At 44.6% G+C, this 143,699-nt stretch overlaps 4 protein-coding genes across 5 annotated transcripts; 2 read left to right on the top strand and 2 right to left on the bottom strand.

Annotated features, from left to right (window-relative positions):
* Nucleotides 1-7,307: 7,307 nt before the first annotated feature.
* On the bottom strand, nucleotides 7,308-19,547 carry CHCHD4 (coiled-coil-helix-coiled-coil-helix domain containing 4). Its single transcript, XM_003409959.4, has 3 exons — nucleotides 19,414-19,547; nucleotides 9,865-9,963; nucleotides 7,308-8,451 (listed from the first exon to the last, which is right to left on the bottom strand). Exons 1-3 carry the CDS (start codon nucleotides 19,433-19,435, stop codon nucleotides 8,144-8,146), a joined length of 429 nt encoding a protein of 142 aa, XP_003410007.1. The 5' UTR covers nucleotides 19,436-19,547; the 3' UTR covers nucleotides 7,308-8,143.
* A 235-nt stretch (nucleotides 19,548-19,782) lies between these two features.
* On the top strand, nucleotides 19,783-50,073 carry TMEM43 (transmembrane protein 43). 2 transcript variants are annotated; one of them, XM_023547867.2, is made up of 12 exons: nucleotides 19,783-19,973; nucleotides 25,049-25,198; nucleotides 26,114-26,248; nucleotides 26,861-26,955; nucleotides 27,763-27,812; nucleotides 28,055-28,124; nucleotides 28,907-28,977; nucleotides 29,108-29,229; nucleotides 29,544-29,618; nucleotides 30,195-30,296; nucleotides 33,487-33,604; nucleotides 49,845-50,073. In XM_023547867.2, exons 1-12 carry the CDS (start codon nucleotides 19,962-19,964, stop codon nucleotides 49,886-49,888), a joined length of 1,044 nt encoding a protein of 347 aa, XP_023403635.1. In that variant the 5' UTR covers nucleotides 19,783-19,961; the 3' UTR covers nucleotides 49,889-50,073. The 2 variants fall into 2 exon arrangements, with proteins under 2 accessions (XP_023403635.1, XP_003409783.2); XM_003409735.4 differs by lacking the exon at nucleotides 49,845-50,073 and adding an exon at nucleotides 35,883-41,639 and having other exon boundaries at nucleotides 19,784-19,973.
* XPC (XPC complex subunit, DNA damage recognition and repair factor) lies at nucleotides 38,415-93,601 on the bottom strand. Its single transcript, XM_010589935.3, has 16 exons — nucleotides 93,442-93,601; nucleotides 82,443-82,641; nucleotides 78,721-78,839; nucleotides 75,807-75,930; nucleotides 74,674-74,758; nucleotides 72,781-72,938; nucleotides 72,229-72,349; nucleotides 65,295-65,384; nucleotides 63,572-64,450; nucleotides 61,593-61,753; nucleotides 51,028-51,109; nucleotides 46,487-46,621; nucleotides 46,237-46,406; nucleotides 45,627-45,720; nucleotides 44,292-44,381; nucleotides 38,415-40,335 (listed from the first exon to the last, which is right to left on the bottom strand). Exons 1-16 carry the CDS (start codon nucleotides 93,545-93,547, stop codon nucleotides 40,120-40,122), a joined length of 2,829 nt encoding a protein of 942 aa, XP_010588237.2. The 5' UTR covers nucleotides 93,548-93,601; the 3' UTR covers nucleotides 38,415-40,119.
* A 110-nt stretch (nucleotides 93,602-93,711) lies between these two features.
* Nucleotides 93,712-111,442, top strand: LSM3 (LSM3 homolog, U6 small nuclear RNA and mRNA degradation associated). Its single transcript, XM_003409736.4, has 4 exons — nucleotides 93,712-93,836; nucleotides 97,250-97,360; nucleotides 100,018-100,113; nucleotides 110,249-111,442. Exons 1-4 carry the CDS (start codon nucleotides 93,816-93,818, stop codon nucleotides 110,327-110,329), a joined length of 309 nt encoding a protein of 102 aa, XP_003409784.1. The 5' UTR covers nucleotides 93,712-93,815; the 3' UTR covers nucleotides 110,330-111,442.
* Nucleotides 111,443-143,699: the final 32,257 nt, after the last annotated feature.

Genomic DNA, 143,699 nt, shown 5'->3' on the forward strand with positions numbered 1-143,699 from the left:
CAATCTTTCCCTCCTTTCTGAATTCTAATCCCTTGGTTCCTGATAGCCCAATTCTCCTGGCTTTCTTTGTACATCTATGTGTCACTCTTTCCATGTGTACATTGTGGGATTTTCTTCTCCAACTAAACCCAAGGAATCTTCAAGGCCAGCCCTTATTCTATCAGCTCTCGACTTCTCCCTGACTTCCCTCTGTGACCCCACCACCCTTCATCCTCTCAGACTTATAAGGCAGCAGTGGCCTCCCTGCTCTTCCACCTCCAGTGGTGAAGATGAGGAAGGGAAGCCCCTATAAGCCTCCCATCCATGTGTTTTCTCATGGGGACCAGCACATGAGGCAGGGATGAGGCTGTGTAGCTCATCCTGGCACACCCACTGCAAAGCACAGCACCCAAGTAAAGACATGTCACTCACTGCACCGGCCACAGTGTCCTGGCCTAGGATGGGGCCTGAGCTGGGAGAGTCAGCTGTTGACCCTCTTCTCTCAGCCTGAGGGGGCCCTACCAGGGAGAGCCCCACGGGCAGGGAGGGACCACCGCCAGGCTCCTCCTGAGTGTGAGTGACTACTCAGCGTGGGTGGGTCCCTGTCATTAAAATGGGAGGAAAAAGGAAAACAAAATTTACTCTGAAAATTTCTGCGTCATCAAAGAGGAAGCAATGCCCAGGAACCACGGAATAAAGCACGTTTTGAAAAACTAGTTACTACTTGATGGTTTGTACAATTTCATGAAATGCATGATGTGTACTTTAAACACAAAAAAATCTTAAAAATTGCCTGTAAAAGAAAATAAGAAGGAGGAGGCAGAGGAAGGGAAGGGGGAAAAGAATGAAGTTTAGAAAGAAAAGACCATTTCAAATAATGGCATTCTTATAAATGCAAAATTAAAATATAGTATGGGTTTGCTTTCAGTTAAATATCTGGACTAATTTTATTTGAGTGGCTTTCTTTGATATTTACTATTCAATTAAAGTCTTTGGTGCATTTAATATCTCACAGTAATGCAACCATATGGCAACTCTATATCTGTGTCTACCTGTATCTATACCGAAACCAGAAAAACCAAACCCACTGTCCTTGAGTCGATTCCGACTCATTGAGTTGTTCTTCTTCAACCCTATACAACTCCCAAGAATAAACCTGCTCAGACTCTGGTGTATATAGTTCCAGAACATTTCTAATTTTATAAAAACTTTTTTTTTTTGTTTTGGAAAATGGAATCTTTTGCTGAAGATCAATTTTTTTTTTTTTTGCAAAATTATGTGTAATAGACATTCCTTCAGGTCAAAGTTTGTACATTTCTCTCATATTACTTGTAGTAAATTATTTCTTGCAGTGATATTGCTGAAAAGCAAACTCAGAGTCTTACCCTAAGTGACTGAATTGCATCATTTGAATTCCCAACCTCGAATGGTGTCTGAAGTTAAAGTGAGGGCATTGATTGGGAATAAATGGAATCCTGAAACTTGGGATGGGGACATATGGGCAGGTAATCTGGAAACTAGGAACATTAAGTCCCTAAATTCTGTTGAATTCCCCCTGCCAAAAGAACCAGCCTTTCCATCTGAAGGGATTATTCCAGTTTTGTCTGCTAAAGGACCTTCCCCAGTAAAACCATCCCTTCCACCCCCACCTGATGAGATTAACCCAGGTATGTCTTAAGTGTCCTTGCCTGGGGCAGTGCTTTGGACAGATTCCTTGCAAGGCATTGCTGAATGTTCCCAAACCCCACCCCTGCCATCTATTTTTTCTCCTAGACCTACTCACTAGACTTAAGTCCCAGCGAGCTCCAAGAGGTGAACTACAAAGTGTGACCCACGAAGAGGTAAGCTACACTTCTGCTTGATTTTTCTACTATAGACAAACAGAAACCTGGGGAATACGTGTGGGAAGGGTTATTAAGAGCGTGAGATAATGGTGCAAGGAACATAAAGTTGCATCAGTCTGAGTTTATTGATATGGGCCCACTAAGCACAGATTCTTCATTCAGTGTTTTAGCTAGAGAGGTTACAAATGGATCTAATAGTTTATTTGGTTGGTTGACTGAAACGTGGACCAGGAGATGGCCTGCACTAAATGAAGTTGAAATGCCAGAACTGCCTTGGTATACTGTAGAAGAAGGTATCCAAAGGCTTAGAGGAATTGGAATTTTAGAGAGGTTTATCAGGTTGGACCCACAGACCCACCCATGGAGTGCCCAGAAGACACACCCTTCACCACCACTTGTGAGGAATAAATTTGTGAAGAGAGCCCCAGCATCCTTGAAGACTGCCACGATTGTTCTTCTGTATCAAGCAGATTTTACAGTGGGAACTGCCCTAAATGAATTAAGACACCTAACTACGATTGTGGTGATTGGATCACATGATGGCAAGGGCCAAGCGGCTGCACTTAACTGTCAAAGTCAAGGCAAGTGTGGTTTCTGTAAGGGACAGCAGTCAAAGCAGTAATCAGAATAGTCTGACTCACATGGACTTACAGCATGGCTACTTAGTCATGGTGTCCCTAGGAGTGAAACAGATGGGAAACCTACTAAATATTTACTTGATCTGTACAAACAAAAGTATTACAGGTCAAGTAAAATGGCAATCTAACTTGAATCACCAAAATAGTCACAGCTCCTCAGTCGATTCCCTGACTTGAGCCAGTTTATAGACCCACAACTTCTTGAATGAAGCGGAGGCCAGGTCAGGTCCTCTTGAGAGGAACCCCACTACACTGCCAAAAATTTAGTTAATCTTTCTTCCAGCCTTCCCCAAAGGGATCTACAGCCTTTTATGAGAGTGACTGTTCCTTGGGGAAAAGGAAATAATCAGACTTTTTGGAGATTACCGTACACTGGCTCTAATCCCAGGAAACCAAAAACATCACTGTGGAGCACCAGAGTAGGAGCATATGGGGGTCAGGTTATTAATGGAGTCTTAGCTCAGGTCCATCTCACAGTGGGTCCAGTGGGTCCCCGAACCCATCCTGTAGTGACTTCACCAGCTCCAGAAGGCATAATTGGATTAGACATACTCAGAAATTGGCAGAGCCCCACACTGGATCCCTGACATGTAGAGTAAGGGCTACTATGGTAGGAAAGGTCAGTGGAAGCCATTAGAACTTCCCCTACCTAGGAAAACAGTAAACCAAAAGCAATATCGCATTCCTGGGGGATTGCAGAGATTACTGCCACCCTCAAGGATTTGAAGGATACAGGGGTGGTGATTCCCACCACATTCCCACTCAACTCTCCTATTTGGCCTGTGTGAAAAACAGATGGATTTTGGAGAATGACAATAGATTATTGTAAACTTAATCAGGTGGGGACTCCAAGTGCAGCTGCTATTCCAGATGTGGCTTCGTTGCTTGAACAAATTAATACATCTCCTAGCACTGGAAAAGCAGCTATTGATCTGGCCGATGATTTTTTTCCTCCGTACCTGTTTCTAAAGGCCATCAGCTGGCAAGGTCAGCAATACATCTTCATTGTCCTACATCAAGGGTATATTAACTCTCCAGCCCTTTGTCATAGTCTGCAAGGAACTTGATGGCCTTTCTCTTCCACAAACCATTACACTGGTCCATTACACTAATGACATTATGCTGATAGGATCTATTAAGGAAGAAGTATCAATGGCTCTAGACTTATTGGTAAGACATTTACATTTCAGAGAGTGGGAAATTAACTCTATAATTAAGGGCCTTCCACCTCAGTGACATTTCTAAGGGTTCAGTGACATGTCAAGAAATTCCTTACAAAGTGAAGGATAAATTGTTGCATCTGGCCCCTCCTACAGCTGAAAAGGAGGCACAATGCCTAGTAGGCCTCTTTGGATTTTGGGGGCAACATATCCCTCATTTGAGTGTGCTATTCCAGCCTATTTATCAACTGACTCAAAAGTTGCTAATTTTGAGTGGGGCCCAGAACAAGAGAAGGCTCTGCGGCAGGTTCGGGCTTCTGTGTAAGTTCTTCTGCCACTTGGGCCACTGATCAGGCTGATCCAATGGTGCTTGAAGCATCAAGTGTGAGCTGCCCCTCATGAACTGGGTGTTTTCTGACCCCGAGTTATAATGTCAAATGTGCAACGCAGCATTCTAACATTAAATGAAAGTGGTATATATACAAGATCAGGCCTGAGCAGGACCTGAAGGCACAAGTTACACAAGGAAGTGGCCCAAATGCTCATGGTCCCCACTCCTGTCCCACTACCTTCTCTCTCTCAGCCCAAGGTTGCAAGTACAGGAAATAAATTCTTCAAGCAGATTAGTAAATGTCATAATGAGAAGGACCCACCTTCCCCCTTTGGTTCCTAGCTATGCAGTCTAGTTTCGAAATAAACAGTCCCACATATTGAATATACTATACCCTGTAGGGCAGCAACCCAAGCCCACAGGCCTCCCTTCAAAAAAACTGGCACCACAACAGCCTCCAGGAAGTCATTCCACCTCTCTATCAAATCAGCTACTTCTGAGTGATGGGGAACATTGAAAAACCAGGGAATTCCATGGGTCTGACTCCCAATATACTGCCTTTGCTTTAAAATGTCTCCGAGGTTGTAGACGGTTTATTTACAAGATACCATAGAGACATTCTAAGATACATGTCAGACACTTGGTAAGTCAGGAGACGTTGTGCTGGGCGAAGAGCTTTGGGCAAGGAAGTCAAATCCATCCTTGGAATATGTGTCTGTCTCGGTGAATAAAGCACCATCCCTACCTCTCCATGATAGGTCTAATACTCAACCTGTCACCATTAAATGTTTCCATATCAAAGATTCAACATCAACCTCTAGTGTTGAAAGGTTGGGCCACCTTGGTGAGTGAAAGATCATGATGTACATTCCATGCACAGCCTCCATTTATGGATGGTTACGTGAACATGGAGGCTGGGGATGAAGTTGAGTACCATCCACAAGACAGGCTGTCATGTCTGCCTGGTTACAGAGAATTCCCTCTGTAATGTGGGCTCCTCTGGTAGGCATGTGTGTAGCAATGACTACCTTTACATTCTGCCTATTCTGTGAGGTTGACCCTCATACTTCCCCCAAGACCTCCTAGGCACCAACTGTGCAAATCTTTTTTCTAAGTCCTTGATCAGCAAGGCAAACCATAAGCCACTGCCCATAAAATCATGGTGGGACAGGGCAATAGCTTGGCTATGAACTTAAACCAACTTGAGGTAACAAGAGGTTTAACATTTCTGCTTAGTACCTGTTTTTTTCTGTTAACTTTTTATCATGGAAAACTTCAAACATACATGAAAAGAGAGGGAATCAATTACCAGTTGATGGGTGATCCTGGTTCATCTATATTGCTATCCTCTGTTTTCTTAACACTCTATTTCGGTGAACTGTATGCTCTTTTTCTTCACTCTTTGGTTGTGGACTTATATCACACTAAACTACTGATTTCCGAAAGTACCATTCTGGGGTCTTGAAAGTTATATGTAAAATGATAAAAACATACAAGTCTTTTCTTTAGTTCTTCCAAGTGAAGGAGGAGTCTTTTATTTTTACTTAAGGGCTACTTTCTAGAAGTTCGAGACACTGTGAGTTACTAAAATATGCTAAGTTAAATTCTGAACATTGCTAGAATTTATTGAGGACTAAAATTCAATGTACTAAGATGCCTGGCTGATATGCGGCACTTGCCCACATGGTAAAACAACAAAACACTGTACATGTAAGGTAGCTGGCATTTCCAAGTCAGTGTTACCTTAAGTAGACCTTGAATTGCTGTTTTTAAATTATCACCACTGTAATTTTGTCTTTACATTACCTATTTATTCTATTGAAAGCTTTTTGCTTATGAGGCTACACAGCAGTTTAAATATAAATTATTCAAACTCTTGGTGCTAAAGTTCAATCTCCACTCACTCCCAGTTGCGTATGCAGTGGTACTTTATCACCAAGTTGGTTTTCCTCTGCAGAGTGGGAAAGGGTAGAGTCCTTGGCTAACCCAAGTGGACTTGGGCAGACAGTTTGAGGGTTCTCTGCTCTCAGAGTTCCCATGGCTGGAAAAAAAGAATTTACCCTGAGAACCTGGTGTCATCATGTAACACACACCCATTCCTTTCTGCTTTCTAGCAAATGTTGACTTCCTGACTCAGCTGTGACTTCAAAAGGGCAGGCACCATATAGGAATCACTTTCCCATGCCCCTCTGGCTTCAACCTGTAAAAGTTTCTTGAATGCATCAGGCAAATGGGATCATGACGTGGTCACCTTTCGGTAACACCTTTATGGTGATCAAAATTTTCACTGAAAATTAGTATATTTAAAAAAAATGTGTGCAGCTAAAGTCACAAGGGCTTTCCGTGAGGGTGTCACAGCTTCCAATCTCAGCCGACTTCAGGTTCTTGGCTCCTAACCAAGCTTTTTTAAAGTTCTGATCCTATAGCTCTCTACCTGTCTAAAGCCTCTGAACCATGAGTTCTCACATTTTAACTGTGCTTGAGTCTTAATGCAGCATTACCTCATTCTCCCATGTGGTAGGCAGCCTCTTGGTATTCATGCCCTTGTGTTCCTCCCCTTGAGTGTAGGCCGGACCCAGTGGCTCGCTTCTCACAAACAGACTATGGTAAATGTAAAGGGATGTCACTTTCAAGATAAGGTTACAAAAAGACTCTGGCTCCCATCTTGCTCATCCTATCTTGCTCTCTCGCTTGTCCTGATGGAAGCCACCTGCCATGTTGTGAGCTGCCTTAAGTAGAGGCCCGGGGCAAGGAACTGAGGAAGGTCTCCAGCCAATAGCCAATGAGGAACTGAGGCCTCAGTCCAACAGCCACAAGGAACCACAAGGAATCAAATCCTGCCAAAAACATCTTGAGGAATTTTGAAATTGGATCCTCCTCAGTCAAGCTCTGAGATGACTGCAACTCTAACTGACACCTGGATCACAGCCTTCTGAGACTCTGAGCCAGAGGACCCAGGTAAGCCACGCCCAGATTCCTGACCTACAGAAATTGTGAGATAAACAACTTGTTTTTAAGTCACTACATTTTGTAGTAATTTGTTACATTGCTTAGCACTCACTTTGGGTAAGTTATTTAACCTGCAAGGGCTTGCAGTTTCCTATCTTCAAATAGGAAGCACTTTCCTGACCTCAGGGATTAACTGCAGTGTCTGTATGAAGGCATCTGACTCATAGCCAATAAAAGGTAGCTTGATCTGAACTCAACACAGAAAATTTTAACAAACTCAAATCGGGTTACCAGTATCTTTAAAGAGGAAATGCAATTAAGTTTTTTTTAATTTTTATTTTATAATTTATATTTCCTCACATCAAAAACATCTTTAGTAAAAACAAAGAACACATTCGAAATTAGGTAGAAATCTTTTTTCCTTTTAATTCAAACCAGTCTCCCTCTTGGCTGTTACTCTGGTAACAACTAGGTCGCCACCTCTCCAGAACACGGCATCTGCATCGGCTGAGACAGAACTGGTGCTAACACAGGCCCCAAACGAGGGCTTCTGGAAAAAAAAAGGAACAGTGCCAACCAGCCTTTCCCTTCACTTACAAAGGGACTGTAAATTAGAGAGTCCAGACCTCCTCCTTCCAAATGCGGAAAACCTGCAGCTCAACGCAAAAACGAAAACCAAGACAGATCAGGGATGGAGTAGATGACAACCTCACAGGATGTTATCACATGCTCAAGGTCAAGATGATTTCTGAGAAAGAAGTTATCTGATAATCTGGTCTCTACTCTTAGGAATGGCCCCATGCCAGCATCTTTAAAAAAGAAGATTTTTTTTGTTTCATTTCCCAAAAGGGTGTGAAATGTACTAAAAGGGACATAATGGATTAGGATAAATTAGCTCACTCACAAGAAACACTCCTGGATGATTTTTGGTTGCTGAGACTATTCAGCACGTTATTTCAAAGTGGCAAAATTCAGGGCAATCTGAGAAAAGAGAATTCAAAAGTGGCAGCTACGTTTACCGACAGGTTTACATGGGACACGCAGACATACAACTCCTACTTTTTTCAGTGTATCTGACTAGGGGCCAAGACCCCTGATCCTCAAAAATAAGTTATTGTGTACATTACAGTGCACAGAACAGAAGAAGGAAAGACACTTCCTCTGCGAGTGACTGAAAGGCGTTTGTAAAGGTCCACATCGACCTGAAATGGAAGGACTGGGGCCCAGGGTCTTGTGCCTTCATTAGCTTGAGCTTGCGCTCTCCTCTTTTTTGGTCGTCGTAGTTTCAGTGGGAGCTGTTTCCTCTAAACCTTCTGGCTTCTTCTTCTCGTCCTCGTCATCATCATCATCCTGGGGATAGAGGTCCGGGTATTTCTGCATGCATTCCTGCATGGCCCGGAACTGGTCTACACAGTCTGACCCCTTGACGTCCTCCGTGCTGTAGTGGAAGCAGGAAAAGGCGGACTTGAACTGCTCCCCACAGGGGCCACTGGCCATTCCTCCAAGGCACGGGCAATTCCAGTTAATGTCTCCACTTGGCAGTATCAATCCTGGAACAGGAAGACAGGGCAAGATATGTGAGAGAAACCTTTTCTAAGGTTTCAGAAAAATTAAAACCAAGTCTCATCCTCACAGGTCACTTGGAAGGTATGGAGCGGTATAAAATGTCACCTGGTGGGCACTCACCTGTAGACCTGCCTCTTGATGTAGATCAGGTTCAAATGCCTGGCATAAACCCAGCACTCCTGGTCCACTCAGAGAAGCCACCTTCAGCATCTTTCTCCCTGGGCAATACTGAACTATATTCTAAGCCACCTCCTAGGGCTGTGAGACTGCTCTAATAACTGAATACTGAAAACCATTTAATCCAAAGAAGAAGAAATCACTTGAATGGCTAGGGAGAAGCTTTTTGAAAGCCTGAACACTTTAAGGAGCTGAACTATTGACCTGCTTCCAATCCCTGGCCTGACTCCCAAACAAAAGACCAGAACCAGAGCACCCACCAGTGCTCCTGGCTCTCAAGCCTCTCCTGTGCTGAGGCTGCTCTCAGAAGCTCAGCAGTCTGGACTAGTAAAAAATGTGCTGATGTGGAAAGATGCCCAAGACCTGCTGTACAATGCAAAGGCTAATGGCAGGCCAGGGTAGTACGATTCCATTCTTTTAAAGATTAAAAACCTAGAGGACTATTAACCAAACTGTTAAACTGTTTATGTGTTTAGGGGGTGACGTGAGGTGGGGTTACAGATAGATTTTCATTTTCAATATTATATAGGCTCCCTTTTGAATTTCCCACCTTTTCTTCACACCTAAATAGTATTTAGTTATTTCCTGGTTTTCCAAAATGCTTTCAAGACAATAGGTTCATTTTCAGCTTCATCACAGACCTGAAAATACGATTCAGAAACAAGTTTCTCACATGAGTCTTCTATAGACACTAAATACATACATGATTTTTCACTCCAGGGAAGCACCAGGTCCTAGGCTGAGCTCTATCTCTTCATTCTACCTCAGAAGCTGATCAATGAATCTGACTGTTTATGGGTCTGCTTGCTAACAACAAAGTCTGTAGATGAGGCAGAATCCAGTCTGGAAGCTTGACTGAGCAGGAGGAGCCCTGTGACTATTAGAAGTCACTGATATCCTCCCCCAAACTTAATCATTGAGAAGCACCAGACCTACTTAAGTCAAGAGTGAAAACTTCCAAGAGAAAGGGGCAGAAGCACTTCAGTGAGGAGAAACTCTGGTGCTCTGGCCTAACCGCCAGGGCAGTGAATCAGAATTGGGCTGGAAAGCACTCAGCACCCCTCACACCTCTGAGGGAGATGGTCGCACTGTCCTGAGAGGCCGTCTGAGACTGAGATGGATCCCTCAAAGCCCAGCCTTGGCTAGGACGAAATGTGGAAGGAATCATGAGTTTTCCCCAGTCCGTGTCTGTGGGCCCCTGGGAGCCACACGTCACTCACCGTGCTCCTCGTACGGATCGTTGGGGTCATCAGCTACCAGCTCTGCATTGCTTGGAGTTTCATGGTCTTCTTTGGTCACAAATATGATTCGATCCTTCCCTACCATTTAGAGAACAGAGGAAGAAATGTTTCACTAAAGAGCAGTGAAGCAGCTCTAAGCCCAAAGCAGTCACACAAACCAAGTTTGAAGAACGCCCCCGTGAAACCTCAAAGTGAGAGGTTCCATCAAACTGTTCTCCCGTGGGCTGTGTATCTGACTATGGGTGGAGGGTCTGTGAGCCACTCCTTCCAAGCGCCTGCTGCTGGAACAAAACCTCCACTGAGGGCTGCACAAGGAGGAAGATGGCAAGATGGCATAGCCTGCCCTCCTCATGCATTCTCCCATTGGGAGACAAAATGTCCCCTTCCAAAAACACTTTTCTCCCTTGGCTTCTGGGATGGTGGACTCTTTCTGTACAACTCCTACTGCTTGAGTGGCTTTTTACACACACTGGCTTCACCCTCTCTACTCTCAACTACCACTCTCAGAAGATAAGGCCCAAATCTGCAGACCAGCATGGGCCATCTCCCCATTCTAGCGTCAATATCCTGCTCCCAGCTGAACTCTCCCACTGCCCCCAAACAAGTCACTACGTCTCTCCCCAAGTTTCCTTCTCTTCCAAGATCCCAATAACTGACCACCACCAGCCACTTAGTCACGCAACCTAACAGGTGCTACAGCATTGTCTTGGACCTGTCTGCCCTCCCACATTTGGTTAGTTGAATACCAAGCTCACAGTCTTCTCTGTTCTCTCCACTCCTCTCCCCGTCTTCCTCACAAGGCCCTTCCACAGCCTCCTGACCAACTGGCCTTTCACATGCTCCCCCTCCCAGCCACCTCAGCAGTGCTGCCACACTCATTTTCCTCAACTGCAGCTTCAATCATCCCAGGCTTCCTAGCGTGGCACTCAGGGCCCTGTCCCACCCTATCTGGCTTCCCTACCACACCCCAGACACCACCAATCCAGTCAAATGAGTGCTCGAGTATGCCAACAGTCCACCAGTGCAGCACGTCCTTTCTTCTTCCCTTCAGGAAAGGAACGGTCACTTCCCAGAACTCCCACGGCTCTCTGACCACCCACAGTCTCCTCACCAACCTGTGAGCAGCCTCATCTGTATCCCGTCATCCCTCCTCCCCCAGGCCTGGCAGGGATCTGCAAACAGATGGAGATGGTTTACTAGGGCAGGGATGCTCCCTGTTACACAAGCTGCTCTCTCAGGCTGGCGGGGGTGGGGCAGAGGTAGAGAGAGAGACAGAAAAAAAAAAAAGCACTAAAGAAAAAGGACACTGGATTCCAGCCCCTCTAGGGGTTTACTCACAGGGTTTAGAACCCATAGAAAGTCTGAGAAAGATGAGCACCTTGATGAAGCAAGAAGTGCACTACTGATGTCAAGACTTGGCTGGCTGACTGGCCACACAGCACTTAGTCTGTCCAAGAAGATGCCTGCCTCTGAAGGGTTGAGGACCCTGGTGGTGTGAGAGTGCCCAGAGTCAAGACTCCTCCTGGCCCCCAACTGTGGCCAGGAGAGGACAGGATCACTGACGGTGGGGGAATGCTGTGGCCTCTCCCCAGTGTCCATGAGGCCTGGGGGGCTACTTCCCTCAGTGGAATGACTGGTGGAGGGGGTGGCAGGCCCATTTCACAGAACTGCTAATGATAACTTCTGTGACAATCTGCAGTTTGATATTTTTTAAAAATAGTCACCCAAACATAACAAGCTGGCGGGGGGTGGGGGCAGGGCGAGGAGAGTCAGGACAGAGGCTCTGAAGGACCAGTATCAGAAAGCCAGCGCTTGGAGTGAACACAGCCTTGTAACGACAGCTAGCCCTTGGCACTCACAGGTAGCAGACCGCCACCCCACCTGAGGTTCTGGCTCCAGAGCTGGTCTCTGCCCAGACACCTCACATGTCATTCCAGGAAGACTGCTTCTCCACATGGCCTGGGAAAGGACTGGGCCCCACAGCCGGCCTTGCTAACACGCCTAATGACCTTGGTAATTCTGGCCAGTTTTCACAAGCAATCTGCAAAAATGCTGAACGCTAAGCAGAAGAAGCTGACGCAAATTTCTGGGTTCAGCTTCTGACATTTGTTTACCAAGATCTTAGCTCAGCCCACCCAATGATGAAGCCCAGTCACAGGCCCAGAAGGCAAGGGGTGCAAACCTGGCCAGGTATCAGAGGCACCCATAGAGTTTGTGATATAAACAGAGGCTTGGCCTAACCCAACAAAAGCTGAATCCAGCTCTCCAGGAAGCCCATGTTGCTCACAGGCTCCAGAGCAAAGCTTGGGAAACACTAGCCTAGCACTATACTGTTTCAGGTCCCTCCCACACAGCAAAGTCCTCACACAGCCTTTCCAGACATTTCCCTGAGAGCACAGCTCAAGCCGGATAGGCAGCAGAACAGTAACAATTACATCTTTGAAGCACTTAAGCCCTGTGCATTGCGCATCAACCCTATGCTGCGGTTGTGGGTATTTTACCTCCTTTTTACACAAGGGAACCAGAGGCTCGGAGGAGGCAAGAAACAAGCTCAAAGGCACAGAGATGTGTCAAGGGCAAATAGGAACACACCCCTGGTCTGAAAGACCCCGAGTGTGCTCTGGACCCACACTGATATGTGTCCACTGCACATCTGTCCCACCCCAGCTGATTGTACTCCCAGGCCCTTGCCTCTGGAATGGCTAAAAGCAATGTCAATACAAGCACAATACTTACTTAACCTACCAGACCTGACTGTGAAAGGAAGAACTCGTCATAAGATGGCTGACTGGGGCAGCTAGCAGGCCTCAAATAACCAGCTAGACTAATATTTCCCATGAATTCTCAAGAGTTTCTCAGGAATTCTCTAAAGAAATAAAAATGCTTATGCTTTCATTTCCAAGGTAATCTAAAAAAAATAATAATAATAATAGAAGAATACTTAGAAGGATGTGAATAACTACCTCATGCCCTTGCAGGGTTCTAAACAGAAAGACTAATGACCATGGGCTGATGAGGAGGGAAAAGAACCAAGGCGGACTGATACAAACACGACGCCTTCACAGCCAGTGAGGGCCAAATGACTTCTCAATCGCCGTACCAAGTGGTGAGTGAAGGTTCCTCAGTCATTCAGAGACTGCCCTCTGACCTCGGCCGTCCAGTGATGGTAGCACAAGCATGGTCAACCTAAAAGGACCTGCACTGGCAGAGAAGCCTGTGTTCAGTGGGACGGGCAATTGAAATGTCTCAAACATCATCCACCAGATTAAATTAACGTTGTTAAACTGAACACTGTTAGCATTCAATCCATTAGTCTGCTTGATTTTAGAGCTGGTTAAGACCACAACCATATATTTATATGTAAGTGGAAGTTTCTCAGACATTTATATAACATAATAATAAAAAAAAGTAAAATATCAATACTAAGGGGTCCACAAAGGAGCCCTGGTGGTTAAGTGGTTCAAACCCGCCAGCCTCTCCATGGGACAAAGATGTGGCAGTCTGCTTCTGTAAAGATTACAGCCTTGGAAACCCTATGGGGCAGCCTACTGTGGCTTATAGGGTGGCTCACTATGAGTTGGAATTGACTTGACAGCACACAACAAGGGGTCCAAAAGAATTCTGTCCTTTGGAGCCAATATACACTAAAATTCAAGAAGTAGCGATTCCCTAATGCTGGACTGATGGTGACAGAATCCCCCACGGAGCTTTATAAAAGGCCTGGGACTTGGCTCGGGCATGTGCACTCATAAGCTCTGACACCTTTATCTGCTGTCCCGCTCCATCCCTCTCGGGTGGCCACACACAACCATCTCAGTGGCTCCTTATGTGGTCACCTCTGCCCTCCAGTGCCCAGTTTCCATATGCTCTTCAACCTGCAGCTCTCCCTGTGTGGGCTGAACAGTAAGGTCCTATGTCTCAGGACAGCAAGCTCCCTGGGTTGGGTTTCTCGGTCCCTCTACCAAAAAAAAAAACCAGGCCCACTCTAAAATCAGGCTCATCACTCTGCCAGACAGAGTTCAGCAGACTACCCCCTCCGACACTTTATTTCTGTCCATGAAGTCTCAGAGGCTTAGGTTAAAAAAGCTACTCTATATTCAACTAATGGTGTTGATAAACTTCAACTTAATTAAAAAATATGCAAACACCCACTAAGTAAAAAACCCAGCGGAAGATGCAAGAAGCAGCATGATCTGGTACTTTGCTCTCCAGGCACTTGGAACCTGCAAGATGGTCCAGCTCAAACTATTTTTGCTCGCATAATTACTTACAGAACTAAAATGCCAGTAAGGGAACGAAACCTCAACTAAGGATCCCAGTAGGATTCCACTGCGCACTTACGAGACCACTGCAGTGATGCATCTCATTCCTATTAATAGCACGGGCAGACAGACCCTGGTTCCAGTCCTGACATACTCACTAGCTGTGTGACCTTGGGCAGGACACTCTTAACCTTCGAGTCTGCATTTCCTGCGAATGAGATTAAAACACCAGTCACCTCACGTGGCTGTTGTGAGGATTAAATGAACTGGAAAACCTAAACCCAACTCTGGCACGTGGCAGACAGTGAACAGTAGCTACTGGGTTTTTTTTCTCCTAAAGATGAGGCACAAATACGCAACAAGGGGGATCTGCACCCTAGCAAGAAAGAGAAGGACTCAGGGATTGGGGAAGACAGACAGGGGCAGCCTTGCATGGGAAGGCAGACAAGGATAAACTGGGAGGGCTTGGTACCTGACTTTGTCCATGGAGAACTGAATTCCATTTAACACAATCCTGACTGAGTGACCTAAATCAGGTGGCACTTTTCCCAGAGGAAAGAAGGTCCCCTGGGTAATTAGACTGTGGTTTCTGGGGAGTGATGTATCTTTGCACCCTCAATTCTAGTACCCAGACAGTCTGGATGTTTGTTGAATGGACAAATAACGAGGGCTCAAAAAATGTCTGTCAAATGAATAAAACCATGGTCCTAAGATTGAGATTTAAGTCCAGACCTTCTGGAAGGCTGGCTTATTGTGGCATCGAGATCACAGAGAGATTAGGAGTCTGAGGACTTGAGCTCTGAACTGGGTTTAAACACAACCTCTCTGGGCCCCGGAAAACGAGCCCTACCACCTCACCTGATTTCCCTATCTCACACGGTTAGGGCAGGAATAGAGAGGCTTTGGCCAAACAACGGTACCGAAACACACAAGTTTCTCTTGAAATTCCACTTAAAAAACAAAGTTTTAAATGACACCAACTGACAAAGATAAAGTAGCCAGGAAAAGTGACAATGGCAGGCTTGAGATGCCAATAAAGCTTTGGAAGTGGGAAAGCTGATGGAGGAGTGGTCTCCAACTTAACAAGTGGAGAAAGCTGAACCCAAAGTACACGGAGTGGAAGTCGGCCAGAAGCAAATCGCTCCCCCCCCCCAGGACCCTGGTAAGGCTCCGGAATTAGAGGCCTCGGAGGTGAAAGCAGGAGTGCAGACTGAGAACAGAGCGACTAACTGAGCAGTTCGACACCAAGACACCCCATTCTCAATTCCACAGTTTTACTCTCTGCAGAGCCATTCTTGACCCTGTCTTCCTCTCACACCTCCATCAGCAAATCCTGTTGGCTCTACCTTCAATCATATCCAGAAAGATCGGCATCCCTCACCGCTACAATGCCATCTCCCATCACTTGCTCCCTCCACTCCAGCCACACTGGCCCCTTGCTTTTACTTGAACCTGCTGAGCACACTCTTACTTCTGGGCCTCTGCACAGCCTGTTCTCTCTTCCAGGAGCAGTCTTCCCTCAGATCTCCTCATAGCCACTCTGTCCCTGCCTTCACATCTCCTGCTCAGATGCCCCCTTCCCAGGCCACTTCCCCATCTCCTTACCCTGTTTTATTTTTCTCCAAAGCACTTTTCCCCACCTAACACATTTAGGTGTTTACTGCCTGTCTCCCCCACTGGAACATCAGCTCCACAAGGGCAGGGATTTTTGTCTATTCCAAACAATATCATTCATATCACATGCAAGTAAAATTTTGCTGAGTATCATTCAAAAGTGGCTGCAACAGTACATGGACAGGGAACTGCCAGAAATTCAAGCCCGATTCAGAAGAGGACGTAAAACCAGGGATATCACTGCTGATGACAGATGGATCCTGGCTGAAAGCAGAGAATACCAGAAAGATGTTTACCTGTATTTTATTTACTATGCAAAGGCATTGGACTGTGTGGATCACAACAAATTATGGCTAACATTGCAAAGAATGGGAATATCAGAACACTTAATTGTGCTCATGAGGAACCTCTACATAGATCGAGAGGCAGTCATTCGAACAGAATAAGGGCAGACTGCGTGGTTTAAAGTCAGGAAAGGTGTGTGTCAGGGCTGTATTCTTTCACCATACTTATTCAATCTGTATGCTAAGCAAATAATCTGAGAAGCTAGAATATATGAAGAATGCAACATCAGGATTGGAGGAAGACTCATTAACAATCTGTGTTATGCAGATGACACAGGCTTGCTTGCTGAAAGTGAAGAGGACTTGAAGCACTTACTGAGGAAGATCAATGACCACAGCCTTCAGTATGGATTACACCTCAACCTCAAGAAAATAACAACCCTCACAATGGGATCAATAAGCAACATCATGATAAATGGAGACAAGATTGAAATTATAAAGGATTTCATTTTACTTGAATCCACAATCAATGCCCATGGAAGCAGCAGTCAAGAAATCCAAAGATGCACTGCACTGGGCAAATCAGCTGCAAAAGATGTTTTTAAAGTGTTGAAAAGCAAAGATGTCACATTGAAGGCTCAGGTGCGCCTGACCCAAGCTGTGGTGTTTTCAACTGCCTCGTATGCATACAAAAGCTGGACAATGAATAAGACCGAAGAACTGACACCCTTGAATGGTGGTGTTCCCGAAGAGTATTGAATATACCTTGGACTGCCAAAAGAATGAACAAATCTGTCTTGGAATAAGAAAAACCAGGATGCTCCTTAGAGGCACGGATGGTGAGACTACATCTCATATACTTTGGACAATGTTATCAGGAGGGATCAGTCCCTGGAGAAGGACATCATGCTTGGTAAAGTAGAGGGTCAGCAAAAAAGAGAAGACCCTGAACAAGATGGACTGACACAGTGGCTGCAACAATGGGCTCGAGCATAACAAGGATCGTGAGGATGGCGCAGGACTGGGGCAGTGTTTCGTTCTGTTGTACAGAGGGTCGCTATGAGTCAGAATCAACTCAAGGGCACCTAACAACAATGACAACTGTTGGTGCTTTAATGCCCCTCTCTTCCACCAGATGCCAGGAAGGCACAGATTGTGTCACCTTTGTCACTAATATATGTCCAATGGCTGGCACATACAGATGCTCAATATTTGATGACTCAACAGGAGAGGGCAGGCTCAGTATTAGGAAGAGAAGAAACCAAAGAAAGGAGCAGTGTGGAGCTGACGGAGAAGTATGGGTGGCCCAAGGCCACGGAGCAAGGCTGAGTTCACACTGCAAAACACCTAGAATACCAAGCTAAGGCCTTTAACCTGAAGTAAAAACTAAAACAGGCCTGCAAGTGAGTACTTTCAATTCTTATCTCCAAACTAAGGAAGAGAGAGACCTCTGAACCAGGAAAAGACAGGGCTTCATGCTTTGGTGGCAGAGGGACACTGCCCCTCCTTCCCAGAGAACCTGTGACTGCTGTAAACTCCTCAAGAACAGAAGAGGTGTTATTTATCTGCACAGCCTCACTGTACCCAAGAGGGTCAAAAATGATTTGTTAAATGAAGTAAACTTGAGACTAAGAGAAAGGGAGTTAAAAATAGGACAAAGGACTTACTGTCTAACATAAACTGGTTAGGGCAGAGGACTTTCGTTTATGGCAGACTTAATTATTAATCAGCGGGAAACAGTGCTCATTAGAGACATTAGAAGGAGCCCTGGTGGCGCAGTGGTTAAATGCTCAGCTACTAACTGAAAGGTCAGTGATTTGAACATAGCAGATACTCTGCAGGACAAAAATGTGGCAATCTTCTCCCACAAAGATTACAGCCTTGGAAACTCTAGAGAGCAGTTCTGTTCTGTCTTATAAGGTCGTTGTGAGTCAGAGTCGATGGCAATGGGTTTTTAGAGACATCAGTGAGTATTATGGCTTTATGATCCAGGGAAGGAGAAAAAGTTCCAGAAGCAGGCTGGGGTACTGGGGAAAAGGCCTATCATTCTACGAGGAGCTCTGCCCCTAACTGGCTGCATGCCCTTGGACAGGTGAGCCCCTTTTCTGGGCTTCAGGTTTCCTGAGTTAAACTGAGGGGACAGGACTATTGACCAAAAAATCTCTGGGTGAGTTCCGACTCTCTGGAATTTTATATTCTTAAGTGTCCACCGGCCCTGCACAGAGGTGTTTCATGATTATTTGCAGAATGAATGAAGCTCAACTTCTCATTTTACACCACTGGAAAGTGGGGCCGGGAGGAATTAGATGGCAGATCAGTTAGTGGTAGCATATGAGGAGGCCCTTGGAGGAACCACTGGTACCATCCAACCTTCCAAGCTCTGGCCTAGTGGTAACAACAGGGAAGCAGAAAGGCGTGAGTGGTGACCCACCTTGTCGGGGGAAGGGAAGCCTTCCTGGCCTAAGGCTCCTGGGAACCCAGGCTCCAGATTGGATAGTGCAGTTCAGATGCCAGGGCTCATACCCACCTCCACCACATACTGGCCATGTGATTTAGGCCAAGTCACTTAAACCCCTCTGTGCCTTAATTTACTCTTCGGTAAAATGGGGATAAAAACAGGAGCTGACTTAGATCGCTGAAAGGCCAGTGAAATAAACTATGTAACAGCTCCTTGAACAGTGCCTGACGTAGTAACCAAAACCAAACCCGCTGTTGTCGAGTCGATTCTGACTCATAGGGAACCTACAAGACAGAATAGAAGAGAACTGCCCCATAGGGTTTCCAAGGAGCGCCTGGTGGACTCGGCCTGCCGACCTTCTGGTTAGCAGCCTAGCTCTTAACCACTACACCACCATGGTTAGTAGGGGCTAACAAGTGTTCCCGCCAGGGGTACTTCTACCACTCCTGCACAGCATCTGACCCGAGGGGCAACTTTTCGGGACATGAACAAGGCGCATGCAGTATGGAAACACGTGGTTTGTGGTGAGAGTGACTGTAATAATTAATACTAATAAATTCCCAATTACGGGCCAGGAAACGTGCTCAGCATTTCTCGTGCACCCTCCGGGCCTAGTTTATGAATCTCGCACGTGCTGGTTCCTCTGAGGCCAGGGTTCAAGACTCTCCATGACCTTGGACCAGCCCCGTTCCTCCCAGAGCCTGGGTTTTCTCATCTGCAGAATGGGGTGAAGACTCTGCCGCCCAGACCGCCCCCTCGGGTCCCGAGGACGGCGCCCAGGACTGCGCCTCGGGTTGCCGGGCCGGCCGTGGGGTCGCTGGGTGCCCGGGCCTGGGGGGCTGTCCGGGTGCCGCGTCCCCTGCAGGCCCTCGTAGGCCGGTCTCCACGGCAGCCTGCTCGTCCTCCCTACCTTCTTGCCGGCAGTAGGACATGGCGGCAGCCGGGCACTCAGACTTCGCAGCCCGAACGGCGGTGGCGGATCCACGCCGTGACCTCCTCTCAGGTAGGGCGGGCGGCTCCGAGGCCCGCGCGGGCCCGCCCCCTCCAGGCCTGCCCGCCGCGCGCCTGCTTCCGCGCCCTCCTAGCTTCAGCCCGGCCCCTCAATTGAGAACTACATTTCCCAGGAGGCTGCGTGTCCCATGGCCCCTTTCCAGGCGGCAGAAACTACATTTCCCAGAAAGTCTTGCGATGCGCACGAGTGCGGTTCCGCGCATGTTGCAACTTTGTGGCGGAAGCCTGTGACTCCGGGCTTTCCACGGACTGCATTTTCCAGGAGGCTTTGCGGCGCGCGTGCTCAGAAGAATGGGGGCGCCTGGGGCGGTAACTCTGTAGCAAGTCCCGCCTTGTCCTGGACCCCACGCCGGCATTTGCAGCTCCCGGCCGGCAAGAGGCCACTGGATTCCGGTTGTCAGCTCTAGCTGAGCAGAGCGAGGAGGCGGCGACGAGCCAGGTGCCACGATGGCCGCGAACGTGAGTGTCTCCTGCTCACCCGGGCCACACCCAGACTTGCCGTCACCCAGGGGCCTCCGGTTCCTTTTGTTCGTCTGACCGCTGTCTGTCTACCTCTGCACGGTTGTGTTCATGCCGCTGGCAGCTCGTCAGCCTGTTGATCTATCTTGAATCTCTCCATCCTCCGCTTGTCCATATTCTTTAGCCTAGCTCATCCTCGGGTCGCGCGTTTGTGGGGAGGGAAACCCGGGAGGTGTCGCTTCTAGCAGTGGCATCTTGTTGAGCGCGGCGCCTACCTGAGGCCCTACATTTCATTCCCAGTTCCCTCCTGGGCACTTGTTGTTAGTTAGCATCGAGGTGATCACGACTCGTGGAGACTCCATGTGAGCAAATTGGGGTTCTCAAACTTGCAGAATATGAGGGCTGGAGGGGACCTCAGAGAGAGGCCTGTCTGTGGGGAGGGCGGGGTGGCCGTTCCGGCCCCAAGTGGAGCTCTCCATCAACGGACAGGGCTGGCCCGACGGTAAGTGAGGTCCCCGTTCTAGGGATGTATGCACATCGAGGCCGTGATGCAGCAAAGGGGCTCGGGTTGAGCTGGGGCGCAAGAGTTAGGATTATGGTGAGAAGGCGCATTTCCCAACTGCCGGATCCGCCTCCTTCTAGAGGGGATTTGATTAAAGAGGCCTTGGCTGAAGGTGGTTCCCTTCCAAAGGCTGCCCTCTTCTCTTTGCAGCCAGCCTTTCTCAGGAGCTTTTCTATTTACGCCCAACGTTCATTCGACAAAGGGAGGAGCAGCACCTCCTGCAGGGTGCTGGATTGGGAGAAGCTGGTGACTCACCACTCCTCTGTGTGAAAGTGCTTCTGTAGCCAGCCTGGGCATCCTGCCATCCCCACACACACCCTCCCTCGTGTTTTGATGGAGTGTTCCAGCCACCGTCCCCTGGCTTGTTACACCCGCTTTCCATACCCTTTCTCTGTCCCTGAGCATTCTCTGCTTCCCACGCCTCCTGAGAGACCAGGGTTTGTCACCCACAACTCTAGCACGCTCTGCTTCAGGTTAGTGTTGCCCTGGGAGTGTGGGGGATAGAAGCCTTGAGCTGAGGTGGTCTGTGGGCTTTCAGACCCAGAGGCCCAGGGTCTGCTGTGAGGAGGGTGCAGCCAGGAGGCCATCCCACTCCCAGTAGGTGGATTCTTGGCTGCCCCTCCCCTCACCATATTTTACAATGTGGAACTTCCCAGCAGGCAGAGGCACTTGCTCCAGGGAATGGTTTTGTCATGGGAAGGTGCTGAAGAGGTGCCTTTGGAGTCAGGCAGCCCTGAGGGCAGATCCAGATTCTTCTGCTCAGTAGCTGTGTGGCCTTAATCTCTCTGGTTTATGTTTCCTCATCTGTAAAATGGAATCAGTAATGGTTTCTCTCCTATAGCTTGCTGTGAAGTTTAAGCCAGACTGCTCAGCACAGTGCCTGACTCATAAACCAAAAAAACCAAACCTGTTGCCGTCGAGTCAATTCCGACCCATAGCGACCCTACAGGACAGAGTATAACTGCCCCATAGGGTTTCCAAGGAGCGGCTGGTGGATTTGAACTGCTGACCTTTTTGGTTAGCAGCCGAGCTCTTAACTACTGTGCTACCATGCCTCCGCCTGGCACATAAACCTTTTGCCATTAAATTGATTCTGATTCATAGCGACCCTTATAGGACAGAGTAGAACTGCCCTGCACGGTTTCCAAGTAATGGCTGGTGGATTTTGGCTAGCAAGCCAGTTCTTAATCACTGTACCACCTAGCACATAAAAAAAAAAAAAAAAGCACATAGTAGGTACTTAATATATGGAAAAAAGAAATTCTGTCCTCATAGTTGCTGGACTGTGTCTATCTCCCTGTCCTGGTTTGGGCAGAGACCGTCTCACATATGTTGGGACCAGACACTTTGTCAGGTAACAGACTTGCTTGGGTATCCTTTGCAGCCAAGCCTTGGTTTATTCATCCAGTAGCTGGGTGCACATTTACAGGAGCTACCAGGCTGGAATCGGAATCAACTCGACAGCAGTGGGTTTGGTTTTTGGTTTACTAGGCTGGTGAAGAAGAAAGATCTGAAGAGGGAAGGGTGGATCAGAGAAGAAAAATGACAGAATTCATACCCATATAACAACTGTCCTGTGAGGGAGGTACTATACCATCTTATTTTATAAGGGAATGTCATGGATTGAATTATGTTTCCCCTAAAATATGTATATTAACTTGGCTAGGCCATGATTCCCAGTATTCTGTGGTTGTCCTCCATTTTATGATTGTAATTTTATGTTAAAGAGGATTAGGGTGGGATTGTAACACCCTTACCAGGTCACATTCCTGATCCAATGTAAAGGGAGTTTTCCTGGGGTGTGGCTGGGAGCAGAGCAGGTCCTTTAGGCTGGGGGTTCCTGTGCAGAGTAGCTCCTAGTCAAGGGAAAGATTGAGGAGAAAGACCTTCCTCCAGAGCCGATAGAGAGAGAAACCTTCCACCGGAGCTGATGCCCTGAATTTAGACTTCTAGCCTCTTAGATTGTGAGAAAATAAATTTATGTTTGTTAAAGCCATCCACTTGTGGTATTTCTGTTATAGCAGCACTAGATGACTAAGACAGGGAATAAACAGAATTAGAAGAGTGGAGCAACAGCCAAGGGTCACAGAGCCCATGATTTGCAGAACTGAGATTTAAATCCAGTTCTGTCCTATTCCAAGGCCTGGATGTGGATCTCGGTTCCTACCACGTTGTCTCTGAGCCCTGAGAGCTGGGTATGTGTCGTTGGGGATAAATATGCCTCCACGTTTACTGGGAATATCAGTTCAGAATGTGGACTGTGTGTGTTGTGTCACCTCCTACCCATAACCCTAGCCTCGGGGGGACCCCCTGTGCTTCTTTTCCCTCCCTTCAAGGCCGTCTTTGAGCCCCTTCTCTTGATACTGGCTTCTCAAGGTAGCTGAGGGGAGGCCAAGGCTAGGGCTGCCCTCTCTTCTTTTCCGTCACTGCCCACGGCTGGCTCCCAGGGTTCAACTCACATTACAGCCCAAGAAATGCAGAATGCAGTCTGGAGCAGAGCAGTAGGAGAGTGGCCTCCAGTCTGCCTGAATTTGAATCCTAAATCAGTCCATCTTTTATTGACTATGTGATCTAGGCAGGTGACTTAACCCCCAGCCCTTGGTTTTCTCATCTGTGAAATAGGAGTAGTGATGGCACCCACCGCCTTGGGATTGTCCATGACGGGCATGTGGTAGACTGGGATGTTTACCATCTTTGTTATGGTGAGTAACTCCACTAATGTTTCCAAATGGCATGGAAAGTCAAGGCCATTTCTGGACACAATGGACACCTAGTCCCTGACAAGCCTGTGGTGGTGGCATTCAGGGACAAGCAGAAGAACTTGGTATCTGCTTTGTTGAAGCAGAAATTCTGTCTTGAATCTCTCCATTGACACCTTCCCCGCCCCCAACTCAGTGCAGGATGGGTCCTCGCTCACCCTCGTGCTCATCTGCGAACCACTTGACATCTTGGTGACCTTTGTCAGCTCACCCCAGCCTTGACACCACAGAGAAACCTGATAACACTCCCACCAGCCAGCACCTGTACAGGGCTCACCATACACTGGTCACTGAGCCATCTAATTACATCCTCACAAGAACCCAGTGCATTGGATTATTGTTCCCATTTTACAGATGAAAAAAACGGAAGGAACATAGGGATTAAATTGCTGCCCAAGGTCACATAGCTGGCGTGACAGAGCCAGGACTCAAACTCAGTCCTGCAGATTCCATGCTCATGAACACACTCCAAACCTTGTTTTTGTTATCACCTGAACAAAGCCTGGCTTTAGAGGCCTGGATGTGCCTCGCTTCCTGCATCTCCCCCACTGCCCTAAAGCCCTAGGCACAGCAGGTTGGCAGCTCTTCCTATAGAATCACTTCTGCACAGCTTCCCTGCTAGGGATGCCCTTCCAAAATCCTCCTCAAATGTACCCTCTTCCTGGCAGCCTGCCTTGATCCCCCAGCTGGAAGGGGTCACTTGTTTAGCATGGATCCACCCTCTCACTGGACACTCAATCAGCATGATCTTCTAGTATTGTTTGTGGCTGTCACGTGACTGCCCCATAAGCCTGTCTCCCCCTCTTTCCTCTCTACCAGGCCCAGCATGCATGGCCCTCAGCTCAGTCACTATTTGTTGAATTTAATTAAAAATACATCTCTAACAACCTTTTCTTAAAACAGGCAGTTTCTTAAAAAGTTAAACATACGTCTGTCTTATGACCCAGCAGTTCTACTCCCATATATATATATGCATATAAAAAACCCGTTGCCGTCAAGTCGATTCCAACTCATAGTGTCCCTACAGGACAGAGTAGAACTGCCCCATAGGGTTTCTGAGGAACGCCTGGTGGATTCGAACTGCCGACCTTTTGGTTAGCAGCCATAGCTCTTAACCACTAGGCCACCAGGGTTTCCATATATGCATGTATATATGTTTCATTACTCTTATGCATACAAACATATAAGAGAAATGAAGGCACACGTCCACACATGACTCATAATAGCCCCAAACTGGAAACAACCCAGGTGTTCATCAACTGGTGAATGAATACATGAATTGTAGCATGTCCACACATTAGAATATTACACAGCCAAAGAAAGGAACAAATCACTGATATGCAACACAGATGAGTCTCAGAAAGCACTATGCTGAGTGAAAGAAGCCAGACAGACAGGATTTCATGCTGTATGATTCCATTTATGTGAAGTTCTACAAGAGGCAAAACTCATCTATAGTGATAGAAATCTGATGAGTTGTTTCATCTGGGGGTAGGGAGAGTACTGATAGGAAAGGGCACAAAGGAATTTTCTGGGTGATAGGAATGTTCTCTATCTTGATCTGGGTGTTGGTCACATAGGGCATACATTGGTCAAAGCCCATTAAACTATACCCTTAATATCTGTGCATTTTTACCGTGTGAAAATTGTATCTCAATAAGAACTGAGTTTAAATAAATAAATAGCAAAACTCAATTATATTTTTTAAAAACCTAACCCTCATTCTGACTTTTAAAAATCTGTTTTTTCCTCAGTACTCCAGTACGGCTAACAGAAGAGAACACACGAAAACAACAGCAAGCCCCCAGCCAGGCTTCCTGGAGCGGCTTAGCAAGACCTCGGGTGGCATGTTTGTGGGGCTCATGACCTTCCTGCTCTCCTTCTACATAATTTTCACCAATGAGGTAAAATGTTCAGGGTCCCACTGTATAAAGTGAGGGTCCGCCCCGCCGGTGTCAGAGAGCTAAGGCTGTGAATCCAGAGGCTAGATTTGGTAATAAAGGGCCCAGATTTTCCAAAAGAGAGAGAGGTGCTGAATTCATCAGAAGCTTTTCTGTTGTGACCCACCTCACAACTGATGTAAGCAGGAAAAGGAACAGATCAGTTCACATGCCTGAAAATCCTGGGAGTAGCCCCAGCTTCAGGCCTGGTTGGATCCAGGTGTTCATGCTGGGTCATCAGGAATCTTCATTTCTCCATCCCTTAGCAGTTTTTCTCTGTGATGGCATTGTTCTTGGGAAGGCTTATTCTTCATGATGACAGAGGTGGCCCTAGCAACTCCAGGGGGACATCCAACCAGCTTAGCAACCCCAGAGAAAAGAGGAACCATGTCTTTCTAAATCAGTTTAGCCACAGTTGCAGGGAGAGCTCTCAGTGTCCTGGCTTGGGTCTCTGTCCTCTCTCTGAACCAAATCCTGTAGCCAGCGGGTTGTTGGTGGCTAGGCCTTAGTCAAATGATTTAAATGACGGTTCAAATCAGCCTATGTAAATCACATGCGCTGAGAGTAGGGGAGGGGTGGAGAAGACAAAGGAAATTGGGGAAAGGGGCCAGCTCTTCCTAACACGGGGTCAGTGCTGAGATTGGCAGGAGAGGAGGGGTAGGGACCAGTGGAGTGATGGGAAGAGGTCTGCCTGGAAGAGCAGGGATCCTGGGCTCCAATCCTGATCTGCATGCTTGCTGGGCCTCAGCTTTCTAGCTGTAAAAAGGAGGAAAGAGTCGCAGTGCCTCTCTGAGGCCCATCATGCTCTGACAGTCTGCAGCAAGCACAACTGCTTCGAACCACCCCGACTTGGTGCTAGCTGCTTTCCTCCGCTCTCAGGGCCGCGCGTTGAAGACGGCGACCTCCCTGGCTGAGGGGCTCTCGCTTGTGGTGTCCCCGGACAGCATCCACAGTGTGGCTCCGGAGAACGAGGGGAGGCTGGTGCACATCATAGGGGCCCTGCGGACTTCCAAGGTAGGTTTGGCAATGGTCGTGGCCCGCTAGTGGCCCTGCCACATCACCAGATACTGCCTGGTTGAGCAGTTTGAAAGCAATGACTCCCAGCTCCGCCACTCATAGCTGTGTGGCCCAGTCACTCCAAGTCTCAACTCTTCATCTGGAAAATGGAGACAATAATTATAACAAATAAGAACTGTAACAGAAATTGTAACATGCCAGTTTTGAAGTGAGGTTAAGCAAATAGGCTTTAGTCAATGCCTAGCACATGTCTGAGCTTCACACATAGGTGCCGTGATGATTATCACTAGCCGTGAGTGTCTAACGCAGGCCTGCACAAGTACTCCGGCAGTTGGAGCTCTCCGGTTGCTTGGGCGCCGAATACGTTGTAGTTGGCACCCTCCCACTGTGCCTGGGCTGTGAGGCTCGTGGCAATGGGTGTTGCGTGTTAAGAACTTTGCGCAAGCAGTTTCACTGGGTTCTCCCACATAAAGTGACTGGAAAATTCTCTATTATCTGTCCCTGCTCTTGATACCTGTTTCTCTCCGAGTCTGACTTCCCCAAAGCCTTGAATTCTGGGCTGAAGTGAGTTTCATCCTTTATTTTTTGGTTTTTTGATTCTCGTGGAAGCTCTTGACTGATCCAAACTACGGGGTGCATATTCCAGCGGTGAAGCTGCGGCGCCACGTGGAGATGTACCAGTGGGTAGAGACGGAAGAGTCCAGGTGAGCTGCTGGGAAGTGAAAGGTCAGCTTGGGGGTAAAGGTGGTGCAGATGTTAGAATCAAATGCAGGTGGCTTCCATTTTGACTCTCCTGAAGTATAAAGTCTAAAATCTCCCTTTCGGAAAAATTTCAGGTTATCCCCAAATTATTAGTCAGTTATCATTTGTTTGGAGGTAGCAGGAGTTTAGGGTCAAGTGGCTTTTGGAAGAAAGGAGATTGATTGGCTCCCTTATCTTGGATGTCAGGGGAAGTGTGGGCATGACTGGATCCAGGCCTCAAACGATGTCACTAGGTCAGTCCCCCACCCCCTGACCCCATCCCAGTGTCAGTGTTCAGTTCTCTGCAGCGTTGGTTCCATCCTCTCTCCACAAGGGAGCAGAGGCGACCTCCAGGCTTATGACCTGTCAGTCCCAGTCGAAGTCCCAGAGCCAGCTGTCGTGGCCAGGCTGGGGTCACCTGGAGCTGGGTGGGGTCAATGCCACCTGAGCCATATTGACACAGAGCTTCAGAGGCCTTCAGTAGGGCTGTCCTGGGGAAAGAGGGCCCAGAGGGTGAGGCTGGGACCTTTGGGTGAGCCTGGTGGGGGTGGATTTCAGCTTCAGATGAGAAGGCACTTTTCTCCAGTCAGAGCCTTCAAGGGATGGAGCTGGCTCTGCCAGGGAGTGAGTGCCCTGGGCAGCTACAGACAAGGCTCTGCCCCAGTGTGGGATTTGACTTCATGGTGGAGGTTGCTTCCAGCGGGATATGCATGGATTAGAATGCTGAGGAGTGACTGGGCCGCTCATGGCTCCCTGTGCTCTCCCTGCAGGGAGTACACTGAGAATGGGCAGGTGAAGACGGAGACGAGGTACTCCTACAGTGAGTACCGGGACCCCCACCCCCAGATGTGCTGGCTGTGTCGCCTGCACACAGGTGGCCTCTGCCCCAAGGGAGGCTGACTGTAGTGGGTGGAGCTGTGGGAAACCCATCCATCGAATCAGGCTCCCCACCCCTTCTACCCTGTGAGTGGTGGTGGCTAGGGCATGAGGACCTGGGGTCAGTGAGCCTCAGACACGTGTCTGCTCTTACCATGGCTTGAGTCATTGCCTCTCCCTGTGCAGATACCGAATGGAAGTCGGAAATTGTCAGCAGCAAAAACTTCGACCGGGAGATTGGGCACAAAAACCCCAGGTGAGAGCTGGGCCCCTAGGCCTAAGAGCAGCCTCGCCTGTCCCCAGGCAGGCCTACAGCCTCAGTTGCCTCATCTGAGTAACGAGGTTGAGTTAATTCTGCCTGGTGAGTTGATGAAAATGCGGAACATAGTTTTTAGGCCAGGACCTGTTCACGGGAAGGGGACTCCCCTGGCCCACGAGCTCCCCTCAAAGGAGGCATGAGTACAAGGCCTGTACATACTGAGCCAGGGAGGCATTTTGTCACAGCCAGAGGCCAGGAGGGTGGGAGGACCATCAGGAAGGGCTTTCAGGAGGCAGTGGCCTTGGATCTGGGCTTCTGAGGATTTCCACAGAGGGAGGTTACCTGGGAGGGGGCACTCGAAGGAAGGAATGGGCATGGAGGTGGTGAAGTGGGAACAGCGCTGGGCATGGCTGGAGTTCGGGCTGTGGGCAGCAATGGGCAGGGCTGTGTGACAGGGTCCTGGATACCACACAGCAGGGTGCAGATGCTCCCGGGGCTGGGAGGAGGCTCTGAGGGGTGGGAAGTGGGTACAGCAGGACAGGCTGGCAAGCTGAGGCAAGAGGGTATGAAACTCTGGGGGACAGGAGACAGAGGGCACTGCTCAACCCGGGGAGGGGGGACAGAAGCCCCTGGGGGTGGGACAAAGTGCCTGCCATGTCTGGTCTGGTGGGGACACTCTGGAGCTCCCTGGTAGGGCCCCTGCCCAGCACACCCCACGGGGACCCACACAGCTCTCACCCTGACACCTCACTTCACTGACAGATCCCTCTGTCCCACAGTGCGATGGCGGTGGAGTCATTCACGGCCACAGCCCCCTTTGTCCAAATTGGCAGGTTTTTCCTCTCGGCAGGTAAGTCACAGGCCTGGCTGGGGTGTGAGGTATGTGTGTGGGGGTGGTGGAGGGGATAGGAGATGAGGCCAGCTGTGAGGCTGAGGGGTTCAGAGATTCACCTTATTTCTCACCACCCTGCTGCTCTTAGGCCTCATTGACAAAGTCGACAACTTTAAGCCACTGAGCCTGTCCAAGCTGGAGGACCCCCACGTGGACATCATCCGCCGGGGAGACTTTTTCTACCACAGTGAGAACCCTAAGTATCCAGAGGTATATGGCAGGCCTGGACAGTCTGGCTAACACTGGGGCCGTAAAACATTGTCCCTATGGACAACACATAAAAGTCAGAAGCCTGTTTGAGGCTCTGATTTGACTCAGTTGATTCCACAGCTACACTTTCCCAGGTGGGAGGCTGAAGGAGGGGAGAGGAAGAGTTCTAGGGATGGAATAGCCTGGGCAAAGGTGTGGAGGTGTGAAAGGGGCATGAGGTGCCTGGTGGGCTCGATGTCATCATCGGCCCAGGACCCATGGACCCAGGACAGCAGCTTCTGATCCACTTGTCTCACTTCTTTTCCACCCCCCAGGTGGGAGACCTGCGTGTCTCATTTTCCTACGCAGGACTGAGTGGCGATGACCCCGATCTGGGTCCTGCTCACGTGGTAAGCTGGCTTCTGCGGGGCAGACTCCGAGTCAGGGCTTATCACATTCTGGCGGGCACAGGCTCCTTGAAGAATCTTGAGAATGCTTTGTTGGAGCCTTCTCTAGAAAAATCCATATGTGCATTCTTTGGAGCCATTTCAGAGGTTCATGTCCCATGCAGCCCGTCCGTGGACCCCTGCAGTTCTAGAAGGATTTCATAACTATACCTAAGAGAGCCCTTCTTCCAATCAGCCTAGCCCCTGCTCTCCCAGCCCCCAATTTTTGACCTATAAATACCTGGTCTCGCATTCCTGACGCTGTCATGTGTAGTCCCACCCCAGTTCCTGCTTTGCTTGTGGTTCTCCCTGGGGCTTTGGATGAAACAGCTCAGCTGGCCGTCCTGGGCTTGGTGTACCCCTAGGTAGGCATGTGGAGAGAGAAGCCCCAGGCAGGGGTGACGCTCGGTTCTCTTTATTCACTTCCCTAGCGGCACACAGTCCCCAAAGGGATTTCTGGGAAATGTGGAAAGGAGGGTCTCAATACGTGCCTAGCCTCTGATCACCCCCCTCAGCTCTGACATTAATTTCTCTGACCAGGTCACTGTGGTTGCCCGGCAGCGGGGTGACCAGCTAGTCCCATACTCCACCAAGTCTGGGGACACCTTGCTTCTCCTGCACCACGGGGACTTCTCAGCAGAGGTGAGTTGCTGCTGCCCTGCCTGTGTGATGGGGAGACAGGTGGGCCCTCCCTCCTTCCTTTCCTGCAACCGTTATGTAACAAGCTTCCCTGCTAGAGGAAATAGCCAGTGCAGCGAGGCAAGAAAAACAAATGGAAGGAACGATCAGCTCCTGCTGCGTGCCAGCCTGCTGGGCACTGAGGAAAGAATGGCGAGCAAAGCAGACCTCCCCGCAGGCTTCAGTCGTGTGGGACAGATGAATGGAAAAGCTAGTAAGAAGGGCAGGTTGTGTCGAGTGTGGTGAAGGGAAGAGCAGGTGCTCTGAGATAAACGGACAATAAAGGAAATAGGCTGTGATGCTGGGTGAGAAATGCATCTCTGAGGAGTGACATTTTTGCTGAGACCCAGATGATGAGAAAAAGGGGATCCTGGAAGAGTCAGGTCAGTTCAGGCAAGGAGAAGGGCCCAGTCAGGCAGGGAGGAGTGCGTCTTTTGGGGAGTGGGTGCGGGAGGTGAGGCGGGCATGGCAGGCAGAGGTGTGCACTTCCTCAAGAGCCTCAGGAAGGCAGTGAGGGTTTAGAGCTGGGGCACCCCAGGACCAGTACCCTCAGACAGTGGCCCCCAGAGCTTTTTGGCCTTCTTTCTCCCACCTGTAAAATGGGAAAGGTCATGCCTCACCCAAGTCCTCAGAGAAGGGGTGGAAAGATAAGGTGATCAGTTCAATTTTGTGCTTTCATAGTTGGTCTCTGTTCTTTAGGCAGGAAATCCTTCTCTTTAACAGAATAGAGTTTTCACATTGTTGAGGAACACAGTGTACCATTGGTGGAACGTTCTGTGCTGGCCCTGAAATGGATTGTGGGGCTTTTCGTCAGGAGGGCTAGAAATGGTAAAGGCGGTGGGCAGGTGTCAGGGATTAGCTGTGACCCTTTGTCCCTATATTAGGCCCTCCGCTGTCACCTTTCCCCCTCTAGCCTCACAGCCCCATGGTGGAGCTGGGCCACAACCACTCCTTGTACCTGGCCAGGGCAGAGTGTGGTCAGGATGTTGCCCAGGAGCCTAGTCACCAACCTCGGGGTAGAGCTGCCACTTCCCAACCTGGTAGGCCATACCATGAGTCACCCTTTCCACCCAGCTCCGTGGGCCCCCTGGGGGCTTTCTACAATTAGTAGACCCTGTCAAGACCTTGTTCTCTCCCAAGGCTCTTGCTCAGCCCCAGGCTTCTACCCGCTGCAGGCAGAGGGGGACCTAGGTCTCAGAGGTGCCCCATGAGAGAGGAATGGGTGGGGCTCCTGGCTTAGATACCTCCCCAGGGGGCAGGGCTGGCAGTGCAGATAGGCTGGCTCCTGATTACCCTGCACCTCTGGCTGCTTAGTAGCCCCAACTCATCCCCTTATAGCCCCCCCACTGCTCCCATCCCCCACAGGGTCTAGGGTCTCTGCCAAGCACAGACAGAAGCCCCGGAGCCAAGGAGGCAGCCTGGGGGCACCGAGAAGAAACCCCAGACTCTGCAAGTCAGGATGCCTGGGTTGTAGTCCCAGGAAGGAGGAGCGGATAGTGGCTATAGAACAGGTGTTGGACACAGGCCCTCGTGCAGGCCCTGGCTCTGCCTCCCTGCGCCTGGCTTTCATCCTCTCTAAGACTGTTTCCTCATCTGTCAAATGGAAACATTTATTTATTTGCTTATTATTATTGTTATCATCCTTACTTTACTTGGTTGTTGTGAGGATTATTCATGCATTCATTCAACAAGTGTTTATTGAGCTCCAGGGACAGTGCAGAGAGCAGACATGGTCCGCCCTCGGGAATGTAGAGTTTAGTTAACTGCTTGAAGTGAGACCCCGGGCAAGTTACTTATCCTGTCAGAACTTCAGTTTCTTCATTTGTAAAATGGGGTTAAGTGCGCCTACCTTGTGAAGTTATTTTGAGGATTACATAAAGTAATATTTATAAACCACTGAAGACAGCAACTGATAATAAATGATAAATGTTAGCTCTTATCGTTATCGTTATAGATTATGACACGGGTGCCTGACTTAGATCAGAGCATCAGGAAGTCTCTCTGAAGAACTGGCATTTAAGCAGAGATGGGAAGAATATGTTGGAGCCAGCTGGGCACAACTGGGGGCATATGAGTTCTAGGCAGAGGGAGCTGTGGAAAGGCCCAAAGGCAAGAAGACACCTGACCTGGCCTCAGGACAAGCAGCCAGTGGGGCTGGGGGGCAGGCTGTAAGGGCAGGGCAATAGGGCCCTGGCAGGTGACCTCGCTGGGGTGACGGGTAGAAGGAGAGAGGCCAGTGAGAGACGGTGATGGCTTAGATTAGGGGGTTGATAGTGGAGAGAGAAGATTTGGGAAAATGTGGCTGTGGAGTTGACAGGACCTGCTGATGGATTGGATAGGAGGTGGCAGGAGGGGAGCAAGTCAAATGAGACAGCCAGGTTTTGGCTTGAGCAGGTGGCTGCTTGTACCATTTGCTGAGATGGGGAAGACAGAGAGAAATCAGTTGGGGTGGAGGCTCACATGTTAGTGCCGGATGTGCCAGGACATCAAGGGGACATGTCCAGTAGGCAATGTGTGAAGCCAGAAGAGGTGCCTGAGCTACAGCTGCACATTTGAGAGACACTGGATGGTATTACATGGGTAGAGTGTAGGCTGAGAAAGGAAAAGAAAGCACCTGAAGAATTTTAGCGTTGAGGGGACAGCAAGAAGAGAAGGAATGGCAGTGGAGACTGAGAAGATGCAGCCTGAGAAGTAGGAGGGAAACAAGGAGAATGAGGTGTCCCAGAAGCCATGTTCTGAGAGTAAATCTGATAGCATACACGAAGTATTCCGCATAGTGCCTGGCATGCAAACACTCAGACACCACCAGCTCTTCAGGGACGGCCCTAAATGGCCCCATAGAGGTACCGATGCAGTGTGAAGGAGGGTCAAGTTCATTACAGGTGAGACAGTGGGCTGAGGTATTTGAAGGGGGTGGGATCTGCCTGAGGAGGGCTTATACCTTCCACAAACCTCTCTTGTGCTTTGCCCTGTGCTGTGCCAGGTGGGCTGAGAGCTAGTTCTGGGGTGGGAGGTTTGCCCTATCTCTGATCTGTTCAGAGATGGCCAACAGCTTCTGGGTTGGCACAGCTCCCTCATCACCTACCCCTACCAACTGGGTAGGCTGGTGACCTCCTCAGAGTCGTGACCACCCTGTCTCCCCCTCGTCCTGCAGGAGGTGTTTCATAGAGAACAAAAGAGCAACTCCTTGAAGACCTGGGGCCTGCGGGCTACTGGCTGGATGGCCATGTTTATGGGCCTCAACCTCATGACCCGGATCCTCTATACCCTGGGTAGGTGCAGAGACAGGGCTGGGGGCTGCGGGGCCCCACCTTACCTGTTGCAGCCCTGAGTGCTTTCCACTGTGCTTATCACATCGTCATCTGTCAGCCTCTCCAGCTGATAGAGTGCTCCCTGCTCTGTAGCTTTGGGATGAATGAGCAGAGGAAGGCAGGCACAAGGGCCAAGATGGAGTGCCTACCGTGTGCTTGCAGGAGGTGAGGGCAGGGTGGATGTCAGACTCAGAGGAGGCGGGTCTAGTGCTCATGATATGAGGGTCTGGCCCACTCATCCACCTGTTCACTGGCTGTCACTTGCTCATGTCTTCATTCCACAAGTAATCAAATAGCCACGGGAGGAGGCTGGGCAGCCTGGGAGTGAGCCAGATCTGCACTTGCAGTCTGTGCCCGTGGAGCTGTGGGTACTCCGGTCAGTCCTTTTCCCGTCTCCACTTCAGTTACTTCACACCTAACTTGCAGAGTTTTGTCATATGTTTGGCAAATAGGGAACACTCAAAAACTGTTATGCTTCCTTCCTCACCCCCAAATCTGGGCCAGATTTGGGGCAGCCAGGAAGTCTGGAGCTCAGGGGAGTTTGGTGGGCTGCTCACTTGGCCTGAAGCTGGAGCCAGGGAGCCTAATCGGAGCCCAGGTGACCCAGTGTGGTTCAGGCTCTGAGCCCCGGGGTAAGTGCTGGGCTCAGTGTTGAGCCAGGATGATGGGGTGTCTCGGGGGACTTGCCACCCGAGCCTCTACCCCAGTGCGTTTCCCCATCTAGTCAGATGATTCTGCCCAGCCTCCTGGGCCCCGACAGAAACCTCTCCCCGATTTTCTACTTGCAAGCTGGGGAAAGAGGTGGCTGCAGTAAAGCCCAGATGGTCAGAGCTGGGAGGGCCACCTCCCTCATCTTACAGGAGGGAAAATGAGGCCCAGGGAGAGGAAGGATGCTTCCTCTGAGGCTTATTCTGGATGGCTGAACTGTGCTCAGGAAAACCGGCCACATGTTTGGCACCACTAGAGAGAGATCAGAATTTTAAACAAAACCCTTGAACTAAGCCCCTCTTGGCTGTGTGACCTTGAGCAGGCCACTCCGCCTCTTGGAGCCTCCCTCAGTTCCCATGTATCCAAGATGAAGCAGTTGAAGCCCCTCTCAGAGGACTCTCCTTTCATTCTCTGTGGCCCTCTGGTCCCCTCCACACCTAGAATGCCAACACTTGACTCAGGGCAGACAGTAGAGCATGGGGGGTACATAGTGCAGGTAGAAAGATCCAGGAAGCTGCAACACAGAAGCATTCATTCATCTACTCATTCATTCATTCATTCAACTAATAGTGCCTGCTGTGTGTGAGACAGTGATCTAGATCCTGGGGACAAAGCAGTGAACAGGTCAGACAGGGTCCTTGTCCTCTCAAGGCTTACATTTTAGAGCAATGGCTAAGAGCTCAGGCTCTGCACCCAGGCAGTTTTGAGTGTAAATCCTGGTTCTGGCACTTTCTAGCTGTAGGACTTTGGGCAAGTCTCTTAATTCCCTGAGCCTCAGTGACCTTGTGGGTAAAACAGGGTTAAAAATAACACCTACGTTGTAGGATAGGCATTAGGGCTTGATGACATGATGCCCATAGTGCCAGACACATAGGCAATGCTAATGAACATGAACTCACTTGTGATAAGGGCTAAGTAGGGCTGCTACTCACTTTTGAATACTAGGATGAGGCCCAGAGGCAGCCTGCAGGGTCCTCCTGTAGTCATGATGGAGTACCAGGGCTGCTCTGCAAACCCAGTGGAACCAAAGCCCTGGGGCCTCCTAGGACCTGGCTAGAGATTGCCCCGGTGGGCATCTGCTGCTGCCAGGCCAACCTGGAGAGGCCAGGCAGGCCAAGAACAGAGTAATTCCAGGTGAATTTAGCTGGGCCAATAGCCTGTGAGATCATGAGGCAGGACCAAGACTTTGGCTAATGTGTTTTCCTCAGTCCTGCCCAGAGCTGGACACATAGATACTTAGTCACAACTTGGTGCTCGAATGAACCAACACCTCCAGGGATGGCTGAGCAGCCCAAATAGACATCCTTGGAGGGCTCCATACACAAGCTTCTTCGTGAAAATGCAGTAAACAGAGGGCCCTCCTCTGGACTTTGGCTCTCAGTATAGGGTTACTGGCGTTCCACCACTCTGACCCTTCCCTCTCCTTATTCACATGGCATCAAGGACCGACCCTTTTCTAGGAAGGGAACCACCTGCTCTGAGATGCAAAGTATGGTGGCCTCCTCATCTCAATGCCTTTCCTTTCCCACAGTGGACTGGTTTCCTGTCTTCCGAGACCTGGTCAACATTGGCCTGAAAGCCTTTGCCTTCTGCGTGGCCACCTCACTGACCTTGTTGACTGTGGCTGCTGGGTGGCTCTTCTACCGGCCCCTGTGGGCCCTCTTCATCGGCTGCTTGGCATTGGTGCCCATCATCATTGCTCGGACACGGGTGCCGGCCAAAAAGCTGGAGTGAAACAGGCCTGGCACCTGCCTGACCCAAGCCACCACCTCCCCCTCCCACTGACCCAGCATGAGTCCAGGTCAGTTTTTGACCCCACTTTCCCTCCACTCTTCAAGGTGCCTGACTTGGCAACACGCACGTGCTAGGATTTGGTGTTCATCAGCTAACGTCTTCTCCACCCCTTCTCTTGCCAATAAGCAGCTTTGGTGGGCAGAAGGCAGCTTACATCTAGCAGTGTAACAAGCATTCTCCTTTTGTTCCCTTCCCTTCTGTTGTAACCTGGTGTGTGTGGCCGGCTGAACTTGTTTCACTCGGCTCATCTGTGTGAGGTGACGAAGCAGTGACACTCCACAGAGACCTGCTGATAAAGGGCTCAGCCTCATCACTTGCTTCTTCCCGTCATTGAAGACTATAGTGTCAGGATGCTGCCACAACCATCAAACCTATCTATGGCCTTAAAGGGTGACCTTTAGTTATTGCTAAGCACTACTGGATTACCAAGACAAAGCACTTGCCCAGCAATGCCAGTGCACCAAAAACCGAGTGTTTGGGTAGAACTTGGTTTGATACTTTAAAACAAACAAAAAACACTCGAAGATGTCATGATGAGAAAAAATTAAAAATTTATTGGGCTTTATACGTATTTTAGGAAACCTTGGTGATGTAGAGGTTAAGTGCTACAGCTGCTAACCAAAAGGTCGGCAGTTCGAATCCCCCAGGCGCTCCTTGGAAACCCTATGGGGCAGTTCTACTCTGTCCTACAGGGTTGCTAGGGGTCAGGATCAACTCGATGGCAACGGGTTTGGTTTTTCTTATGGTTTGGCGGAATCTTTTTAGTGTATTAAAAAAAAAAAAAACCGTTGCTGTCGAGTTGATTCCAACTCCTAGCGACCCTAGGAGAACTGCCCCAGTTTCCAAGGAGCGTCTGATGGATTCAAACTGCCGACCTTTTGGTTAGCAGCTGTAGCTCTCAACCACTATGCCACCAGGGTTTCCTTTTAGTGTATAGGATCTCCAAAAAGTCCTTTTTATAAGCTTTTCTTTGCTATGATGAGTAATCTCTTGTGTACTTTCCTACCCTGAGGGAATTTTTTGAAATAAGATTTAAAAAACAAAATGAACAAACTCCTGAATGATTAACATTTCAGACTGTTACAGAAAAACACCCTTTAACCTATCAGCTGAAGTTAATTCAGAGCACAGGACCGTGTTAAATTGGGTTATGGCTTAGCTGGTAAAAATAAAAAGTCACCTCTGTCACTACTCTGGGTTATTTGGGAAGCTTTAAGAAGCTTTTGAAACAAGCGTTAGGCAAGGATTTCTTTTTACCCTGGGATGAGATGGGGAATCTCTACCGGATGGAGAAAAGCATTTCCTTTCATCCTCTGGTGTCATGAACGGCCCACTTAAAAATAGTTTTGAGTTTTTAGTCAGTCATTAAAAGGTTGGACGCTTTATATCAGGTGGGCTCCTACATGGTGGCCCCCAGTCAACCAAAGTCAAGACTCAGGCTGCAGGCTGGCTGTACAATGCCCACGTCTGGCCTGTTCCTTCATCGCAGAGTGCCGACATTGGCACCTGGGCCTCAGGAGGCTGCTCTGGGAGGTTCTTGTCTCCTTAATCTCCTCCCAAGTAAGATCCACCCATGCTTAATTTATATAATCTCTAAATTTCCCAACTACTCTTATACCCTTTTAAAGTGTGTTGTAACCTTGATGTCTTAAGAGATTCTTTGTGCATCTTTTTTCCCAATATTCAGGAACTGTTTTGCCTTTGCTGGGAGTGTTCGCTTTTTTAAATAAGTATTTGATAGCTGAAAAAGGGGTCAGAATTTCTGAAACTGGTGACCGAATATTCTGTTGTCCTGGGGTATCTGTGCTCTAGATTCTTCATGTTAAAAAGAAACAGCCAGCCCCACAGATGACTTTTCTGGGTTTAAGTACTGAACTAGTATCCGCTACTGCTTATTGAACGAGCAGTGCCATCTAAGCTCTTAACAGAGCCTTTAAGAAAAGACAGTATAACAAGATGAAAGCTCTTGGGATTTGAGGTTTGTATAGTTTTCCCTAATACAGATTTTAAATTACAATTTAAAAACTGTTCTCAAAGAGCAAAATAATGTAAAGAAAAACCTGGAGCTTTTGAAAAATCACCATGAAATTTGTATTACCTTTGTATTTTTGATAAAAATTCAAAATAAAATTTTAAGTATCTTTTGGTATAGAAACTTGCCATTATCCTTTTATTTTCATTCTTTCTGAAATTTCTATCTCAGAGACTTTAGTCACAGAACTTAACTATGAATTTTAAGAACCCACTGGGTTCTAAATTGTTTTTAGTGGCTAGTGGCCATTGTTCTTCAACTTTTTTTTTTTTAAAAAAGGGCAACTCAATATTTCTAGCACTTAGAAGCCTTACATGCCAACGCCTACTTAGCTTTGGCTTGATTTAGTCAGTGACTCATACTTCACTCATCTTCAGAATGTGCCAGAAGACACGGAATGGGGCAGCAGTATGAAACAGTACAAAGGGCATCATGGGCTTTGGGTCAACACAAAGACCTGAGTCCAGGTCCCAAGTCTGCCACTGATTGGATGTGTGACATTGGGCAAATGACCACCAAGCCCGTTTCCTCATCTAAAATTGGGACAATGTCCTTCTGTCTCAGATAAAGCCCATGAAATGCCTCATTGTCCACCCTGAAGCTAGCAATTTGAGAACTTATTTTTGTTAAAATTGAAACAGGTGAGATAACTTTCCCAAACCCACTTTTATATTTCTCAAAACCTAATGTTTTATTGCATTTCCAGAATACCTCCTAGTAGCTGGCATCTGCTTGAATGAACTACTTCTCCAGACACAGGACTATACCCTTGACTCAAAGCACCAGAAAACAAGTCGGCTCACCTCTAGGAGAGCATGGGTATTGGTACAGGAAGTGTGAGACTCCAGTTTCCATAGCAACACCAGTGTGTTTCTCAACAAGAGTGTTCCAGCCAGGCTCTTGCTGCATGAGTCACACCCCAAAGGTTTTGTTTCCCTGGGATAAAACTTCCTCAGATTTTTAGTGGCTCCCGTCAAAGATTAAGTAGTATCTTCTGTTTTCAACAGAAAAAAAAAAATTCCATCTATGTAATGATGAGCCTATAGGAAATCACTATCTGATTTCTAATGTAGTCTCAACATGTGTACAAATTGTTACGTTATTTGGGTGTTCTTAACTGACAAAATCTCAAAGAAAATGTAGAGTTGAGTCTTTTTAGATAAATGCTTTATTTTTTTCTCAAAATATTATAAAACTTGTTTCTCTGAGTATCTACACTGGCATATAGCTTTGTAAATTTATCCAGGAATGAATTACATCTAGTTTAACATTGGTCTACTTTTATTAACATTTCTTTGATTCTCAATTAGTTATTCTTTCCTGATTTTAGCTCTTAGTTCTAGTCTTCTGCAGCCACAAAGTGTAACTTCGAAAAGTAGGTCCCACCACCATCACAACCCGAGATGGTCTGCACTCCTCTGCGCTCTCTCATGTGACAAGAGGCAGCATTAGGCAGTATTAGTGAACCTGATTCAGGGGAGAAATAAGTGGTCTTCAGAGAAAGTCTGAAAGAGAGGCATGAGCACACTGACAGTTGAAGGATTTAACTGGAAGAAAGGACCACTGTGTTCCTCAGTGACCATCATCTCAAGTCCCCAGTGGTGTCTATAAAAGAGCTGACCCATATTTCCAAAGATGGGAAGAATAAGGCTGAGGTGGCAGGAGAGTATCTCCTGGAGAAGTTTCTCATAGCTCAAAGGCTAGGGCTTGGTAGCAAAAAGCTTTCAAAGTCCTATCCTGGGTGAATCCAAGAAGACCGGGGCCAGACCAAACTGCAGCGTGACTTCAGTGTGACCCTTCTGTCCTCCGGCCAGTGTCTGTAGTGCATGCTGCTTCTGCTTCCTTCTCAGCAGAAAAGCCACTGCTCTGAGGTGCCTGGGCACCCCCCAAGGGCAGGCTGAGGCCTGCAGTGGTGGAACACATGAGAAGGTAAACTCTAGCATCACAGCTTCTCAAATGGAAACAGATGAGAAGCTGCCTCTTTCTTTCCCCTTCTGGTCTTCTTAGAGCACTTCTGCTTCTGGTCTTCAGTTTCTCGGTTCTGGGGCCAAGAGGCAGCCAAGATCCTGGCTGCTTCTGCTTGGGAGCTGGTCCCCTCCTCTTCATCAGAAGAAAGCCCGCCTCCTCCTGCATCTGTGTGGAGAGCTACTGCCTCACTCTGCAGAAGTGGGAGGACAGGGGAGGGGAAACATAGGGCACGTGTCAGTGAAGAGACAGTGGGGAGTGCTGTCAAGAGGCACAACAGCTCACAGTACTTGACTCAGCTACCAGTCAAGCCTGAGTGGTGTGGCTCTGGTGAAACACAGGCATTGGTGGGAAGAGGCAAGACTTCCTAGTTCTCCACATCGGCACTTGCAAGTATTGCTTCCTACTCACGTGGCTCCTTCTATGTCTTCCTCGGATCAGGGCTCATTTAAACAGGTCCTGGAGAGCCTGCTGTAAGCTGAGCGTGGGGGAGTGCAAAGATGTTGGGGCAGCTTGTACTCAAATCTAGGAGATAAGTGTGACTGGTGCTTTGCATTTGTTACCCCAGTTTTGAGCAAAAATATGTTATAGAGTGAAAGCGTATCTATAGAAGACCAATTAATTCAAAGAATGGAAGAATATAGTACAACAACATTAAACATAATTGAGGAGTTAAGGGAAAACACAAAGTTCTAAAAGAAATAAGGAAAGCAATGCAAGAACAAAACCAGGCTCTGAAAAAAAAGATAAAAAGAAACCAAACAAAAATATTGCACCTGCAAGGGACAATAACTGGAAAGAAACACACAATGGAAGGATTTAACAACAGATTTAATCAGGCAGAAGGAAGAATACTGAAGAAGAGAATAAGGCAGTTAAACTTGCAGACACTGAAAAGCAACAAGAACAGAGGCTGAAGAAGGCTGGGCACAATTTACTGGAATTATGGGACAACAAGAGATCTAATATATACAACATGGGAATTTTGGAGGGTGATGAGAGAGAAAAGGATAGATAGAATATTTGAAGAAATAATGACAGGAAATTTCCCAATCTGACAAAGGATATGAATCTACAAATCCAAGAAGCTCAAAGAACCCCGAGCAGGATAAACCAAAAGAGATCCACATCAAGAAACATCATAGTCAGGCACCCAAAAAGTAAGGATAAAGAGAGACTCCTGAAAGCAGTGAGAGAGAAGCAAACAGTCACATAAAAGGATTCCAAATAAGATTAAATACCAATTTATCCTCAAACACTGGAAGCCAGAAGGCAACAGAATGATACACTGTCAACCAAGAATACTATACCCAGTGAAACCGTCCTTCAACAATGAGGGTGAAACTGAAACGTTCCCAGATAACACAGAAGCTGAGACAGTTCATATCCACCAGGCTGGCCCCACAAAAAATACTAAGGGGAGTTCTGTAGATGCAAGGGAAAAGATACTAGAAAGCAATTCGAAGCCATATATTTAAAAAAAAAAAACCTAATAAAGGGAATTGTATGGACAAGAAGAATAAACCAAAACCAAACCCACTGCCATCGAGTTGATTTCGACTCATAGCAACCCTACAGGACAGAACAGAACTGCCCCCTAGGGTTTCCAAGGTATGGCTGGTGGATTCAAACTGCTGACCTCTTGGTTAGCAGCCCAGCTCTTAACGACCGTGCCACCAAGGTTCCTGGACAAGATTAAACCCCCACCCCCCAAAAAAGAATAGGAGCTATTAATAAGCTATTCATGTTTGATAATTCTAATTATTTTGTCCTTCATGATTTTTAATAATAAATGTATAAAAAGCAAGGATAAAATTATATTACAGGGCACAGGAAATATAAACACATAATTAGTGATAACAAAATGGGGAGGATGGTGTATGTATGGAATTTCTTGTATGTTACTAAAGTTGTTAAAAACTTACCCTAGGATGTTATAAGCTGTTAAATTTAATATTCATGATAACCACTAAGAAAATATCTTAAAAAAAAAACACAAAAGGAGAAGGGAACCAAAATGGCTCACTCCAATATACCAACAAAACAAAAGAAAGCAGTCATAGAAAACAGACAAAAAAGGCTTCAGACAAACAAAAAACAACAAACTGCAGAAGTGAGCCACTTCTTACTGGTAATTACAGCGAATGAATAGACTAAATACGCTAATCAAAAGGCAGAGAGTGGAAGAACGGATTAAAAAAAAAAAAAATGATCCAACTATATGCTTTTACAAGAGACACGTCTTAAACCCAATGACACAAGTTGAAAGGGAAAGGATGGGAAAAAATATTCCATGCAAATAATAACCAAAAGAGAGCTTGAGTGGCAATCTTAGTATCAGACAACGTACACTTTAAGACAAAATCTGTTAGAAGAGATAAAGACGGATATTAAAGAACGATGAAAGGGTCAATTCATTTAGAAGATTTAACAATCATAAATATATGTGCAGTCAACACCGGAGCACCTAAATATATAAAGCAAACACTGACGGAATTACAGGGAAAATAGACAGCACTTCAATAATAGTTGTAGACTTCAGCACACCACTTTCAATATTGGACATAACATCTAGAAAGAAAATCACCAAGGAAACAGGACCCGAATGACACTGTAAACCAACTAGACTTAACAGGCATGTATAGAACACCTGACCCAACAACAGCACAATATACATTCTACTCCCCCAGTGCACATGGATCATTCTCTGGGCTAGACCATGTGTTAGGTCATAAAGCTCGTCTCCTCAATAAACTTAAAAAGATTGAAATCATACAAAATATTTTCTCTGACCACAACAGAGTGAGGCTAGAAATCAGAAACAACAACAACAACAACAAACCGGAAAATACACAAATTAAACAACATATCAACTACCAGTGGGTCAAGGCAGAAATCAAAAGAGAAATAAATTTCTTAGAGAGTCAAAAGAAAATGAAAGCACAACATATTAAAGCTTATGGGATGCAGTGAAAGCAGTACGTGGAGGGAAACATTAGCCATAAATGCCTACATGAAAAAAGAAGATCTCAAATCCAGAGCTTAACTTGACAACTTCAGGAACTAGAAAGAGAGGAGCAAACTAAGCCTAAACCTACCAGAAGAAAGGAAATAAAAAAGATCAGAGAGGAAATAAAATCAAAACCAGAAAAAAAACAGAATTAACAAAACCAGAAATTGGTTCTTTGAAATTGGCAAACCTTTAGCTAGACTGACAAGGAAAAAAGAGAAAAGATGCAAATAGCCAAAAAAAGAAATGAAAGTGGAGACATTACAACCGACCTAACAGAAATAAGACAATTATGACAGAGTATTTGACCAACTATACAGCAACAAAATGGATAAGGTAGATGAAATGAACAAACTCTTAGATGCACACAACCTACTCAAACTGGCTCAAGAGGAAATAGAAAGTGTCAACAGGTGCGTAACAACTGAAGAGACTGAATCAGTGATTAAAAAAAAACCTCCCAACAAAAAAGTCCTGGACCAGATGGCTTCACTGGGGAATTCCCCCAAGCATTTAGAGAACTGACAGCAATCCTATTATAAACTCTTCCAAAACATGGAGAAGGAAGGAATACTCCCTAATTTATCCTATGAAGCAAACATAACCCTGATACCAAAACAAGACACCACAAGAAAACCACAGGCCAATATCCCTTATAGATGCAAAAACCAACAAAACACTACTGAACAGAATCCAACAGCATATTAAAAGAGTTATACACCATGACCAAGTAGGATTTATTGCAGGAAAAGCAGAGAGTGGTCAACATTAGAAAATCAACGTAATACACATCAATAGAAGAAAGGAGAACAACCACATGACCATCTCTATGGATGCAAAAAACGCATTTGCATCTATCTGGACCTTGAGACAGACAAGGCAGGACATTGTGCCTCCTGGGTGGGCGGTTAGCACAGATCAGACCACAGCAGGTACTTGTGCAGACAGGTTGGAAAGTGGATGTCTGGGCAGGGCTGGGTGCTAGAAGAGCCAGCAGAGGCCTGACTCCAGGAGTGCCTTCCCTTGGAGACACAGGGACTATGGTGTTGTGCCATAGTTATCCAGGACCTGACCATTTCTGAGCTGGAACCCCAGGAAAGTGACTCTGGCTTGCTTTCTTTACAAAGGCCTGCACTGACCTTGGCCCCATAGCGAAGCTTCAGCCTCTCTCTGATAAGCAGTCCTTTGGCCAGCAGCTTCCAGTTCCCTAGAGCCCGTTTCTCCTTTTTCTGCAGGTCAGAAAAGGGTGGAGAACATAAAATGTTAAGGAAGCACTGATATTTTCAGGAAAAATAAATATCTAGATGGAACCCGTGAATACGAATGTAAAAATATATATAAAATTTTAGGTTAAAAAATAAGTTTCTCGATCACTCCAAGTCTCCTTTTCTAAGAACCTACCCCAGTGCCGTCAAGTCGATTCCGACTCACAGCGGCCCTATAGGACAGAGTAGAACTGCCCCATAGAGTTTCTAAGGAGCACCTGGCGGATTCCAACTGCCGACCTTTTCTAAGAAGTGGTCTCATTATAGTGATACTTTATAAAACCACCAAAACCAGAAACATCTCCTTAACTGTTGCTGTTGTTTGCTGCCATTGAATTGACCCCCAACTCATGGTGACTCTTTACACAATGGGGAAAAAAAAAACGCTACCCAGTCTGTCCCCATGATTGGTTATGGATCAAGTCATAGTGATCCATAGAGTTTGTTGGCTGATTTTCAGAGGTGGATTGCCAGGCCTTTCTTCCTAGTGTCTTAGTCTCGAAGCTCCCCTAAAACCTGTTCTGTATCATAGCAATGCACAAGCCTCCACTGACAGGTGGTGGCTATGTATGAGCTGCACGGGCTGGAAACAGAACCCCAGGCTCCCACATGGAAGAGGAAAATTCTACCACTGAACCACAACCGTTGATGTGTTGTTGGGTGCTGTCAAGGTTGATTTCCAACTCACAGCGACTCCATGTGACAGAGCAGAACTGCCTATAGGGTTTGCTAGGCTGTCATCTTATGGGAGCAGACTGCCAGGTCTTTCTCCTGAGAAGCCGCTGGAGGATCTGAATTGCCAACCTTTTGGTTAGCAACCAAGTGCTTAACCGTTACGTGCAGCTGGGGCTCCTTTCTTTTGATTGTTACTGACTGAAGTTTTAGGAGATGAGGTCATCCAGAACCTGGACTATGGGCAATTCCCTTCCAGACAGATGATGGTTTTGGTGGCAGGGGCAGCGGTCCCCAGAGCTACGCAGATCAAGAGCCTGATAGTGGATTCTGAGGAGCAGGCAGGACCCTGTTATATACAGTGCTGGCCCCCTAGGGTGCCTTCACGAAGAGAGCTGGAACGAGCTTTAAAGCTCAACTACCCTCTCCCCTTCTTACACATGGTGCAGGTGAGGCCCAGGGAGGGGAGAAGACCTGAGAGCTATGTGCTGTCTCTACCTCAGTGCCCCCAAGTTGGCCCCTTGCCAGGCTGCTCACCTCTTTCTCCTTCTTTTCTATGAGTGCCTGTTCCTTTTCCCAGGCGTCCAGGAGCACTTCTTTGTATTCCTCGCAGACGATGTACCCGTCAGTTCTGAGGGGACAAAACATGGGCCATCTTCCCCGAGTCTGCCTCACTGCCTCCCTTTGCAGAGGACAGTGGGCACTCCTCAACACTGAGGCTCTTAAGGACTTCCTGGGTCAGCCAGTCCACAATGCCGGCTGGCACCTAGTAAGATACCACCCCTGCAGAAGGAAGGGCAAGGGCAACTAGACCAGCAGCTTCTTCCCCAGCTGTGCCTGAGCGTTGGGATGAGGCTCCCACCCCCCAACTGCACAGCAGAACAGAGCATAAACCAGGCAGCCCCCAAGAAGGATGCTGTGACCACTGCCAGAGAACTGTTTTAATCCAGCATTAATAGGATGCTGGCTTCACTGGCTTTGCCGCCGGGATTGGTAAGGTGTTAAGGTTGATTCTGCAAATCCAGTGTAAAAACTTGAAAATGAAAGCCCTGGGCCTCAACCTCACCAGCCCACATCGACTTTCCACCTCCCACCTCCATAACCTCCTCCTCCCTCCTTTCGCCTCCACTGGAGGCCCCTCACGCACACGGGGTGGGAATAGCCTCCGTGGAAGTCGAAGCCCGTGATGGCCTGCACACAGTCAATGTCCAGCTTGCGGGCCACGCGGTGCAGGTTGGGCAGGTTCAGCTGGACACAGCCGACAGGCATCATGCTGGGCAGGAAGAGGTAAACATTCCCAAACTCATTCCGAGGCACCTGTAGAGGGGGACATACCACGATTTGGCCAGCTGGAGGATGAAGGAGCCTGTCCTGGTCCTGCTGAGTGCTGCCCTTACCTTTCCGTCCACAGCCACTGGGGGCTGGTACTCCTCTGTCTGCCAGCGGCCAAACAGGGCCAGGTCATTGTAATCCTGCAGCTGGGGCTCAGCCAGACGGGCTTTCCGGGCCCGGTTGGAATAGCCTTTCACCATCTACACCAGAGGGAACAGCCACAGTTTATACCACACAGCTACCATTTCTTGAGTGCTCGGTATATACAAGGCGCTCTGCTCAGGGCTTTATACCTGTTCCCTCATTTAATTCTCAAAACATGCCTCTGAGATTGGTGCGCTTTTTAATCCCCTTTTACAACAATGGCAACAACTCCTAACTACTACTACTGGTGTTAACTCACATGTACAGTGTTCACCCTGCCCCAGGCACTGTTCTCAGTGCTTTAAATGTATTAACTTATTTAATCTCTGTAACAAACCTAGGAGGTAGGCCCTATTACCATTCCATTTGCCAGATGAGGAACCTAGGAGGTTTAAACGATTAAAGCTGCACAGCTCATAAGGGGCAAAACCAGTATCTAAACACAGGAAGTTCAGCTCCACAGTATGTACTTTTAACCACTGTACTATTTTCTCTACTTTCATTCTTGATAGTGAAATAGAGACTCAGGGATGAAGTCACTTACTTTATCTCCCGTGGCTAGTAAATTAGAAAAGCCAGGATTTAAAGGTAGCTGGCTGGCTGTCCAGCCTGTGTCTTAACTATTGCCTTGCTCTATGCTGCCTCCTGCATCCTGGAACGCACTGACGCTTTAGGGCCCCCAAAAGGCTCCCTGGCAGATGTCTAGTGGCCAATACCAAGATTTCCTCTGAGGAGTTAAGGGATGAAAGTGTGGAGGATTGGCAAGGAGGAGAAGGTTGCATAACTTTTGCAGGGAGGTGTGGTGCTGGGTAGGGCTAAGGATTGGCTCCTGGGCTGGGCACACTAGCTTCCTCTGGTGCAGAGGTCAGCAAACTTTTTCTGTGAAGAGTCATATATGGCCTTTGTCTCAGAGTATTTTCTTTTTTTTACAACCCTTTATAAAAAGCATTCTGAGACGAAGGGCCCTCGGAAACAAGACCCAGGTTGGATGTGGCCTGCCATCTGTTGTTTGCCGACCCCTGCTCTTGTGCCCACTCCTGCCACGGTCTCTGGGCACATCATCCCCATCATTCCAGGGGGCCCTGGGGTCCAGCAGTCCCTTTCTGAGGAAGCCATTCACCCAGCACTGTTCAACATGCATTACAGATCACGACACCTTTGTTCTACTGGTGCCATGCTACCAGTCACTGGTGACAGGGAAGCAGTCATGTTTACTCCTAAGGAGCTCAGGCTCCTACAGGGAAAAAGATAACTGTAACCTCCGTGTGGAGAGCGTTTCGACAGGGGGAAGAAAGGCTGTAGTGGGAGCTCAGAGGCAGGGCCCCTCACTCAGCCCTGTGGAGGAAAGAGGTCAAGAAAGGCTGCTCAGAATGGGTAAACGTCTTGAGCTGAGTCTTAAAGGGCACCGAGGGGGTGGTCAGGTGAACAGGGTTGAGGGAAAAGGGCATGTGGGGCTGAAGGGACTCATGAGCAAACACAGAAGTACCCGGGGACTTCAGAAGTAGTCTGCTATGGAGAATGGGGCTTATGCGGAGGGACACTGCTGGAGAGGAGGCAGACATCAGAGCATCACGGGTCTTGTACGCCATGTTGAAAAAGTGGCATTTTAGCCTGAAGGCAATGGGAAGTTGGAGTGGAGGTAAGGGCAGGCTAAACAGGCGAGTGTCACGTAGTTTTTTGTGTCAGAAAAATCCCTGTGACTGTGATGTAGGGAATGGATTAAAGTGGGTGAGACCAGAGGTAAGGACTGAACAGGAGGCTGTGGCTGTAATCTAAGCAAGAGATAACGAGGCAGGAGCTGGGACAGTGAGCATCAGGAGTAAGGGGTGGGTTTGAGGATTCTGGGATTATTCTGCTGTTGTGGCCCCTGACTCATGGAGACCCCATGCACAATGAAAGGAAACACTGCCTCAAGTCCTGCACTATCCCCGTGTTCAGTTATGGATCTGACCATCGTGATCCATAGTTGTTGTTGTTTAGAATATACATAGCAAAACACACACCAATTCAACAATTCCTACATGTACAATTCAGTGACACTGATGACATTCTTCAAATTATGCAACCATTCTCACCCTCCTTTTCTAAATTGTCTGTCCCCCATTAACATGAACTCACTGCCCCCTAAATCCCCAACCTAACCTTTGGAGTTGCCGTTGTCATCCTGATCCCGTATAGTTTTTAAAAAAGAGCACGATGCTGAAGGCAGACGTTTACTAATTAAGCTAAACTATTTAGTTTTAAGAAGACTTCAGAGGATATTAGCTTAAGGTTTAAAGATTATTTCAGGGCAATACGCCTGTTTCTCATTTGTCGACTATCTTGTTATTCTACATTTCACATTTACAACAATAGTAAAAAATCTACTACCCAACTATCTTGGATAGTACGTCTGGCAGTAAAAACTAACGCTGAGGTGCAAGGCAAGAGTAACACTGGCTGTGATGGTTAAGGTTATGTGTCAACTTGGCTGGGCCAGGATTCTCAGTGGTTTGGCGGTTATGTAATGATGTAGTCATCCTCCATTTTTACACAACACTGATTTCATATAATGACTTTATCTTTGGAACCTAACCATGTTGATAAGTGAGGAGTGGGTGCAGTTCTGGGGGTTCATCCATCCTCAATGGTGCAGGAAAGTCTGGATTCCATGAGAATTGGAAATTTTGTTCTGATCCATAGGGTTTCCATAGGCTGATTTTTGGAAGTATATTGCCAGGCCTTTCTTCCTAGTCCATCGTACTCTGGAAGCTCTGCTGAAACCTGTTCAGCATCATAGCAACATGGAAGCCTCCACTGACAGGTGGGTGGGTTGTGGCTGCACATGAGGTCCAGGAGCTGGGACTTGACCCCAGGTCTCCTACATGGAAGGTGAAAATGCTACCAATGAAGCACCATTGCCCCCAGGGTTATTCTAGAATTGTCCTAATATAACAGCCACCAGTCCAATGTGGCTTACTGAACACTTGAAATATGGCTAATCTGAACTGGGATGGATTGAAAGTATCAAATACACACCGGATTTTAAAGACTTAATATGAAAAAAAATGAATGTAAAACACCTCATTAACATTTAGAAACACTTATTACATGTTGAAATAATTTTTAGATATATTTGAATATATTTAAGTGTTAAAATTTCAGCTGTTCTTTTTACTTCTTTTTAACATGGCTAGTTAAAAATTTAAACTCACATACGGAGCTCGTGTTTGTAGTTCACATTTCTATTTCTATTGGGCAGTGGTATTCTAGGATGAAGAGACTAGTTAGATGATAAAGATGATACAGAACGTAAAACAGAGGTGAGGGGTCCCAGAAGGTAGCATAATGTACTTCAGCTGCTCTGGAAGAGAACCGCTACACATTCCTGCAGCCCCTTCCCACTAATGGGGGCTTCCCCCCTCTCCACCCAGGTCCTCAGGGCCTTGCAACTTCAAAAGGGTCCCCCTGGGGATCGGACAAATAAAAGTAAATGCGCCCCCTGTGGCAGCCACTGTATTCCTCTGGTTTAGCTGAGCTGTGACAGCCTGTTACGACACTGTACAAGTAATCCCCGACTTAGGACAGGGTTCTGTTCAGACGACTTCATCTTAAGTTGGTCCTGATGTAAGTCAAACACCTCTTTTTTTTTTTTCAGTTTTCATTATTATTGCCTTTTATTATCAGTATCTTTATAAATCCGATCTTTGACCATCTACAGGCAAACATCTGAAAACAATAACGTCAGCAGATTACACGCTGCAAAACTGTATGTAGTACATATTACTAACGATAAGATGTACAAGGGAAAACAAAACAAAAAAACACCAGATAGTCGTGAAGTGCCGTTCACTGTAACTCGAATATGCTGTAAATCTGGGATTACCTGTCCTGAGGTCCTGTCTCTCATGCACAGGTGACATAACAGAGTGCAACAGCAGATTGTGAGGGAGAGAACCCTGGAATGAGGCAGGGCCTGTGATTCTTGCCTGCCTCTGCCATCTTACTGACTGTAAGGCCTTGGACAAGTCACTTCCCCTTTCTGAGCTCCTGCTTCTCCATCTGTAAGATAGGCATCATATGCCAAAGCCTATGGTTGCTGGAACCCCATTAAGATCATACCTATGCAAAATGATTGATGAATTATCAAAGAAAAGGGGTAATTATGATTGGTGAGTGAGTCTATACAATGCAGTTCCAATCTACAGGGTCTTTGTGCACCCAACAGGAGTCTGAGGGCTGATTTTTGGCCTAGATTTCTTGCATACTCTGGGAACTCCATCCCTTACAAATCCCTTGTTAATAAGTCAATTTAAATGCTTGTCTCCTCCTCAAATATTCCTCAAGCCAGCAAAGTCGGGCATTTCTGGATTCCTGTCCTGTGTATCCACTTGGCAGCTCCTTAGTCATCCTCCCCCCACCCCACTCGGCTCTTCCACTCAGCTTTAGTCCAGAGCTCCCAGGTACCCCCAACTCTGTTTACCTTGTAGGGTACTTCTCCCAGCCTCACCACTCTCGCCTGTTTCAGCCATGTGTCCTTGGAGTGCAGGGTGTGCACACAGTCCCTACAGGAGACAACATGGGGAGACAAAGGACAAACTCAGTTCATGCCCTACCTGATGGGACGTTCTGCACAGGCATCTGCAGAACCAAGGTACCTCATGACCCTGTAAGCAAAGGAAGCTCAGTCCTGCTGACTTCCCAGGCTCTGCCTCATGGCCTGGAGCAGGCCCTACTCCTAAGGCAGCCAGAGGATCTGGGTCGGGCACGCCACCTCTAACTGTGACTTCCTGTCTTTTTTTGCAGGGGGGTGTCTCTGTCCACTTACAATTCCTAGGCTAACTGAAGTTATTTTATCTGCAGCCTTATGGCTTGCCCTTGCCCCTCCTCCCCTTCCTAAGCTGTCCTCTCCTCTGCTGTCCTAGGCGCACACTGAGTGAGGGCCTGCTGTGAGGGCTGTCCTCTCCTCTGCTGTCCTAGGCGCACACTGAGTGAGGGCCTGCTGTGAGGGCCGTCCTCTCCTCTGCTGTCCTAGGCGCACACTGAGTGAGGGCCTGCTGTGAGGGCCGTCCTCTCCTCTGCTGTCCTAGGCGCACACTGAGTGAGGGCCTGCTGTGAGGGCCGTCCTCTCCTCTGCTGTCCTAGGCGCACACTGAGTGAGGGCCTGCTGTGAGGGCCGTCCTCTCCTCTGCTGTCCTAGGCGCACACTGAGTGAGGGCCTGCTGTGAGGGCCGTCCTCTCCTCTGCTGTCCTAGGCCCACACTGAGTGAGGGCCTGCTGTGAGGGCCGTCCTCTCCTCTGCTGTCCTAGGCGCACACTGAGTGAGGGCCTGCTGTGAGGGCCGTCCTCTCCTCTGCTGTCCTAGGCCCACACTGAGTGAGGGCCTGCTGTGAGGGCCGTCCTCTCCTCTGCTGTCCTAGGCGCACACTGAGTGAGGGCCTGCTGTGAGGGCCGTCCTCTCCTCTGCTGTCCTAGGCCCACACTGAGTGAGGGCCTGCTGTGAGGGCCGTCCTCTCCTCTGCTGTCCTAGGCCCACACTGAGTGAGGGCCTGCTGTGAGGGCCGTCCTCTCCTCTGCTGTCCTAGGCGCACACTGAGTGAGGGCCTGCTGTGAGGGCCGTCCTCTCCTCTGCTGTCCTAGGCCCACACTGAGTGAGGGCCTGCTGTGAGGGCCGTCCTCTCCTCTGCTGTCCTAGGCGCACACTGAGTGAGGGCCTGCTGTGAGGGCCGTCCTCTCCTCTGCTGTCCTAGGCGCACACTGAGTGAGGGCCTGCTGTGAGGGCCGTCCTCTCCTCTGCTGTCCTAGGCGCACACTGAGTGAGGGCCTGCTGTGAGGGCCGTCCTCTCCTCTGCTGTCCTAGGCGCACACTGAGTGAGGGCCTGCTGTGAGGGCCGTCCTCTCCTCTGCTGTCCTAGGCGCACACTGAGTGAGGGCCTGCTGTGAGGGCCGTCCTCTCCTCTGCTGTCCTAGGCGCACACTGAGTGAGGGCCTGCTGTGAGGGCCGTCCTCTCCTCTGCTGTCCTAGGCGCACACTGAGTGAGGGCCTGCTGTGAGGGCCGTCCTCTCCTCTGCTGTCCTAGGCCCACACTGAGTGAGGGCCTGCTGTGAGGGCCGTCCTCTCCTCTGCTGTCCTAGGCGCACACTGAGTGAGGGCCTGCTGTGAGGGCCGTCCTCTCCTCTGCTGTCCTAGGCGCACACTGAGTGAGGGCCTGCTGTGAGGGCCGTCCTCTCCTCTGCTGTCCTAGGCGCACACTGAGTGAGGGCCTGCTGTGAGGGCCGTCCTCTCCTCTGCTGTCCTAGGCGCACACTGAGTGAGGGCCTGCTGTGAGGGCCGTCCTCTCCTCTGCTGTCCTAGGCCCACACTGAGTGAGGGCCTGCTGTGAGGGCCGTCCTCTCCTCTGCTGTCCTAGGCGCACACTGAGTGAGGGCCTGCTGTGAGGGCCGTCCTCTCCTCTGCTGTCCTAGGCGCACACTGAGTGAGGGCCTGCTGTGAGGGCCGTCCTCTCCTCTGCTGTCCTAGGCGCACACTGAGTGAGGGCCTGCTGTGAGGGCCGTCCTCTCCTCTGCTGTCCTAGGCGCACACTGAGTGAGGGCCTGCTGTGAGGGCCGTCCTCTCCTCTGCTGTCCTAGGCGCACACTGAGTGAGGGCCTGCTGTGAGGGCCGTCCTCTCCTCTGCTGTCCTAGGCGCACACTGAGTGAGGGCCTGCTGTGAGGGCCGTCCTCTCCTCTGCTGTCCTAGGCGCACACTGAGTGAGGGCCTGCTGTGAGGGCCGTCCTCTCCTCTGCTGTCCTAGGCCCACACTGAGTGAGGGCCTGCTGTGAGGGCCAGAGAGAGGGGGCGTGAACTCCAAAGAAGATTACACAGAAACTAGCTACAGTGAGCGAATAAACTATCATGGAATCAAGACTCATGCAAATGGAACAGCCAAATAATTCGTGGCAGCCTGTGACTACGGGGAGGATCCTCTGGCTTCACTGTCCTTCCAAGGCTAAGAGCCACCCCACTGTAAAAATGGCACAGTGGTGCAAGAGGTCCTCTAACTTAATGGGGGTGAGGAGAAGAGTCATTATTAGCATCAAACAGCTTAAGGCTGATTCCTATGAAGTGGAGGTCAGACATACCTCCATCCTCCAATGTTTTTTACCAATTCTGACCCCAGCCGTCCCTCCCATGGCACTCTCTACTTCTCTGCTGGGTTCAAAAATTCGTTGCAGTGGCCACACAGAATTCACAGACCATACTCAGAGTTATGGGGTTTTTTAGGGAAGTAACTTTTTTTTTAACAGGTTACAGTTCAGGATCAGGAATGACTCGGGATACAGTTCTTCCATCAGGACAGGCTCTTCTCAGCTGTACCTGCAGGGGGGCTTCTCTGTGACCCTTGGTCTTGCCTCTGCCCTGCTCACGCATTACAAAGCTCTTTAGCTCTGCCAATAAGTGCCTGGGGCACCCCCCTCTGCCAGAAAGCCTTGGCCTGAAGGCGCTCAGTTCTCTCGCCCCATGGGTCAGCACACCTACTGTAACCACCTTACTCCATGCGCTGAGAAGCCCACTGCGCTGTCTCACATCCATCTCCTGATTCTGCTGCCGCCGCTTTTCACCATCTTGCACTGTCTCCAGCGTTGCAGCTCTCTGTCTCCTGGGTCTAGGAAGTTCTCAGTGCAGGAACCTCCGGTCAAGAGGACACACTCTGCTCCCATCTCTTCTTCTTGGTGGTATTGAGGTCTCCCCTTTCTGCCTCTGGGATGGCTCATTTTAAGCCTAGTGAGATGGCAAAACTGACCAATCCCCCTTACGGTTCTACACACCTTATTTGCATGGTCCCATCCCCACAAGCGTGCCATGCTCCTTATTTGTATTATTAGCAAGCTGTCCAACCCCCTTAGTGGGCCACAAGCACCTTATTTGCATAACCCCACCCAAATCTTTTGGGAGTTACAAGACCATGGCTAGAAAGGCCATATAAAAGCAATCCATCACACCACACACACAGTTGTTCAATTCTGTTTTCCAGCGAGTTTCAACTACCTTCCTTACTGAGCCTTCTTTAACAGGTCATGTCCACATCTTTTTAGTTTGAACCCCTAAGCTGTCCAAAGAGGAGCTCCAACAAGCAAGGTCACCAAGGTTCCATCAAGGGCAGAAATCAGGCTCTTTGCAAATTATCCCACAGTCTGTATCCCAGCACAGTACAATGGACATGGGTCCAATCCCGTCTGTGTCACTTTTTAGCTGGGTGACCCTGAACAAGTCACTTTATGTTCCTAAGCCTCAGTATCCTCCTCTACCAGTTAGGGATAATAAGCTTTTTCGTTTCTATCTCACAAGGCTGAGGGGAGAACCAGACATTCTCAGTGCGGGGGCAGGGCTTCTTTACCAACAGCATCACTCACTCTGTCAAAGCTCAGAGCTCCACTTCCACAATCCCACGGACAGTAAACATCTGTGACTGCCCAAAGGAATAGGTACGACATGGTGATGGTCTTCAGACAGCAGCAGAGAAGGTAGGGGTCGGGGTGGACAGGTGTGGGGCCTGACCAGGGCTGACAAGTAGTCCCCAGTCAGAGGTTTGATGCAGGTTTCCCTGTGTTTCCTTTTTCCCCTTTCTTTTCCTTACTTTCCTATTTATTAAGAATATCCCGTATTTTTTTAATCTTCTATTTCAGTGTTTTTTTTTAATCTCTTATTTGCTTTCTATTACAAATCCTTAAAATTCCTGCTTCTATTTTTATTTTTTCTCACCTTAAAATTATATTTTTATTAAAATCTTCTCAGTTTTAATTTTGCACAAATTTTAATTTCATTTTTTACTCTTATTCCATTCATTTTTAACTTTCATTATTAAGTTCTGCATTCTTTCCTTTGTAGGTCTTTATCTTTTGAGAGGTGTGTTTCTATAAAAACGCCATGAGGGTGGTATCTGACCTACTCTAACTTCACAAGGGGAAGGACAATCAAGATCAACAGCACAAGGCTGATTTCTATGGGGTAGAGTCAGACATGCCTCCTCTCCGCCATCTTTACCAATTCTGACACCAACCGTCCCTCCCACGGCACTCTCTACTTCTCTGCTGGGTTCGATAATTCATTGCAATGGCCACACAGATTCACAGACCATACTCACAATTATGGGATTTATTAGGGAAGTAACAGTTACAATTCAGGCTCAGGAACACTCAGTATACAGCTCTTCGATCAGGATAGCCTCTTCCCAGCTACGCTCGCAGGCATGCCTCTGCCTGGCCCTTGGCCTCTGCCCAAAGGCACTCAGCTTTCTCTCCCCATGGCCAGAAATCCCACCATACCATCTCCTGCTGCTGGGTCTCTGCCTTCAGTGTTACGGCTCGCTCTCTTGGTTCTAGGAGCTTCTCAGCACAGGGATCCAGGGTCCAAAGGACTCGCTGGCTCTTTTTCCTTGATGGTGGTGGGATCCTCTCCTTTCTTGCCTCTGGGGTGGCTTATTTCAAGCCCAGCAGGATGGCAAACTGATCAATTCCTTTGGCGGGCCACAATTACCCTATCACACAGTTCTGCCCAATGTCTCGGGTGGAAGTTACAAGACCACGGCTAGAAAGGCCACGCAAAAGTCATACATCGTATCATTGCACCACAGTTCTCACTGTCCTACTTTAAATCTAATTTGTCCTACTTTTTATTTATCCCTCGTAACTTATTTTTTCCTGCTGGATTTTGAGTCCTTCATTGTTTTAATTTCAAGATTTAATCTCTTGATTAAGAAAACAACTCCATTTACAATGACATGTAAGAGAATAAAATATCTAGGAATAAGCTTACCCAGGGATGTGAAAGACTTATATACGGAAAACCATAAAACACTGCTGAAATGGACCAAAGAAAACCTAAATGGATGAAAAGATGTTCCATACTCATGGATTGGAACACTTAGTAAGTCGAAATATCAATACTACCTAAAGCAATCTACAGATACAACACAATCCTGATCAAAGTTCCAATAGCATTCTTTACAGAAACAGAAAAAGATAATCCTCAATTTTAAATGGAAAGACAAGAGACTCCAAATGGCCAAAGTAATTTTGAAGAAGAACAAAGTAGGAGGCCTCACACTTCCTGACTTTAAAACATATTACACAGCTACAGGAATCAAAACAGCCTGGTCCGTGATAGATACAAAGACCAATGGAATGGAATTGAAAATCCATAAATAAATCCAAACATCTGTGGTCAAGTGATTTTCAATAAGGGTACTAAATCCATTCAACGGGGAAGAAACAGTCTCTTCAACAAATGGTGCTGCCAAAACTGGATTTTCACATGCAAAAAATGAAACAAGGTCTAGACCTCACACCACACACAAAAACTATTCATTCAAAATGAATCAAAGACCTAAATTATAAATCTAAAACCATACATTTCTTGGAAGAAAATTTAAGAGCAAAGCTTTGGGACCTATTTTTTTTTCAGTGATAGAATATCAAACACAACAGTGAATACATGAGCAACAGAAAACGAAACAGATAATTGGGACCTCATAAAAGTTAAATACTTATGTTCATCAAAAGACTTTATCAAACAGATATATGCACACCCATGTTTATTGCAGCTCTGTTTACAATAGCAAAAAGCTGGAAGCAACCAAGATGTCTGTCAACGGATGAATGGGTAAATAAATTGTGGTATATTCACACAATGGAATACTACGCATCGATAAAGAACAGTGACGAATCTGTGAACATTTCATAACATGGAGGAATCTGGAAGGCATTATGCTGAGCGAAATAAGTCAGAGGCAAAAGGACAAATATTGTATAAGACCACTATTATAAGATCTTGAGAAATAGAAAAAACGGAGAAGAACACATACTTTTGTGGTTACAAAGAGGGGAGGGAGGGAGAGGGTTTTTTATTGATCAATCAGTAGATAAGAACTGCTTTGGGTGAAGGGAAAGACAACACTCAATACAAGGAAGGTCAGCCTAATTGGACTGGACTAAAAGCAAAGAGGTTTCTGGGATAAAATGAAAGCTTCAAAGGTCAGCGGAGCAGGGGCTGGGGTCTGGGGAACATGGTTTGAGGGGACTTCTAAGTCAATGGGCAAAATAATTCTATTATGAAAACATTCTGCATCCCACTTTGAATTGTGGTGCCTGGGGTCCTAAATGCTAACAAGCGGCCATCTAAGATACATCAATTGGTCTCAACCTACCTTGAGCAAAGGCAAAGGAAGAACACCAAGGTCACACGACAACTAAGAGCCCAAGAGACAGAAAGGGCCACATGAACCAGAGACCTACATTATCCTGAGACCAGAAGAACTAGTTGGTGCCCGGCCACAATCGATGTCTGCCCTGTTAGGGAGCATAACAGACAACTCCTGAGGGAGCAGGAGACCAATGGGATACAGACCCCAAATTTTCATAAAAAGACCATACCTAATGGTATGACTGCGACTAGAGGAATCCCAGAGACAATGCTCCCCAGAACTTCTGATGGCACAGGACAGGAACCATCCCCGAAGACAACTCATCAGGCATGAAAAGGACTGGTCAGCGAGGGGGAGAGAGATGCTGATGAAGAGTGAGCTAATTAAATCAGGTGGACACTTGAAAGTGTGTTGGCAACTCCTGACTGGAGGGGGGATAGGAAGATAGAGAGAGAGGGAAGATGGCAAAATTGGCACGGAACGAGAGACTGAAAGAGCTGACTCAATAGGGGGAGAGCAAGTGGGAAAAGGGAGTAAGATGTATGTAAACCTACATGTGACAGACTGATTGGAATGGTAAATGTTCACTTGAAGCTTAATAAAAATTAATTAAAAATTAATTAATTAATTAATTAACTAAAAAAAAAAAGACTTTATCAAAAGAATAAAGAGACAATCTACAGACTGGGAAAAAACCTTCAGGAACGATATAACTGATAAGGGTCTAATATTGAAAATATATAGAAAACTTCTACAACTTAACAAAAAGATAAACAAAATCTAATCAAAAACCGGGCAAAGGACATGAACAGACACTTCAGCAAGGAGCATATTCGGATATTCAAATGGCCAACAGACAGATGAACAGATGTTCAACATCAGTGACCATCAGAGAATGTATATCAAAACCACAATGAGATGCCAATTCACTCCCACAAGGATGGCCAAGATTAAAAAAAAAAAAAGGGAAATACCAAGTGTTGGAGGGGACGTGGAGGAATTGGAACCCTCATCCACTGCCGGTGAAAACGCAAAATGGTACAGCTGTTGTGGAAAACAGTCTGGCGGTTCCTCTAAAAGCCAGAGGTAGAGCTGCCATACCAAAACTCGTTGCCACTGAGTTGATTCCAACTCATAGCAACCCTACAGGACAAAGCTGAACTGCCTCGTAGGGTTTCCAAGGAGTGGCTGGTGGATTCCAACTGCCAATCTTTTGGTTAGCAAGTGAGCTCTTAACCACCACGCCACCAGAGTTGCCATATGACTCAGCAATTCTTCCAGGGATCTAAGAGCAGTGACACATACAGACATATGTACACCTATGTTCTTTGCGGTATTACCACAATAGCTAAAAGATGAAAAGAAGCCAAGTGCTCACCAAGAGATGAATGGATAAGTAAAACGCGGTACATACATACAATGGAATAGTACTCGGCAATAAAGAAAAATGAATTTCCAAAACATCTTGGAACATGAATGAACCTGGAGAACATTAAGTTGAGTGAAATAAGTTAATCACACATGCAAAAAAAATGTTGTGTGTTCTCACTTTTACACATGACATGAACGCGTAAGTAAACAGAAGCCCACGCTCATTAGTGGTTACCAGGGATTGGGGCGGGAGGAGGGGATTCACTCTCTAGATAGTGGACACTTGTTATTTTTGGTGACGGAAAAGGTAACAACAAATGAGGGTGAAGTGTACACAGCTTGACAGAGATAAACAACGTCACTAAAAACTACATGAGAAAAAAAGGCCTGCTGGTAATTGCTATGGCATATATAGTTTTGAAACAACATCAGAAGCAACTGATACACATACGGTTATACATGTATGTTTGCACGCAGGCGTATATGTGTATACCCATTGCTGTTGATTCTGATTCACAGTGACTCTGTAGGACAGAGGAGAATCGCCCCATAGGGTTTCCAAGGCTGTAATCTTCACAAAAGCAGACTGCCACATCTTTCTTCCGTGGAGCAGCTGGTGGATTCGAACCACTGGCCTTTTGGTTAGCAGCCGAGCATTTAACCACTGTGCCACCAGGGCTTCTTATACATGTGGAAAGGTATGTACACGTGTGTAATGTAGGTGTATGCATATGTAAATATATCTATGTGACTGTATGCACATACTATCATATATATAATAAAGCACAGGGGGCACAGTTACGATACTACTTAAGCATAACCAAATGCCTTGCAGGATTAGGTTTCTGGGTTTGAAGGATTAGGACCATAGTCTCATGGGACATCTCCATCAAATGGCATAATATAATTCATAAGGTTATGTCATACATCCTAGTTTGGTGAGTAGTGTCTGGAGCCTTAAAAGCTTGTAAGCGGTCGTCTAAGATACAACTATTGGTCTGTACTCATCCAGAGCAGAAGATTAAGAAGGAAACCAAAGGCTCGAAGAAGAAACTAGTCTACAGGACAAATAGTCTACATAAACCACAGCCCCACCCACTGTGAGATCAGAGATCTTCACGCATTGTGATGAATGCAACCAATGTCACTTAACAACTTGTGTAGAAATTGTTGAATGGGAACATAAACTACTGTGTAAACCTTCACTGAAAACACAATAAAATATCATTAAAAAAAAAAAAAAAAAGATTGAATCTCTTCTCTACACCCCCCTGTGGTGCAATGGGTTTCTCTTATATATGGCCTTTCTGGCCTTGAGTTTATAATCCTGCCAAAATGACTGGCTAGGCCACAATCTTGCAAAGGAACTGGTTAGTTTACTGTGCAAATCAGGTGTGTAAAACCACCTAACAGGATTAAGTGACCTAGCGTTAACTGGTCAATTGCCATGCAAAATGGGTGATTATGGTCTCCTGAGGGGACTGGTCAGTTAATGGACTAGCTGAGAGGGCCATGCCTTGAATGTGAATATAAGGGCCAATTTCACAGAAGTTGGGGGGAACCTCACTAGCATGACGTAGAGCCTAGAGCAGAGCGTGTTTTCTGAACCTGGAGTCCCTGTGCTGAGAACATGCTAGATCCAAAAGAGAATACTGGAACACTGAAGACAGCATAAGATGGCAAGAAAGGGCAACAAGCACAGCAGAGCTCAAAGGCAGAGAAATCACAGTACCAGTACAAGTGAGCAGCAGACGACCAGTGCAAAGTGGCTGCAGTGGGCTTGCTGGCCCATGGAGCAAGACAGAGCTGAGCACCTTCTGGCAGGACATTTGCTGGCGGTGTAGGGTGACTCCAGGCACTTGTCAGTGGAGCTAAAGAGCTGTAACTGTAACCCATGCCCAAGTAGGGCAGAGGCCCAGGAAGGACCTGTCAGCTGGCATGGCCAAGAGAAGGGACTCCTGTCTGCAGGCATGGCCAAGAATAAGCTGAGAGCTGTCTTAGTTGGCAGCTGTCCTGACTGAAAAGTTGTATCCTGTCTCCTGAGCTGTATCCTGTTACTTCTAGGTTGATCCTGATCCCAAGTTGTAGCCTGTTACCTCTCTAATAAACCACATAATTGTGAGTATGGTCTGTGAGTTCTGTGTGGCCACTGCAATGAATTATCAAACCCAGCAGAGAAGTAGAGGGTGCAACTCGGGCGATGGCTGGTGTCAGAAATCGTGAAAATGTTGGAGAGTGAAGATATGTCTGACCTCCATCTCACAGGAATCAGCTTTGTGCCAGTCTTGATTCTTATCCCTCTTGAATACAGACAGGTCCTGACGCTAGATTACACCACCCCTCCCCTGCAACAGCGCATGCACACGTTAGAGCTCATCCCTGATGGTGCTGTGGACAAACGAGACGTGCTCACCCATCCCTTTGTCCAGGACGGAGGCTGCTAATCGCAGGCAACCATGAAGCCCACGAGGCTGCCTGGGCTGCCTCTCTCACCTGGAGTAGACAGCTTCTCCACGACAGTATCCGAGGACTGCAGCTGTCTCAGGGTAGATGGCCTGGTATTTCAGGAGATGCCTCTTCAGGGCATAAAGAGGGTGGTTCTTATATGTGCCGATGGCAGTGGGCAAAGGCTGGTCCAGGTGTTTGGTCTGAAACTGCAAAGGCCAGACAGACAATGCTGAATATGCTTTAGGAGAGGAAGTGAGGGTTGAGGTGGACAATGCTCGGATTGACTTGCTCTGATAACGGATGGTGGGGTAGAGGTCTCACGAATACCAAGGACTTTGTAACGCTGCGTTTGTAGTTCTGGGCATTAAGCAGGCTTTAGATAAACTGCGAGGTACCCTCGCGGCACAACGGTGAAAGCACTCAGTTGCTAACTGAAAGGTCGACAGTTCCAACCTACTAGCTGCTCCCCAGGAGAAAGATGTGGAATCCGCTTCCGTGAAGATTTCAGCCTTGGAAACTCTATGGGGCAGTTTTACTCCATCCTATAGGGTCGCTATGAATTGGAATCTGCTCAAGAGCAGCAGGTTTGTTTTGGGTTTAGACAAAACAAAAGCAGTGAAGAACCCAGTCATTCTGTGGCTCTCTGCAGCTTCAGCTAAGCCTCCTCCCACCCCCTTCGACACCTTAACCGGCTCTAGCAGTTACTGCCTGTTCTAGTAAAGTCATTCTGTGGCTCCCTGCAGCTTCAGCTAAGCCTCTTCCCACCCCCTTAGACACCCTAACCGGCTCTAGCAGTTACTGCCTGTTCTAGTAAAGTCATTCTGTGGCTCCCTGCAGCTTCAGCTAAGCCTCCTCCCACCCCCTTCGACACCTTAACCGGCTCTAGCAGTTACTGCCTGTTCTAGTAAAGTCATTCTGTGGCTCCCTGCAGCTTCAGCTAAGCCTCTTCCCACCCCCTTAGACACCCTAACCGGCTCTAGCAGTTACTGCCTGTTCTAGTAAAGTCATTCTGTGGCTCCCTGCAACCTCAGCTAAGCCTCCTCCCACCCCCTTAGACACCCTAACCGGCTCTAGCAGTTACTGCCTGTTCTAGTAAAGTCATCCTGTGGCTCCCTGCAACCTCAGCTATGCCTCTTCCCACCCCCTTAGACACCCTAACCGGCTCTAGCAGTTACTGCCTGTTCTAGTAAAGTCATTCTGTGGCTCCCTGCAACCTCAGCTATGCCTCTTCCCACCCCCTTAGACACCCTAACCGGCTCTAGCAGTTACTGCCTGTTCCATTAAAGATCTTCAAGGAAGAAAAATACATCACTTTCCTCAGTAGCATCATTTCTAAATAAAATGAACCAAAAGCACTTGCAGGGCAAACTCTCAGTGTGGGAGGAACTGCACTGCTACAGGGAATGCTAAATCTAGGTTTGGGGTAAAACAAGGGATTAGGAATAAATCTGCCAATCTGCCAAGCTCCCTGCAACAACACAATGATAGTACATGGAAAGCTCAGCCCCGCTCCTGGTGTCAGTTGTTGAATCCAGGACCCAGTTACCATATGTGTTACACTGTGGAAGTCTCTGCTTCCCAGTGTGGCTTCTCAACAGACTGAACATATTGCCTAAGACCCTTCCTTCCCAGAGATGCGTGTTCTGTACGTGTGGAGAAGAAGGGGGTGATAATTACATTGATGAGTTATTCCTTCTTTCACTTAGTATGAGTTACATCACTTGCATAAATTATTTCAAAGCTACAAGTTTTTAATTGAGCAATAATTCTAAGTACACAGTCTTCAAAACCAGAAATACCTGGGTTCAAATACCACACCAGTTAATCTTTCAGAACCTCAATTTTTTTGATGGTAAAATTAAGGTAATAATACCCCCTGCTTTACAGTGGTGTTTGAATAAATAACAAGGCAACACATTAAAAATACCCAACACCATGCCAGGCATATATGAGGTGCTCAAAAATGGGAATAATTTCAATAACCTGACTGAGTCTTCAAAAGCCTCTGGCAGCCAAGGCCTTACCTCCAAATCTTCTTTCTTTTCTCTATCCACAAATGGGCTCTGGTATGGCCTCAAGGTTTCAGCCCACCACTTGGCATCAACCCGGCACTTGCGGGTCACCGTCATCCAGGCCGGGTCGTACCTCTGTGTGACGTCCCGCACCCAACCATCATTGTCAATGCCCACAACATAGGTCATGGGCTTGGTGGCGTATCTGTAACAGGTCAAAGGCTGGCCCACCACACCGTGCACACAGTCTACACACACCCACTCTTCCTTCTGCTCACAGAACACCTCTAGCCACTGGTCAACACCAGCTGCTTTCTCTCTTTCTACCTCCTCACCACCATGGGGAACTTTCTTGGCTCTCTTTTTGCTCGAAGAGCTTGAGGATGCTGCTGGAAAGCCTGAGGGATTAGGGCAGCTTCCACGCGAGGTCCGGGAGTCGCTCTTGGACGCCGCCTTTGTCCTCTTAGGAGCTGGAGCCCGCCTCTGCCTCAGAAGGTCGGGGTCAGAATCCTCATCAGATGAATGGGCTTCCCCACCAGAGAGCTCAAAGTCAGAGTCACTGCTGGCCTTATCACTCCCACTCTCCTCTTTATAAGACACTCGGGAGGCCATGCGCCGCCCCCGCCCATGCCGCTTTCTCTGGGTCTCCTCCTGCTCTCCTCCCTTGCCCTCTTCCTCACTGGAGGACGGCGCTCTCTGTTTCTTCCTGCCTGTGGCTGCCTTGCCTCTCTTCCCTTTGGCACTTGGATTGCCAGTGTCCTTAGAAAAGGTTTCTTCTTGTTTAGTTCCTTTTCTGGCCTTTGGCTTGGTCTGGTTTTCTGGAATGTGGCTGGGAGTTTCTGAGGCGCCTCCAGGACCCTCTATGGATCTCTCCTTCGAAGGTTTCTTTCCCTTAAAAAGAGTAAGAGATTTTTCTTTTTACTAATGATATGACAGAGATCCTATAACCTAACAGGGTTAGCTCACTGGCAAAAGAACCAGTATATGCAAGATGTTCCCACTCAGACGGTGATCAACTGGCTATCCTTTACATGAGTAAGAAAGTTATAGCTAAAATCTGTAGCACCTTAGGTAAAGCCAGGACGTAATTCTTCAAACTGTCAACGTAGCACAGGTGAAAAAACCTGGGATTTGGAAACAGACAAACCTGGGCTCGAATTCTAATTCTGCCTCTTCCTTGTTTTGTGATTTAGGGAAATGATTTCACCACTGAGTCTCGGTTTCCCCTGCAATAATAACAGCCACCTGGCACATAATGCATCTTGCAAACAAATATTTATGGACTTAATAAAGTTGTAGTTTTAAGACTACAGAAATTATTAAAACCAACTTTTGGGTCATCAGGTTTCAGACAACACCAGCACTCCTTTTTCCTGGAGCATCTCAACATTCACAGAGTCCTTCACCCCTCACTGCCCCACACTGCCAATGAGGACAACAGGTACCACCTTACCCGCTTTAGAGAACAGAAACTAAAGTGCCAAGGAGCTGAGACTGCATGCAGGCCACTCTGCATCCAGGAGGCAAAGCCCCACACGGAGCTCAGGTTGCTAGACACCCATTCAAGTCCTCCCCAACCTGGGGTACGTGCAGGCAGGCTTGAAAGGACCTATGCTCTGTGAATTACTTCCCTTCAAAATTTCTAGTAACCTTTTTCTTGTTGTTGTTGTTGATTTTAAGTTTGATGATTTCTCTCTCCTCCCTGACCTTTTCTCTGGAAGCCCTGGAGCCTCACCTTGGCTGCTGCTAACTTCAGAGGAATTGGCTGTAGAGATACCACGAGTCGGGTGAGGAGATGCAGGGCCCGGAGAATCAGTAAAAATATCTGTGATGAAAAAGAATGACATATTTATCCTAAGAAAATAATCAAAGATTTAATTAGTTCAGTGATGTTTGTTGCGATTCCTGTCTATAACAGAAAAATTGAAAACAGCCAAGCTATCTAAACACAGAAGGCTGTAACCATCAACATTATTAAAAATAATGCTGCAGAGGTTTATCTTTGCTGAAAAATAGGGAAATATTCACCATGCATTAAAAGAAGTTTTGTTTTTTTAAAGGAAGGTATGATGTGATTACATTTTTGTAAGAAAAACCATATATAAACATGAATACAGACATATACAAATATTTGGAAAAGAATCTAGAGGTGGGTTACAGGTATTTAAGGGACTTTTTTCTTTTGGTTACCTATCTTTCCTGATTCAACATGTGTTGCATTTGTGATGAAAACAAAATGACAAAACAGAAAATATTTTGGGGAGAAAAAGTAAAAAACACCATTATCATCAGGTCACACAAATCTGTTCCCTGTTCTTCGTTTTCTTCACGCTGAATCTCTCACCTGGAGCCTGCCGTTCCAAAACTTCTATTAACTTTTAAGGACAAGAACCTCATCAGGGGAGCTGGCCCCCATAACAGTAACAGTGATTATGTACTTGAGCAAAATCTTCTTTACAGATCTCGAGACCCTCACATTCCTCATCAATTTTTATAATACCCTTATGAGAAAGAGGTAAAAACCAGAAACTGAAAGGCAGGTCCTGTAAAAAGCCACGCGGTGATGAGAAAAATAATTATTTTTGCCTTGTTTTTCCTGGGGTTAAAAACGGGGGTGAGAAAACATCAAAGAAACCAAAATTGAGTGACACTCAATAAAATTTCTAACCTCTCTCTTCAAAAGTGCCAAAGTTATGAAAGAGAAGCAAAGACTGAGAAACTGTCACTGATTAGAAGATACTAAGGAGATATGACGACTAAATGTAATACAGTATTCGGGTTGGATCCTGGAACTGAGAAAGAACATGAGTGAAAAAAACTAGAAAATCCAAATAACATCTGTAGATTAGTTGATCGTGTTGTGCCAATATTAATTTCTAGTTTCAGCATGCTCAGCATGGCATAGGAGCACAGTTCTAGAAGTTCAAATAACTGAGTAACTAGTCATCACTAGCTGAGTGACTTCTCTAAGCCTGAGTTTTTTCATCTATCATAATCTCTGCCGTGTCTTTCTCATAGGGCTATACCAAAAGCCCGAAGCAGTTGAGTTGATTCTGACTCATAGCGACCCTATAGAACAGAGTAGAACCACCCTATAGGGTTTCCAAGGTGGATTCAAGCTGCTAACCTTTTGGTTAGCAGCCAAATGCTCAATGACTGAACCACCAGGGCTCCCACTGGGCTATAGGGAGAATTAAATAATGTGACAATTCACTGGAAACAGTCTACTGCCACCAGACATAATGGTCCTCACCTTTAACAAATAATCTGTCCATGTACGTTGTTGAGGGAAAAAAAATCAGGTTACAAACTGTATGATTCCTATGCCAACAACTTAGACAACCTAGATGAAATAGAGAAATTCCTAGAAACACGCATATTACCAAAACTGACTCTAGAAGAAATAGAAAATCTGAACAGAACTATAACAAATAAAGAGACTGAATCAGTAATTGAAAAATCCCAGTAAAGTCCAGGATGAAACATTTAAAGAAAAATTAACATCAATCCTTCTCAAACTTTTCCAAAAAATAAAATAAAAGAGAATGTTTTCTAACTCATTCTGTAAGACCAGTATTATCCTGATACCAAAAACCAGACAGAGAAATCACAAGAAAACTACATACAGCCCTTAAAAATATAGATGCAAAAACCCTCAAGGAAACAGTAGCAAACCAAACCCAACAGCATGTACTAAAGGGATCATACACCCTGACTAAAAGGCATTTACCCTAAGAATGCAAGGATGGTTCAACATAAAAAAATCAGTCAATACAAGACATCACATTAATAGAATGAAGGGGTGAAAAAAAAAAAAAAAACATGATCATCTCAGTTGATGCAGATTAGGCACTTGAGAAAATCCAGCACCCTTTCATGATAAAAGTACCCAGAAAACTCAGAACAGAAAGAAAAGTCCTCAACATGATAAAGGCCCTTATGGAAAACTACAGCTAAAAAAAAAAAAAAATTTTTTTTTTTTTTGATCCTGCTAAATGGTGAAAGGCTGAAAGCTTTCTCCCTGAGTTCAGGAATGAGACAAGGATGTCTGCTCTCACTACTGTTACTCAGCATCATACTGAAAATTCAAGCAACAGCAATTAGGTGAGAAAAAGAAAGAAAAGGCATCCAAATTGGATGAAGTAAAACTAAATCTCTATTTGCAGATGATATGATCCTACACGCAGAAAATCCTAAAGACTCCACAAAAAAACTACTAGAGCTAATAAAATTCAGCAAAGTTGTAGAGTACGAGACCAACACAAAAAATCAGTTGTATTTCTATATACCAGCAATGAACAATATAAAAAAGAAATGAAGAAAAAATTCATTTATGATAGCATCCAAAAGAATACCCAAGAATAAATTCAACCAAAGAGGTAAAAGACATGTACACTGAAAGCTATAAAACATTGCTGAAAGAAATTAAAGACTTAAATAAATGGAAAAACATCCCATGTTCACAGATTGGAAGACTCAGTACTGTCCAGATGGAAATACTATTTCAAGCAATCTATGGATTCAATGCAACCCCTACCAAAATTCTAACAGCATTTTTTGAAGAAATGGAAAAGCTAATCCTCAAATTCATATGTAACTACAAAGGGCCCCAAACAGCCGAAGGAATGTTGACAAAGAAGAACAAAGTTGGAAGCCTCAGACTTCCTGGTTTCAAAACTTATGTACTGCAAAGCTACAGTAATCAAAACCAGTGTGGTACTGGCCTAAGGATAAATGTAGAGATCAGTGAGTACTAACAGTCCAGAAATAAACCCATACATCTATGTCTAACTGATCTTTGACAAGGATGCCCAGGCAATACAATGAGAAAAGAATAGTCTCTTCAACAAATGGTGCTGGGACAATTGGATACACACATGAAAAAAAATGAAGTTGAACCCCTCACTCACATCGTACACAAAAATTACCTCAAAACGGATCAATGATCTAAATATAAGAGCTGAAACCATAAAACTTCTAGAAGAAAACTCATGAGTAAATCTTAATGACCTTTGATTTGGCACTGGGTTCTTAGCTATAATACCACAAGCACAAGGAAGAAAATAAGATATTTTGGACTTTGTCAAAATGAAAAAACTTCTGTGCATCAAAGGGCATTATCAGGAAAGTAAAAAGACAACCTACAGAACCGGAGAAAATACTTGCAAATCATCTATCTGATAAGGGTCTAGTATCCAAAGTATACTAAGAACTCTTACAACTAAACAACAAAAAGACAACCTAATTAAAGAATGCGCAAAGGATTTGAATAGACATTTCTCCGAAGATACGCAAATAGCTAAGAAAGACATGAAAAGGTGCTCAACATCATTAGTTTTAGGAAAAAGCAAATGAAAATGATAATGTGATATCACTTCACACCCAACAGGATGGATAGAACAAAAAAATTGGAAAATAAGCATTGTCAAGGATGTGGAGAAATCTGAACCCTTGCGCATTGGCGGTAGGGATGTAAAATGGTACACCCACTGTGGAGAACAGTTTGGCAGTTACCATATGACCCAACAATTCCACTCCTAGGTATATACCCAAGAGAACTGAAAACAGGCACTGAAACAAAGACATGTTTATGCAAGTTTACAGAAGCACTATTCACAACAGTCAAATGGTAAACAATCTAAATGTCCATCGACAGACGAATGGATAAACAAATCGTGTTTATACATATACACACATGTAAAACGGAATATTATTCGGTCATGAAAAGGAATGAAGTACTGATACATATTACGATGTAGATGAATCTTGAAAAAATTACACTAAGTGAAAGAAGCCAGACACAAAAGGTCACTTGCTGTCTCTGGATTTACCTGTTTTAGATAGAAAATATCTAAAACAGGTAAATCCAGAGACAGCAAGTAGAGTGGTGGTTGCCATGGGCTGGGGAAAAGGGAGAATGGGAAGTAACTGCTTGTGATGGTTAAGGTTGTGTGTCAGCTTAGCTGGGCCGTGATTTTCAGTGGTTTGGTAGTTATTTAACGATGCAGTTTGGCAGTTACGTAATGATGTAGCTTGCAGTTATGTAATGAATGACGTAGTCATCCTCTATAATATGATCTGATGTGATCAGCCAGAAAGTTAGTTGTAAGGGGAGTTTCCTTGGGGATGTGGCCTGCATCTAATATATATATCCAGATGTTTGGGCAAAGCTCGCTTACTTGCTCTGGATCCTGCATCTGGCTCCTCATCATCTGATCGTCTGTTCTTGGAACTTGAGGCAGTGGCCTGCCATATTGTCTGTCGATCCTGGGATTTGTCAACCTCTGTAGCCTAAAAGCCAGCAGCCTCCCGTCTTACCTGCCAATCTTGGGTTTGTCAGCCCCTGCAGCTACTTAAGTCAGAAGCCTCCAGCCTGAAGCCTGGTAAACAGACTTGGGACTTGCCAGACTCTACAACCATATGAGCCATTTCCTTGAGATAAATCTCTTTCTCTCTCTATATGTGTATATACATGCTTCACTGATTTTGGTTCTCTAGAGGATCCAGCCTAAGACACTGCTTAATGGGTAGTTTCCTTTTGGGGTGATGAAGATGTTGAAGATGTTTCAGAGCTAGAGGTGGTGGCTGCACAACATTGTGCATGAACTAAATGTCACTGAATCGTTCACTTTAAGAACTGTATGATCCCGATTTTGCTTAAACAAACAAATACATATGTATACAGATACACAGTGCGATGCAATGAATTTCTTAATAGGACCCTTCCAGCTATAGTCTTAGTGACTCACATGCAGTGGCTCAGTGGGACTATGCAAGTAAGGTGTATGGAACCTGTGACGGTTGGGGTTATGTGTCAACTTGGCTAGGCCATGATTCCTGGTATCACATGCCGCCTTGCGTTTTGTGATCTGATGTCTTCCATTTCGTGATCTGATGTAATTATCCTCCATTTTATGATGTGTTATAAATCCTAGCCTCTATGCTCATGAGGTAGGATTAAAGTGGGATGTATCTTGAGTCACCACCTTACTAGAGGGTGTGGCTCGTCACCACCCTTACCCCAGCACTAACCTCACTAAAGGGCTTGACTCAAGTCACCACTTTCTCAAGTAGGGGGATTTTTCTTGAGGGTATGGTCTGCATCAAGTGGATATAAATGCTCTGGGGAAGTTCTCTTACACTCTGGATCCTGCATCTGGTTTGCAACCATCTGACCTCCAGTTCTTGGAGCCTGAGCCAGCAGCCTGCCATCTGACCTGCTGATTCTGGGATGTGTCAGCTTCCACAGCTCGTTCAGCCAGCAGCAGCCTATCGTCTGACCTGATTTTCCAGCTTCCACAGCCTCATGAGCTAGCAGCCTGTCATGTGACCTTCTGGTTTGGGCTCATCAGCCCCTGCAGCCATGTGGGTTGGGAGAAGCCTCCAGTCTGACACCTGACCCATGGATTTGGGACTTGCCAGTCTCCACAACTGCATGAGCCATTTCCTTGAGATATGGTTCATGAGCTCTGTAAGACGCTTCAGCGGATTATAAAACTCAAAGACAGCAGGAAGAATACTCAGGGGAGGAGGAGTAGCTGATGTTAGAGATGATGGAGCAGGTCAGCAGTTTGGTAAAGTTGGACATTTGGGACATCTTTAACCTCTGTCTCATAAGAACCAGCTTTGTGCTGATCCTTATAAAAGAAATTATTCATTCACACAGGAAGAAAATGTAGCAGGATAATACTAAAATATTAACAAGGGTTTTCTCTGGGTGTCAGTATTATAATTAGTGGCCATGCCAGATATCTGAGACGTTTTAAAGCCAAATTAGAAGAAGGCAACTAAAGATGGTCTGTGAAGATATGGAAAGTCTACTCTCCTTCTCTAAGTACACAGGGAATCATACGGATATATGGATTAATACTTGAGAAAAGGAGCCCTGGTGGCACAGTGGTTAAGAGCTCGGCTGCTAACCAAAAGGTTGTCAGTTTGAATCCACCAGCCGCTCCTTGGAAACCCTGTCGGGCAGTTCTACTCTGTCCTACAGGATCACTATGAGTCAGAATCGACTCAACGGCAATGGGTTTGGTTTGGTTTCTAGAGATAAAACCACATTTCCATTGCTATTTTTGCTTTATTCAGACAGAGCCTTATGTAAGGGTATATTTAAGCATGTGGTAAAGCTTAAAGCTTGTCTATACATAAGAGCACTCCACCACAATTCTTTTTTATCCTTTCTGAATATAGGGATAAAACACTGTCTTAAACTCTCCTCACTGCAAAGCTGCCTACCAGCGTCGTCACTCCAGTTTATAGGTATGGAAAGACATTCTGAACAGCTATCAAGGGAACAGCTATCGAGATTACCATTCAGCATCCTATTTGAAAAAAACATTTCCTTGGGACTTTCAAACACAATTTATAAATTATTAATGGAGACAAATTCTCGGGTATATGACTAAAAATTAAATGCTTCAATATACCTGGCCAAAAGTGCTGGCTTTTGACTCACAGACTCTGGTCCCAATCCTGATTCTGCTGCTTACCAATTGAATGATCTTAGGAAAGCCATTTAGCCTCTTTGAGCCTCAGCACCTATCAAAATTGTTATGAGGACTGAACAGGAAATACATGTAAACCACCTGGAGTGGGGTCTGGCACATGTCTGGCATTATTAGTTAACAGTAATAAGAAAAGTAGTGCTGCCAGCAGGCATCACTTACGTGGACCAATTCTTCATCATCTCGTGCAGAGTAAATAGCAAATCTCCTTTCCAATGTAGTCTGCAGACCATCTTGCTCACTGTATGAAAGGTCTGTGTTAACTGTAAATGTTCCAATAAACCTGGATAGAAACAAGGTGTTGCCTTGTGTCAGAGGTCAGGGCAAAGGGGGAGGGAACTACGAGACACCTGCCTATGTTCTACTGGCCCCACCCTGTCTGGCCAAGTCCTACTCATCACTGATGATAACTCAGACCTTAGCTCCTTGGGGAGCTTTCCCAGGCCCCCCGAGCTAAGTGCCCTGCCCCATGGGTTGTAGTCCCCAGAACACCTTTTGGAGCACACGTCACACTACCCTGCAATTACCTGGTGTGTATCAGGGAGCTCGGCCAGGGCAGGGATTGTGCCTGATGTTCCTCTCTCTTCAATGCCGTGCACACTGCCCACCACCTAGTCTCACCTCAAGGAATGTGTGTGGAACTGACTCGAATCCACCCTCTGAGAGAAACATGAATCCTGTATCAGGGCTCTGCGGCCCGGGTGAGGGCCTTACCATTTCACCAGGTTGGAGAGGTAATGGACATCCACATCTCTCTGCGGCACTTTGGTAAAGCGGGTTGGGATGATGGAGAGGCCGATAGCACGCAGATCTGGCTGGTTACAGATGCGATTTCGATAGAAGCCGTTTGCAAGCAGGCACAGAAGGTGAACCTAGGAAGGAGGAGGAAAGCAAAAAAAGGAGAAGGTACAGAAGAAACACTCAAACTAGCAGAGATTTCTGCTGCCAAATTAAAAGACATTTTGTGGGCACGAAATAGTTGTAGTCTAAATATGAGAAAGTAAAAATCACTGTTAGCCATTTCCCAAGACTTTGTCTTTTATTCTTTCTCCTCTCATTCTCTTTAAAAAAAAAAAAAAAAAAATCAAGTCTCATCTCTAAGCTTCAAAGAAGTTTTTTTTTTTTTTTTTTTTTAAAAGAAGTTTGCCTTTAAAAGATACACATGGAAGAACTTATGGATGAAAAGCTACAGTGTCTGGGATTTATCTGCTCAGAAAAGATCAGGAGCAAAGGCGAGCGGTGGTATAGGTGAGCGAGCCTGAGCGAGAGCTGACCATGGTCACGGCTGGGAGTGGGGAGTATGGAGCTCACCATGCTGCTCTACTTGTGTGTGTTTGTCCCCAACCTCCTCTGCTGCTGCCCCCATGCCTCGGCCCCTCCACTGATCTTCAGCCCCACCCTTCACCAACCTGCTGAAACGATTACCTGGCTGTCTTTCCCTTCTCTCAAACATAGCATCATCATTTCCCCTTCAAAATCCATCTCCCTTCTCCCCGACTCATAGCTTCACTATTTTAATCAATGACACTACCTTTCTCTCCTCATTTCAGCTTCGAGTCTTGCAGTCTTCTCAGTTCTCCCCCTTCTTTCATCTCCAACACCCATCAAGAAGTGAAAGGTGCATAGCTATCTCATGTAACCCCACCCAAGAACCCTGAGGCTCCACCCTCCCCAGCCTCATCACTGCCCTGGCTGTGTGCTTTTCACTTCACCTCTACATAATTACTCCCTTAAAAAAAACGTAAAATCTCAAGCTTCAAAGAAGCTTCTTCCTTTCTTTTAGATGTCATGGCAGCTGCAGACCCCATGTCTCTTCCACCCATCCCATACATTCCCATCTCGTCCCTGCCCTCTTTAGTTCCCACTGCCAACAAAAGGAATATCGAAGTCCTCCCTTCCCACTGGTCTCCAACACATATGCCCTCCACACTGCCAGGCAGGCTGGTCATCCCACCATTCCCTCCACAACTCAGCCACAGCAGTCTTCCCAGCTTTCCGTCCTCTCCCTATCTCTCGAAGCTGTCCTTTCTCCCAGACCCAGCCCTGGTCCTTTCTCCTAAATAGAGCCTTCCTCAGCTACTCAGACCCACAACTCCTCTCTTTCATTGTTCTAAGCTTACAGTCTTGAGTTTGTCTGTTTTGAGGTCTTTCTTGTTCCACCTGTGAAATCATAAACTCCTTACTGGCAGGAAATAAGCTTTATACATGTCTCTATCCCCCAGTGCCTAGCACCTTGCTAGGTCAGTAATACATGTTCAATACTACCATCCTGAAGTCAAAACCCACTGTGACTTTAGCTGAGATCAGTACTGATGTTATTAAACAGTTACAAGAGGAGATGGCAGAAGAGTATGTACTGTTTAAGTCCTACCACATATAATATTTTGCTTAATGCTCACAGCTATCCTACGAGGTAGGCACTATTATTACCTCCACTTTACGGATAAGGAAACTAGGGCTCAGAATAAGAGACACGCCCAAGGTCACTTAGTAGGCAGCAGAGCCAGAAGTAAAACCTAGCTTCGACTGACTGCAGGCCTGACTCCATACTACCCTGCCTCATCAAAAAGGAGAAATATGTCCTCGCCCTTGATCCCTTGCTCTTACCTTGTGTGTGTCCTCATGAACTTCTTTAGTGAAGCGTTTCATCACCCTCCGAAGATATGTCTCAAACTCCATTTTCGCCTTTTCACTGGAATGCATATTGAAAAATCAGAGAATGGAGTGGGGACTTGAAACCAGATCCCATTCCACCAGTCTATTCCTTTTACTCGTGACAACCTGTGAATCACTCTTCTTGCTTTCCTACGGAAGGCTGTGCTACTCACGCAAATCTGCAAGTCAGCCATTTTCTGCGTTCAATTCACCCCTTCTCGCTTTCAAACCGTAGGTCAGAACATTCTCTACCCAGACTGCCCTCCTCTCAACGAGCAGGAAATCATGTCTCAAAAACATGTCTCGGACCTCCCTTCTTCTAAGACATCTTTTCTGTCTAACCTTCTGACTACTAATTCCCTCCTTGACACCTACTACCTTTATGTTAAATTAATGCACACTCATCTGTATGATATTCTTCTGGTATAAAATTTCTTCCATGTTGGTGTCCCAAGCATCTTCAAGAAAACCTGAAGTTTATTCAATGAATTCTATTATCTCCCTCCTCTGTGCTTAATAATGAGCTTACCACACAGAACTCACTAACCAATTAATACCACGTGTTGAAGTCCATATTTTCAAACCCCCAGAGGCTGCTGAGGTACTGGGGCTCCTGTGATAGAATGGGGGCTCCCTACCATGACGGGGTACTGCCGTAAGTCCTGTAGTGTGATGGGTTGGAAAAGCATGACTGTTGCGTCAGACTGACATGGAATTAGATCTTGGCTCCTCCACTTACTGGCTGAGTGACTCCTGGAAAGTTACTTAACCTCTCTGAGCCCCTGGCTCCTCATTGTAATACTGATCTAAAGATTAAGCAAGATGTAGACAACTTGCAGAGCCTTTGGCACATAGCAGGTATTCAACGCAGAGGAGTTCCCTCTCCCTATCTTCTGTCTCAGGCAGGACACAAGGTTTCTCTCACTCAAGTCCTAAAGGTGAACCCAGGGTTCTCTTGACCTAGGTTCCTGACCACTCTAATGCTCACCCCTGGTCTCCTAGGAGCTTCTCAAAAAGCCTTCATTGAGTAGCAGCTGCTGTCCATTACATGTGTCAAGAACATGGAAGCAAGTGTCTGATCTTACCTTCTTTCTCTTGTTTTAGCCTGCTCCGGTGTTTCAATCTCTATCTCCACGGGATTCACAGGCAGAACAGATTTAGAGAAGGCTGCATTTTCTCCTGCATCACCTGGCACAGGTTCACTAAGTTCTATCGATAATAATTTTAAAGAATCAGTAATTAGAATAATAGCTACTATACTGAAAAAAAATGGAGATTCTGCTGGGAAAAAGGAAGTGAGGAATGGATTCCAGGTGCAGAGACCACTACTCCTGCCACGTTTTGAGTACCTACAACGCATCAGATGCAGGGCTAAGTGTTTTATGTGTGTTTGCCTCATTTAAGGAGCCCTGATGGCACAGTGGTTAAGTGCTAGGCTGCTAACTGAAAGGTTAGCGGTTCGAATCCACAGTCGGTTTCTGTAAAGATTTAAAGTCTTGGAAACCCTATGGGGCAGTCTTGCTTTGTCCTCTAGGGTTGCTATGCGTCGGACTGAGTCGGAATTGACTCAACGGCAATGGGTTTAGATTTGGTTTTGAATGTCAGGTTGCCCCTCTATTAGTGATGCTAAGTTTGATTACTTGATTAAGGTGATGCCTCCAGACTGCACCATTGTCAGGGTACATTTTTCCCTGGAGTGATATGTTGGAAACTTCCTGGCACAGTGGTTAAGAGCTCAGCTGGTAACCAAAAGGGCAGCAGTTCAAATTCACCAGCCTGGAAACCCTAGGAGGCAGTTCCACTCCGTCTATAGGATCGCTGTGAACTGGCATCAACTTGACGGCAACCAGTCTGGGTTTTGGAGTGATATGTTAAACCTAAATATCTTGTCCCCAATAACTTTTTTACTTAACAGTTTTAGCATACACTGATGATCTTGACTGAAACAAAGATTATTATATTGAGGATTGCAAAGTGGTAATTTTCCCATTCTGTCATTTTATACACATTTATCATCTGACTTTCATCTATAAAGAAGAGCTTTCAAAAACTGTATTTATCCATTTATTTTAATATAACTATGAACTTGGAGGTTTTAAAAAAAACTTAAGTATGTTATAATCAGTTACCACTATGCTGTTTAATCTTTAGCATCTACCCCATTTGGCTAGTGGGAGCCCCTTTAAGCTAGCTACCATGTCCTTTGACACAGCCACATTAGTTTTTGAGAATATTTTTGTTTCCTGACATAGTGAGATATTCCAGGCTCACCTTGTACTTTCCTTCTCCAGACTTGGAATGATCAGCCTCTTTTCTCCAAGAAGCCCTGGTTCATTTTAGTAGGGAATGACAGAGAGAAACAAGATCTTGGCATTAAGTGAGCTTGTTGCCACTGTGGCATCATTACTTCTAGGCCCAGAACTTCTTTAAAAGTGCTTTTACTAGTGAAGTTCACAATTCGACCCAGCTCAGGAAACTTACCTCATTGCAACTAGTGTTTGTGGGCAGTGTGGTTGATAAAGAAATGAAAAAGATTCATTCCTTGTCATTGATAAATTTACAAGTCAGGGTGAAAAACAGACACGTAAATCATGACTCTGGAGCCCTGGTGGTACAGTGGTTAAGAGTTCGGCTGTTAACCCAAAGATCAACAGTTTAAATCCACCAGCCGCTCCTTGGAAACACTATGGAGCAGTTCTACTCTGTCCTCTAGGGTTACTATGAGTCGGAATTGACTCGACGGCAATGGGTTTGGTTTTTAGTATTCAATCGTGACTATACAAAGCAAACTATGGTGTTATTTTAGTATACAGAGACTGGGAGAGTGTTCTCATTTGGCTTTTTTATTGTTTTAGGGAAAAGAATAAGTGTCTACTAAAATACACACATGAATGTCAGCTCCTTGACAACAGAGTCTGTTTCTAATTCAACTCAGTATCTCTATGCCTTAGATTCCTCATCTAAAGACTACTTCTACTGGTTGTTTTATGGGTTAAATGAGATAAAACCTGTAGCTGTCGAGTCGATTCCAACTCATAGCGGCCCTACAGGACACAGTAAAACTGCCCCACAGAGTTTCTGAGGCTGTAAATCTTTATGGAAGCAGACTGCCACATCTTCCTCCTGCGGAGCAGCTGGTAGGTTCGAACCACTGACCCTTCAGTCAACAGTCAAACACTTTAACCACTGCGCCTTCAGGGCTACTCTCAATCTGACATTAAAAAAAAATGCCCCTTAATGGATGCAATATTAAATACAAAGCATCACTGGAAGTACTTTTGCCAAAAAAATGTTTAATCTAAATCCAATCAAGTCTTTGGATTTAACTTACAGTTTATAAGAGATACGGGGGATAATGAAATAAGTTTAACAATAACATGAGAAAATAATCAGATAAAACCAGAACATGAGACATTCTACAAAACCAGAGATCAGGACTCTTCAAAAAAGGCAGGATCATGAAAAGCAAAAAAATCTGAATGGGTGGGTAGGAACACTGCTCTCAATTAAAAGAGACTAAAGAGACAAAACAACCGAATACAAGGTTTATACCTTGATTGGATTGTAAAAAAAAAAAAGAGAAAAAGTTATAAAGGATATTTTTTATAATAATGCATAGCATACAGCAGGCATTCAATGTTCACTGAACGTTACTTGTAAAAAAACACTTAAGCTCAGAGAGGGTAAGTTACTTGCTTGAGGTCACACAGTTGAGTTCTGAATCCAGGTCTGACTACCTTCAAAACCTTGCTCCTTCTACTGCATCACACTGCCTCTCTATGTCTACTCTGTTGATTATTACCAGAGGAAGAGAATATACAACCTTCTTTGCTAACCTCGTCATGAATTTTTCTAAAACTAAGTCCCTACTGCAACCTTATCTTTGGTCTTATTAGTTTCAAAAGAAAATGACGGGATTGCAGTAACTGATAAGACTCCAAACAGAATCAAACAGAAAACAAACAAAATCAGTTCTGAAAGCAAAGGAAGATGTTTTACCTTCTACCTCTTCCCAATCCTCTTCACTTTCGTCCTCAACTTCTCCTTCACTGCTATCTTCGTCAATGGGAGCCTCTTTCTTTTGATGTTTTGCCTTCTTGTGGGCACCTGGGAAGTTCCTGTGGAAAGGTCACAGGAAGAAAGATGAAAAAGGCTCTGAGAACCTAGGGTTTCATTTAAGCTACAGGGAATTTAAAGACTCTTCCTTCCATGTTACTCTTAAATCTGCTGCAATGTTTTAAAGATGGTTTGTGAGCTCTGAGCCTCATTTCCTCCGTGAGCACAGGTCTCGGATTCTCAGTAAGATGCGCTCTGAGCATCAGTGCAATACTAGGTGTGCTGTCAGAACAGAAAGAACTCCATAAACCTACACCTAGAGCTGAGCGAACTGGAAACCCTGGTGGCCTACAGGTTTAAGAGTTACGGCTGCTAACCAAAAGGTCGGCGGTTTGAATCTACCAGGCGCTCCTTGGAAACCCGATGAGGCAGTTCTACTCTGTCCTATAGGGCCGCTATGAGTCAGAATTGACTCGACGGCAACAGGTCTGGTCTGGTCAGAGCTGAGTGAAGGAAAACATAGCTGTGCTTGGAAGTGGTAAGGGAAACGTTAGAAAAAACAGTAATGTGAAGTCCAGAAGTGAAAGCTGTGTGCATATATACGTGCAGATGGAGGCCAGCAAGAAGAGAATTCACATTTGCTGATCCTACTATGAGCCAATTCAAAAAGTTTCCCCTCCCACCTTTGAGAAATATGATGTAAGGATAGAGAAGTTGGCAGTTCTCAGTTCAAGTTAAGTGAGGATGTGACTATATGTAGGTATGTCATAAATACCAGCAACCTGGATAGCTAGCTAGGTATAACTACATAGATAAATAACTAGCTAAATACTGGCACAAGACTTAATGGCAGCTAATGTGTATACTAAAAAATGTATTTCAGAAAATTCATGTATAAAATGTGTTTACAGCAGTAAGTTACTTTTAGCTTTTATAAACTTTGATATTTGCTTTTGGTATGAGAATATTATCTAAGATTTTAACGGAGACATTTAAAATAACCAATCCTCAGTCTTCCATTCTTATAATACATATATGCTCTTTTTAGCCTACTGCTTTCTCTTAACACCAAATTTCTCCTCAGGATAAACACGGCAGAACATTCATACACTACGGGGTCTGGCCACAGTCACCTCTCAGTTGAGAGGGGAAGGTGGACCCAGAGCTTTCCTTGGCAGCATCGTGGTTCTGAAGAGAGAGAATTCAACTAACTAGTGAGGCAACTGGGAAGCAGGAAGCTCAGAGGCCGTCTGTAACGCAGTAGCGTCAGTGCCATCTAAATTCACGAGGGGGGAGGAGAATCAACATCAGCACAAAGCTGATTCCTGAGGTATACCTCCACTGTCCAAATTCTGCAATTCTGACACCAGCCGTCTTCCCCACGGCACTACTTCTCTGCTGGGTTCGGTAATTTGTTGCAATGGCCACACAGAACTCACTGACCATGATTTAAATGTGGTTTATCAGGGAAGCAACATGCTGCAATTCAGGATCAGGATCAACTTGGAGGTAAGAACAACTCAGGGGACAGGATACAGTTCATTAATCAGGAGGGCTTCTGAGGTAGCTCTCAGCTGCTTATCAGCCATGTCTACAGGCAGACCCTTCACTCAGGCCTTCTGCCACTGGACCCTGGTCGGCGTTCTGCTGCAGAGTCGCACTGGGCCTGGCCTCTGTCCTGCTGGGCAGAGTTTTGGATCCGTTGACAAGTGCCTGGAGGGACCCCACTGTGCCAGCAAGCCTTCCGCCTGAAGGGACTCAGCTCTCTCCCACTCTATGGGTTGGCAAACCCACTGCAGCCCCTTGTTCCGTGGGCCAGGAAGCCCACTGCAGTCATTTCATGCTGGTCTCCTGGTTCCCGCCACTTGTACTGCTGTTCATGCTGCTGTGCCTGCCTCGCGTTGTCTCCAGTGTTACAGCTCCCTGTCCTGGATCTACGTTTTCAGTACAGGAACCCTGGGCCCAAAGGATGCATATTGCTCTATGCGCTTCTTCTTGCTGGTAGTGAGATCCTCCTTACTCTGTGGAAGTGACCTTTTTACAAGCCTACTCCTTCCACCAAGACCATGAACTGACCATTCCCATCTGTAGGCCATCATCACCTAATTAGCAAAGTAATCAACCAATCCTCACAAGAGTTTTACCCACTTTCTTTGCATGGTAAACTGTCCAATCTCTGCAAGGTACATAAAATAAACCAATCTCAGGGCAGGCTGTGGTTCAATGATTTTTGGCACAATTATAAACCCAAAGGCCAGAAAAGCCATATATGTGAGAAACTTTTACACTGCGCAGTTTTGGGAAAAGGACAAGAGATGAAGCACGGTGGTAAACTGATACGCTTTCCTGTGTTCCTTTCTCCTGCTGCCCCCTGCTGGGCTATGTTCCTATGCCAGGACTGGTGAGGTTGCTGGATTTCGGTTAGATTGTGAAGACTTATTTTTGAAGCACGGAAGGAAGCAGGTAATCAAGAGCTTCCAAAACAAAAAACCAAATCCATTGCCATGGAGTTGATTCCGACTCAAAGTGACTCTATAGGGCAGAGAACTGCCCCATATGGTTTCCAAGGAACAGCTGGTTGATTCAAACAGCTGACCTTTCGGTTAGCAGCTATAGCTCTTAGCCACTGCATCACCGGGGCTCCAATCAAGTGCTTAGTAAGCTTATAGTCATAGTTCACTATAGATTAATATGAATCTTCATTCACTGCAATACTGCCTTAAAAAAAAAATTAGTTTCTGCAAAATAAAATACTCTGCCCTAGATGCCACAAGGTCCGTGAAAATGAGCCAGGTATGGTTCCAGCCCTCTGAGGACTTACTGTGTAGCAGGCAGGGATAGATATTATGTACACGAATAAGGGCAATATAAGGCAGACACAGCATGCTGCACCCTAGAGAGATGCTGTAGGAAATCAGACGAGGAAAGTGGGGAAAATCAATGAAGACTTCGTAGAGTAGATGGCTTCTGATCTGCCTCTTCTAAGATGGAAGAAAGCAGTCCAGGTAGAAGGAACAATATGAGCATAACTTAGGGGCAGTGAAGTACAAGAACCTGTTGAGTGAAAGATGAGAAGGCCAGCTGGGTAGGAATAGAGTGTATGAGATAAAGGAGAGTATGGGAGATAAGGCTGGCATGGCAGGTATTTTGTATATATCTAATATCTTTGTGGCTAGAAACCCTGGTGGCATAGTGGTTAAATGCTACAGCTGCTAACCAAAGGGTCGGCAGTTTGAATCGGCCAGGTGCTCCTTGGAAACTCTGTGGGGCAGTTCTACTCTGTCCTATAGGGTTGCTATGAGTTGGAATCGACTCGACGGCACTGGGTTTTTTTTTTTTTAATATCTTTATGTAGTAGAAACAGCATTGGACCATGAGTCAGAAGACCTGGGTTCTGCCTGGTTTTGCCAGTATCTAGCTGCGTAACCATGAATAAATCACTTTTTCCAGGCTATCACTGTCCTCATCTGCGAAATTCAGGAGGTAAACTATAGAATCATTAAGATCTTTTCAGCTCTTACTGGGCTGAGCTCTTTATCTAGAAGATTCAAAGGTCTAATTTTTTTCCATGGAGCACATTGACAAGCACAGAGAGCAAGCTCCATTGCCTACACCTCTCTGAACGGAACTATCAAGACCCGGCCATAGCTTTTCAGCCATCTCACCTGAAATCTTCCCCATCACTGAGGGCTTCATCCTTTATAACCTTGAGTCGTCTGGATTTAGCAGTCGCCTTGGCCACTTTCTTCTTTGCTGGACCATCATCAGCTGGGCCCCCAGGATCACTGCAGCCTTTCCTTTTCTTTCCTTGTGAAACTTTGGAAAGAAGGGTCTTCTTTGGGGGTTTCTCATCTTCAAGGACATCTGAGTGACCAATGGAACATAAGGTGAGGGTCAACAAAAAAGGTGGAGGCAGTGTGGTTTAATGGTCAGGGTTATAAAAAGTCATCTTCTGCAACCTCTCTCCAAACCCTATCTCCATCACCAGTTCACCATCATGTCTGGTCAACAACCAGCTTTCAGCCCCTTTTTGCCTTTAATGTAGTCTATGTTCACACTAAAAACCATCTACTTTAATCAGCATTTTCTTCTACTCATCGGAGCCCCATATGATTCAAATAAAATCTAACTTTCAAACCTTAAGTTTTAGTTAATCTCCGGCAAGGAAAAAACATGACTCTATTAATACTGTGCTTGCTTACTACCTGCCAAGACTATTTATTTGTTTTAGAGATAATTCACTCCCATTGAGTGAAATACTTTAAGTTCATAAACATGCCTGAGTTTTACCACAATCTTATTTCTACTAATCTCTGTTTCTGCCATTTTTCAAAACCAAACTCTGCTCAAATCACATACAGCTATTACCCAAATAACACTCGTATACCAGCCACTTCAAAAAAAATTTAGGGATGCCATAATAACTTAAAAAAAAAACTTTATTTTCTTAAAATAATTATAGTTATATTTTGTTAAAGGAAAACATAAAAAAGTAAACAACCCCTGAAACTACTGACCTGAGATCATCTTTAAACCTTAAACCCTAAAGTCTTCTTACAATCAAATAATAATTTAGCTGAACTAGTAAAGAATGCCTGCCTTGGGCATTATGCTCCTTCAAGATCTACCTATATGGGATCAAACTGACAATAGCAACTCAAAAGATTAGACAGGAAACTTAATGGGCAGTGAGTTTATGTTAATTGGGGAGGAACAACTCAGAAAAGGAAGGTGAGGATGGTTGTACAACTCGAAGAATGTAATCAATGTCACTAAATTGTACATGTAGAAACTGCTGAATTGATGTTTTGCTGTGTATATTCTCAAAAACAACAATGAAACAAATATAAAAAATTTTAAACAGTGAACAAACGTTTGGTTTTATTAAATTAGGCTATCCAAAAGTATGCTGTTTATTTACATATAAATAACTACATTACTAAGTTAATTTTTTTTTTTTTGTCCTTTAGGTGAAAGTTTATAGCTCAAGTTAATTTCTCACACAAAAATTTATACATATATTGTTATGCGACATTAGTTGCAATCCCTACAGCATGACAGCACACTTCCCCTTTCCATCCCCAGTTTCTTATGTCCATTCAACCAGTTCCTGTCAGTTCCTGTCACTTCCTGCCTTCCCATCCTGCCTCTGGACAGGAGCTGCCCATTTGGTCTCCTGCATCTGATTGAACTAAAAAGCACACTCGTCATGAGTATCGTTTTGTTTTATACTCCAGTCTAATCTTTAACTGAAGAGTGGGTCTCAGGAATGGTTTTAGTTCTGGGTTAACAGAGCATCTAGGGGCCAGAGTTTTGGAGGTTCCTACAGTCTCTGTCAGACCATTAAGTCTAGTTTGTTTCCGTGAATTTGAGCTCTGTTCTGCACTTTTCTCCCACTCCTTCAGTGGCTCTCTGTTATGTTCCCTGTCGGGGAGGTCACTGGTAGTAGCCGGGCACCATCTAGTTCTTCTGATCTCAGGCTGATGGAGTCTCTGGTTCATGTGGACATGAGAGGTATGGCTGCTCATCAAAAGGCTGGCAGTTCCAATCCAACAGGCATTCCTTGGAAACCATATGGGGCAGTTCTACTCTGTCCTATAGGGTCACTATGAGTCAGAATGGACTCTATGGCAATGGGTTTTGATTTTTTGGTCTTTTGTTTCTTGGGCTAATGTTTTCCTTGTCTTTGGTGTTCTTCATTCTCTTTTTTTCCAAATGGGCTGGGACCAATTGATGCATCTTAGATGGCCACTCAGGCTTTTAAGACCCCAGACACCACTCACCAAAGTGAGATGCAGAATATTTTAATAAACTTTGTTATGCCAATTGACCTAGATGTCCCTTGAAACCATGGTCCCCAGACCCCTGCCGCTACTACTCTGTCCCTCAAGGTGTTTGGTTGTCTTCAGGAAACGTCTTAGCTTTTGCTTTGGTCCAGTTGTGCTGACTTCCCCTGTATTGTGTGTTGTCCTTCCCTTTACCTAAGATGATTCTTATCTACTACCTAGTTAGTGAATTCCCCTCTCCCTCCCTCCTCACCCTCGTAACCATCAAAGAATGTTTTCTTCTGTGCTCAAACTTTTCTTGAGTTCTTATAATAGTGGTCTCATACAGTATTTGTCCTTTTGTGACTAATTTCACTTGGCATAATGCCCTCCAGATTCATCCATGTTGTGCAATGTTTCACGGATTCATCACTGTTCTTTATTATTGTATAGTATTCCATTGTGTGTATGTACCATAACTTGTTTATCCATTTGTCTGCTGATGGACACCTAGGTTGCTTCCATCTGTTTTGCTATTGTGAACAGTGCTGTAATGAACATGGGTGTGCGTATATCTATTCATGCGACAACTCTTCTTTCTCTAGGATATATTCTAAGGAGTGGGATTGCTGGATCATTTGGTACTTCTATTTCTAGCTTTTGAAAGAAGCACCAAATTGTTTTCCAAAGTGGCCGTACCATTTTACATTCCCACCAGCAGTGCGTAAGTGTTACAGTCTGTCCACAACCTCTCCAGTATTTGTTATTTTGTGTTTTTGGATTATGCTAGCCTTGTTGGGGTGAGATGGTATCTCATTGTAGTTTTGATTTGCATTTCTCTAGTGGCTAATGATCGTGAGCATTTCCTCATGTATCTGTTAGCCACATGAATGTCTCCTTTGGTGAAGTGTCTGTTCATACCCTTTGCCCATTTTTTAATTGGGTTATTTGTCTTTTTGTTGTTGACGTGTTCCAGTATCTTGTAGATTTTAGAGATTAGACCCTGATAGGATATGTTGTAACCAAATTTTTTTCCAAGTCTGTAGGTTCTCTTTTTATTCTTTTGGTGAAGTCTTTTGATGAGCATAGCTGTTTGATTTTTTAGGAGCTCCCAGTCATCTAGTTTCCCTTCTGGTGTTTGTACATTGTTAGTTATGGTTTGCATTCTGTTTATGCCATGTATCGGGGCTCCTAGCGTTGTCCCTATTTTTTCTTCCACGATCTTTATCGTTTTAGATTTTATATTTAGGTCTTTGTACATTTTGAGTTAGTTTTTGTACATGGTATGTGGTGTGGGTCTTGTTTCATTTCTTTGCAAACGGATATCCAGTTATGCCAGCACCATTTGCTAAAGAGACTGTCTTTTCCCCATTTAACGGGCTTTGGGCCTTTGTCAAATATTAGCTGCTTACAGGTGGATGAATTTACATCTGGGTTCTCAATTCTGTTCCATTGGTCTCTGTGTCTGTTGCTGTACCAGTCCCAGGCTGTTCTGACTACCATGGCAGTATAACAGGTTCTAAAATCAGGTCACATGAGGCCTCCACTTTGTTCTTCTTCAGAAATGCTTTACTTATCTGGGCCTCTTCCCTTTCCATATAAAGTTGATAAATTGTTTCTCCATCTTGTTTTGGAAATTGGATCAGGATTGCAGATCATTTTGGGTAGTACTGACATTTTCACAACATTTGAGCCTTCCTATCCATAAGCGGTTTATCCACGAGCGTGGTATGTTTTTCCACTGACGTAGGACTCTTCTGGTTTCTTACAGTAGTGTCTTGTAGTTTTCTTTGTATAGGTCTTTTACGTCTCTGGTTAGGTTTATTCCTAAGTATTTTATCTTCTTGGGGGCTATTGTAAATGGTACTGATTTGGTGATTTCCTTTTCAAAGTTGTCTTTGTTGGTGTAGAGGAATCCAACTGATTCTTGTATGTTTATCTTGTATCCTGATACTCTGCTGAACTCTTCTATTAGTTCCAGTAGTTTTTTCGTGGATTCTTTGAGATTTTTTGCATATAACATCATATCACTTTGCAAATAGGGATACTTTTACTTCTTCCTTACCAATCTGGATGGCCTTTATTTCTTTTTCTAACCTTATTACTCTGGCTAAGACCTCCAGCGTGATGTTGAATGAGAGCGGTGATAAAAGGCATCCTTGTCTGGTTCCTGTTCTCAAGAGGAATGCTTCCAGGCTCTCTCCATTTAGAATAATGTTGGCTGTTGGTTTTGTATAAATCCCTTTAGTATGTTAACGAATTTCTCTTCTATTCCTATTTTCATGTTTTTATCATGAACGGGTGTTGGGCATTGTCAAATGCCTTTACTGCATCAATTGATCAGATCATATGGTTCTTGTCTTTTATGTATATGATGGATTACATTGATTGTTTTTCTAATGTTGAACCATCCCTGCGTACCTGGTCAGAAAAGATGCTTTGTAATATTTTGATGTTTTGGATTCTGTTAAGGCTTGCTTTATGGCCTAATATGTGGTCTATTCTGGAGAATGTTCCATGTGCACTGGAAAGTATACTTGGCTGCTGTTGGGTTGAGTGTTCTGTATATGTCTATGAGATCAAGTTGGTTGACTGTGGCATTCAGATCTTCCGCGTCTTTACTGAGTTTCTTTCTAGATGTTCTGTCCTTCACCAAAAGTGGTGTGTTGAAGTCTCCCGCTATTATTGTTAAGCTGTCTATTTCTCTTTTCAATGCTGTTAGAGTTTGTTTTATGTACTTTGTAGCTGTCGTTGAGTACATATATATTTATTATGGTTATGCCCTCCTGGTATTTTGACATTTTAATCATTATATAGTGTCCTTCCTTATTCCTTATGGTAGATTTTGCTTTAAAGTCTATTTTGTCAGAGATCGATATTGCCACTCCTGCTCTTTTTTCGTTGTTTGCTTGATGTATTTTTTTTCCATCCTTTGAGTTTTCGTTTGTTTGCATCTTTGAGTCTAACATGTGTCTCTTGTAGGTAGCATATAGATGGATTTTTTTTTATTCATACTGTCACTCTCTCTTTATTGGTGCATTTAGTCCATTTACATTCAGTGTAATTATTGATAAGCATTAGTTTTATGCTGTCATTTTGATGTATTGTTCCCCCTGCTGCCCAGTGGTGTTGACAGTTTCTTTGTTCTACTTAATTTTCTGTGCTGAGCGCTTTTCCTTTATATTTTCTTTTCATCTTTTTCATTATCACTGATTTTGAATTTGCTGAATCTTTATGTTTTTCTTGTTTTTTTTATTTTGATGGGTAGATTTAATAGTTTCCTTTGCGGTTACCTTAAAATTTACCTCTATTTTTCTAAGTTTAAACCAATATTTTATTTCTTGATATCACCTTAACTTCCTTTCTATTATGAAAGTTCTATGACTACATTATTTAGTCCCTCTTTTTTGTTTTAATGTTGTCATTGTGTACATTATCAATGTCTCTGTTTCCCCATTCTTAGTCTTTTAGCTTTGACTTATTTTTGCAACTTCCATATCTGGGTTGATATCTGGTAGTTCCGTCCTGTGTTCTAGTCTTGCCTTGTTGTTTGATATTGCTGGTTCTCTAGCTGGAGGACTCCCTTTAATATTTCTTATAATTTTGGTTTGGTTTTTACAAATTCCCTTAACTTCTGTTTATGTGGAAATGCCCTAATTTTGCCATCATATCCGATAGACAGTTTTGCTGGATATGTAATTCTTGGTTGGCACTTTTTTTCTTAAAGGCTTTATATATTTCACTCCATTGCCTTCTTGCCTGCATGGTTTGTGTTGGGTAGTCAGAGCTTAGTCTTATTGACTCTTCTTTGTAGGTGACTTTTCATTTATCCCTAACTGCTCTTAAAATTCTCTCTTTATCTTTTTTTTTTTTGGCAAGTTTGATTATGTCTTGGTGACTTTCTTTTGGGATCTACCCTGTGTGGGGTTTGATGAGCTTCTTGGATAGATATTTTCTCATCTTTCACAACAACAGGGAAGTTTTCTGCCAGCAAATCTTCGACAATTCTCTCTGCATTTTCTGTTATCTGCGCCCCCCACCCCCATTCTGGTACTCCAATTGCTCGTAGGTTTTTCCTCTTGATATTAACCCGCATAATTTTCAGAGTTTCTTCATTGAAAAAAAAATTTTTTTATGTGACTTTTCCTCAAATAAATTGGTATCAAGGGGTTTTCTTCAATCTCAGTAATTCTGACTTTCATTGCATCAATTCTGCTCCTATGGCCTTCTACTGAGTTGTCTAATTCTGAAATTTTATTGTTAATCTTTTGCACTTCTATTTGCTGTCTCCCTATGGTTTCTAGCAGCCTGTTAAATTTGTCATTCTGTTCTTGTATTGCTTTCCTGAATTCGTGTATTGCTTTGTCTGTGTGTTCCTTGGCTTGGTCTGAGTTTTGCCCCATCTCCTGAAGAGCTCTGTATATTAATCTTTTGAACTCTAACTCTGGTAATTCCAGGACCTTCTCTTCCTCCAGAATGTTTCCTGTTTCTTTATTCTGGTCTCTTGCTGGAGCCATCTAGACCTGCTTCTTTATGTGATTTGATATTGGCTTTTGTCTCTGACTCATCAATAATTATATTTATTTATTGCATAATTCCTTACTATGTCCTAGCTTTTTGTGTTGTTTTGTTTTGATATGCCCAAATAAGCTGGGCATGTGAGTCCCTGTGGTTATTGGTGTCTCTGAAGCTCTCACATCCTGTGACCAGGTGGTTAGAGCTGCTGCTCAGTGTGTGAGCCCAGGAGTCTGTTTACTTTTCTTGTGTGGATTCAGTTCAGTTGTCCAGGTCATTGGTAACCGAGTGCATGGTGCAGACTCTCACCTATAGTCCTTGACACGCAGGGCTATGTAGGGGTGACTGGAGCGGGCACAGGTATCTGACTTTAATAGGCGGTTATGTGCTGAGCAAGGTAGGGGGCTGATGGCTGTCCTTGAGTGCCTAGGTGGAAGGCATATCCCTGTCCCCCAGAGTGTGTAGGTGGGTGGATTTTGCAGCTGGACTTTGGGCACCCAGTGCTGTTGGCTTAAGATCTGAGAGGCACCACTTATTCTTGGACCCCTGTCATGGGTGACTAGGTGGAATGAGTGAAACTGCCAGTCCTCAGGCCCCTGATGTGGATGGGTAAGGACCCTGCTTAATGGGCAGGGCAGTGTCAAATGTCACGAACCTGCAACTCCCCCTTGGCTGCTGCAGCTGAAAATAGACTTTAGGAATATATCCCTATGCTAACGAGGACCTATGCTGTTGAATTGGCTCACACAGGTCTATGGCCACGTGCACCAGCTGAACCAGCCTGCAGGGTGCTGGCTAGCTCAAGACTGGCACCCTGCTTCTGAATTTTCTCTCCCTCCCTCTGCCGCTCAGTCTGACTCCTCAACTTTGTCTTTGATGATCAGGGCTCCTAGACTGTCAGATATAATCGATACACTAAGAACCTCTGAACCTACTGTTTACTCTGGAGAACTCTTTCTCCCCACGACTTCCTATGAATGGCTCCTTCACAATATCCAACAATTGGCTCAAAATATCACTCCTTAGCGGCATTCCCTGGCTACTCATCCTAATAGCTATCTCTATCAGCTTTATTACAGCATCCTGTTTTATTTTCTTCATAGCTCTTATTGCCATGTGAATTTTTTTTTAACTTGTTGTCTACCTTACCCACCCCTCCCAAAAGAATACAAGCATTATGAGAGCAGGGACCTTGTCTGTCTTTTTCACTTTCAGCACACAGAATAGTGCCTGGAAATAGTAGATGCTCAGTTAATATTTGTTGAAGGAATTAATGAATTACATCAATGAAAGAATTATGAAGAAATCAGAGGTGCCCCAATATAAACAAATAACGTGGAAGACTGTTTTCTTTGTTCCTAACTGCCGCAAGCAACCAAGTGCCACTTTCATTTGCATGCTGTTAAAACCGAGAGTTCTATAAGAATTTCTGCACTGAAGAGTCATCGGCAGTGTCACCTGCAGCCCAAACCACAACTGCTAAGTCTATGCCCCTCCACTGAACCACAGCAAAGATTATAACTCTTCAGATCCCGGAAGCTGCCTTGGAAACTTGTTTTAACTCTGCTGGCTGGCAAAGTCTGAGTGAAGCCTGGGGGTATCCTTAGCTACTGTGATGGTTAATGTTATGTGTCAACTTGGTTAGGCTAATTCTCAGTGGTTTGGCAGACACTATATAATTACCTTCTATTTTATGATTTGATGTGAGCAGCCAATCACTCGAAAGGGGAGTCCCCTTGAGGGTGCAGCTTGCCTCTGGTATATAAAAGGATATTCTGGAAAAGCTCCCTCTCTTTCTCAACTTGGACTCTTCTCATCTCCTGACCTCCAGTTCTTGGGACTCAAGCGTGCAGGAGTCTCTGGCCTGCTGCCTGACCTGCACATTTTGGGTTCATCAGCTCCTGCAACCACGTGAACCAGCAGAGGTCTTCAGCCTGCTGCCTGACCTATGGATGTGGGTCTTACCAGCCTCAGCAACTGTGTGAGCAATTTCCTTGAAGTAAAATTTCTCTCTCTATATATCTTTATGTATACTTCATTGGTTTTGCTCCTCTAGAGAACTGAGGCTAAGACACCTACGTTTAAGCTGAATGATATTAGCTAGCTCTAACTTGGGACCAGGTGCCAGGCCAGAAGCTTTATATGCTATCACTATGAACATTCACAATCACCCTGCAAGGTAAGATTGTTTCACAGATGAGCTTCAGAAAGGTTAAATTATTTGCCTAAAATAATTTACACACGTGCACATAACCACTGTGTTAGAGCTATATCAAGCTGGCTCCCAGGGTAAGTGTTGAGCTGGGATGAATACTACCCAGAAAGGAAACATTTCCATCCTATTAAAACCTGTAAGTTTTCAACTGTAACATTCAGAATACATTCCCTCTGACTAGAACATCCACTGGCTTTCAAGGCTGCTTGCTAAGATTATCCATCCTTAAAGTCAAAGATCAAACATAACTCCTTCAGAGAGCATTTCACAATTTCTCCAGTCAAACTTGATTATTCCTTTGGAAGCCACAAAGGCTTTTGTACCTTCTCCCATGATGTTTAATATCCCTCACCTTAGATATTTTATGTGCAAATGTCACATCAACACTAGTATACTCTAAGCTCCCCCAGGAAATCTCTATCTCTCATGTCACCTAGCTCATCATGTACAGCACATAGTAGGTACTCAAAAAAATTTCACTTCAGTGAACACATGAGTAAATGAATGAATACAAAGGAACTCACATTATTATTTAAATATAAGGTAAATCATCGCCTAAGTTTAGGAATTATTACCACTTGACTCCTTCCTAATGGGTGATGAACTTATAATATGTACAAAATCATAGAATCTAGTGTTACAGGAACTCTTACTGGTTACCTAAACAAATCTTCTACCCAGTTATTTCTGGAACCCCAGAAATCCCTCCTTGAGCACGCATTCGGCAATTACTCAAAATATCTATCGAGCACTTCCTATATGTGGGGATGAGGGGAAGACAAAAATGGGATACAACAAAAAGTGACATGTGTTCATGGAACTTAAATTCTGGTGAGACAGGCAAAAGAAACAATAAATTAACAAGAGCATTACAGACGATAAGACTTATGAGGGCAATAATTGGGGCACTAGCAGTTCGAATCTGCCAGGCGCTTCTTGGAAACTCTATGGGGCAGTTCTACTCTGTCCTGTAGGGTCACTATGAGTCGGAATCGACTCAACGGCACTGGGTATGATAGAGTACTTGGGGACGTCCACCTTAGACAGAAAGCTCTGGGTTGAGACCTAAAGGGATGGACGAAATCAGCCATGGCAAGAGCCAGGAAGGACATTCTAGGCAGAAGGAACATTAAAGGCAAGGGCTCAAGGTGAGAAATAATTTGGCAAGTTTGAGGAACAGAAAGGAGGCCAGTAAGAAGCATATCTGGCAAGGAAAACAGTGGTAGGAGAGGCAGCAGTAGCCAAATCATGCAGGATCTTGTAAGTCATGGTAAGGAATTTGGATTTTATGCTAATAACAATGTGAAGCCCTGGAGTTTGAAGTAGCATGATCTGAGTCTGCTGAGTGGAGAACCCACTGCAGGGGAATGAGGGAAAGAGGGAGACCAGGAAAGAGACAAGTGCAGTCATTTAACTGAAAGTGATGGTGGTTTGCACAAGGGCTGTGGTGACGGAAATTAAAAGAAGCAGTCAGGTATGAGATCTATTTCTGAGGTTGAATTGACAAGACTCGCTGATGGACTGCAATGTTGTGTACATAAGGAAAAGGCAGGAAAGGAGGATTTTGCTTTAACAAGTGGCTGAAGGGCTTACTTACTGAGATGAGAAAAACTGGGGAAGGAACAAGTTTAAAGGGGAAATGGAAGAGCTTTGCTTTACCTGTGATAAACATAAGAAGCCAATTCATATGCAAGAGCTCCATAAAGAAATAGAGTCAGAGCCTAGACTGGAACTCTGGGTAAGACTTAGCTGAAGATATTACTCTGGGAGTCAGCACACTAAAGTAATTCTACGCCCTGGTCCGTCTTCTGGGGACATGCAAAACACTGCAACGTCTCTTCCCCATTCAGCCTTGAGCATCTGCGATGAGACAGGTAACACTCGGTTTTATCCTGTGGGTAACAGGGAGCAGGAAGGAGATTATGCAGGTGAGCTCGTGGTCAGGTAGGTCTCCAGGGGGATGGCTCGGGACACATTACACTCGTGGTGTGGAGGACAAAGGCGCAGGGACGTCGGGGAGGGCCGGACCAGTTACATAACGGCCCGGCAGGGCTCCGCCTGCCTCCCTAGCCGATCGTTAAGTAACACCGTCTCACGCATCCGCTCGCGGGCCTGCCTCCCGCCCGCCCTCAGCATCTCACCCCTCGGCCCTGTCGGCCTCGCTCTCACCTGCCTCCTCCTCCTCCTCACGCCGGGCCGGGTTCCGGTCTTCAGCCTTCCCTCCGCGTGGCTGGCGTCGCCGCGGCTCCCCGCCGACAGCACGTCTCCGACCCATAGCTCCCGGTGAGATTCTGCACGCGAGTGACGCATCCGGCCGCGGAAACCAGCCTGCGCGCGAGCTCCGCCCCTGAGCGGGGCGGGGATGGCCACACCCCCTCCGGCTTGGACAAGCTCCACCCCAGCTCCGAATGGCCAAAGTGAACTGCACGAAGAAGGAACAATACTGATCAGTCCACTTCCGGTGCTTTGCGTCCTCCCGTTCACGGGCGCCGGATGCTAGGCATGTTCTCGCGAGAGGAGGGAAAGGGCGCAGGGTTTGAAACATGGCGGACGACGTCGACCAGGTGAGTGTGTTCTAAGGTGCTCCCTTCAGGGCGGCTTTGCACTCTCAGCGCAGGCCCTGTTAGGCTTCGCGTAACTGTGTTGCTTTCTCCAAGGTCTCGGGAAAGGGGCCTATCGTGCCGTCTCTTTCCAGGTTACCACGGCCTAATCTGACCCCATCCCCTCGGTAAATGCTCCCCCTATGAGTTTTGCCTCAGCCCTTAAGGTATTTTCCTTTTTGAAGCCCGCGTTGCCACTAGTTATTCCCCACTCTCGTCACTTCCTTCTCTAAGTCTCACCCTTATCTGTGGAATGGGAGTAATTATCTCTGGCCGCTTCCTGGAGCTGTCGGGATTCTGATAGAAAGCGTGGAAAGCGTGGTAATGAAGTTTAGGAGTTATTTATTATTGGTACTGAGCGTAACAATGATTCATTCAGTCAACAGATACACTGTTCCAGACACCAAGGACGCCACCGTTGACGTATGTGATCTCTGCCCCCACTTGGAGCTTATAGTCTATTGGATGACTTGTAATGAAAAAGTAAACATAAATATGAGATATATAGGAAGTATGATGTGGTGTGAAGGAAACAAGCAAGGAACTAAGATGCAGAGTAATAGATGGTCCTACAGGCTGCCCTTCCCTCTTACCAGAAATGTTCTTCCTCAGATATCTTTGTGGATCAAGCCACAACTTCTTCAGCTTTTTATTCAGATTTCATTTCATCAAAGAGGCCTTCCCTGGCCACCTACATAAAATTCTCCCTCTTCCCCTGCCCCCCAGTCTGCGTACCCTGCTTTTTTTCTTCATAGCATATTTTTTCATATTAAATATGTACTTCTTTGTTTAATGTCCGCCTCCCCCCACTAGAATATATGTTCATGAGAGCAGAGCTTTGGTTTTGTTCGCTATTCTATCCTTAGGGTTTAGAACCGTGCTGGAAACACTCAACAAGTATTTATTGAGTGAGAGAACTGGATAACAGGAAAGACTAAATCTACTCCTCACTCCTCAGTTATATACTCTCTTATCATGTGACGTTTTGCATTTATGACAATAGCAAAACCAGCCGACTATTTTGTGCATTAACGATGTACGTCTGGCAGTAATGCATGTGAAGATGTGAGATGAGAGTAACGCAGGCCGTGATGGTTAAGGTTGTGTGTCAACTTGGCTGTGCCATGATTCTTAGTGATTTGGCAGTTACGTAATGATGTAATTTGGCAGTTATGTAATGATGTACCCATCCTCGATTTTGTGATCTTTTGTGGTTATCCTCCATTTTCATATAACGACCTGGTTTTTGGAACCTAACCATGTCAATAAGTGTACGACATGAAAGAAGGAGCTTCCCAGACTGTGGTGGAAATAGCAGTGGGACTCTGTCATGTGTATATTCTTATAGTGTTATTTATCATTTCTGTGCTTCTCTCAGACCTTCATTTCCTTAGCATTCTGACTGGTGTGTGGTAGGCATTAAATGAACATTTTTCAAATGATTAATGACAATGGAGATAAGTTCCTTGAGAGTGACTCCTTATACCCTTAAACTGAGTCAAATATTTTAGGTTTTGAGGGAGCAAAGTTAATCAGTACAGTCATGATTATTCTGTTGTGTAATTCCTCCCTGTGTGTACGTCAAGGAACCCTGGTGGGACAGCAGTTAAAGCAATCAACTGCTGACTGAAAGGTCGGTGGTTCAAAACTGCCAGCGGCTCTGTGGGACAAAGGTGTGGAAGTATGTTTCTGTAAAGATTTCCAGCCTTGGAAGCCCTATGGGGTCACTATGAGTCGAAATCAACTCAACGGCAGTGGGGTTTTTGTGGTTTTTTTTTTTGGATGTATGCGTCTTTTATCCCTTGTTACACAGCACTGGGTGGTGCAAACAGTTAACACCCTTGACTGCTAACCGAAAGGCTGGAGGTTTGAGTCCACCCAGTGGCACCTTAAAAGAAAGACCTGGTGATCTACTTCAAAAAAAAATCAGCCATTGAAACTCTTACAGTTCTCATCATGAGCTTTGTTTTTTTTTTAATGTGTGAGGTACTTCATATACAGGTAGTCCCCAACTTACAATGGGGTTCTGTTCTGACAACTCCATTGTAAGTTGGTTCTGAAGTAAGTTGAATACTTCTTTATTTTTTAGTTTTCATCATTATTGCCTTTTATTGTCAATATCTTTATAAATCCAATCTTTATTTGTCTTTGGGGGTTGAAAACATTACATATTACATATGTATTTTAATACATATATAAAAAACACACAGATCATAAAAATTTACTCCAACAGTGAAGAAGAGTTGGACAGATTGGCATTTTGTCAGTTGCAGTAATAACTCCACTTGTGGAAGGCATTACCCCTGGAAATGGTGATAGCATTTTTAGTCAGGAAATTAGTGAGAGTTATTTCTATGGGCCTTTTTTTTTTTTCCCTCATGGTTACATCTCACTGTTTCCCAAATCTCCCTGTCGACTTTAGCAAGGTGATCGGCATTTGGGTCCATGTTTTCAAGCAACTGAAGCCCCTGATTTAGTTTAGAAAAAACTTTAGCTAATCCTTTCCCTGTAAAATTTTTTGACAACTTCTCTCATTCCTGTTCCTCATTTCTTTCTTCTTCAGTGTTTCTTTCTCCTTCAAACCCATTAAGTCTTGACCTGTCAGTTCCCCTTCTTTCTGGCCTATGAGCTGTTCCACATCAGTGATATCAAGTTCTAAATTCAGAGTTCTTGCCATATGGACGATTTTCCCACCGATCTTTTCCATCATATTATCCCAATCAAATGCTTGGAGCATGTTCACATAACCCAGCATTTTTTTCCAAATCCCCTGCATGCGTTTTCCCGTAACTTCCTCCCAAGAAGATTCAGTGTTCCAGGTACACGGAAGAATATTACAATGAAGTCATCATCAGTGTTGTAACAATGAAGTCAGAGTAGTAATGGCTGTTGGGTGCTTGCACATTTCTGTTGTCATGTGTCATTAGGGTTGAACATTGCGCAGCTTTGTATCCATTACAACACTCTACGCTGACACCAACACAGACTTCATTTTAGACCAGGCCATAGCCTGCAATATGGCAGTGTTTTGAACGGTAAATCGTAACAGTGAACATCTAAGAAAGATGACATCAGTAAATTACATTCAGCAACATTGTATGCAGTACATGTTACTAACAAAGGGATGTACCAAAAACAAAAAAGAGGTCATAAGTGCTGCTAGTTGTAGCTCGAATACATTGTAACTTGGAGACTACTTGTATGTCATTGACCTTCACAACAGTATGAGGTAGATCCTGTCATTATCCCCATTTTTCAAATTAGGAAACTAAAGCATAGAGAGGGTAAGTAACTTGCCCATAGTCACAAAGCAGGGCAGTAGTACTAACACCGCACTGTCTCTAGAGCTGTATTACTAAACCTGTTTCTTTCATCAGCAACAAACTACCAACACAGTAGAGGAGCCCCTGGATCTCATCAGGCTCAGCCTGGATGAGCGCATTTATGTGAAAATGCGAAACGACCGAGAGCTTCGAGGAAGGTTACATGTAAGTAAGTTTACTAAATTACCTTGAAAATGGAATGCTTCCCTGTCATCCCTCCCTGGCACCACCCTCTTGAAATGGAAGAACTGTCCAATGTTAAAAAATATTTTAAAAAGGGAAAGAGAAGGAGCTGGAAATACACCCAAATTTCTATAAGCCACATACAACTATTTTATTCGTGTTTTTAACATTTTTATCTCTTAACAGAAATGTGCCTATTTTAGAACATTTTTATTCCCTTCATTTTTCCCCTCTGCTTATTTGTAGATAACATTTATTTATCTTCCATTTTTATTTAAAATTTTTTTAACGTTACATATACACAGATAATATTTTGTCATAAATTAAACATTAAAAACAATAAAATATTATTTTTAAAAAATCACTAAGAAGTAGCTTATTGAATTTTGTTATACATGATGAAATAAACTATAAATGCCTTATGAAAGAAACATAGAAATATATGGAGTAAAAGGGAAATCCCGTTTCCTCTGTTGGTAACCATTGTTAAAAATTGAGTCTGTGTTCTTTCAGATGTTTTCTGTATATTTACACATATAGATACATATCTGTCCGTATGGATATATTTGCACTGTATACACTACCTTTAGAAGTTCTGTGGAGCCCTGGTGGCATATCTGCTCTGTTGTACGGGGTTGCATGAGTTGAAATGGACTTGACGGTACCTAGCAACACCACCTTTAAAAAAAATCCTGCTATACTTGTTTATCAGCACATTTCTTTTTTACTTAGTCTTTCTTGGAAATCATTGATCATGAACGCATATAAATCTCCTTTATTCTTTTTAATGACTACATAAGATTTGGCATATGTTAGTAGTGATATTTAGGTTGTTTTGTGTTTCTTGCTATTATAGATGATGCTGCAGTGAGCGTTTTTATACATATTTATTCATATCTGCAAATATTTTTGTAGGGTAGTCCCTTGAAGTGGTCCCATTTATTCATAAAGAGAGTTAACCAAAGGCTTGTCTCTGCTTGATGACATGTTACTTTCCTGAGTGTGTTGTTTTCATTACTACCCCTCTACCTTATACTGATTAAAAATAGCTAATATTTTTTGAGCGTTTAAATATATGCCAAACCCTAAAACCCAAACCCACTGCCGTTGAGTTGATTCTGACTCGTAACGACCCTATGGGACACATAGAACTGCCTCATAGAGTTTCTAAGGAGTGCCTGGTGGATTCAAACTGCCAACCTCTTGGTTAGCAGCTATAGCACTTAACCACTGCACCACGAAATATATGCTAGGTACTATTATTCTAAATGCATTGTGTGTGATATCTCACTTCATCTTTATAATAGCGCTGTCAGAGTAGGTACTAATTCCCCCTGTTTTACAGTTGAAGAAGTTCAGGCTTAGAAGGGTGACGTTACTTAAAGTGACACAGCCGGTAGAGAGAGAACCAGAATGTGAACCTAGGCTCATAGTAAAGGGAGATCCAGAATATGGACCTAACTTCAACCCTATTCTTAAGTGCTTTGATTCCACCTTCCATAAAACCCTCTAAAGATAAATGCTCTTAAGTGCTTGGGAAGGAAGTAGGGTGCTAGGGGAGATAGTGGTCTTACTCTACAGCTAGCCTTAAGGAAAGAGGAGCCCCAGGAGTTGGAGTAGTGGCAGTCTGGGGAGAAAAGTGGAATTGAGCGTAATCACATAAACCAGTGGCACGTAAAGTGACACCTTGGGACAGAAATCTTACTTTTAATTCTTGGAGTTCAGTTCCCTGTGTAGAGCTGATTGTCTCTATACTGAACAGTCCCCAACCTTTATTTTTTTTAATTAGTATATGAGCCTTTCTTGTTTTTCTGCCCCTCAACTATAGGTTTTAACCTTGTTAGAGTACCCACTTTAGCAGTTGCCCACATGGCTGATTTCCTACTTTTATTTTGATGTGAACTGGTGAGCCAATTAACACTTAGTTAAAAGTAGGGTAAGTGGATTCTGATCGGAGTCCCAGAAAGTTCACCTTTTAGTAAAAAGCATAAACTCTGGAGCTTGGATTGAGGACATCCCTAAATATCTGAGTTGAAATGATTATTGTTGGAACCCATAGATGTGAAATACGTTTAGGTTCTGGATAGGTTATAAACGGGTGAGGTGTTGCTCTACTTTTACCTTTGTGGTGTTTAGTGTAGGCCATTACAGGGAGGATTGAATGACAGTGTCTTATGCATTTAAGAGACTATAGTGCCATCACCTTAACAGTTAAAAGATTTTCAGTGTCTGTATCTTTCTTGTCACACTGTTACTGGGAGAATTGAAGGAAGCCTACTAATGAGTGATGAATTTGCTCTTTTTCACAATTAAATGTCATAAATATTGTGACTGCCTTAGATAACAAGTAAGGTGGACACTTAAAAAATAATTTCAAGTTATTTTGAGTAAGTGCATTTTTGGCCATATAAACAGTTTTATATTTTTGTCAGATCAATTATGTTATCATTGAAAGTGATTTGTAAAGAAACTGTGTGTCAGTACAGTGAGGATTTTTTTTATTTGCATGTAAAAGTTTGTGGTGTTAAGTATTAGGTGTGTGTTATTTGTTCAACTGAGCCATTTACATAATGTAAGCCCTGTTCATGTTTTTGTAGTTTAATTATTAAAGTTCTTGGTCCCCCACCCTCCCACTTCAGGCTTATGATCAACATTTAAATATGATATTGGGAGATGTGGAAGAAACTGTGACTACTATAGAAATTGATGAAGAAACATACGAAGAGATATATAAAGTAAGTCATGCGATTCTATTTATCCTTTTGAAAATGTCAGCCATTCTCAACATCCAACAGCTTAGAACTTATTTATGGAAAGCCTGTCATGTGTTAATGTCTACGTGGACTCGGTACAGTGTAGCATTTAAAAATAGGGGCTTTGTGAAGCAGACCTGGTTTCCAGTACTGGCTTGGCCACTTCCTCACTATACCTTGAGCAGAGTAATTAACTTTGCAGACCATTGGTAAATGAGGATACTGCTGTGTACCTCGTAGGGTTGCCAGGATTCAATGAGATGTGATAGGGTAAGGTGTCTGCATTTGCCAGTATAGCAGTAATACTAGACAGTGTGTTAATACTTGTTCTTAGTTGCCATCAACTCAATCCGGGCTCCAGGTGACTCCGTGTGTGCAGAGTAGAACTGCTCTGTAGAGTTTTCAAGGTGGCGACCTTTTAGAAGCAGATCACTAGACCTGTCTTACGAGGCTAAAACTGAGAAATTTTAAAGAATATTTATCAACTCATTAAAAATAATAATACCATAAACTTAAATACCATTATGAGCTATAGCTACATTTTCTAAAACAAAATATTTGGTAAGAAGAGTCACGTTGTTTTACATTTTTGAACAAATCTTTACTTTTTAGCTTAATTAATGACAGCTGGATTCCCACTTTTTTTTTTTTTTTTTTTTGCTTTCAGTCTGTTAGGATATGTTGTTTCAGTTGAAGAAACTCTCGCTTCACAGAGAGGTAGTTGGAAAATGAGAGAGCATTTTTTTGTATATACTGTCTTTTGATACTACACCCAAACTCAAGGAGTGGTAGTTTCTTAAAGGTTGGTTGTGGTTGAAATCTGAAGCTTTGTCAGTGAACTTTTCATACTCTTGTTACATGAAAATCCATTGGTCTGCCTTGTCTTGTGCCTTGAATGGATCTTTTACCCTTGCATAACTTTGCAACTTCAAGTGCTGGTCACGTGGAAATATTAGTTCACTGAGTTAAGGCACATCTTCCAGATGTTGACACGTTTCATTGTTTAAAATATGTTAAAGACCACATTCTTCAATATGACCAGTGATCTTACCTGGAAAGTCTTTAAAGTATTGGAAAGCCATCTAACTCACAGTGGCAGGTAAAAGTTTTTCAGAATTCTGATTTTCACTTGAAAGCTTGAATTTTATCATCGACAACAAATACTATTGGTTGTTTTCCTTAAAGTGTCTGTCAGGTTTCCTTCGTTTTCAAGAAATTGTCTGCTACATACCCAAGTCTGAAAAACCATGCTTTGTCTCTCCCTGTTCTTTCAAGCTAAAATAGTGACCCGTGAAAAAAAGTTATACAGCTCACAACTCCATTGTTCAAGTGCTTTTCCTCCAGACAGTTGTAGTTATTAGGCAAAGATTGCTTGCTTTGGACTTTACATTTTATCACACAGAATATTAAAATGTGTACTCAAGGGTCAAGATTTAAAAAAATTAATATTTACTGCTCAGCAAGGGGCTCATCTTCCAGCACTATATCAGACAGTGTTCCGCTGCTATTCGTAAGGTTTTCGCTGGCTAAAGCTTTTCAGAAGTAGACTGCCAGGTCCTTCTTCCTAGTCTGTCTTAGTCTGGAAGCTCAGCTGAAACCTGTCCTCCATGGGTGACCCTGCCGTATCTGAATACCGGCGGCATAGCTTCCAGCATCACAGCAACATGTAAGGCCCCACAGTAAGACAAACTGACAGACACGTGGGGTCTTGACTATGCAAATGCATTCGACTGTGTGGATCATAACAAATTACGGATAACATTGTGAAGAATGGGAATTCAGAACACTTAACTGTGCTCATGAGGAACCTTTACATAGATCAAGAGGCAGTTGTTTGGATAGAACAAGGGGATACTGATTGGTTTCAAGTCAGGAAGGGTGTGCATCAGGGTTGTATTCTTTCAGCAAACCTATTCAATCTGTATGCCGAGCAAATAATCCGAGAAGCTGGACTATATGAATAAGAACAGCGCATCAGGATTGGAGGAAAACTCATTAACAACTTGTTATGCAGATGACACAACCTTGCTTGCTGAAAGTGAAAAGGACTTGAAGTACTTACTAATGAAGATCAAAGACCACAGCCTTCAGTCTGCATTGCACCTCAACATAAAACAAAAATCCTCACAACTGTACCAACGAGCAACATCATGATAAACGGAGAAAAGGTTGAAGTTGTCAAGGATTTCGTTTTACTTGGATCCACAATCAACAGCCATGGAAGCAGCAGTCAAGAAACCAGACGATGGATTGCATTGGGTAAATCTGCTGCAAAGGACCTCTTCAAAGTGTTGAAGAACAAAGATGTCACCTTGAAGACTAAGGTGCGACCCAAGCCATGGTATTTTCAGTGGCATCATATGCATGTGAAAGCTGGACAATGAGTAAGGAAGACCGAAGAAGAATTGACGCCTTTGAATTGTGGTGTTGGCGAAGAATATTGAATATACCATGGACTGCCAAAAGAATGAACAAATCTATCTTGGAAGAAGTATAACCAGAATGCTCCTTAGAAGCAAGAATAGCGAGACTGCGTCTTACATACTTTGGACATGTTATCAGGAGGGTTCAGTCCCTGGAGAAGGACATCATCCTTGGCAAGGTACAGGGTCAGTGGAAAAGAGGAAGACCCTCAATGAGGTGGATTGACACAGTGGCGACAAAGTGGCTGCAACAATGAGCTCAAGAATAACAACGACTGTAAGGATGGCTCAGGACCCGGCAGTGTTTCGTTCTGTTGTGCATAGGATGGCTATGAGTCGGAACCGACTCGATGGCACCTAACAGCAACAATAACAACGGCTCAGCAGGGACGTTCTGAACTGACCCCTCTTTTTTTTTTTTTTTTAATTGCAAGTGTGTACTGGTGAAGAAATTTAATGACTACTAGTAAAGTTTGACACCGCTTCCTATATTTGTGCGAAGATGCCACTATTGCTTTTGTGCTGTTAGTGCATGGGTGAAAAAGGCAAATAATGTCTTAATGTTATTATGAAAATAGTTGTGGCTTCACAGACCCTGTGTAAAGGTCTCATGGGTATGCAGACCACACTGAGAACTGCTGTGTTCTGTTAACCAGTTTGCATGACCCTCCTAGAGCAGTGGTTAAAACTGTGGCCTCAGATTTCAAGAATGCCTGGGTTCAAATCCTGACGACTTACCAATTATATACTGTTACCACTGAGTCGATTCCGACTCATAGCAACCCCATAAGACAGAGTGGAACTACTCCATAGAGTTTCTAAGGAGTGGCTGGTGGATTCACACTGCAAACCATTTGGTAAGCAACCAAGCTTAACCACTGTACCACTAGGGCTCCTGCAAACTATATAATTGGACCAAATTACCTAAACTGTCTGTGTCTATGTTTCCTTGCCTATAAAATGGGGATCATAATAGGACCCACTTCATAGGGTTATAATGAGGATTAATTGAGAAGTTACATAAAAAGTCTTCAAATGCATTCAAATGTTAGCATTTGTTGATTTTGTAGTTCTCCTTTGACCTGGCTTTTCTCCTCACTCCAACCACTTCTGACTTCTTGGCTAGTTTTCTTTCTCCCTCTGAATATGGGCATCTAGTCTTTTTTTCTTTATGTGCATTTGTTTTTCCCTCAGAGATGTCATTCAGTCTTCTGATTTTAGCTATTGTGTGTTCATAAGCCATGAGTCTTTAACGATAATCACTATAGCATAAAAGTTTGAGCTCTTAATAGGTTTGGGTTCCAATTTCAAAGCCCAAAGTGAGACCTGCTTCAGATAACAGCAGACATTTGACACTTGTTTCTCAAAGTAATGCTCCAGGTATGTCACTTGATCCAGGAGCGTTAGCATCACAGTGGACTTGTTAGAAGTGCACTTTGAAGGGCCACCCCCTGACCTACTGAATCAGAGCTCTGGGGATGGAGCCCAGGAAACATTTAACAAACTCTCCAGGTGATTCTTCCACACGTTAAAATTTGAGAACCACTGCCCTAAAGCAGTGCTTATGTAGCGTTATGTAAAGAGTCCTACATAGGGAAGAGTTAGATAAATTCATGAATGACAGACAAGGACAATTTTAATTTGGTGCTAGGGGTTTTTCCTTTATGCCATTTCTAGTACCCAAGATGGTCATAAAACATGGTTTTCACATTTTTTTTTTAAAGTTACAAAAACACAGATATTACTAATATTTTTTGCCCAGCGGAGAGGAGCCCCCCTCATCTTGCTATGTCTGATAAGACATCATTCTCAGTCCTTGAGCAAAGCTACAAGTCAGAAGCTAGCAGAAGAAGGGTGGGATGATCATGGTGGCAAGTTTAACTAGACAGAGCCTCAAAGACAAAAATAAGAACCTCACCATGGAACGAATCTGGAGCAAATGAACATTGAAGCTGTGTTTACCAAAATGTAACAGAGCAGCAATCATTTCTCTGCTCAGAACAAAGAAAAGCCCATCACCAGAATCTTTCTGTGTTAGGTGATATGCTAACAGGAGCCCTGGCCAGCTACACTTTGCGTGAAGTTGTTTTCCAACAGAAATACCAGACTCCTTCTGTGTTGAAACATATCACCTAGACTTTTGTCACTATTGATCTCAATGAAAAGAAATTCAGAAGAGTAACATTGAATCGCTTGTAATTTTTTTTTTTTTTTTTCTGAGCATAAGATTAACATATACTTACCAAGAATCCTTGGAAAAGACAAAAACAATAGAAAGGAAATGAAAACCAGCCATCCTACCAACTAGGGAGCCCTGGTGTTATGGTGGTTAAGAGCTACGGCTGCTAGACCGAAGGTTGGCAGTTTGAATCCACCAGCTGCTCTTTGAAAACTCTGTAGGGCAGTTCTGTTCTGTCCTGTAGGGTCGCTATGAGTCGGAATCAACTTTACTTCAGAGGTTCTTTTTTCTACCAACTAGAAATATCCACTGAAAATATTTCATTATGTTTCTGTCCTGGCTTTCTTCTTGCTTATCTTTTTAACATAGGCAGACCATAATGTACCAATGCTAAGATGCATTTTTTTTCTTACCTGTTAAACCAAAAAAACCAAAACCCATTGCCATCAAGTCAATTCCAACTCATAGTGACCCTATAGGATAGGGTAGAACTGCCCTATAGGGTTTCTAGGGAGTAGCTGGTAGATTCAAACTGCTTAACTTCTGGTTAACAGCCGAGCTCTTACCTGTCAGCATCTCTAAAATCAGGATTCATCTTACAGTTTATTTGATAAGAAAGAATTGTGTCTCATTCGAATTGAGGTAGTTTTGAAGAATGTTGAGTATATTATGGAGCACCAGAAAAATAAACAAGCCCGCCTTAGAAAAAAGGCAACCAGAGTTCTCTTTAGAAACGAGGGTGGCGAGACTTTGGCTTATTTACTTTGGACACATCAGGAAAGACCAAACGCTAAAAATGGATGTTATGTTTGGTAACATGGAGGATCAGCAAAATACCCCAATGAGATGACTAGACAAAATAGCCGCAACAGTTGACCCAGGTACGCCGGTGATCGCGCAGATGGCGCAGGACTGGGCAGCGTTTCATCCTCTTACACGTAACCACCGTAAGCTGGAGCTGCGTCAGCAGCAGCAAACGGCAATACCCAGAATAACGTGACACCTTGAAACTGTGAGAAAGAACCAGGAGAGAAGCTTATGCCTGAAATATTTAACACTTTTTCTAGTTCCAAGATTAGTTTGTAAAATATGTGTTTTCTTACTGATTTCTAAGACTTACCAAACAAGGAATATGAAGAAACTTAATTTAGTAAAGACAGCGAGCAGCAAAACTGATAGTATGTGCTCTGACAGGGATCACAGTAGAGGGTCCCAGACAGAGCTAGAGAAAAATGTAGAACAAAATTCTAGCTAAAAAAAAAAAAAAAACTTACTGGTCTGACAGAGACTGGAGAAACCCTAAGAGTATGGCCCCTAGATACCCTTTTCAGCCAAAGATTAGACAGGCCCATAAAACAAAACAAGACTAAATGGGCACACCAGCCAAGAGGCAAGGATGAGAAGGCAGGAGGGGACAGGAAAGCTGGTATGAGGAACCCAAGATCGAGAAGGGGAGAGTGTTGACATGTCTTGGGGTTGGAAACCAGTGTCATAAAACTATATGTGTATTAATTGTTGGATGAGAATCTAGTTTGCTCTGTAAACCTTCATCTAAAGTACAGTAAAAAAAAAAAAGGGGGGGGCAAAAAGAATTGTATCATAATTTAACTGGCAACAATTTTCCTTTTTTAGCTCAACAGAAGCTTACAAAAAATGTCTTAAACGTATTAGAGTATGAGATATACCATTTTATATTCTGCATTTTTCATGTAACATTAATATAAGCATTTCGCCATGAAAATAGACTCTTCCTGAACTTTTAATGCCCTTGTCTTGAATTCTACTTGTGACAGAAATGACTTTAACTGTGGTCTCCACTCTCCTGATTTCAGTGAGCTGACAGTGGGACCCACCTCTCCTTCCTACTACAGTCTGCTCCCAGCAGGGCTCCTCCTGAGACTGTGCGTGTCTGTGCACATGGGTTTCTCTGGATGGAGTGTCTGTTCAGCATGAAGGAGAACAACTGCCTCACCCTCCTGTACATTCCTCTGGTATTTCTGTGCAAGATAGGAAACCAGACTAAACGGTTTCTCGGTTCTACCCAATTTTATATTTTGCTCTCTTTCCTTGGTTGAAATAACCAATCAACATTACCAAAGCACCAAGTTAGGGGGCCCATAGGCCATAGGAAGCCCTGGTGGTGCAGTGGTTAAGAGCTTGGCTGCTCACCAAAAAGGTCTGCAGTTCAAATCCACCAGCCACTCTTTGGAAACTCTATGGGGCAGTCCTTCTCTGTCCTGTAGGGTCGCTATGAGTCAGAATTGACTCAATGGTGATGGTTTTTTTGTTTTTTTTTTTAAACAGACCATAGACATTTTCCATAACTTACGTGATTGACTTCTGAATAACTAATAATTAACTTGACTACTAATTTGTTACTAGGGAGATGGAGAGCAGCCTTAAATCTTTTGACTCTAGATCCACCATAATTATAATGTTCATTTCATAGCTTGCTAAAATGGTTATTATTTAGCTCAGCCTACTTTTCAACTGTCCATAATGTTCTCCACCTTCCTTCACCAAATATCTTATTTTTTCTCACCAAACTACTTTTCTTGGGGTTGTTATGCCTTTTCTAAATGAGTCATCTTGCTCCCTCTGCTTGCAGCATCCTCCCTTACCTTACAAACCTTTGCCTAGATGGCTTCAAATGTGTCTCTTAGATCAGTGCTATTCAATACAACTGTCTGCAGTGATGAAAATATTCTGTATTTACACTGTCCTGTATAGTAGCTGTAATCCACATGCGGCTACTAAGCACATTAAATGTGTGCTAGTGTAACTGTCGTGTTGTCAGGTGCCATCAAGTCATTTTCAACTCATAGCAACCGCATGTGAGAGAGTAGAACCAGCCCCAAAGGGTTTTCTTGGCTGTAATGTGTGTAGAAGCAGATGACCAGGTCTGTCTCCTGCAGAGCCACTGGGTGGGTTGGAATGGCAAACTTTTTAGTTAGTAATGAAATGCTTAATCATTTGTACCACCAGGGCTCCTTTTCTAGTGTGACTAGGGAACTGGATTTTAAATTTTACTTAATTTTAACTTAAATAGCTGTCTATAGCTAGTGGCTGTTGTGCTGGACAGAGAATCTCTACACCAACTCCCCCATATAGAACTAATTGTTCTCTGTTTATGATCCCATAGTACATAGCACTATAATACTTAAAGGAGAACTGGTAATTGATGCAATGGTTAAAGTGCTTGGCTGCTTAGCGAAAGGTCAGCAGTTTGAACCTAACAGCCAAGAAAAGACCTAACAATCTGCTCTCATAAAGAATATAGCCTAGGAAATCCTATGGGGCAGTTCTGCCCTGTCTTATAGGGTCGTTGTGAGTCAGAATCAGCTTGATGCTATATGACAACATATAATAATTAACATATACCATATTTCTTTTCTCTCCACTTTAAATTGCTTTCTTTTTAACTCAAATTTTTGAGTAGGTAATAGATTCACATAGTTTGTTGTTAGTTGCCGTCAAGTTGATCCCAACTTATGTAATCACAGAATATGAAAAGGAAGATGGTAAATATTCAGATGGATCCTGCCTGGAAGCAGAGAATACCAGAAAGATGTTTACCTGTGTTTTATTGACTATGTAAAGGCATTTGACTGTGTGAATCATAACAAATTGTGGATTACATTGGGAAGAGTGGGAGTTCCAGAACACTTAATTGTGCTCATGTGGAACCTGTACTTAGGTCACAGAGGCAGTTGTTCGAACAGAACAAGGTGATACTGCGTGGTTTAAAGTCAGGAAAGATGTGCATCTGGGTTGTATCTTTTGATCATACCTAATCAATCTGTATGCTGAACAAATTATCGGAGAAGCTGGACTGTATGAAGATTAATAGGCATCAGGATTGGAGGAAGTCTCATTAACAACCTGCCATATGCAGGAGACACATCCTTGCTTGCTGAAGGTGAAGAGGGCTTAAAGCACTTACTGATGAAGATCAAAGACTACACCCTTGAGTACGGATTACACCTCAATGTAAAGAAAACAGACATCCTCACTACTGGACCAATAAGCAACATCAGGATAAATGGAGAAAAGATTGAAGTTGTCAAGGATTTCATTTTACTTGGATCCACTGTCAACGCCCAGGGAAGCAGCAGTCAGGAAATCAAAAGACACATTGCATTGGGCAAATACACTGCAAAAGACCTCTTTTAAAGTGTTGAAAAGCAAAGCTGGCACCTTGAAGACTGAGGTGTGCCTGACCCAAGGCATGGTGTTTTCAGTTACCTCATATGCATGTGAAAGCTGGACGATGAGTAAGGAAGATTAAAGAATTAATGCATCTGAATTATGGTGTTGGCGAAGAATATTGAATATACCGTGGACTACCAAATGAACAAACAAATCTGTCTTGGAAGAAGTATAAGCAGAATGTTCCTTGGAAGCAAGGATGGCAAGACTTTGTCTCACATACTTTGGACATGTTATCAGGAGCAGTCAGTTCCTGGAGAAGGACATGATACTTGGTACAGTACAAGGTCAGCAGAAAAGAGGAAGACACTCAACAAGATGGATTGACACAGTGGCTGCGACAATGGGCTCAAGCGTAACAATTGTGAGGATGGTGCAGGACCAGGTAGTGTTTCGTTCTGTTGTACGTAGAGTCACTGTGGGTTGGAACCGATTCGATGGCACCTAACAGCAACAACGTATTTGATGGCACCTAATAGCAACAACGTAGTACATAAAAAGCCTCTCTCCCCTTCCTGCCTTCTGTTCATCTTCTTTTCACTCCCAACCGCAGAGGTAATCACTGTTATTGGTTTCTTGAGAATCCTGGTTTCTTCATGGATGCACTAAAGAAAAGTAATTATTCTCCCTCCTTTTTTGAAACAGCAAAAGATAGCCTACCACGCATATTGTTCCATACCTTGCTCTTTTTAACTTAATTTATCTCAGTACTTTATCCAAGTTCATACGTTGCTTCCTCATACTTTTGTTTTTAGCTTTGTAGTACTCCATTGTATGGAAGTACCATCATTTATTTAACTACGTTCCTATTGATAGACAGCCGTTTCCCATCTTGGGCTAATATAAACTGCCCTGACATGAATAATTCGGTCATTTTGCTTCGGTGTAAGTATATCTAGAAGATAAATCCAAACTTTCTTTTCATCTCTGGAATGAGGAGTCTAGGAGGATAGGGTCTATGTTTTATTCATCTTTGTGTGGCTAGTGCCTATCATAGTACCTGACAGATAATGAACAGTTGATAAATGTTTACATGAGTGGCATTTAGAGTTAATCTCAGGTTGAGTTAATTAGTTGCAAACAGAGTGGGTTTTGGTTACGGCTCTAATCCTTGGCACAATTGTTGATATCCAGGAAAATTAAACAGTTAATAGATTGGTTTTGGGTGTGACAAAGGTAAGTAATCAGGTTTTTTAATCCATTTTTTTGTGTTATGATGAATCCTTTTTTTTTTTTTTTTTTTTAATTTCTCTCACCAAAAAAAACATGTTTGTGTAAATGTGTTCTGTTGTTTTTCCTCCTCCAGTCCACGAAACGGAATATTCCGATGCTCTTTGTTCGGGGAGATGGTGTTGTGCTAGTTGCGCCTCCGTTGAGAGTTGGCTGAAACAAAGAATTTATCCTGTGTGGGAAAGAGGAGACTTCGTACCACTGCCTCTTTAATGTAGAATATATTCAAAAGAGAAGCCTGCGTAAATTTTTGATATTCAGCAATGACCAAGGATTCTTCCACTCCTGAAATGAGTTGATTTGCAGATAACTGGCAAGCTCTTAAGCTAAATAGCATCTTTATTTTTCCCCAACCCTTCCCGTAAGTGTAAAGATGGAAATGCAGAACTCTTTTTGCAGATAATTTTGGATTTTTTTTTCCCTTAAATTAAATCTGATTTTTTCTTTTTCGGTTTTTTAAAAATGCAGTCTCTTGTGAATTATTTAAAGTAAGCACGTTCACTCAGTACCCATTTACTGTGTTTGATGCTCCAGGTTGAGTGCTGGGAACTGTAGTTCTGTCAGTATGCTTCCTGCCTTCAAGAATCCTGGGAAGGGAGTTGTTCAAGCCAACAGTTACAGGACAGTGAGATCGGTGATGCTGGAGTGATGCACAGAAGGAGCCATAAAAGCACAGATAGGAGCACCTGGAGCAGGTCAGGGTGGGCTGACACACAGGCAGGTGTGCTAGTGGTAATATGTCACTGTGAACATTAACACTTGTGGAAGGAGACAAAGGGCAATTTCTGTTTCTTCTGTCTGGCGTGGTTCTTTGCTAAGGTCAGGCTTCAGTGCTTATATACCTGTGTGGTTCAGCTTGGTCGCATCAGCCGATGCTGCACTTACTTTATGACTCAAACCGTTTTTCCATTCTTACTGGTAGTTGACCAGGATCACTGACCATGAGTGAGAAGGGGTCAAAACAGTGCATCTCAATGGCACCATGAAACACAGTGACTAAAGCCAAGCTGTTTTTGTTTCTAGCTGCAGTCAGCCAGCAGTTAACGGCCAAAAAGTAAAGGGGAAAGTATATGTGTGTGTTTTAATCCCTAAAACTTTATTAAGATAGGACTTAGAACCTGATGCCCTCCATGAAGTAGGGTGTGCCCTTTTGAAATGTAGAACATCTGATTTGTGGATGACTTGTCTGTAAATATGCTGAATGTGTGTTTGATCAAGCATGATATGCACAATATTTTAAGCCATGTGTAGAAAAGAAGCTTTCGGTAGACATTGTGCAAAAAGGTTTTGTTTCTATTATTTATCGTACCTGTCACTGGAAGTTGATGAAGAAGGGAAAAACGTGTGGGTGAGCCGACAAAGGTTTTATCTTACATGCCTTATTTAAGTGAGTAGGCAGGAGAGATGCGTTTCTGCCACCCCCACACTTCGTCCTACGGGTTTCGTAGTCCTGAGACTACCTGTTTACAGCAACTTGTTTGCTCTTGAAAAAAATGGGGCTTGTGATCCTGGCGGTAGGAAGTGGTTGCTGCTTTGGCTTCCCCTCTCTGAGTAGAACCCCTGTCTAAGTGATAATGATGACAATATACAAAATAGTTATTACCGTGATCGGTTAAACAAAGTGCACCAGCCAGAGGCATTTTGTATACATATTCCAATTTAATCCGTATGACTCTCCCACAGAACACTGCAAGAAACTGACTCTCAAAGAGCTTAAGTTGCTTGTCTATAGTCAAACAGGTACTAGTGTGACAGCAGGATTTGAATCTGCCTGAACTAACCCGTGGGAGTGTGTGGCGTGGTGTGCTGCAGAGGCCTTGGCTCTGGGGCAGTGGACTTGGCCCCTGGTGCCACCACTGCTGTGGCATGATTAGGCATCTGCCCCTGTGCTCAGCCACACTGGACAGTTTTCTCCAGCACTGAGTTATTTTTAGTGGTTTCTGATTTCCACACTTGATATCTGGGTGCCTTTTCTATTCTATTCTTGGTCGTCATTCTCCTTTTTTTCCTGGAAGTGATAGATTGTACTAGAACTATTGGCTCTGAGGACTAATTTACACACACGTTTCTAAAACTTATGAACCTTAAAACCTGACACGGTTACCCTCAAATACCAAGAAAAAAAACTGCTGCAACATCGAAACTTCCACTTAGCTCCTAGCTGCTAAGATACAGGAAGAGAAGCAATAAAAGATTATCTGTATGACAACCACCTGTGACTTACCAGCTAGAGGGAGAGGAGGCAGTATGAGTATTTGGAGCTCAGGCTACCTTCTTGGAGGGTTGAAACTGGGACTCAGTCCCAAAGTGGGCAGCTCAAGCAGGGCCCTGCCACAGTCCTCCAAATGGAAGCTTCCTCTCTAGAGTGGTGTCTTCAGGATACTGTCCTCTGAGGGACTATGCAGTCAGAAGACCCCCAGGGGCTATGCCTTGGACTTGAGGCTGAATAGTGCTCTGAGCTTCTGGCAGCTGGCCAGCCCGTATTCACTGGGGCTGGGGACTGCTGGTTTCCACAACAGTGGCATACAACTCAAGGGGAGCCTCTGACCAGCTTTCCTTTGGGAGCCTCACAAGCAGATGCCTGGATCCCTGGCTTGGTTGTTTCATGAAAGAGATTGTTTGGGGTTGTCTATCCTTCCTCAAAGAAAAATGGACAGAAAAAATGTAGGCCTGCATGCGGGCTCATCTTTAAGATGAAATGTGTACAAAATGAAACCCAAGAAACTTGTTTATCTCAAGTTAGACTAAAATCATTAGACACAAAGGAACAAATTTCAAATAGTGGTTTTTGAAGATTTTTCCAAAACTAGAGATATCATCCCTCTGGATGCTAAGAGGCAGAAACTGGTTTCACACACCCTTAAAAAGAGTGGTTAGATGTTGCCCTCATTGACTTTAGCCCACTGCCAGACGAAGGGGACCGTGCCATTGTGCATTTGCCAGTTGTGAGCGGTGCTCAGCTGTGTTGGACATGGAAAGTACCTGAAAATTCCAGGAGTCATCCTGGGTTGAATCAAGGGGATCGATTGATATTTCTCTGTCATACAACTCTGCCTAAGTATGTTGGTTTTATTCTTGGGCAAGTTCATCCTTGTAGCAGATCCAGGCTTACAAACGACCTGCGTACACGCTGCTGTAGGTCTCATTCTCCTAAGTTGGTTCATGTGCCCATCCATGAACCGGTCATGGCCGTGAGACTGTGAGGCTCTGATTGGCCAGGCCTGAGTCAGGCCTGCCCCTGGCGCTCAGAGAAAGATTATCACCACCTAAACCATATGGTTTGAGAGTGGAGAGGGGTAATTCTCCAAAGGAAACTAGAGGGAAGGGGGTACAGAGAATGAAAACAATGCCTATTATGCAAGGATAACTTTAGTCTCTATAGGAAAATAAATCACATTAGTACTTGGTACTTTATTATTAGCAACACATTTCTTGGAACACACCTTGTGGTGGAGACACCGATTTAAAGCTATTCCTCAGGAGTCTAGTAGGAGGCCTTGGAACACTCTGAGGAAAAATCAGGGCGGTAGAACTTAGACTAGCTTGATGACTGGGCCTGATGGTAGCTGGCTCTCAGGGGGTCTTGGTCGGGGACTGTAATACAGAGTGTGTTAGGATGGGGGTAGGTTTTGGGTCCTTGGGGCTCCGGGAAGGGTAGGATACTTGAGTGAGTTGAAGAGCACTGAGCACCACCAGACAACTTGGCTGCTCATGAACAGGGACCATATCCACAACCCCTGGCATGGGACCTGTCCAACAGTTTGTCCTCAGCAAATGCTGAATGAGTAAATAATTAAACAAGAAAACCAATCACAACAATACTTTGTGATCAACGCCAGAAGGGGAAGATGATACTTGGAAGTAAGGTGAACTTTGCACACTGTTTTTCCCAGTTTTTTTGTGGTGTCCTCCCCATAATTGTACAATGCTGCCAATTTTTTTTTAGGGGACATTGGTGGTTCAGTGGTAGAATTCTCACCTTCCGTGCAGGAGACCTGGGTTTGATTCCTAGCCAGTGCACCTCAAGCACAGCCACCACCTGTCTGCCAGTAGAGGCTTGTGTGTTGCCATTATGCTGAACAGATTTCAATGGAGCTTCCAGACTAAGAGACTAGGAAGAAAGGCTTGGTGATCTACTTTCAAAAAAACAGCCAATAAAACCCTGTGGATCACAATGGTCTGATTCCATTGTGCATGGAGACCCCATGAGTAGGGGGCCAACTTGATGGCAGCTAACAATAACACCACCTACTATTTTACCCTTTTTGCCATCTTGCCCCCTTTACCTGACCATATCAGTATATGCCAGCTGTGGATACCTAACAAGTTATCAGTTTACATGAAAAACTAACACCAAAGAATGAGGAAGACGAGACCAAGTATTTTAAATTCCTTTTAAATCCATTGCCCAATTTTAAAAGGCAGAGCATGTACATTCCTATTTTCTTGGCTTGTTTTCTATGAGCTTCCTGGGTGTGGAAGCAGCATGCCCCACTGCCGTTGCTGATATTGATTACTCCAGAGGAATTTTTTTCTTGGCATTCATCCCAACCACCTACACTGCTGTGAGGATCTGGGCTCTGGGGGTTGTCAGGACCCCCAGAGCTGCCCTTAGTTGAATTGGAAAAATTACCACAGAGGATCTAGCAGCGTGATGAAGTCAAGTAAACCTGGCTTCAAACCCCAACTGTGCCATGTACCAGCTGAGCACATTATTGGTGCCCTAAGGAATGCAGAAGTTGGAAACAAAAATATCAGTAGTTGGAAAATACAGCCTTGGAGAAAGAAATGACACCGGAGACTGAATGATAGACTTTTGCAAGACCAACAGCCTACTCACTGGAAATACTTTTTTTCAACAATGTAAATGGTGACTATATACATGGACCTTGCCAGATGGAATACACAGGAATGATATTGACTACACCTGTATAAAGGAACAACAGAGAAGCTCAGCATCATCGGTCAGAACAAGGCCAGGGGCTGAATGTGGAACAGACCATCACTTGCTAATATGCAAGTTCAAGTTGAAGCTGAAGAAAATTAAAACAAGACCACGAGAGCCAAAGTATGACCTTGAGTATATTCCACCTGAATTTAGAGATAATCTCGAGTAGATCTGACACATTGAACACTAATGACTGAAGACCAGACAAGTTGTGGTATGACATCAAGGTCATCATACATAAAGAAAGCGAAAGATCATTAAAAGGACAGGAAAGAAAGAAAAGACCAAAATGGATATCAAAAGAGACTCTGAAACTTTTTCTTGAGTGTAGAGTAGCTAAAGCAAATGGAAGAAATGATGAAGTAAAAGAGTTGAACAGAAGATTTCAAAGGGTGGCTCGAGAAGACAAAGTATTATAATGAAATGTGCAAAGACCTGGAGTTAGAAAACCAAAAGGGAAGAACATGCTTGGCATTTCTCAAGCTGAAAGAACTGAAGAAAAAATTCAAGCCTCAAGTTGAAATATTAAAGGATTCTATGGGCAAAATACTGAACGACACAGGAAGCATCAAAAGAAGATGGAAGGAATACACAGAGTCACTATACCAAAAAGAATTGGTCTAAGTTCAACCATTTCAGGAGGTAGCATGTGATCAAGAACTGATGGTATCGAAAGATGTCCAAGCTGCACTGGAGGCATTCTGTCAATTTGAGGCTCCAGAATTGACAGGATACCAATTGACATGTTTCAACAAATAGGTGCAGCAGTGGAGGTACTCACTCATCTATGCCAAGAAATTTAGAAGACAGCTACCTGGCCAATCCACTGGAAGAGATCCGTATTTGTGCCTATTTCAAAGAAAGGTGATCAAGAGAATGTGGAAATTATTGAACAATAACATTAATATTCCACACAAGTAAAATTTTGCTTAAGATCATTAAAAAGCGGTTGCAGTAGTACATTGATAGGGAACTGCCAGAAAATCAAGCTGGATTCAAAAAAGTATGTGGAACCGGGGATATCATTGCTAATGTCAGATCTTGGCTGAACGCAGAGAGTACCAGAAAGATGTTTACCTGTGTTAATTATTGACTATGCAAAGTCATTCAACTGTGTGTGTCATAACAAATTACGGATCACATTGCCAAGAATGGGAATTCCAGAACACTTAATTGTGCTCATGCAGAACCTGTATATAGACAAATAGGTGGTCGTTCCAACAGAACAAGGGTATACTGCATGGTTTAAAATGAGGAAAGATGTGTAACAGGGTCGTATCCTTTTACCATACTTATTCATTCTGTATGCTGGGCAAATAATCCGAGAAGCTGGACTATATGAAGAAGAACTCAGCATCAGGATTGGAGGAAGACTAACAGCCTGTGATATGCAGATGACACAACCTTGCTTGCTCAAAGTAGAGGACTTGAAGCACTTAAAGAGATGAAGATCAAAGACTACAGCCTTCAGTATGAATTGAATTTCAACACAAAGAAAACAGAAGTCGTCACAACTGCACCAGTAAGCAACATCACGATAAATGGAGAAAATATTGAAGTTGTCAAAGGTTTCATTTTACTTGGATCCACAGTCAGTGCTCATGGAAGCAGCAGCCAGGAAATCAAATGACGCATCATTGCATTGGGCAAATATGCTGCAAAAGATCTCTGTAAAGTGGTAAAAAGCGAAGATGTCACTTTGAGGACTAAGGTGCACCTGACCCAAGCCATGGTTCTTTCAATTGCCTCATGTGCACGCAAAAGCTGGATACTGAATGAGGAAGATCGAAGAAGAATTGATGCATCTGAATTATGGTGTTGACAAATAGTATTGAATATACCATGGACTGCCCGAAGAATGAACAAATCTGTCTTGGAAGAGGCACAGCCAGAATACTGCTTAGAAGCGAGGATGGCGAGGCTTTGTCTCATGTGCTTTGGACATGTTATTAGGAGGGACCAGTCCCTACAGAAGGATATCAAGCTTGGTAAAGTAGAGGGTCAGCGAAAAAAAGACCTTCAATGAGATAGATTGACTCAGTGGCTGCAACAATGGGCTCAAACGTAGCAATAATTGTGAGGATGGCACAGGACTGGGCAATATTTTGTTCTATTGTACCTAGGGTCACCATAAGTTGGAGCTGACCCGACAAGACCTAACAACAAGGTCAGTTTCCTTAACTGCAAAATGAGTTAATTCTCAAGGCAGTTGTAAGGATTGGAAGTAGCCTATATGAGAAGCTAGGACAGTGCCTGGAATGTTACTGACACATCACAGATGCCATGTTCGGAAGTCACAGAAGAGGAGACATATTGGAAGGCCAGTCCAGTTTGCTAAAGTTACTCCATCTTATTCCAGCTGTCCCCCCTCTTCTTCTCCTATGTAAGTAGAATCATGAATTTGCCATAATATAACTCAACCTATTAAAAATTATTATCGAATGTCTACTCTATGCCAAGCTCTGACCATAAAGGACTGAATAAGACAAACTAAATAGACAATGTTAAGTGCCATGAAGAATATGAAGGACCTAAGTTGATGGGGCATGAACACAAGGTTAAGGGACTCAGGGAAGGTTTGTCCAAAGAGATAGTATCTGAGCAGACATCCGAATGGCAGTTTGGAGCTGGCCCTGTGGGGACCTGGCAAAACAACATTATTCCAGGCAGATGAGACAAGTGGAGAGGCAAGAACAGTTTTACATGGTCAAGGGTCAGCAAGGAGACCAATAGGCTAGAGGAGGGTGAGTCTTGGGAGTGTGGTGGGAGGTCAGAGAGGGGAGCCAATCAGGGTGTCCTTAGAGGTCCAGGTGTAATTCTGTACTTTGTTTTACAGATGGGGAGGAAAAGGCTAAGAGAGCGAAAGAGTCTTGCCCCGGGCCACAAGCAAGTCCAGGCAGGCTAACCTAGTGCTGACACCTGCATTTGGGCCACTGTGTGGCACACCTCCCATGGGCGCTGCTCACACAGCGGTGCATGTGAACTCCGCCCCCTGGAGTTACACAGTGTGTGGTTCCTGCAGCTGCCAACCCCCTTGTTTCCAATGGCAAGCTCACTTTTTGCCCTCTTTTCCGTTTTGGAAAGAAGTGGTCTTCCTTCTGAGTAACAGCTGCCATTTGGACTATATGTGAGCTGGTGTTCGAGTTCATGAAGTAGGAAGAGATTCATAGAACACAGAGCTGGAAATCAAACACTCGAGAATCGGCTCCATAACCCACCTGTGTGAATTTTGGCAAGTCTCAACCCTTTCTGTGTCTTAAACCCAAACAAAAACCAAACCCATTGCTGTTGAGTCGATTCCGGCCCGTAGCAAGCCTGTAAGATAAAGTAGAACTGCCCCATACGGTTTCCAAGGGGCACCTGGAGCACCTGGTGGATTCGAACTGCACACATTTTGGTTAGTAGCCATAGCTGTTAACCACTGTGCCACTAGGGTTTCCTTTCTGGGTCTTATAGGAAGGGAAATGTGGAGAGTTGAATTTTATTCCTAAGGGGCTTGCCGTGCTACTAATCCACACTTCTAGCTATGAGAACATGCGTAAATGTACCTGTCTTAATTTTCAACACAAGGTGGTGCTGTGCTCCTTGCTTTTCAACTTCATCTCTTTTGGGTTTGTAAAACCAAAACCAAACCTGTTGCCATCGAGTTGATTCCGACTGATAGCGACCCTAAAGGAAAGAGTAGAACTGCCCCATAGAGTTGCCAAGGAGCGCCTGGTGGATTTGAACTGCCAGCCTTTTGGTTAGCAGTCATAGCTCTTAACCACTATGGGTTTCCTTTGGGTTTGTAGTCAACATATATGGGCCAGCAGGCAGTTTGACATTTATTTCCTTAAATCCAGTTTGTGGAACTTGACCACAGACTGCTGCTAGGAGCAAAGTAGGAAAGAAAACAGCTTGCTGCTTAGTCCTTGAGGAACAAGTTGTAAAGCGCCCTCCTAAATGTGCCCGCATCCTGTTGAGCTAAGGCTATGGTCCCGGAGAGATGGTCGGCACTCTGTCCTGTGTGTGTAGCTGAATGGGCGGTTGGAGAGTGCTCTATCAGGGCCTGAGGCCAGAGTCCACCACAGGGCAGCCAATCATTTTCTCTGTTCATGGCCTCCGTGTTCTCACCTGGGTAATGTCCTTTTGGCTTGAACATTGTGTGTTGGGGGAGAGGCCTATGGTCACTGTGATTGATTAAAAGAGCCCAAATTTAGAGTTCTTGGTAAACTGTTGGTTCCAGTGTCTGAAAGCCAACACATAGGTGTTTCAGATAAAGAATACAGATTTGGCGTCTAGAAGCCTTGCATACAAAATCCCAGCGCCACCACTTACTAGCTGAATAACAGACTTGGCCTCCTTTATCCTCGGTTTTTGCCTCTGTAAAATGGGGCTAATAGTCGTGCCTATCTCATGAAGAAGGTCTGAGGATTAACTTATGCCCAATAAAGGATCTAGCTCGGTGCCTGGCGTGGAGAAGTAGCTCAGTATATCTTTGTTTCCCTTAATTAAACCAGTGGCTCCACATAGTATACTTCTTGTCTCCTCCTAACTGCCTTTCAGTCCTCTGTGGTTGGTCTGTAGTAAGAAGAGACTTCTTGTAAATATTTATCTGTCTTTATAACAAGGGTCAGAACTGTTCTTTGTGAGTGCATAGTTTCTGCCTTGCTGAGTCTACTACTACCACATTTAAAAAACATTCTCATTGATCTTCTTGCATTGTTTTTCCGTTATGGTTTTTCCAGGCTGAGTACTGCTAGAAACTGGGTTAGATAAAAGCTAGTCCTGAGCAGGTTCTGAATCACACTGGGAAGAGGGTTGTGGAGAGGGAGCATCCCCTTTGCAGAGTCCTCTACCCGCTTCCTCCTTGGTTCTCAGCAATGTTTTTCTCAGTTCAGCTTTAGGGTACAAGAGAAATAAGTGGAGCGAGTTCAGTGAACAAGGTCATGCAACAACATCACGAGATGATGACATCACTGTCAGCTCTTGCCCAGGAAAAACCCAGGGCTCAAATAACGGAGGGAGAGGGCAGGTCATCTTCATGGCAGGTTGACAGAGCTGTGTGCAGGCGTTCATCAGACATCAGGGCCCAGGAATGTTGCTAAAAATTACCCAGGGCCACACCTGGCTCTGCTTGCTTGGCCCTGGTCAACCTTGCTGCCCTCTCATGGTCAGAACAACAGAGTATCACCAGTGGTTTCCCACCCCCGCCCCTTCCTAGAAGAAGGGTTACCAACTGCCAGAATCAAAATAGAATGTGGATCATGTCACAAGAATCCTAACCAATCCAAGCACACTCATACTGTGCAGGGCCCTTTTGGGGATACAGCAGATAAGCAAAATCTCAAGTTATCACTTTATTGGAATTGGCATTGCAGCAAGGCCTCTGCAGGCCTCTCTGCCCAGACCAGCTGCGTTTCTACACAACTAAAATTGGTTGCCCCTACCTTTATATAGGAAATGGTGGTGGTGTAGTGGTTAAGTGCTATGACTGCTAACCAAAAGGTCGGCAGTTTGAATCCACCAGGCACTCCTTAGAAACTCTATGGGGCAGTTCTACTCTGTCCTCTAGGGTTGCTATGAGTCGGAATTTTCCTCAACGGCACTGGGACCTTTATATACTCCCAAAGTTCATGGTCTTATGCATTAAGTTGACTTAAAGCAAAACACTCCTGGATGTCTTAGTCAATTATTAGAGAAATCCCTTGTCCACTAAGCTTTCTCCTGTGACATAACACTTTTTTAGTATGCCTACTCTTTGCAAGGGCTTCAAAGCTTTGGAAAATAGTTCTGAACAAAAATCCATGGGCAATGTTTTATATGAAGAGCATTTGGACAAGGCTATGAAGCTACTTCATCCTTTATTCATCACAATCCAAGCTCCTTTGGGGAGAAAGAACCTGGACTGGCAGAAACAGCTGGCATTGAAACTGTTGGGTGAGAGTCATAGTAGCTAAGGTATTCAGGTCATATCACACCTGCTTAGAATTTCCCCATGGCTTCCCATCTCACCTGAGTAGAGTATACTCATTCCCTGTCTCACACCCTTCAGCCCCTGCCGACTTCTCTGCCCTCACCTCCTCCCGCCCAGCCTTCTCTGCCCCCACCTCCTCCCCTCCAGCCGCACTGGCCTCCTTGCTGTGCCTTGAAAATGCTGAGCTCACTCTCACTGGAGCCTTTGCATTCGGCTTTACCTCTTACTAGAACAATCTTCTCAAGTTGTGCTGAGCAATCAATGGACCGCTTATGAAGCTCATAAAATTCCCAATGCCCAGGCCACATCCTATACCAGTTAAATTACAATCTCTAGGGTGGGACTCAGGGATCGATTTTTTTTTTTTTGAACTCCTCAGGAATTCCAAGGTGTGGCAATGTTTGAGAACCAAAGTCCTCTATCAGTGGTTCTCCAAGGTGTGGCCCCAGATCAGCAATACCAGCATCACCTGGGAACTTGTTAGAAATGCAGATTCTCAGTTCCCACTCCAAACCTTACTGAATCAGAAAGCTGGAGAAGGGCCCAGGGATATGTGTTTTAAAAAGTCCTCTAGAGGATTCTGACGTGCACCAAATCTTGAGAACTACTGTCCTAGATTCTTGGGGTTCAAAATGTGGCTCAAGGACCAGCAGCATCAGACTCACCGGGAAGTTTGTTAGCAATGTGGTAGCTCTGACACCGTCCAGACCTACTGAATGAAAATTTACAGTCTAACAATATCCCCAGTGATTTGTATGCACATTAAAGTTTGAGAAGCCTCCTGGCTCTTTGTCCTGAGAGGGCCTGAAAGCAACAGCACACTGATAGCAAGAAGCATAGCTGGCATCCAGATCTTGGGTTCTTAGTAACATTCAACACCAAAGGGATCGGGACTTGCTGGAGAAAAGGCTGATTCCAGGGCTGGGGCAGGGAAAGTACAAGATGGTCTTGAAGATCTTGTGCTAGAAAACAAGGAAATGTTTGCAGAATGATGGGGACATGTGAGAAAGACACAGGAGCCAGTTAGAAGAAGTTCTCACTGGCCAAATCTGTGACTAATCTGGTAGTAGTGGATTATAAACCACTGAAGTAAATAAAAATCCATGAGTTGATAGTGCTATAAAGAAATAAATGATTGTATAAAGAAATAGTACGGTAGAATGGCAACTAATAAGTACAGAAGGAATAAGGAAGTAAGAAAAATATCAGTGAACGCTAAAACTAGTGGATGAAAGTTTGACAAACAAAATATATACAGCCTAAAAGTAAAAAAAAAAAAAAAAATTTTTTTTTTTTTTTACCTCCCCCAAAATTACTTATTAACTACAAAGGGGAAAATAGTGACTTTATAGTAGAAGAACCTGGCAGACACTACTTCAACCAAAGTTAGCATCACAGATATTGGGACAAAGCTACCCCGTGCCTCCCCACTGCCAGGATGCACTGATGAGGACACAAGACCACTTTTGTGGCACTCCTGCCTAAAAGGCGGTGCCTGAGCCTCATCCTGACGAAACGTCAGGCAAACCCAAAACAGAGGAGCATACAACGAACCAATTGGCCTGTGCTCTTAAAAACGTCAGAGTCAAGAAAGACAAAGAATGGCTAAGGAACTGATTCACATTAAAGGAGACTAAAGAGACATGTCATGGATTGAATTGTGTCCCCCCAAAATATGTGTCAACTTGGTTAGGGCGTGATTCCCAGTATTGTGTGGTTGTCCTCCATTTTGTGATCATAATTTTATGTTAAAAAAGGTTAGGGTGGGATTGTAACACGTCCTTTGGGCCCAGGATTCCTGTGCCAAGAAGCTCCTAGTCCAGGGGAAGATTTGATGACAAGGACCTTCCTCCAGAGCTGACAGAGAGAGAAAGCCACCCTCTGGAGCTGACACCCTGAATTTGGACTTGTAGCCTACTAGACTGTGAGAGAATAAATTTCTCTTTGTTAAAGCCATCCACTTGTGGTATTTCTGTTATAGCAGCACTAGATGACTAAGACAAGACAGAAGGACTGAATGCAACACGTGATCCTAGATCTGGAATATACGTGTATATACATATATGAACCCTGGCCGCACAGCGGTTAAAAGCTTGGCTCCTAACCAAAAGGTCGGCAGTTCGCATCCACCAGCTCCTCCTTGGGAACCTTATGGGGCAGTTCTGTTCTGTCCTGCAGGGTTGCTGTGAGTCGGAATCGACTCAATGACAACAGGTGATAGTGATATGTATATAAAAACCTGTTGGCGTGGAGTCGATTCTGACATGTATGTGTGTGTCAATTTTATATATATATATATATATATAAAACTAAAGAGGTTATTGTTGGAGCACTTGACAAAATTTAAGTATGGACTGTGGTTGTGTAAGAGAATATTCTTTGTTCTTGGGAAATACACACTGAACCCTCTAGGAGTAAAAAGGCCATATGTTTGCATTATGTACTCTCCAGTGGTTCTGAAAAAGAGTGTGTCAGCGGTGTCACTAGGGAGCTGCAGGGGTGCAGATCATACCTGGCAACAGTGTCAGAGCGGATGACACAAATGACTATAAAAATATCCCTGTTGTTAGTTAGAACAACAAAAATACTTTTTGTAAGCCTAGCTTACGTGTATCGATATACCTACAAGGCTAAAACTCTATGTTAATTGACTTTGTGAACCTTCTCACGTGATACGCCCCCTAGTGGTCAGGGCTGTCATTATCACCCAGTTACAATGACACTGCGAATCCTGTGGTTTTGCCTCACGCGCTACAAACAGGCGCTGTTGTTTTCTTTGCTGCTGGTGTTTCTATAGTGGCTGATTTTGCCAAATTTTCTGGTGTTTTAGCGACATTAGTGTGGTAATTATTATTTGTGAACCTTATCAATAACTTTTTTGAGAACAAGGTAGTAATTAAAGGAAAAGAAGGAGTGATATACAGAATTTATAATTTATAAGCAATGTTAGTACAAAAAACATTACTAAGGATTCTGTATGGTCTGGTATGGGAGGAGGTCTGTGGGGGAAAGGCGGTGACACCATGAGTTACCACCCTGGGTGACACCGACCCTTGTGATGCCATTGGTGTGTGTATATGGGTAAGTGTATGTATATATGTGATGCATATATACAGAGAGAGGAGAGAAAATGGGGCAAATAGAATCAATTGGGGAATCTAGATGAAGACTGATTGGGAGTTCCTTGTACTATTCTTGGAACTTTTCTGTAAGTTTGAAATTATATCCAAATAAAAGTAATACCTCCTCACCCCAAAAAGACCTATGAAAAAAAAAATAAAAAAGGATAACACCAAAACAAACCAGTGAAAAGCAGCGTCCCAGAGCAGCCTTGCGTCCAAGTTCCACGTGTCTCCCTCTCGCTCAGTCAGGTCTCTGACGCCACATCGCCTCAGAAAGGCCCTCCCGGTCACCCCATCTAACTCCACCACCACTGCCACCTTTTTCATTATTCTTTCTCATAGAAAGAGCCCAGGGGACACAGTGGTTAAGTGCTTGGAGGCTAACCATTAGAAAAAAAAAACAAAAAACCTGTAGCTGTTGAGTCAATTCCGACTCTTAGCAACCCTGTAGAACAAAGCAGAACTGCCCCGTGGGGTTTCCAAAGAGCAGCTGGTGGATTTGAACTTCTGACCTTTTGGTTAGCAGCCAGACTCTTAAGCACTGTGCCACCAGAACTCTATGCTAACCATAAAAAAAATGCCATCCATAGCCCTTGTTAATATGTGGAATTATTCTTGTTGATACATTAGTTCACTGTCTCCTTCCCTAGAATCTCTTCACAAGCCTGAAGCCTTTTTCTGTAGTGATAGATCCCCTAGTACAACGCCTAACACATCGCAAGCGTATGTATCAGTTGCCGTGGACTCCATTCGGAATAAAACTGTGCTCCACGGGGTTTTCAGTGACTGATTTTTCGGACGTGGATATATTCAATTTATATGTGTGTGTGTGTGAGTATATATATAATGAATGAACAAACAAACCGATCTCCTTATCTCAGACTCAATTTTCTCACCTGTAGAACAAGGGACTATACAATGCAATATCCCAGATTCCTTCCCAGCTAACCGACGCTGAAGGAAGGAGTCTGAGAATGTAAGAGCCATTGTTTCTTGAGCATCTAACATGTCCTCAGCTTGTATTTACAAATTTCTCACCAATCCTCACAACAGTCCTACAGCACTGGACATAGTATCCTTATTCACTTCATCTATTTAGCAGTTATGTATTGAGTACTTCTTCTCTACTAGGTACTAAGAAAACAATGATTAACATGGCAGATGCAGCCCCTACACCCTGGAGCTTGTGGGTTAGCAGGAGCTGGCTGGAAAACCAATATCCGGACAGAGCAACCTGTGTACCCCCCACTATGATGCATTGATGAGGACTCAAGACCACTTCTGTGGCTTTCCTCCCTTAAAAGGCAGTGCCCAAGTCTAATCCTGAGGAAACATCAGGCAAACCCTAACAGAGGAGAAAGGTTGCCCAGCTTGTCTAAGTCACAACTCTCAGACCAAAGCCTGTGGTCTTCCACTGCTGGTGACAAGGTGCCTCAAGGGAGAACAGTGGGCTGGAAGATGGTCCACTGCCAAGGCAGCTCCCTCGGAGCTGTTAAGCCCACCTAATCCTCATTGTGCCCTTCTCCTTGGCAGGGAAATGGAGAATGCTGTATCCCAGCGATTTCTGGTTGCATTCTTGATTATTCCATGGCCTCTCAGTCCCATTTACTTCAGATAAGCAAGAGCCTACCCTGCTTCACTGGGCAAAGGTCAAGTTCCATTCAACCTGAGAAATAATCTTAAATTGGAGATGTGATCAAATAGCCTTGCCAGAAAAATAACCAAAAACCAAAAACAAAGAAACAAAATAAAAACCCACTTCAGAAATGTTTAATGAACAGACTGAGCATGAAGAATTAAAACAATGTAAGGGAGCCAGGGAAATGTCTTAAAAGATGTTTAATTTTTCTTCAGCTCATTGATCCTTCCCCTCCTTGATAAGCTTTCTCTGCCAATTAATCACTCAACTTATGACCAGGCCTTGTTTCCCTGTTTATAGTTCTGGGCCCTAAGAACCTGTCTGTAAGGACTGCAGTAAATATCCCTGGTTGGCAAGACAAACGTTTATCTGAGGGGGTCAATGGCTATGCTGGGAGGTCTCAGATTCCTGGAATTTAGTGCGTGCCTTTGCCCTGGATTTGTTGGGTGACCTTCACTTCACTTTGCCTCTGTTCCTTAAACTACGCAACGAAAACGGCCTCACCCACCAGTCATGGCCTTAAATTGCTCTGAGTTCCCTGCTGGAAAGTAGAAGAGGGTATTTGGCCAAGGATATGCTTTCATCTATGCCCATAAATGCTGCTTCTTCTCCTGAAAGCTAGCTAATTATGTTCAGAATTGAAAATGCATTCCCTGTGGGCATCTGAAGTCGATTCTTTACAGAAATGCTTGGAGGGTAGATGAATAAAAGAGGCACATTAACAAAGTTTTGTTATTCTAGAGAAAAATGTCATCTCCATTTTTTTTTTGTCCCCACAAAGCTCAGAGTTGGGGGAGGGATGGACAAGAAAACACTTGTTCTTTGGAACTATTCTTCACTGATGGCCTATCCTTGAGAGATGCTTTGTTCTTGCTGTGGAATGACATTTTTTTCCAAGGAGCCAGGCAGCTAACTGGTAACCAACCTTGTGAATGATGAAATGATCCATCTTTCCATGGAGTGAGCTCCCCATCACTGGAGATAAGTAAGAATAGCTGAATGAATCCTCAGCAAAGAATGGGGTGAAGAAACTTCAAGCACTAGAAGAGGGGTTCAACTAAGCGCCATTCAGTTCCTTCTAACCAGAAGGTTCAATGATTTTACTGCCTTTTGTTGTCATGTGCTTGTCTAAATAGACAATCCACAGTGTGCAACAGTACATGGGGCAAAGGACAGTGAGGGGTGAGACGGTGAGGGAAATTGGAGATTCAGATCAGGCAAAGAAAGGATGGCTTTATAGTCTCTACAAAGCATGAAGCAGCATTAGGACTTAGGAAGGAGATGGTACGCATGTATTTGAGGCCGCGCCAACCTTTCAAACAGGAAAGCTTACGTGGACCATGGACTCTGCAGTCTAAATGAATTTGAGGTGGCCACTGAGCTCCTTCTGGATGTAGCTTTCAGCTCTAAAAGCCCCCATCTCTAATGAGAGGCAAGAGGAACTAACAGCGTCAGAAACTCAGAGAAGGTGAGCATGGTGCTAAAACTGGGGACAGTTTCAGCTTCATTGGGGACTTATTTTAAAGTAAATAACAACAATGATAATAACAGTGGCCAAATACTGATCATCTACTATGTGCAAGTATGATGCACAGTTTACCTAATTTATCTCAATAATTCTTCAAGGTAGGTGCTATATGCCCATTTTGCAGATGAAGAAACAGACAGGAAACTTGCCTTGTACGTGGCAGAGCTAGTACTCAAACTCAGGTCTGCCTGCCTCGAGATCCACGTCCTGTCCAATGTATCACAATACCGATTCAAAGGTAAGGATTACTAATCTCATTTTTGCAGATAGAAAGACCAAGCTCGGAAAGCAGAGGTAACATTGGGCAAACCGAGGTTAGGGTGACTCTAAATCTCCACCAGGTGTCCTGTGAGAGGACTAATTGTACTTTGTAGAATGCTGTGGCTGGTGGACTGACCAGAGGGTCGTCTGACCAAATGCTTTCATTCGACAGAGGAGAATGAGCCCAGGGCAGGAGTGGGTACCTGAAGTGCACAAGGCAAAACCGTGGCTAGCCAGGCAGACTGCCCTGTCTCCAGGCTCCCGGCCCGGAGCACATTCCTTAGCCCAGGGCAGTCACTGCATATCCGTTGATTGCATCGCTTTTGGTAGAGTGGAAATAGATGTGTTCTGACCAGCTCCTGGATGCCTCTGTGGACCTGGCAGGGTTACCCTGCCCGAGGCTGGGATGAAGGCATGACTGTGAGCTTGGAGAATCTCTAAGAGGGCTTTATATCATGATTTCTTCTTAGGGAAGACTGGGTAACAAACACAATAGTTCCTGCCATAGAAGGAAGTTTTCCCAAAGCCGCCCAGAGGTTTGTTGGTGACTCTCTTATAAATCTTCTTGGGGATTTGAGTGACAGCCCAGGGGGTACCTGTAGAATGTCAGACAGCAGTAAGATTTGGGAGGGTGGTAGTAATGTGTACAAAGATAAGTGAAAAGATGCCCCATAAACACAGAAGATGAGGGGCATATTTTTTGATGAAAATCGAGGCAAACATCAGTTATGGGGAACAAATAGCTTGTATCAACCAGGACTTTTTTCAACGGCAAGTGACATAATTCCAACTCAAACTCGCTTAGGGGGGAAAAAAAAAAACATGGAGGGAGGAGTCCTTGTAGTTATGGTGGTATGTACGAGCTCAAATGATGCCACCAGGGATGACACCAGGAATCTGTCCTGCTCCATTCCTTGGCCCAGCTTAACACACTGTTGACTCCATTATCAGCCAGGTACTTCCTTCCTGGAGGTAAGATGGCCGAGGTACCACCAAGTACACATTCAACAGCTTAGCCTTCCCACCTCTTTCCCATAATTCTACTCAAAGTCCCAGGATTCATTAGGATTAGCCTGGCCCACCTCATGTATCCCTTTTGATTACTGTGACTGATGGGCCAGGCTGTGTCTCTTGCATCCTTCTGGCGATGAAATGGACGTGGGGCTGGGCCTCTGGTCTTCTGCCTCTAGTTCCTCTTATTTCCTTCTATGTCCTGACTCCTGTCCCTTTGTCTTCAGTTTGCCCTCTGCTTCCCAGGCTTTCATGACCACACCTTTTTCTGGCCCCAGGTGAGAATGGGCCACAGCATTTACACGGACCTTTCTGTAGGCCCAAAGGTAGATTTGGGGGATGCCAGTTCAGAAAGAGAAAGGCAGTGTGGTGTGTGCTGCTAGGAAGGCAGAGGAATTTTCATCTTATGTGCTGATGACGATTACTAATGACTGCCTGAGGGCTGTCTTCAGAATAGGAAAGCTGAGTCCAGGCCCAGAGGGAAAGGAAGCCATGATTGATTAGTAATGTCTGCCAGAGCACAGGAGTAGTAAGAAGGCAGACATGCTGTGCATTTGTCAAAAGCACCAGACTAAAAGTACATGGATCACAGAGTCAGACAGCCATGCTCATGGTCACCTCCACCTCTTAGCCATGACGGCATGTTACTTAGCCTTGCAGACCACAGTTCATCTATTTGCACAATGAGGACATTTATACTAAAGAGTTTTTTAAAGACTCAATGTACTATTTTATATTCCCACCAGTAATGCATAAAGGCTCCAATTTCTCCACATTCTCACCAACATTTGCAATTTTCCATTTTTGTTTTTTCGTTAAAGGCATCCTAAAACCCACTGCCTTCGAAGTCAATTCCGACTCATCCTAGTGACTCATCCTAGTGACTGTGAAATGGCATCTCACTGTGATTTTGATTTGCATTTTTCTGATGATTAATGAAATGAAACATCTTTTCATATCCTTGCTGACTTTTGTGTATCATTTTTGAATAAATGTCTATTCAAGTTGCTTGCCCATGTTTTAATTGGGCTGTTTGTATTTTTTGTTGTTGATTTGTAATAGGTCTTTACATATTCAGGGTACTAGAATGTCAGATATATGATTTGCAAATATTTTATCCCATTCTTTGGTTTGTTTTTTTTTTTTTTTGGCTTTCTTGTGCTTTGATGCACAAAAGTTTTTAATTTTAATGAACTCCAGTTTATCTGTTTTTGTTGTTGTTGTTGCTTGTGCTTTGGTGTCATATCTAAGAATCCCTTGCCAAATCCAAGGCTATGAAGATTTACCTCTATGTTTTCTTCTAAGAATTTTATAGTTTTTGATCTTACATTTAGGCCTTTGGTCCATTTTGAGTTACATTTCTTATATGCTGTGAAATAAGGGTCCAGATTTATTCTTTTGCATGTGGCTGTCCAGTTGTCCTACCATTATTTGTTGAACTACTTTTTCCCATTGAATAGTCTTGGCACCATTGTTGAAAATCAATTGACCATAGATCTATGGGCTTATTCCTGGACTCTCAATTCTATTCTACTGATCTATATGCTACCCTTATTCTAATACCATACTGTTTTGATTACTGTAGCTTTGTAGCAAGTTTTGAAATCAGGAAGTGTGAGTCATCTAACTTAGTTTTTTGTTGTTGTTTATTTTCTTTTTCAAGATTGTTTTGGCTTTAACAGATTGAAGATTCAATCTGAAATATTGTTTCAATCTTGTTTGAAGAATATTTGGTGTCCCTTTCAATTCCATATGAGCCTTTGAATCAGCTTCTCCATTTCTGCAAAAAAAAAAAAAAAAAATGGCCATTGGAATTTTGATAGAGATTGCATTGAATTGATTGATTGATCAATTTGTGGAGTGTTGTTATCTTAACCATATTAAGTCTTCCAGTTCATAAACACAGGATGTCTTTCCGTTTATTTTGTTCTTCTTTAATTTCAACAGTGGTTTTTATAGTTTTTTAATTCACAAGTATCACACCTCCTTAGTTAAATTTAGTCCTAAATATTTGATTCTTTTTAATGCTATTGTAAATGGATTTTTTTTTCTTAATTTCCTTTTTGGATTGTTAATTGCTACAGATTAAGGTTTAAAGAGTATCTCATGGCAGTAGTCTTGGGGAGCCCCCTAGTGTCAACCAGTCCAGTAAGTCTAGACTTTTTAAGAATTTGAGCTCTGTCCCACATTTTTCTCCCATTTTATCAGGATCCGTCTATTGTGGCCCTGATCAGAATGGTTGGTAGTGGTAGCCAGGCACCTTCTAGTTCCTCTGGTCTCAGGGTAGATAAGGCTATGGTTCAAGTAGATTAATATTCTGTAGACTACTTTCTTCTCTGAGTCTTTGGTTTCCTTCTTTCTCTTTTGTTCCAGATGAGTACAGATCAATAGATGTATCTTAGATGGCCGCTCATTGATTGGCCTAACTTCAAGTTTGTGGATTTATTCTCCTGCATGCTCAACTCTGCTGTTGAACCCCTCTGGTATCTTTTTATCTTGGTTGTTTTACTTTTCAACTCCAGAATTTCTATTTGGGTTCTTTTATAAATTCTATCTCTTTATTCTCTGCCTCCATTCCTGATATCTCTAATCTCTATCTCTGATACTCTCTATTTGGCAAGACATTGTTCTCATGGTTCCCTTTTGTTCTTTGTTCATGGTGCTCTTTAGCACTTTAAGCATATTTAAAATAGTTGATTTAAAGCCTTTTTCTGGTAAGTCCAATGTCTGTGCTGCCTTGCAAACTATTTCTATTTTACTGTGTAGGACCCATACTGTCTTGTTTTGTTTTTTGTTGATTTTGGTTTTTTGGTACGCTTCACAACTTTTTGGTAAAACTGGACATTTTGAATACTGGAAATCAAATTCTTCCCCTTCCCAGTGTTTTTTTATTGATGCTTTTTGTAGTTGTCATTTCTTTGATTATTAACTTTACTGATTTTGTAACATTTGTATTCTTTATTGTCTACAGTAACTGAAGTCTCTGTTCTGTTAGCTTAATGATCAGCTGGTGATTTGACAGAGAGTTTCTTTAATGCCTGGAACACACACACAAAATCCTACAAAGAAATGTTGAGATGAACCCCAAAGGTCTCCAAAGCAGGTGGTGGTAAGGCTGTTAGTGTTAAGAGGGAGAGAAGGAGGGAGAGATAGGGGTCTTACCAGAAGCACACAGAGCTCTGAGGCCTGATCTTCATTCAGGCTGATAGGGGTGTGGGGTAGGAGAGGGGCACTGTTTACAGGAACTTTGAGGTCTGTCTTCTCTCTTGATCCAGATCGTCCCCCAGCTGGTGACTCATTTCTCTGCTCTTTTTGAGAACAAAAGTCTTCAAAAGAATTGTCCTTACCACTTTTCTCCAATTCCTTTCTTCCCAGTCTCAAAATCTGGCTTTTGTACCCATCGTATCACTGAAACTTTCTGTCAAGGCCAGATATGACCTCCAAGTTGCTAAATCCCAGGGTCAATAACCACTCCTCATTTTTTCTTGACCAATCAGCAGCAGCTGATACAGCTGTTGGCTCCCTACTCCTTGAAACACTCTTTCCCTTCCAGCACACCACTCTGTCTTGGTTTTCCTCCCTCATTGATCACTCCTTCTCATTCTCCTTGCCTGGTATCTACACATTGCCCTGACCTCTGAATGTCAGAGGTTCCAGGGCTCAGGCCTCTGTCCCTGTCCTCTTCTCAACCATGCTCAATCCCTTGGTGATCTTGTCCTGTTTCATGTGGAAGCTTTTAACTTTCAAATTCATATCACTAGGTTAGGGCTCTTCCCTAGGCTCCAGATTCTATGTCCAGCTGCCTGCTCGCCATCTCCACTTGGGTGACTGTAGATTTTTCAAACACAACATGTTCCAAACCAAACTCTTGATTCTTTCTTCACCCTACCCTGCTCCTCCCACAAGTTTCCCCAGCTCAGTAAATGGCAACTTATTCCACCTATAGGCTCAGCCCAAAAACCTTGGTGTCTCCCTTGACTCCTGCCTACGTCAAATCTATCATCATTTTAAGAACTGGTCTCCCTGCTTCTGCCTTTGCCTTCCTGTAGTCCTTTCTCAATCCTGCAGCCTGAGTTACCTTTGAAAATTTGGATCAAGTTGTGTCACTTTTCGACTGAAAAAAATCTAATGACTTCTATCTCATTCAAACTAAAACCAAAGTCCTAATAATGGTGTACAAGGCCCTACATGACCTGCTCCCACCCCGTCTCACTCCCCGCGTCTTCTACCCCTCTCCTCATTTCTCCATTGGATTCAGCCCCACTGGTTTCCCTGATGTTCCTTAAATTGCCAACCTCACTCCTACCACAGTACCCTTGCACTGTTCCTCTTTCTGCCTGATGTATTTTCTGAAGATGCCCTTATCACTTGCTCCCTCATTTCTTCAGATTTCTGCTCAAATGTCAGTTTCTCCATGGTAACTTTATTGACTACCCTATATCAACAGCAACCCCATGTCCTCAGAAATTCCTATACTCCTTACCCTGCTTTATTATTTTTCACAGAACTTATCTTCCTTTGATATTATCTATATTCACTTGTTTGTTTATTGTTTGTCTTCCTTCACTAGGATGTTAGTTCTATGAGTGTGGGAACAGTATGCCTGGTCCACTGCTGGAGCCCCCGTGCTAAGAACAGGGTCTGCCAAAGGAATGAATGAGGCAGTGCTCATAAATATTTATGGACTAAATCAATGAGTAAATGAATTTATCTTCATGCCCAGGAGATCTCTGGGACATATTAAGGAAATCGTCTAACAATTGGAATTGTCAAGTAAAATTCTAAAGAAATAGCTCATTTCTGATCCTTTACTGCCTTGGGACAGTTCCCCTTTTTCTCTTTTAAAGAGAAAATGTTAATACCCCTCCTTCACAAAGCCTGACCTTGTTTGCAGAGGGCAAAGGGGTCCTTTTTCTTGTAGGAGGGCTCAGTTTCGATTAGTTTCTGACACTATCTACCTGGGTGACCTTGAACAAGTCTCATCCTCTCGCCGGTCTCATTTTCTCCATCTGCAAAGCATCAAAGGGCTTCCAGCTCTGGCATTCTATGGTTTGTGTCCACCAGGAAGATGGCTATGGCACTGATGTTTGACCTCGCTGGAAGAAATATGTCAGATAAGCAGGCCCAGCTATCTCAGGAGCCTTCATCTTCATCATTCCTTCACACAAGACCCAACACCAGCCTCCCTGTTTCTGGAACAGCCTCCCTCATTGATAAAATGTTCCATAACTTCTCAATGAGCCCACACACTGTAACTGCAATGATAATGGGCTATATCCGGCTCTCCTGGAATCTTGCCCCTGTTCTAGGTAGTGCTATGGCTATCTGTTATCTGCTGAGCATGAATGGCTGGAGGCAGAAAAGGCGAAAGGGGCCTGAGCTGGTGAGAAGTGGAAGTGATTAATTTATGTCGCATGCTCCAGGGCTGGTCTTAGCAAGTGATAGGCAGAATTTATGTTGACAGCTGCCTTAGAGTTTGCATCACACCATCAGCACTTTGCAGAAAACAGATGACTTCAGGGCAGCTCTCAAGCTTGTTGACAGCTCAAGAGCTTTCTGATAAAGTTGTCAGAAAATGAAAAGGACAGTCCTAGGAAGTTGTGAGTTTCCTGTCCTTGAGAGTATTGTGGTAGAAGAGGAAAACCAATGGATGGGATTTTGTAGAAGAGGTTGAAAATGCATTAAGGCAGGCGATCTTATCTGTCTTATTCTCCATGGTACCACAATACCTCTCCTCCCTGCTCTGGGGGGCTGGAGTAGGGCTTAGCTGACTGGCACCAATTAGGGTCACAGGAGACGGTGGAATAAAGGGGAAGTGGTGGGAGGAAGCAAAGTTGAACACCTAGAAGGAGAGCCAGGGTCCAAGCATCAGAGGGAGAGTCAGGAAAGGACCAAATCCAGAGATAGTCAGAAAGAAGGAGGAAATTCAGGGTGGGGAGGCAAGAACTCACAATAGGGGAGATGAGATAAAGTGAAAACAAACCCTTTAACTCATAGCGATCCTATAGGACAGAGTAGAACTGTCCCACAGGGTTTCCAAGGAGCAGCTGGTGGATTTGAGCTGCTGATCTTTTGGTTAGCAGGCTGAACTATTAACCACTGCACCACCAGGGCTCCAGAAAGTGAAAACAAATCAATATCAAATAGGATTGAAGGACAGTGGTACCATATGGCCATTTCTATAAGTCTAAATGGGAGTAAAGCTTGATGCCTTGGCTTGGCTCTAAAAAAGGACCAGAAGTGGGGTGTACAATGGGTCTTGCTGCTGATGCTGTAGGGCATGCAGCAGTGACCACCACTTTAGGAGGGCCAATTCAGAAAAACAGAAATGTTTATGGGCCATTTTTTCCCATCTAAAAGAGCTTTTTTGTCCCATAGGAAAAAAAAAAAAAACAGATGGTCTTGTAACTTAGATTACCTAAAACCGATTGCCTTCAAGTAGATTCTGACTCATAGTGACCTCACGTATGTCAGAGTAGAACTGTGTACGATAAGGTTCTCAATGACTGATTTTCTGGAAGTAGATCACCAGGCCTTTCTTCAGAGGCGTCTCATTGGTGGGATCAAATGTCCAGCCTTTTGGCCAGCAGTTTAGTGCATGTCACAGATTGAATTCTTTCCCCCCAAATATCTGCTAACTTGGCTGTGCCTTGATTCCCAGTATTGTGTGATTGTCCACCATTTTGCCATCTGATGCGATTTTCCTATGTGTTGTAAATCCTACCTCTATGATGTTAATGAGGTGGAATTACCACAGTCATGTTAATGAAGGAGAACTCAATCTACAAGATTGATAGCCAATCTCTTTTGAGATATAAAAAAAAGAAGCAAGTAGAAAGATGTGGGGACCTTGTACCACCAAGAAACAAGAAATAGCACGTCCTTTGGACCTAGAGTGCCTGTGCTGAGAAGCTCCTTGACAGGAGAAGATTGGTGACAAGGACCTTTTTCCAGAGCTCACAGAGAAAGTCTTCCCCTGGAGCTGACACCCGAATTTGGACTTCTAGCCTACTAGACTGAGAGAATAAATTTCTATTTGTTGAAGTCATCCACTTGTGGTATTTCTGTTATAGCAGCACTAGATAACTAAGACAGTATGTTAACCATTTCCACCACCCAAGGCCTTCTTTAGATTACCTACTTTATGCCATGTCAACCAGAAAATCGGTACTACCTTTTAGCGTCTTTAGTATTACTCTCTAAATCTTTTTGAGAAGAAGCCATAGGGTGGCAGCTTTCTAATCCTCCACCTCAGTACAGGTTAAACAATGAGCTCTATCAGAGCCAGGTAAATTGTCCACATTATCTCTTCTCTGCTGTAGGATTTCAGCTCACTGAATTGCAACCATGGAGAAAGCGGTACAAAATACATGGTTGTGCAAGGAATCAGGAACTCTAAATACCGTCGGGTCTGCTTACTTATTCTGTTCACAGCTCTACCCTCTCTCTTTTACCTCGATTTGCAGGTAGCCTTTGGCCAGGCCAGAAAGTACACTGAAAAGCTGCTGTATGTTTCACAATTCTCTGCCCTCACAAAGGCTCAAACCTCGTTTGGTTTTGGCATCAGTCTAAAAAAATCATGTTCTCTATTTCTACCCCCAGCAGGTCACGAGAGAGAGCCTGACCTGGGTGGGGTGAGATGAGGAAACTGGACGACTTCCCAGCCTCTCATGAGTCAGGTGTTCATGGCTTCATTCTTTTGTTCGAAGTGAATTCCTGGAACATAACCCACTTTCTGATATCAGTGCAAAAACACCTCCAATGCCAAGTGGTGTCCTTTGGGATTACATAAGTGGACCCTGTGGACCGCCTCCTCTTCAGAATAGGAGAAGAGGGCCTGCAAGAGGCGAGTGAAAAGGCCATTTCTTGCAGGGCCTCCAAGGCAATGGTGAGGAGTTTGGAGTTTATTGTAAGAGCAATGGGAAGTTTTTCATAGACATGTGTCATGATCTCATATTCATTTTTAAAAGACTCCTGTCAGCGCAAATGGAATGGAGGGAACAAGAGGATGCAGGGAGAACAGTCAGGAGGCTACTGAAGTATCTACTCACTCATTTATTTATTCATTCTCTGAATCTTGACTGTACTCCAACTCTTGGGGATGAGGCACTAGGGATAAGGTTCTCTACTGGAGCTTATGCGGAGAAGAACAGTAAAAAAAAAAAAAAAAAGTAAACAAATAAGAAAGATCATTTCCAATTGTGATAAGTGCTATGCCAAAAATACAACAGGGTGCTGTGATAAAGGGTGAGTGAGGAAGGGAGGTGATGACCACTTTAGAGAGGGTGGGAGGGAGAACCTTTTTGAGGAAGTGGCATTTGTGCAGAGACCTAAATAGTGGGAACGAGTGAGTCATGTGAAAATGTGAAGTGGAGTGAGGGAGTGTTCCACACAGAGGAAACATCAAGTGCAAATGCCTGGAGGCAGGAATGAGCCTAGTGTGGGCCTGGGGAGTGGGAAGGGAGGATCAGAGGAGTTTAAACAAGGGTGGACGTCAGCAGGGCCAGCCAGACAGGGCTTCAGAGGCCACGGTAAGGAGTTTGGTTTTATTCTGGGGGGATGAGGAGGTTTGGAGCAGAGAGTCTAATCCAGGTGTTAGCAAATTATAACTCCTGGGCCAAATTCAACCTACCACCTGTTTTTGTAAATAAAGTTTTATTGGAACACAGCCTCATCCATTGCTTACATGTGATCTATAGTTGCTTTCCTGCTACAATAGCAAAGTTGAGCAATTGTGACAGACGCCATGTGGCCCGTAATGACGAAAATGTTTACTCTCTGGCCCTTTACAGGAATTTCTGGTGTAAACGGTTAATGTGTCCGACTGCTAAATGAAAGGTTGGAGGTTCCTGTTTACCAAGAGGTGCCTCAGAAGAAAGGCCTGGTGATCTCCTTCTGGAAAATCAGCCACTGAGAACCCCGTGGAGCACAGTTCTACCCTGACGCCCATGGGGTGGAGTCAACTTGATGGCAGTGGGTTTGGTTTTTGGCCTTTTATTTCACAGGAGAAGTTTGCTGACCCCCTAATCTAACCGATGTTTTCAGATGGAAACTCTGGCTGCTGTGTGGAACAGAGTTCTTGGAGCAGAGTTACGAGGCTACTGTAGGACAGAAGCCAATGCTGTTGTTTCTTAGCATCGGTTCCTGTCTGCTCGATATTTTCTCCAACATCAGAGACAGGGAGGCTGGGGCTTGGCGGGTGGGCTTGCCTCCCTGAGTGCTCGCTGCTTCTAGAGACAGAGACTGTCCCTATGTGCGAGAAGCTACCCCATCGCATGGCGGGCAGCTGAGCGGACTCCGCCTCACCTGGTAAAAGTGACAAGAGGCGGTCATTGCTGCTCAAGGAGCCCACCCCCCCCCGCCCCCAGACTGTAACTGCCTGTCTTTTGTCTGTAGCACGTCATCACCAATTTGGGGCTTAGCGAATGGCTCAGGCTAAGCAGCTGTTTTCCATTACCTGCTTGTCTGATGTCAGTGACCCTGCTCGACTGCCAAGCGTGCCCAGACCACTCCCAGCAGAGAACAGAGACGCGGAGAGGGGGATTGCATTTCCAAATTTCAGGGCAGATTGGTTTTGTTTTGTTTCTGAAGAAAAACACCAGATAAGTAAAATAGTTGGGCACCGTGTTAGAAAACTAACCCCAAACATCTGGATTCTCTGTACTCTGGGAGCTTATTTTCATTCCTTTGGTCATAACTGATAAATTTCCACAGGGTAAGTGAGTTAGTACATTTTTTAGAAGGGAAGCCATCCACGTTATATAAAGAAGTGGTGGAAATGAGGGCAGAGTCAAGAAGAGAAGATTTGAGGTGGCAGTGCTGTCGCCAAGCAGCTGGGAACAAGAGAATATCCTGGGCTCACTGGTTTGAGAGGTCAGACTACAGCTCAGATTTATTTCCATAAGCACTTAGTGAGCACCCAGTCCAGGTCAATTGCTGCTGGGTGCTGGGAAAACAAAGTTGACCAAAACAAGGTCCCTGCAGTCTGAGGTTCACAATCTAGAAAGAGCAAATAAAACAGCATGACAAGATAACAAAACTCTTGAAATCTCTTTAATCCCCCAGCATCTCTCTAGTGTAGGTATTATCACTCCTATTTTAAACTGAGATTTGAAGAGAAAATGCCAGAGTTGGGATTTAAAACCATATCCACTGGCCTTCAGAGCCTTTTGCTTCCCCTCCGATTGGTGGAACTTGGCCCAATCAGTATAACTCCCAGGTAGGTAGGTTTCAACTGAGTAATACAAGTGGATACTTTGGGAGGTGATGAGTTGCCTGTCAAGGGAGGTATGTAAGTAGAGCCACATGGTGGCATGGCTGGATTCAGAGCCTCAAAGGTTGTTGTCAGAGATTAGTCTCCATGTCCTGGCTCTGCATTCCCCTGGGTTGGCTTCAGTATCAAGCAGGTCCTCCTCCATGGAGTGGTCAGGATACCCCCACCAGCTTCAGGCTAACATTCCATCCACTTAGTAGCCGAAACAGAAAGACAGCATCTTTTCCCAATAGATCCAGCAAAAGTCCTGGGATTAACTGATTTGCTTGGCCTAAGTCACATGGTCATCTCTGGGCCAATCCCTACAGCTATATGACTGTGGGTCTCTCATTGATTAAACTCATCCATGTGGTGTACAGACTGAGAGCAGTCCTCATCCCTTGTCTCCTGGGGTCCCCCAGTACTGCTCCCCACTGTACAAAGGAACTGGGTTTTTCAGGTTCTTTGGATGTGAGGTCACAGTATCCAGAATAATGGAACAAGTGTAGATTTGGAGTTCAATGGGCTTGACTAGTCACTCACCGGGTGAATACTCTCTTCTCGATGAGCCTTATCTGTAACATGAATATATAGCAACATCCTTGCTGGCTACAGGGTTGATTTAACTAGCATTCATCATAGTACTCAGCCCAGGAAATGATGTCTGACATCCCCAGGAATGACGGGGGATATGAGAGAGCCAGCACTGGCATCAGGGACTAGTGGGTAAGTTGTGGGTAGATGGCCAGGATTTGGCCAGGTTGGCAGCCACAAGGCCAGGTCTGGCCTCACCTACAATGGACACTGGGTCTCCATAGTGAGCTCCCAGGATAGGAGCCACTCAGAGAAAAGCTGTTTGTAAAGGTCCGGCCAGGCCTGTTTCCCTCTTCATCTTCTCAAGCTCCAGCCAGTCCCCAGAAAGCAACATTCCCAAAATGAACTGGCTCAGCTAGCTCCTTGCAGAAATGCAGCCAGAGAAGGACAATTCGCTATTGGGCTTTTGCAGGGCTTTTATATGAGAAACAGCTGAGTGGGAAGAGAGGCACTTTCTGAGTTTTCATGGAACTGTGCGGGGAAAGGTGGGGCTGAGTGGAGGTAAGCATGAGGCCCTGGATTTGAATCCTGTCTCACCACTCACTAGCTGTGTGACCTTGTGCAAGATATCACTTTTCTCGTCTGTAGAATATGGGAGATGATGATAATTGCATCTACCTCAAAGGTTTGTTGTAAAGGTTAGATAAGTTGATATATTGGGTTGAGTCATTTTCTACAGGTCAAAACAGTCAATATCACAGTTTCCTATGGTTCAGCCTAAAGTATTTGGCCCAGAGTAAGTTTTAGCTATTGACATATGTTATCCGTGGCTGCCACAATATTTTTTATTGTGGTAAAATATATATAACAAAATATTTACTGCTTCAATCATTTTCACGTGTATAGCTCAGTGACATTAATTACATTCACCATGTTGTACAACTATCACTACTATCCATGTCCAAAGTTCTTCATCACCCTTCAACAGAGACTCAGTGCCCCTTGAGCAATAGCTCCCCCATTCCTCTTCCAACTGCCCCCGGTAACTACTAATAAATTTTGGTCTCCATTATTCACCTAAGAAGGAGTCCTGGTGGCACAGTGGTTAAGCGCTCAGCTGTTAACCAAAAGTATGAGCCGGAATAGACTCAATGGCAATGGGTTTGGGTTTTTTTTATGTATTTACCTATTCTGGATGTTTCATATATGTGGAATTATACAATATTAGTCCTTTTCTAGCATATTTCACTCAGCATAATGTTTTCAAGGTTCATCTGTGTCATAGCATGTATCAGAACTTCATTTGTCTTTATGGCTGAATAATAGTCCATTGCATAGATATATCACATTTTGTTTATCCATTCATCTTTTGATGGACATATGGGTTGTTTCTACCTTTTGCTTACTGTGAATAGTGCTGCAAAGAGCATTGGTGTGTACGTATCTGTTTGCATGCCTGCCTTCAAGCCTTTTGGGTACATAGCTAGGAGAAGAAATACTGGGTCATATGGTAATTCTATGTTTCACTTTTTGAGGAACTGCCAAGCTGCTTTCCATAGTGGCTGCACCATTTTACAGTTCCGCCAACAATGAATGATTGTCATGGGTTGAATTGTGTCCCCCCAAAATATCTGTCAACTTGGCTAGGTCATGATTCCCAGTATTGTATGATTGTCTACCATTTTTTCATCTGATGTGAGTTCCCTACGTGTTGTAAATCCTATCACTCTGATGTGATAAGATGGATTAGTGGCAGTCATATTGATGACATCTACAAGATTAGATAGTGTCTTAAGCCAATCTCTTTTGAGACATAAAAGAGAGAAGCCAGCAGAGAGACATGGGAACCTCATACCACCAAGAAAGCAGCACCAGGAGCAAAGTGTGTCCTTTGGACCCAGAGTTCCCGTGCAGAGATGCTCCTAGACCACGGGAAGACTAATGAGAAAGGTCTTCCTCCAGAGCTGATAGAGAAATCCTTCCCCTGGAGCTGACACCCTGAATTTGGGCTTGTAGCCTACTAGACTGTGAGAGAATAAATCTCTCTTTCTTAAAGCCATCCACTGACGGTATTTCTGTTATAGCAGCACTAGATGACCATGACAATGATGGTTCAATTTCTCCACATCCTCACCAACACTTGTTGTTTTCCATTTTTATAATATCTATCCTAGTGTGGGTGAAGTGGTATGTCATTATGGCTTTGACTTGTGTTTTCTTAATCACTGATGTCCCCACGTGTCTTGTCGTATTGTGGAGGTTTTCCTGTTGCTCTGATGCTGGAAGCTATGTCACTGGTATTCAAATAGCAGCAGGGTCACCCATGGCGGACAGGTTTCAGCTGAGCTTTCAGACTAAGACAGACTAGGAACAAGGACCCGGCAGCCTACTTCTGAAAAGATTTAGTCAGTGAAAATCTTATGAAAAGCAGTGGCATTGTTGGATATAGTGCTGGAAGACGAGCCCCTCAGGTTGGAAGGCACTCAAAAGACGACTGAGGAAAAGCTGCCTCCTCAAATTAGAGTCGACCTTAATGATGTAGATGGAGTGAAGCTTTCAAAACTTTCATTTACTGTTGTGGCATGACTCGAAATAAGAAGAAACATCTGCAAACAATTAATAATTGAAACATGAAGTGTACGAAGTATAAATCTAGGAAAATTGTAAGTCATCAAAAATGAAACATTGATATCCTAGGCGTCAGTGAGCTGAAATGGACTGGTATTGGCCATTTTGAATCGGACAATCATATGGTCTACTATGCCGGGAATGACAACTTGAAGAGGAATGGCATTGCATTCATCATCAAAAAGAACATTTCAAGATCTATTTCGAAGTACAACATTGTCAGTGATAGGATAATATCCATATACCCACAAGGAAGACCAGTTAATTTCGATATTGTAACTTGAAGGATGCTGTGGGGAAAATATTAAACAACTCAGGAAGCATCAAAAGAAGATGGAAGGAATACACAGAGTCACTATACCAAAAAGAATTGGTGAATGTTCAATCATTTCAGGAGGTACCATATGATCAGGAACCAATGGTACTGAAGGGAAAAGTTCAAGCTGTAGTGAAGGCATTGGTGAAAAAAAAGACTTCAGGAATTGATGGAATACCAATTGAGATGTCTCAACAAACAGATGCAGCACTGAAAGTACTCACTCATCTTTGCCAAGAAATTTGAAAGACAGCTACCTGGCCAACTGACTGGAAGAGATCTATATTTATGCCTATTCCCGAGAAAGGTGATCCCACTGAATGTGGAAATTATCAAACAGTATCATTAATATCACATGCAGGTAAAATTTTGCTGAAGATCATTCAAAAGCGGCTGCAGCAGTATATTGACAGGGAACTGCCAGAAATTCCAGCCAGATTCAGAAGAGGTTGAGGAACCAGGGATACCATTGCTGATGTCAGATGGATCCTGGCTGAAAGCAGAGAATACCAGAAAGATGGTTACCTGTGTTTTATTGACTACGCAAAGACATTGCACTGTGTGGATCATAACAAATTATGGATAACATTGTGAAGAATGGAAATTCCAGAACACTTAACTGTGCTCATGAGGAACCTGTACATAGATCAAGAGGCAGTCATTGAAACAGAATAGGGGGATACTGCTTGGTTTAAAGTCAGGAGAGGTGTGCATCTGGGTTGTATCCTTTCATCATACTTATTCAGTCTGTATGCTGATCAAATAATTCAAGAAGCTGGACTATATGAAGAAGAATAAGGCATCAGGATTGGAGGAAGACTCATTAACAACCTGTGTTATGCAGATGACACAACCTTGCTTGCTGAAAGTGAAGGGGACTTGAAGCACTTACTGATGAAGATCAAAGACCACTGCCTTCAGTATAGATTACACCTCAACATAAAGAGAACAAAAATCCTCACAAATGGACCAATAAGCCATGTGATGATAAACAGGGAAAAGACTGAAATTGTCAAGGATTTCATTTTACTTGGATCCACAATCAACACCCATGGAAGCAGCAGTCAAGAAATCAAACAACACATTGCATCGGGCAGATCTGCTGCAAAAGACCTCTTTAAAGTGTTGAAAAGCAAAAATGTCACCCCGAAGACTAAGGTGTGCCTGACCCAAGCCATGGTGTTTTCAATCGCCTTCTATGCATGTGAAAGCTGGACAGCGAATAAAAAAATGGAAGAAGAATTGACACCTTTGAATTCTGTTGGAGAAGAACACTGAATGTACCATGGACCGCCAGAAGAACGGACAAATCTGTCTTGGAAGGGGCACAAC

The sequence above is a fragment of the Loxodonta africana genome, chromosome 22 (assembly GCF_030014295.1).
Source record: "Loxodonta africana isolate mLoxAfr1 chromosome 22, mLoxAfr1.hap2, whole genome shotgun sequence".
Lineage (NCBI taxonomy): Eukaryota > Metazoa > Chordata > Mammalia > Proboscidea > Elephantidae > Loxodonta > Loxodonta africana.

Coding starts and splice junctions, on each gene's coding strand:
- XPC (XM_010589935.3), bottom strand. CDS start 93,547: ATGGGTCGGAGACGTGCTGTCGGCGGGGAGCCGCGGCGACGCCAGCCA. Junction 72,350..72,780: donor CTCTCCAACCTGGTGAAATG/GTAAGGCCCTCA, acceptor GTTTCTATCCAG/GTTTATTGGAACATTTACAG. Junction 44,382..45,626: donor TAGAAAAGAAGGAGAAAGAG/GTGAGCAGCCTG, acceptor TCTGACCTGCAG/AAAAAGGAGAAACGGGCTCT.
- CHCHD4 (XM_003409959.4), bottom strand. CDS start 19,435: ATGTCCTACTGCCGGCAAGAAG. Junction 9,964..19,413: donor GTCCTACTGCCGGCAAGAAG/GTAGGGAGGACG, acceptor TCTAAATGGTAG/GGAAGGATCGAATCATATTT. Junction 8,452..9,864: donor CGATCCGTACGAGGAGCACG/GTGAGTGACGTG, acceptor TTCCTGTTCCAG/GATTGATACTGCCAAGTGGA.
- LSM3 (XM_003409736.4), top strand. CDS start 93,816: ATGGCGGACGACGTCGACCAG. Junction 93,837..97,249: donor TGGCGGACGACGTCGACCAG/GTGAGTGTGTTC, acceptor TTCTTTCATCAG/CAACAAACTACCAACACAGT. Junction 100,114..110,248: donor CATACGAAGAGATATATAAA/GTAAGTCATGCG, acceptor TTCCTCCTCCAG/TCCACGAAACGGAATATTCC.
- TMEM43 (XM_003409735.4), top strand. Junction 29,619..30,194: donor ATCTGGGTCCTGCTCACGTG/GTAAGCTGGCTT, acceptor TTCTCTGACCAG/GTCACTGTGGTTGCCCGGCA. Junction 33,605..35,882: donor CCGGATCCTCTATACCCTGG/GTAGGTGCAGAG, acceptor CCTTTCCCACAG/TGGACTGGTTTCCTGTCTTC.